At 55.6% G+C, this 136477-nt stretch overlaps 1 protein-coding gene and 1 long non-coding RNA gene across 6 annotated transcripts; one reads left to right on the top strand and one right to left on the bottom strand.

Moving 5' to 3' along the window:
* Positions 1–82142: 82142 nt before the first annotated feature.
* On the bottom strand, positions 82143–134840 carry RBM19 (RNA binding motif protein 19). Of its 4 annotated transcripts, XM_069030972.1 has the most exons (26): positions 134809–134826; positions 133806–133883; positions 132188–132370; positions 131616–131747; positions 131370–131408; positions 130672–130876; positions 129455–129711; positions 128919–128987; positions 128581–128659; positions 127813–127884; positions 127049–127249; positions 126337–126467; positions 125859–125980; positions 125034–125130; positions 124491–124601; positions 123822–124022; positions 123309–123426; positions 122946–123088; positions 121927–121987; positions 120464–120543; positions 120004–120059; positions 118598–118714; positions 100126–100231; positions 94719–94839; positions 89841–89954; positions 82143–82948 (listed from the first exon to the last, which is right to left on the bottom strand). In XM_069030972.1, exons 2-25 carry the CDS (start codon positions 133830–133832, stop codon positions 89863–89865), a joined length of 2820 nt encoding a protein of 939 aa, XP_068887073.1. In that variant the 5' UTR covers positions 133833–133883; positions 134809–134826; the 3' UTR covers positions 82143–82948; positions 89841–89862. The 4 variants fall into 4 exon arrangements, with proteins under 4 accessions (XP_068887073.1, XP_068887074.1, XP_068887072.1 ...); XM_069030973.1 differs by lacking the exons at positions 133806–133883; positions 134809–134826 and adding an exon at positions 133026–133126 and having other exon boundaries at positions 132188–132420; XM_069030971.1 differs by lacking the exons at positions 133806–133883; positions 134809–134826 and adding an exon at positions 133026–133132 and having other exon boundaries at positions 82144–82948.
* A 151-nt stretch (positions 134841–134991) lies between these two features.
* LOC138119434 (uncharacterized) lies at positions 134992–136118 on the top strand. 2 transcript variants are annotated; one of them, XR_011155505.1, is made up of 4 exons: positions 134992–135077; positions 135203–135284; positions 135392–135764; positions 136058–136118. It is a non-coding gene; the product is annotated as an uncharacterized lncRNA (long non-coding RNA). The 2 variants fall into 2 exon arrangements; XR_011155506.1 differs by having other exon boundaries at positions 135389–135764.
* The last annotated feature ends 359 nt before the right edge of the window (positions 136119–136477 follow it).

Raw genomic sequence — 136477 nt, 5'->3', positions numbered from 1 at the left:
CGGGGGAGCCGAACCATCCCTCAGCCCCATCTTTTCATACCAGGGGATGAGGTTTTCCTCTCTCTGTGCAGGTCAGAAGAGAGAGCCCTTTCTGGGGTTGTCCTGGGACCAGGAATGGGGTTGAGAGTTCGGCCTAGACCTCTCCAACACCCGTTTCACACCCCTGGTCAGAAGCCGGGACAGAAGCGCCTCATGTTGGGCAGGGATGGGATAATTCCTCCACTGCCTCAGGGAATGGGGAGACTTCACAGGACCTCCCTAACCTCATCAGCTGCCAAATGTGCTGTTGTGCTGGGTGTGCTCGGACTGTCACTGTCACCTGGGCACGGGGCCACACCGCTTCCTCTCTCCTGCATTCCCCTCTCCTCCATCCCCGTTTCCTCCTGCTAACAAGTTCTCACTGGAAATGCACACCTGCCTCTCTTAATCACAAGCAGGACCACGAAAACAGCTCCACCTGCTCTGATGGAGGGGTTATCCCATTGATTCTGGATATCCCGGGCTTCGCAGGATGTCTGGAAGACAGGAGAGAAGATCCAGAAGCAGGGTACTGTGTGGGGCTGTGCAGGGTTTCAAGGCGATCAGAGTTCCTGGGGACTTGGGAAGCTGTTGGTTTCTTTTTTTTTCTTTCTTTTTTTTTTTTTTTTTTTGGTTAATATTTCTGATAGGTTTTAATTTTTTTTTTTTTTTTTTTTTTTTTTAATAGCAAGGGGAAAAAACACAACCGGAGGGGAACATAGGTTTAGCTTTCCCATTGGAAGTAACTCTTCACAAAGGGAGATAGGGGTGGCCAAGGATCAGTCCAGCCTGCGGGAGTCCGAAGGCACGGTCAGCCTTAACCCTTGCAGTGCCTGAGTGGTGACAAAATCCCCCTGTCCCCAGCACCGGGACTAATTGGCCAATTGGAATAATGAGCATTCAAACTGTTGAGGACTTGCTGGGTGGTGTGCTGCTGTCCTGAATTCCTGTAAAGAAATGGGCTCATATCAGCGTGACAAGGGTGTTTGGGCAGGGAATTTAGGCCAGGCTGGTGCTAATTATGAGAGGATGAGGTATCTGTATGTACACATATGAAGATGAAGGTATTCCACACAAGCACACAGCTCTAAACCCTTGCAAACCACCCAGGGCCGGTCTGGGGTGCAAACCTTCCCCTGACACCCCACACCCAGAGCGCTTCTCTCCGCTTGCACACCCACCCACGGTCTGTGGGTGTGGAGGGAGTGGGGCTGGAGGTGGGAGCCCGTTCCTGCTGTGCCCCCACAATCCCGACCCAAGGCAGCAATTGGAGAGGCCATTTTCCCTCTGCAGGGTGTGAACCTGAGCCTGCACTTGGAAGCTGGGGGGGATTAAACCCGGCAGAGGCAGGCTCAGGTCTTTGGCTCGCAAATGCTTTGCACAACTTCTCCCGACTTCAGCAGGAACAGAGCTGGGAGCAGCCCCAGCCCTGGCTGCTCGTTTCTTTGCGTTGGTGCATGAGAGGAGATGAAAAGGGAGAGCAGAAGGCTGCACCTCTGAGCTCCTTGGGCACACCTCATACAGCTCCTCTCTTTGTTTTCCCTCACATCCCCATCCCTAACCCTGTGCAAACCAGGCTTTGGCTGGCTGCAAACCGCAGGCACCAATCCTGTGGTGGGCCTGGTACAATTCCTTTATAAATTTATTTTTTTTCCTCCAGAAACATAAGGGATAAACACAATAATTTCAAAGAAGCGACAGCTTCCTGCTGGAGAAGCCAACAGGGACCTGCGGCGGAGTCCTGGTCCGGTGTGTCAGTGACACTGATTCCATCTGACACCTGGGTGTCTCCAAAGCCATCACATTGTGTGCTGCAAATGTATATTAACATTAGTATGCATTGGCACAATATGGATCCATTATTCCAAACGCTTATGAGAACTAGGTGCTGCATAGGAGCAGCTGCTGCTTTTTAAGCCTCAGAGCATCAATAGATTCATGGATTTTAGGGCCAGAAGGGACCCCAATGAGCGTGGAGTCTGACCTCCCACGGAGTGTGAGCTGGGGGTAATTTCTGCGTCCTGCCCCGCGACGTGTGGGCAGGGGCTGCCAGCTGAGGGGCCACCGTGAGGAGAGGGCTGCTGTGTCCCTCTGTAAATTTGTTCCCTTGTTTTATCACTCTCCTCGTTAATCCTAAAAGGGCAGATTTTAATTTCAAAGCTTGGCTTGTATAGCTTTCCACCTCTTGGATTCCCTCTTCTGTATAAACCCATTTTCCCCCTTTTGTTGAAGTAGCAGCGATGTTGGAGAAAAGGAAAAAAAAAAAATCAATGTCCTGGAATGTCAGCTGGAAAAAGGATTGGTACTTCTTATGGGTGGAAATGGTACCTGGCAAGTGTTCAAATTTTGGGTGATCCCCTGACTGTAAGCACTTCAGCTTTAGTCTTTGTTTAAAAAAAAATAAATCTGCATTTTGCAGAGAAGGGTGATGCCAGAGGACTTTGGGTTTACAGTGCTTCCAGAAAATGAAAGGAAAGAGAGAATGAAAATCCACTAAATCAACGAAATAAAAAGAGCTGAAACTCCTATATTATGGTCACAATTCTTCACATAAACACCTCCTGGGTGACAGCTGAAGATGGGTAATTATCATTCCAGCCACCTCTGATCCCCAAATCCCTGGCAAAACCTCGTTGTTAAGTGAGCCAGGATCAGATGCTGAGCTTGCCTTTCTACAGGGGTTGGTCCCTTTTGTTTCTCCCTCTTCCCCTTGTTTTGGGGACAGCAGTTCTGTCCCCCATTGCCTTCCCATACTGATGCCACCAGATTAGTGGCTTCAAATGGGGTGCCAGCCCCAAAGCACAGCAGCTCCCCAGCCGTTCTGGAAATCACCTGATGTGGGCCTGTGCCCAAATTCATACTCAAATTTTAAAGCAGAAACCAGTTGAAAGTGGACGTTTTCCAGGAACACTGCCCCCTGTTTGCTGCTGAACATGTGGGAGAGGAAGGATTAACTCATGGGTTGAGTTGAAAGGCATTATCCAACAGGAAAATAGGAATAATCTGGAGATCTTCAGTTTGTCCCTCATCAGGTGTGTTGGTGTGATGCTGTGAGCCAAAGCCACCTGAGAGCCGTGGGAGCAGAGGCAACCTCAGCCCTGGGGTATCAGAAATCCAGGGAGGAGAAAGATACAGGGATGCACAACTTCCCTGGGTTGTACAGGGCTGGGGGAGTGCCTCAGGGACTGGGATGGGGAGCTGAGGGGTGGCCTGGTGGCCACGAGCCAAGGGATCTTTCCTGTGCCCTCACTTGGGGTAACTCCCAGTTCCTTCCCCATGCAGGGCTGCTTTAGGATGGAAAGATGTGCTGGTGCATTCCCAGGGGAATGTCTTGCCTGACCTCTGGAGGGTTTTGCTTCCTTTCTGAGGTTATGTGGTGTCTTTGGCAGACATTTCCAAACCAAAGCCCCTTCCGTGCCTTCAGGTGAAGGTGGGAGAAGCAAGATTTGAGACAAACTGTGCTCCTTGCAAGGAGTTATCTCTGGAACTCCTCAGTGCAGGAGCTCAATGGATTGAGAGGGAACGGGGCAAGCTCTTAGGAAAGAAATTCCCGGAGGACGTTAAGAATGCTGGAATGCTGAGCCCACATCTGATTCCCAGGAGCATCCCGAGGAACTGTTATTTCATCTCCTGGGAGCAGCAATCTGAGGGATGTCCTCTCCTCAGGATGTGGCCACTCCTCTGTCCTCGGGAGACAGTTGTTCTCCAGCTCAGAGGCTTCTCCTGATCTGAGAAAGTGAGGAAGGAGCGTGCTCCTGGAAAGGACATCTCCAGCATAACCCCTCCCACCCCACCTGGCAGGAACAGCTTCCTTCTTGGCAGCTAAGCCGAATCCTCATTCGCCTTTTCTCTTCCACTGCTCAGTTCATGTCAGAGCAGACATATCCCTCACCTCTCCGAGGCTCTGGCAATGAGGAGAGGAAATGAGAAAAGATTATTTATTGTAATTTTTTTTCATCCAACGAGACATTTCATGTAGGAAACACTTTCAAAGAAGAGGGATGAATCATGAAACCACAGAAATTAGAGATGGAAAAGACCTTTTAGGTCAGCCAGTCCATTTTCCTGTGAATGTAGAGAAGCTTCTGAGCACAGTTAGAATTTATCAAGGACTTTGTCCAGTCTAAGCCAACTTTATCAAGAAAGCTTCAACTTAAATCCATTCCAAAGAGGCTGCAGCTGGAAGAGGGGTGGTCTTCAGCTGAGTGTCATTTGAATGCTCCTAAACTTTCAAGGGAGGGGTGAAGCTCTGCAGAGCTCTGCTGAGGGGAAGTTGCAGAGCGGAGCGCATGGAGCAGCCGGAAGGTCTCTGGCAGCTCAGCTGGCTGGGAACCAGCCCCCTCCCACCCCACAAAGCTGGGAGGGATTGCATGGGGTGATTCCAGCAGCCTGAGAGTACGGGAGGGGCTGTGGGAGTGTGGCTGCAGGGTGGTGGGCAGAGATATGTTGTGACTACCACGGGTGGAAGCCAAGGGCCCAAGCTGGATGGCCTTGGGGTCACCACGGAGTCACAGGATGGGTCAGGCTGGAAGGGACCACTCTGGGTCATCTGGTCCAAGCTCCCTGCTCCAGCAGGGTCATCCCAGAGCACAGGGCATAGGATTGTGTCCAGACGGGCCTGGAATATCCCCAGTGAGGGAGACTCCACAGCCTCTCTGGGCAACCTGTTCCAGTGCATGGTCACAGGAAAGAAGCTCTTCCACATGTTCAGGTGGCACTTCCTGGGCATCAATCCCTGCCTGTTCCTCTTGTCCTGTTGCTTGGCACTGCCAAGAGGAGCCTGGTCCATGCTCAGAACCTCTCCCTGCAGGTATTTAACTGCTCCGGAGTTTCCCATTGCCTTTTCCGGAGTCGGGGCTCCGCACTCCTCGGGGCTCTGTGCATCAGGCTGGCACAGTCCATGCTATGAATGGCAACGCAGCCATTCCCACCCTGGGCTCTGAATTCAGTATCCCAGGCCACCTTCCGAGCCGCAGAAAACCTCCCTGGATGTCAAACTACAATTAACTAACAACACAGCTGGAATTAAAAGGGAAAAGATCCACTCAGACATTTCATCTCTGAGTGGAGTCACTTCACACACAGCCCGGGGGCTGAGCACTCCCAGCCAGCTCCTCCTGCTGCCAGCCTAGGTGGGAGCGACGGGGGGACATCTGTGCCCCATCCAGTTCCCCCAGGAAACCGCTTCTGTCTTCCCAGGGAAGGAAGAGGTCAACACAGAAGTGGGGAAGGGGAGGTGAACTCATAATGATGTTGATGCTCAAAGGAAGCTCCCCAGCCTGGGATTTGCTGTTGAATACAGACTTTTGGCCATGTGAACTTTCCCTCAGTGACTGCAAATCCTTGTACTTACCATTTTTGGGGGTCGTTCTCAAAAGACATCTTGTCTCTGAGCATGGGATGCAGGCAGAAAGGGCCTTTCTAATTAACCCAGGAGGGAGAGCATCCCTCTTGCCTGCTCTGACCCTGCACCGTTAGGGAAGGAGCAGGATTGCCAGCGCTCCCCTAGAAATGGTACCTTAATCTGCCTCCCCAAAATCCCCGACCCCTGATCCGCACAGAGACAACCATTTTAAAGAGACAGTGTCACGATGTGCCACCTCCTTCTCATAAGTGGTCACCTGCCAGCTTCGACTGAAGGCGTAATTACCATCCTCGAGGCCTGATCCATCTTATTCCCCTTGAAGTCGATGAGGAAACCTCCCCGACTCTGCTGGAAGCGGTATTAAGATTCCTTCCCCCCCCCACCTCCTTTCCCAGGATTTATCTCCTTGTGAGGCTGGAGGATCTCCCCAGCACTGAGGCTGGAGTGGCCGGGGATGGAAGGGTCTGCAGGAAGGCAGTGCCTCCGGGAGGGAGTGGGTGAGAGGGGGAGAGAAAGAAGAGCAAACACAGGTCCATTAATCCGCAGTTAGTCTGCCTTTTTTGTTAGGAAGATGAACTTGATGAGTTAATTAAGCCACAGCCTGTAAAACCAGTTTATTTGCATAGCAAACTCCTGGGCCAGTGTGCTGTGAGCGGGCATAGACGTGCAGACAATTCCGGGGAAATTACAGCCTCATTAATATGCTAATCTGGTTGCAGGCCTGGAACGAGTTTTGGGTTTGCGGTGCTTTGGGGGGGGGTCGGGGGGGAGGGGTTGCTTAGCAACCCTTTCCTCCAGGTAACCCTTCTCTTCCTTGCCCTTGATATCCCCCAAGGATTGCCAGGGGAGGGGGGCTCGGCGGCCACGCAACAGTGAGCAAAGCGAAAGGCAAACGGGGGGGGGCTGCGGGCCGGGGGGCTCAGGCTGCCCCCGCACAGCATCCCCCACGCACCCCCAAAGGGCGGGGGGCAGCTCCCCCTCCCCGGCTCGGGGTTCGAGGCGCTGGATGCGGATGCGCAGCCGCGGCCGGCGAGCGCGGAGCGCGCAAATGCGAGCGCGCCCGGCGGCGGGCACGGCGGAGGGGTGGGCAGCGCCCGCAGCCCCCCGGCTCCCCCTGCCCTGGCCACCGGGGCTCCCCAGCCGCGCTCTTCCAGGGGCTGCTCCCCGATGAGGGTCCCAGAGAGCCGCAGCGGTGACCCCGCGGCCCCAATACCCTCCCCACTCCCCTCTCCATCCAGCGGGGCTCCTCCGGCCTGCCCTTCCCGTGTCCCCTGCCAGGCCCGCAGCTGCCCTGTCTCCCTGAGTGGCCTCCTCGAGCAGCACCAGCCCGGTGCTCTTTGCCTGTGCCAGTCTCCTGCAGCGCTGGTCGGGATGGGAGAACCGGGAATGTGCGCGGGGATGCAGCACCTGTGCCCCCACCGGCCCCTGCAGCTCCCGCACCGCCCTGTCAGGGGCAGAGCGCGGATTTCATCCCGGCTTTGTCACCGTCAGGACCTTCCTCCTGCCACTCCGCCCCCAGTGACACGGCATGACCCCATCCCAGCACGGGCTGCCACGGGGAGGTTTGTGCCCCGGCTGTCCCAGTGTCCCACAGCGCTCATGTCCACCAGCCAGGCACCACAGAGGAAAGTGGCAGTGGGATTTCTGCTGGAATACCAGGGCTTGCTTGTCAGACATGGCACCTCGGGCATTGTCCTTACTGTGAGGGTCGAGAAGACGAAGCTGTAAGAGCAGATGGAATCTGGGAAAGCCCCACATCCTCCATCCCAAGGGATCACACTCCCGTTCATCCCAGGCCCTTTTCTCCCAGCAAGTGCTCCTACCTGCCAGGGCTCTGTTGATAGATAAGCAATGGGAATTCTCCTGTTCCAGTGTTTGCTCTCCCAGCACAGGGTTCAAACCCTTCCCTGAACTACCAGACCTACCCTTTCTCTGCTGACATGGTCCTTGCTTGGGATTAGAAGATTTTCCTCATCCGTTCTAGGCTGCTTCCCTGGAAGCTCACACGTGGCTCTGGGATGAGCTGGGGCACTCCTGTGGCACCTGACTGGGTGCCAAAGCAGTGTGACTTTCTCCCAAAGCCCTGTTCTCCATGTTTTTGTAATCCAGAGGTGATGGCAGAGCTATGGCAGCTTTTCACCCAGCTGCTCTCCTTAAGGTGTGGTGTGGGTGGAGCCTGACAGACATCAAAGCTGGTACTTTAGACCCAGTGCCTGCCAAGCAAGGCCAGGCCAGGCGCCCCGGGGCTGATGGTGACACCTGGGTCAGGTCCATGCACTGCTCTGCCTTCGGGACGTCCCCTCAGCTGGAGTTCAAAACCCTGGAGGTGCATGCTCAGCTCCCTTGCTCTGCCACCAAGCCTCAGGCCAGGTGAATCCAAACCAGGCTGCAGGAGGAATTAGATGCCTAAACAGCTTTGAGAGCCCTTCGCTGGCCAAATCTGGCTCTTGTTCAATGGGAACAGAGCTTGTGCTGGGATGGGGGAGGTTTTCCTCTCTCCGTGGGTTTGCCCTGTGATGCTTGGAAATGTCCACCTCTACTCATTCCCCACCCCAAACATTTGAAGTGTGAACAAGTGTGCCAGGCAACAAGTTTTAATGTCAAACGCTTCCCCACCAAGAAGCAACCCTGACTTCTCAGGAGGAGGCAAATTCCCTGGCTCGCTGCTGGAGACACATGTGGAAGGGAACTTCTGCCTTCCTACCTGGGGAGTCCCAGTCTCCAGGGTTATCCATCCGTTAACCTTCATGAGCTCAAATATTTATTATTCATATTACCCTGAAATGTGCTAAAAAGATGAAAAAAGGAATTAATGTGCCAGATCTTGCATCCACCTTTTAGCTTATTACAGTGCTAAAGCAGCATTAACATTTACAGTGTGTGAGCTCTGCTTTGCTCGTGCCTGAGGCCAAGGGGTTTAAGCCAGTGCTGAAGTTAATAGCAAGCGCTGGTTAGAAAAAGCCCATTATGTCATAAAGTTGGAATTTTACTTGGGCACTGGCCACTGGCTCTTTCCAATTGGGATGCAGTGCCATCCCCTCTATCCCTTTCTGCTCCGCCGCCTGCTCCCGCTCGCTCTCCCGCTCACAAACAAATACAGACTGGGGAAAATGGTGTTTTTCTTTTCAGTGCTGGTGAGTCAAAGGGCATCGCGTTTGCCAGAAGATTCAGACTCTGGCCAAGGAGCCTCTTGGATTGATGCTGGAGGTGCCATGTGGTCAGAGGCGTTCCTGGGCCTCATTGCCTCTGCTGGGTTCCTTGACATCTCCTCTTTTACAGCTTGAACATATTTATACATCCAACATCCATGTGTTCTGCTGGAGGGTGGCCTTAGGAGCATCTTCTGCCTCCCCTTGGAAAGGATCTGCCTATGAAATTGTGTGAGGAGCAGCTCTGCTTTTTGGATTCTCCTTCAAACCTGACAGTCCCATCATGAGGTGGGGTCTGTTGAGGTGCCTGTTCCGTGGTGGTGGTGGCCACGCCTGTCCCTCCCTGGCAGACACCTCCTCTCCCCTCTCCCCACACCCCCTGTATCCCTGCAGAGCCCTGGGTCTTGTGGGCAGTTCGTGCCCTCCAAGGACAGAGGGTTCCTCGGCCAGTCCTGTGGCTGCCAGGACTCTCCCGGCCCTGCCACCACCAGGAGCTGCTGTGGACAAGGCTTCAATCCAACCAAAAGCTCTCACATTTCTTGGAGAGGTTGGAACGGGGCTTGCTGTGCCCTGGTAATGGGGCATACTCATACTGGACACTGGGGAGAATGCTCCCCGGAGCCAGGAAGAGCCCTTTGCTGAGGTGAATAGGAGCTTGGCACAATTCAGTTTGTCTTTGCTGCACTTGAGGCTCAGCTGATTTTCTTCTGAGCACGGGGTGTGTTAAGGTTTTTGCTATTTTTATAACTCAGGGCTCCTCCTATGTTCCTGTGCACAGGGTAGCTCTTCCAATGATCCATCAGGGAAGAGCTCATATCGAGGAGAGGGCCTCACCCTTCAGGAAATCAATATTCCTTCCAGCTCTCCTTGTCCTTGGTGTGTGCGACCCAGCAGCCACGAGCTGGGGGTACTGAGTGTCCAGCAGGATGAGTGACAAATTCACAGTGTTGTGTGCTGAAGAACTGGTTTTCTGGAGGTTTTGCCATCAGGCTTTTTAGCTGTTTTTTGGACACCAGCAGAGGTGTGGGAAGGCTTGGAGAGCTTGGTGGCTCTGGGAGAGGGACTCGTGCTGGCACATCAGAGCTCACCCTTACCTGAGCACTGCTCCATCTCCACTTAGCCTGGCACTTGCTGTCTTCTGCAGTTCCCCCTCTGGTCAGGATGAGTCCTTTGGAGCATCTCTGGGGCTGATATCCATCAGAAGATCTCTGTGACCACGGGACACCTGAGCCGCATTCCTTAAACCCCCGTGCAAGGGGCCAGCGCTACACTGAGCCCACTCAGCGGGATCCAGGGATTGCACAGAGCCCTGGGATCTGGGGAGCAATGTTCCCTCTGTAAATGAAGATTGTTGGGCTCTTTCCTCTGTCTGTTCTCCAGCAGAGCCACCCAGACTGTCAAAACAGAGCCGAGTCCTACTTGAAATTCAGAGGGCACCATCAGTCCGTGTCATTGGCAGGGAATAAATAAATACCTCTTTGGAGCGCGTCAGGAGTGATGTGTGGCTGGGCTCATTCAAGGTCACATCCGTAAACATGGAATGGAGAGGTAGGGAGCAAATCCAGGCTGCACCCAGTCTCAGCACTCTTTCCTGTCCCCCCTCACTGCAGGGGCACCACCTGGGGGGAGATGGCAGTGCTGGGGCTGTGCTCTGTCCTGGGAGGGGTGGTGGGGCAGGGCTGGGGGTGACTGGGAGGGGTCACCGTGCCTCCGGGCAGGGAGGGTGAGTGTCTGAGGGTGTGGCCTGGTGTGTGACATCTAGCAGGGGAGGTTTTCCATACGAGTGCCTGGTCCTGGTCCAGAGGCTGCCTCAGCACCCTGGCACCTGGTGGATTCCAGTATGGGAATCCACCCATGGTTTATCAGCGTCTGGAACAGAACTTCCCTGGGGAAGGAGCTCTGTTCCTGAGGTAAACCCGTGACAGGTCTGTGGTTGATCCAACCACTTGTCCATATCTGCTTCACCCACTCCAGGCGCTGCGGAGCCCCTTGCTCTGGGCACTGCCCTTGCCTGCTTGGCTGTGAAGTGTTCCTGGGACATGCTTGTCCCCACGCTCCCTCCCAACATCCCATCTGCTTAACCTATGGAAGAAGCAACCAAAGAGGGAGAACCCAACAAAACCCCACCCTTGCTCTGCCAAGAGCCCCTTCCTCCCCTGGCAGGGCTTGGACCCCAAGTCCGAGGCTGCTCAGCTCTGTGTCGGTGGCGCTCCTCACCCTTTGACAAATCCTGGCATTTGCAAAGTTATTATACCTCATTATGAATTGGATTTTAATCTAGTGTAAATAGTCCTACCATTATAGTGTCATAAGAAGCAATTAGCCCCCCTGCCTGCTTCTATGCATGAGGGGAAAGCTTTAATATCATGGAGCTGTGAGGGCTTGATGGGGCTTCAGCCTCCATACACACGTGCAGGCAGAGGCTTTGCTCTCCTGGCACCAGCCTGTCCAGAGTGCGCTGAAGGCGTCCCCTCTGTGTCTTAGGAGGTCTCCAAAGTGACCATCTCCTGAGCTCTGGGGTTGATTTTGGCCTGGGATCTCTGCCTGCCATTGGGTTTGCTCAGCAGCAGGACTGGAAATCATCTTCCAGAGGATGGATGTGGTTCAAGCAGATGATAAATCGTGGTTTCCTCGCCTTGCCCTTAGCCCAGTCACAAAGGGGATTATCCTCCGCAGGGTGAGCGGCGTCTGCAGTCCGGTCCCTGCCTTGCCTCGGGGTGATTATTTCCAGTCTCAGCCAAGCTTTCCTGCGCTGCCTCTTGCAGGAAATTCATTTTGTGGAGCTGGTGCGGTTATAAACCAATCCCACCTTGTCCTGTGTCACCTGCAGCCAGGCCGGGGGAGCTGGTGGCAGCCTGGGCACTCGCACGTCAGGGCTGTCCCCACTGGGTAATGTTGCATGATTAATAACACCCCCAGGTTAATGGGGTTTTAATGTTCCTCCGAGCAGCGGGAGGGGGTGGCATCCTCAGCTCCGAGCAGGGGCTTTGATCTTTGTTTTCGGGGGGGACTGAGGTGTCTTTGTGCTTGCTGCTGGTTGTGTGGCTGTGGATGCTGGGCTGAACAACACAGGCAGTGCTCCAGGTGCTCTGGGGTTGGGAATCCGGGTGTTTGTAGTGTGAGTGTGTGATGGACGTGAGTTAAATGCTGTCCCCGATGATCCTGGGGGGATCCCAGTGCATGGTGGGGGATCGCTCAGAGCGTGGCACAGCAGGAAGATCCATCTTTGCGCCGTTTTATCAAACAGGGGCTCCCTGCACTGTGGGTTTAGCAGAGGAAAGGCTTTAACTCTGCCAAGGATGGGGAAGGACCCAGTTTGTGCATGAAGGGAAATCAGGGCTGGGCAAAGGCGCCTGCGGCGCATCCCTCCCTGCCCCTGGGGCCTGGTCACAGGCAGTGCTCTAGTCCTGAACAGTTCTGCTGGAACTCGCTCTCAGGGGATGGGTACAGAAAATACCCCCCCAGCCCTCCCCATCCTTTCTTTGTCACATGAAAGAAAAGCTGGCTGCCTGTTAATTACATGAACCTTCTCATGGGCAATTGAGCTGGCCCTGTGTGTGTGTATTCATGCTGCCTGCGAGTTCTTGTCTGATTCATGCTCACAGGTGACTGAAAGGAAGCCAAATTTCACAACAAAGCAGGGCCCTGCTGGCTGTGTCCAGCTGCATCCAGGCCCTGTCCACACAGAAAGGCAGTGGCTCTTTCTCCCAGGGCAGGGGCAGTGGCCACCTCCACCCCAAACTCACTTTTTGAGTCCTGTGATGCCTCATCCCCATGGCCAAGATGTTACAGAGCCCCAAGGTGCGGGCATCCCTCTGCCTGTGGCTTCCTCTCCCTGAAATTCCCAGGGAAGTCCTTCAGCCTGAGTCTGGTCCTTCCCTGGGGAGGACGTGGCCCCTTCCCCTTGCTGGAGCCTGGTGCTTTCAGGAGGGTCTGGGATAAAATGCCAAGGGGTACCTGGCGTGGGGATCCTGCTGCTGCTCCCCGTGTCCTGGATCTCCCAGCGGGGCCCAGTGACCCTGCTGGCTGGGGACAGTCCTCTGGTGGCACTGCCAGCCCTGGCACTCGGGTGCCCACCGCTGTCTGTCCTGTGTGCACAGAGGAGCTGCTGGAAGCCCAGGGAGGAGCTGCTTCCTGGCTCTGCATCTCTGCATCTGCATCTTGAGATGCTCCTCAAGGACCCTTTCCTCCTACTGGAATTTGCTGAGAATGTTGGCCAGCAGGGCTCCCAAAGCCTCTCTGCACACCTCCACAGGGCATAGATGAGAGCTCGGGACATCTCTGTGTCTCTCCTGGCACAATTTTGGCCCGTTCCAGCCAGTACCTTCCCAGCCAGTCCCTGGGAACAGATGAGGGTTGTCCCAGGACACAGGAGGGGATGTGCCACAGCCTCCCACGGCTCTGCAGCTCGTCTCCTTCCTGCCAGCTTGACTCCAGCCTCTCCAGCAGCGAGTTTCCAGGCCTTCATTTCCAGCTCTCATTGCTATTCATCGGTGCATCTGAATATTTTAATCCTTGGGGAGGGGGGACTGGAGAGCAGCATCCTCCCCCTGCTCTCCCAGACACCTTCCCTGGCTTATCTGCTGAAACCAGGGCCAAGCTGTCCCTGGCCTCAGTGGGTGAGACAAATCGTGGAAGGAGCTTAAAGCAAGACCAGCATCTCCCACCTTGTGCTTGGAGGGGGCTGGGGAAGGAGAGGAGGGAGGGGACGAGGGAAGCAGCTTGTAATTACAGAGTAAGAGGCAGCGATAAAATGATAATGGAAGAGTTCTGACCCGGCTGAGCCAGTTCTGCAAAGCTGTGAAATAAATTTAGCAAAGAGTGAGGGCACGGGGGGTTCCCAGGCTGGGTTACAGCTGAAATGCTGGTTTCACAAACAAGACGTAAATTGGATTGCAAACATCTAATTAACCTCTTTGCTTATTTTTTTTTGGTGGGAGAGGCGACAGATTCCAGCTAAAGCTGATACCGTTGCTTGATATCCCTTTGCAGGGGAGAATCTGGAGGAAAGGAGAGGCAAATGATGTGGTGGTTTCACCTGCTGGCTCTCTCCTCGCTGTCCAGGCGCCAGGGAGAGGAGAATTCCGAGCTCTCCTGACCCCTCTGCCTTGCTGTAGCAGCTGTGTGTGCTGTTTGTGATAACCTCATCTTGGAAGGAGAAGGTGCTGGTGGAGCTTCTCCCCATGTTTCTTTGTTCTTCATCTCACCTGGAGCTCCCTGCTTCCCGGGGGACAGGAGTGGGGATCTCCCACGGCCTGAGCTGGCTCCCCTTGGCTGCTGCTTTGCCCTGTGCCAGAGCTGCTGACTCTTTTGGACTTGACCCAACCTCTCTGGAGAGCAGAGTAAGAGCTGGAAAACAACCCTCTCCTCCCTTCCCTGGGCTCCAAGGGTTGCTGTTTATTTTTCTGGAGGGCAACCATTCCATGTGGATTTCGGGAGCTGCGGAGCTCCCTCCCCAGCCCCTTGCCGCCTCCTGCCTCCCCCTCACCCCAACCTCTTCTCTTTTTCACCCCATCTTCCCCCAGGGGCATCCAGCCAGTGAAAATGGTCCCTTGGCAGCAATGATGAAGATGGATGTCTGATTGATTCTCTCTCCTCTGTGCAGCCCCCTCTCCGGCCCCCCCTTTTCCCTCTCCCCCCCCCCCCCCCCATGCCCTTCTGGCAGAAAATTAAAAGGCTATTTGTTAAAGGGCGAAAGCCCTCAGGTGCAGCCCCCGGCTGGACAATTTGTCTCCATGAAAAGGATGCTATTATGAGAGCGGCTGGATCCAGGAGGAGGGGGAGAATTTGCCAGGAAGAGAAGGGAGAGGTGGGGAGGGGGAAGGAGGCATCTCCCGGGGACAATGAGGTTGGGCTGGGGGGGACGGGAGATTGTCGGGGCTTGCCGGCTGGGCTGCCGTTCAACGGGGAGCGTGGAGGGGCGGGAGAGCCATGTGCTGGAGGGAGGGAAGCCAATCCTCTTGTTCTGGGGCTGCCGCAGAGCAGAAGTGCCGACCTGCCAAATCCTCTGCGCCAGGCCCCCGCTTCAAAGGGAACAGACGCTCGGGCCGGCCCGGCGCCCCATGGAGTGCTGGGACCCCGGCCCCCCGCCCGTCCTCCCCCTGCTGCTGCCTCATGGCCCTGCTTGCTGCTGGCCCCGGGGCTGGCTGTCCTCTCCTCTGCTCCCGGGAGGAGGAAAAGGAGGAAATAATGCACTGATGTGCCTCTTGTCTGCTGAATCCATCAGTCAAGTGTCTGCCGAATCCATCAGTCAAGTGTCCGCCTGCACCTCAGCCCGCGGTGCCCTGCCCTGGTCCATCCATCCCTCCCTCCATCCCTGTGTGTATCCTGCCATTCCATCCTTCCCTTCATCTTCTCTCCGTCACCCAACACCCGGTTTCCCACACGCTGTTTGTCTCTTTGATTTTAGGGTTTGATACGAACGCCTGGCTGTGTGGTCCCTGAGGCTCTGCAGCACCAGCCTGCAGGAAGGTCCCCGTGGGAGCTGAGAGAGCCTCCAGCTCTTTCCCTCTGAAACACTGCAAAAACTCTTCCAAAAAAGTTGCTGTTGTGAGGAAATGACTGCAGGAGTGAGAGCCCCTTCTCCAGGTTTGAATTGGGCAGTCTGAACATCACTGAGCTCCCCTGGGAGAGACCAGGGCAGGGCTGCCACCTCTGCTTCCCTTGGAGCTGCTAACAGCCTGGTGAGGTGGGAATGGGCCTGGGAATAGGGTTCTGTGGAAGCTGGGGAGTCCTTGGCTGTGCTCTGTGCCCAGCAGGATCCATCCACCACGAGGACGAGGCTGGATGCATACGCTTTGTGCCCGTGTAGGTTCTGCCCTTGGCTCCTCTGTTTTGCTGCCCCAAAAATGAGGGAAGCAAGTGATCCCTTCATCCGGGAGCAAGCAGGAAACCACCCACAGATGGCAGGAAACAGCCTGGTCTGGGGTAAAAGCAGCTCTGCTGGAGCAGTTTTCCATGGGGGATTGCTGCTTTCCAGCCTCTGGGAAGGGGATGTGGCAGCTGGGGAGGTGCTGTCCCTCAGCATGGTGCGAGGCTGCTCTGGAAAGCAGCAGCAGGGCTGAGGTTTGGCCTCACTGCACTGGAGGGAAAGGAAGAATCTGGGGAGGGCTGGGAGAAAGCATCTCTGCAGGGACTCTTCCTGAAGGCCCATCCATGGGACAGGAGCCTCTGGCCATGGACAGGCAGGACAGAGCTCTGAGTGTCTGGGGGATGCTCTGGGGGTGTCACCATCTCCTTGCAGCTCGCTGAGGGCTTCCTCCACTTCCATCTCATTGGCAAGAGGCTCAAACAGGAGCGCAAACAGCTGCTAATAATGGCTGGATCCAGCAGTTCCCCAGGGCAGGATTGCCTGGGGGTATTTTGCCCAACATCTTCTAGAAATTCAATAAAAGAGACAGGCTGTGAGTACTGAAAGAGCACGTGCTCTGTCCTTCAGCAGGGCTGAGTTTTCCTTCTCTCTTCCCCACCAGCCCGGACCAGATGCATTCCTGGGGCGTGGAATGGGGAGGATGAGTGCTTGTTGGGTTAGGGTTAGGTTAGGCTTGTTGGAGTGTCCGTGTCCTGCTTGGGTGTCCCACCCACTCAGTGGGGCAGGAGTCCCCTGGCCCTGTGTTGGTGAGGCAGGATTACGCTGAGTGGTGGCTCACTCCCAGACCTGCCTGAGCCAGAGGTGCAGCCAGGGCACAGAAAGCAGCTCTGAATTTCATGATTCCCTTCTGGCCCTGACTTAAAACCCCCATTTAAAAAAGAAAAGATAGAATTTTGCTTCTAAATTTTAACTCTGGACAAATTCAAAATCCCCAGTTCTTCACAGGGGAAAGGATTTTTACCTTCAGGCACGGACTGGAGCTACCTTGGCCACAACCATGAAAACCAGGGATTGCTCTGCTTTCCCTGGAGTGTTTTATTTTGGTTTTGCCTTCAAAGCCTGTTGCCGCCATGCACAATCCTTGATATATGTTCTAAACCCAGCTAAAATAGGTTCCAGTGTAAGATTTAACGATTCAGCATTTCTCTTGCCACTGATTTACTGACTGATGCTCAACTTTTCTTTTTTTTTTTATCAGTCAAAGAGCTGCTTGGCCATCAAGAGCTGCAGGCAGCTGCAAAGGGAATTAAATAATAATATCTTTGGGAGGTAAAAATGCCTGGATCGAGTGGAGCAGCACCACCATCCAGACAGCCAAGGAAAAGTCAGATAGGAGCTCAAATGGGAAGGAGACACCTCCACGAACTTCTGTTGCCTCATGACACAGACACAGACTCAACCCAGACACATGCCAAGGTAGTTTGAAAATTTATTTTATATGAACCAAATAATCTCTAATGATTTGATCTGGGGAGACAAAGTGATGCTTTGGCTCTGCATGAGGTTTGTGTGAGGGGTAACCAAACCCCGCCATGGCCCCCAAGCCCCCCAGCAGCAGTGACCCAAGTAGGGAAAAGCCTCCAGATCATTTTCCTGAGCCCTCTCCCTGCCCTGGGTGCTCCCCACCAGCTTTCCCAGCTGGGGCTGTGGGACACCCCCACATTTTGTCCCCAGGCCCACCCAGGGGCAGTTCCCAGCACAAGTGGCCTGGCAGAGCTGGGTCCTTGGCACCCTACACACCCTTGGGTGGGATGGGGGGCACAGCCGTGCACCCAAAGTCCCACCAACACCAGCACCTGTTTTGCTTTCCCATCTACCTCCAGTCTTTTCCCCCTAAACTCCAGCAGATTTTCCCAGGACATGAAAGCTGGACTTCTAATCCTGTGCCAAACCCACACCACACTATTCAGTTAGGCCAAAAGTCAAAAACCAGCCACCTCTCTGAGCCCAGATGCAAATGTTTTTCCCCTCAAGCTCACGATGCTGAAGTAGTCTCAGAAATAGCTGATCTTCATCCCTTCTTCTCACCACAAACCCTCTAACCTTGCTGGGCTCTGGGTTTCCTCTCCTGTGTCATTCCTGGCAGCATTGTCCCCTCATCCCTGCTGCCCTGGATCTGAAGAGAGATGCTTGCATCACATTTCTGCTGAAGAAAAGAGTGGGGGATTTGGGCACACTGGAATTGAGAGGGACCTGGGGGCGTCTCAGGGGCAAGGACCTGCTCCACATCTGCAGGGAAAATCCCTGCCTGTGGGTGATAGGACTGCTGGAGGTCAGCTGCAAGGAGGGAAGAGTGGTTTGTATCAGGAGGAAATGGCAGGGGAAGTGTGGCTTTGCCAGCCACAGGGAGACGGATGTGGGGGAGACGCACTGCCCTGGGGGTAGAGGAGGTTCTGCAGGCAGGGTTGGGGCTGTCTGAGAGCACACCAGGGGGTGAAATGATGGCTGGGTGGGTGCTGCTGCTGCGTCCCAGGATCCTGGGGCACCTGGCATGGTTGCTCAGGGTCTCCTCTTTGAGCTGGCCCAGGGCAGTGCTGTCTGAATGAGCCTGGGGGCCAAAAACAGTTGGGAAAGAGGAGGGAAGAAAAGGTGGGGGAAAAAAGGTTGGCCAGGATCCAAAGGCAAAACCTCTCTGGAGACAGCGCGGAGCTGCTCTGTGGTGCTGTCTGGGAACCACGCAGAACGTGAAGCGGAAACCAATGAGCCACAGCGAGCACGCGGGACACGAGGCCTAATTGAGGGACAAAAACAGGAGCAGATGGGCAACCCTGCCCACCAGCCCTTTCCAGGGGTCTAATTTGCCACGGAAGTGGGAGAACGGCCATCCCTGAACCACTGAGCGCTGCTGATGTGCGTGGGGGTGGCCTTGTCCTGGTATGTTCCTGGAGAGACTCCGGGGTGTCCGTGTGAAGGGAGCTGGCAGCATCCCACATCCACTGCCCCCTCCAAAAACAGCCTGGTCAGGGTGGGCTGCTCAAGGCCTTTATCCTCAGGGCCAAGTTCAGCGGCTCCGTGCCGGGGCATTGCAAGGCCTCAGCAAGTTCCACAGCTCCTGGAGTGAGATTTGTGCTGTGCCGACACAAAACAAATGGGTATTTCCTCTGACATTTTTGCCAAAAACACAAGAGTTGGGAGAGTTGTTTAAACAACTCTGTCCTGCTTTGCAGTCAGAGACCCTCTGTATGGTATTCTGAGAGCCTCTGAATTGTTTCAGGACAAGTGTCAGCAGGTAAACCCCAGTCCCATGCCAAGGACCACTCCTAGCCCCTCTTCGGGGATGCTGGAAGTCTCTGCGTGGTGGTTTTGCTTTGACCCCTGAAAGGTGCTGCGAGCCAACCTACCAAGGAACCCTTGTGTCTGCCCATCTCAGCCTTCACCCTCGGGGGAAAGCAGGGAATTCCCTCTGGAATGCTTGTGGAGGTTGGGACCAAGGGATGCTCACTGGAAGCCAGCACCGACCCCTTCCTCCCTCCCACCGCGGCCTGGGGAAGCTTAATGAGTTAATGCTGATTAAGTGCTTTCAGATAATCAGATAAAGGTGTCATAAAAGTGCTTTACAGTGATGATGATGTGTTTTATGGTGAGGAGAAACTGATGATCCCAAATAAAAATCCAAATTAAATCGGGGGGGAAGTACAAAGGTGTCTCCAGATCTGGGGTGAACTTCACATTAAGGGCAAAAAAAGCATTCAAGCATTTGCCAAGTTCCCATCTCTCCTCAAACCGTGCCTCATTCTGACCTCCCCCCTCCTCTCCAGGAGCCTTTCTGCTCGAGACCAAGATTAATTACCTCCCTCACAGCCCTTTGGGCTTCCCCCATCTGATAAGGTGTGAATAAGGCTGACAGGACCTGCTAAGGGTCTCGCAGCTTTCTCAGCTCTGTGTCCTGCCTCGAGCACCGGCGGCACGTCCCGGGGTGGCTGCATCCCTGCTGACACCCGGCCTCAGTTAATTCCTGCCTTGTCCTCAACTTTCGGTACCCACGGAATGGGAAATGTAGGGATGGTGCTTCTGCCTGCTCTCCATGCTGGGGTAAGAGAGAAAACAGCCCCAAAGCCTGAATCTGCTCGTGCCAACCGTGCCAGCTCTGGAGCGGGACCCTAAATAAAGCAGGGAACAGCATTTCCCTCACTCTGAGAGCTGCCTTTGTCCAGGCTGTCAGGGACCCCAGAGTTGAGGGACACATGTTAAGATCTGCAGCAATTAAAAGGGGCTCCAGCCTTAATGTGCTCAGCTGAAAGCCCAGGTCCCCAGGTTGTGCACGGGAAATTGGCTGCTAATTTAGCGGCTGCTGCCAACTGGCCGCATCTGTCCAGCCTTGGATGCCTGTTCCTTCCTTGCTCTTTTCCAAGCGCTTCTCCTGGCAGGATTACAGCCCAGAGAGGAGGCAGAGCCGTCTCAGACAACCTGCTCGCTGCACACACCGGTTTGGGTTTGTGGGCACAGCCGGGCAGTGCCCCCCACCCAGGGCTGTCACCCCTGTACCTCTCCCTGAGCTTCCTTGGAAGCAACAGGACCTGGCACAACAAATTCCCAGATCCTGGCTCAACTTGGGTGGTTTACTGGGGAAAAAAAAATTCATTTCCTCCCCCTCCCCCCAATACATTTTTTTTTTCTTCTTTCATTTGAGTTGACTGAAATGACTGGTTAAAAATAAAGCAGCTCATACTATTTTTAATGCGTTTTTACTCTTTTATCAAAGGAAAATGAAAGATCTGAATTTGTTTCACTTCAGCTGAGAATATCAAGTTGAAATGATCCAACTTCTCCAGTGTGGTATCTCTGCTAAAAACACATTTATTTAGGCAAGCAGCTTTGCCAAATTTGACAGGAATCTGTGGCTTTGAGCTGAATTTCCCAGTCATCCTGAGACAGCAGCTTGAAGAACAGTGAATTTGTCTGACAATATTTCCCAGGCTGGAGTCCACTGGATCTTCAGCCCAAAGGATGTGACAGTACACCAGAGGAATTAACTTTCATCCTGTAAATGCAGAGCCACAGACTTAAACTAAAGGAGAAGCTGAAGGTTTTGGTCAGGTTTGCCTTGGGGAAGTTGAAGGCAGGTGACCCCCAGAGATCCATGCCAAGCTCACCTCCCTGTATTCCTTAATGGATGATGGATGATCATTTCCCCATTGGATGACTCCCCATCCGTGGCCTCCACAAGCCCACAGTGATCCTCTCTGGCAGTCCAGCAGCTCCAGGATCCAGCACAGTTGCTCCAACCAGGGAGCCTGGCAGCTCTGGCAGGGCTGTTAAACTGCCCTGAGGCACCTCAGCTCTGTGGAGGTGACAGAGAGGAACCTCAGGGGGGATGCAGAGGTTGGAAGAGCTCTCCACCACTGTCAGCTCTGGGTTTTGACCGGTGCTTGCAAAGCTCTGCTGTGTTACGGATTTGGGGTCCTGGTGCTTGCAGAGCCCCGTCAGAGCTCCAGCGCTCCCTCAGGGCTATCAGTGCAGGAGGAGGAGGTTTGGGATGACTCTTGGCTGCTTTGCTGGCAGAAGTGAGGGACTCAGCACAGCGACGATGCTCTAAAACACCACTGAGGTGCTCCAGGTGCCGGCGGGAGCACGGACCAAACACAGGGGACTGCTTTCCTCCTCGAGGGAACACACCATGCCTTTCAAACCTCCTTGACCCCTTGGCAGAGGAGGTCAGTCCCTCATCTGCGGCACTCAGGACGAGCACCCAGTGACGGCTCCCCATGCATCACCCCAGCGGTCACGCCGGAGCTCGCGTGTCACTTCCATCCGTCTTTGTCCCAGTGCTCCCTGTCACCGGCAGCGCCGCGAGAGAGCGGGGGGAGAAGGGGAGGCTGAGCAAGACAGAGCCAGGGAGAAGCAGGCGGAGAAAGAGAGACTGGGAGGCACAGAGAGTGAGGGAGGCACAGCCATCCATGTTTTGTTTAGTGAGGGTCGCTTCTTCTTCTGCTGGAAATTCCCACCAGCCGTGCCCCGAGGGCAGCTGCTGGCTGGGGAGGGATGGAGGTATCCATCCTTCATCCTTGCGGGGCAGCAAGCAGGCAGAGAACCTTGGGAACGTCTTTTGAGATCACTCCAAACACCTTCAAGCTCAGGACTCCTTTGACTTGAAGGCAGAGGAGGCGATGGCCCCTGAGGAGTGCAGCCCCCAAACCCCGGCTCTGCTGTGTCAGGAGCTGTGGCACAGAGCAGGAACCCAACCCGGCACCTCCTTGTGCTGCTCGGCGACCTCTGGAAGTGCTGGAGGCCCGGCTGGACGGGGCCCTGAGCCACCTGATCTCGTGAGTGGCATCCCTGCCCGTGTCAGGGGGCTTGGAAGGCGATGGACTTTGGGGACAGGTGGGATGGGAGGACGCGGGGCTGAGCCGTGAATTCTGTCTCCCTCAGACAGATGCGCAACAGACAAGCTCCCTCCGGGCCAGCTTTGGTGTTCTCCACGGGAACTTGGCCGTGCTGCTGCCGGAGCGGCGCTGCCTTTGTGCCGTGCCGAGCACAGCCCCGCGTTTCATCTCCCGCCCGCCTCCGCGGGCCGGGGCAGCTCCTCGGGGTCATGTTTGTTATGTTTCCAGGAAGCCCCTCCAGAAAAACATCCTCGAAACACAGAGGTTTCCCTTCTGCCGGCATACAAATGAACCCCAAACAGAGCCCACTTCAAAGCGGCCAGCTAATGAGCCGCTCTCTCCCCCGCCCCGCCCTGGTTTCAGGAGGGCCCTAACGATGCTGCGGGATTACAAAGGCGTTTGGAGACTGTTCAGCGGGAAAAAATAGAGGGAGAGGGGGCAGGGAGCAGCGGGAAGCAGCACGGACATGCCAGCACAGGCGGCTGTGGGATGGTCCCCAGCACCCCGCGGTCCCGGTCCCCACGCCGGGAATGGGGCACGGGGGGCAGAGCACGGAAAGGGGCGGAGGGTGCCCGTCAGTGCCACCTCACAGCGGATCCCAGCTCTCTGCACAGGGATCGTGGCAGGGCAGCGTGCAGGGGAAATTCCAGAGGGTGCCGTGATGGTTTTGATTTTCCCCAAGGACAAGGGTGGGTGATGGGGGCAGGGAAGGGGATGAGGTGGAGGAAGCACTGCTTGGACCGTCCCTTCGCATTGCAGCGGGACTTTATTCCACTGAGCCGGTCTTTCCAACTCTCCTTGGAGCTGCTGGTGCTGGCTGTGCTGGTCCCCCGTCCCTCCCAGTTCAATCCCAAACCCCATCGAGTCCCTGGGGTTTGGCCGTGCTGGGACTCGGGGTGGCTGCAGCTCCCTCTCTGCCCTTGGGGTGGGCACTCGGGGGGTTTGGGGAGCTCAGCCCCCGCGAGCTGGGGCTGCAAACGCTGCCCCGAATTCCCAGCACGGAGCATCCAGCAGAAGTCAGTACCAGGCGTGGGATCAGCGAAGGAAAAACGAGAACTGTGGTGGCCGTCGGCTGCGAAGCCCAAATGAGGAGCTGAGCTGGGGGACCAGGCTTGCAGGTTTTTTTTCTCCCAAAGTATTCTGAGGTGGAAACAGAAATCTTCTTTTGCTTTGTTCAGAAGTTTTTCTTCTGTTTTTAACTAGTGAAAAGTAGCATTTTTCTGATTATTGCTTACCAAAAAAAAAAAAAAAAAGAGGATGTTTTCACACTTCAATTTTATCCACAATTGTATTTTTCTCTGGCTGAGGAAGCATTTTCCACTACAGAAATGTAAAACAAAACTAAAAATAAAGCTTCCTGCTCGTGAGCTGTAAATATTCACCGTGCTCTGCAGTTCCGTGTGTCAGGTGGAAGATTTTCCCATCTGGCAGCAGCAAGAACATTTTGCTCAGGATCATGCTCCTGTGTACACCCAGGATTGCTGCCACCATCGGACAAGGGGTTTTGGTTCCTCTCTTCACCTCTTCATCTCTTCATCTCTTCATTCCTCCACCCAGGTCAGGTCATTTTTCAGGGGAACATCATCTCCCTGGTGCAGAGCTGAGCCGTCAGTTTAGGGCTGTCCTACCCTTACCAACACTCATTATTCAGAGCCAAAAAAATGATATTTATGATAACCTTAAAGGTTTCACACCCTCCAGACTGGGCCTTCTTAGATACTTCCACTAGAGAGAATTTAATAAATAATTTTGCGTCAAGAGCACCAGAGGTTTCTCTGGACCTTCTTTCCAAGAGTCTCGCATGCCAAGGAGATTCCTCTCAACACAACCTGATGGCGCTGGGAGCTTCACCTGCAAACTTCCAGTAGATCTCAACATTCCTTTCCACTCTTCACCTGGAGGATGCTCCAAACCCCAGGACCTTGATCTGCCGTCCGTCAGGGCATCACTCTCAGGCAGGCCCAGAACCTTTGGGCGAATCTGGGTCGAGCACGGAGGAGGAAACTCCTTCCTCTGTGCCACCAGCATCCCGCATCTCCCCAGTACAAATAACCAATCTGCAATCCCAACATATTCCCTCCCCCGAGGGCCGGAGTGGTGATGGATACACCCAGCCAGGCCATTGTTCCCCTGCTGGATAATAACAAATCTTCGACCTCTGGCCGCCGTTAATGCCTCTGCTGACGCTCGGCTGTGCTGAGGCGGGCTGGGCGCGCCGCGGTGATGGGGACAGCCCCTGCGGGCAGGGGACAGCGAACGGGAGCCATCAGAGCCTCAGTGAAGTTGTCAATAGCACTGATCAGCTCCGGCATTGATTTCCAGCCCCCCCCTGCCCAGCGCTGCTCGCTCCCGTCGGTACTTTCCTCTCTTGATCGGGGAATAAGCAAACAGCAGCAGCCGGTCCCGTGTGCCCGGAGGTGCCTGGGATTCTGCTGCCTGCTGGCTCGGGGATTGCTGCGGCTCGCAGCTCCGGCGCCAGCCAGATCCCGGCCAAAACCTACGGACCATGTCCGAGAGCTGAGCATTGTCCAGCCCCACACCGCGCATCTCCCCTGGGCAGGCACCAGGATGTGAGGAGGGGTCCTGGAACGGGCTGGAGAAAGACTTTCCTCCTTCCTCTGGCTGCTGTACCCAGGCCTCAGCCTCCACTCCCTGGGACGGGGCTCAGCTCGGAGCAGAGCCCTGGAGCCAGCTGGGTGGCCTGGTAGCCGCTGTTTGCAGCAGGTCTCAAAAAATGCAGAGCCGGGACTAGAGGCCAGCCCGTGTCTCCTGCCACACCCATCCATGGGGGCACCGCGGCACGAACCGGGGGCCACCCGAGCCATCCCCCCTCCTCGTGGCAGCTCCCCCCTCGACGGCGCCGGCTCCAGGATGGATATTCAGGAGCTACGATGAGGAACAAACAAACACCCAGACCCCCCTGCCGGTCCCCACTGCCACCGGAGGAACAAAACCCTGCAGCGAAGGGCCCTCGAGTGAGTAATCTCTCCTTCAGATGTGTCCCAGCATCCCTCGCCGCGCGCGCAGCCACCACTTGAATTAGCACCAAAGGCTTATGGGAGCCAGAGTCATTAATCTAGGTGACAAACAGGACTCTGAAGGAATATTTGCACCCCGAAATTGAAAAGATTAGGCCATATTTGTCAAGGATTGGTAGGCTTTATCGCCTCCAGAGCAGATGCTGTTAAATATTCATGAGCTGCATAAGTGGGAGAAGACCTCGCTAGGCCTGATGACTTTCAGAGAGAGAGAGGAGGGAAGGGGGGGACGAGGGCGGGGGGGACACGGTGGCATCGCCACGCAGGTGAGGAAGGGGGACACGGGGCTGCTCGGCAGAGCAGGGACATCGCTGGCACCCGGGGCAAGGTGGTTGGGGTGGATGAGGAGTTATGGGATGATCCCTCTGGACACAGGGCAACTCATCCACCTCCGCATTCCTGGCCCCTGCACGGAACCTCTCCTGCCCTGCAACGGGGACAGGAGCCGGGCAGGTGCATTAAAGGCAGCTGGAAGCTGGGAGGGGGCCACTATTCTCACCTGCAGCCAGCCTGGAGGTGGATCACAAAGTGTCCCCCGAGGGACTGAGGTATGGAGTCAGCTGGGCTTGAGACTCCAGGACTTGTGGGCCACCAGGCTGGGACACTGGATGTCCCCACATGGGTCCCCCAAGATAGAAACAGGCTGTGAGATGGAGGTGGGGAGGTGTGCAGAGGGTCAAGGGGAAGGATTCAACAGCAGGGGGAAGATGGAGAGGTGGGGAGAGGAGCTGGATGGGGAAAGGGGTGGAAAAATGGGGAGGAAGGAGAGGAAAGTGTGCTGGGGAAGGGAAATGTGCAAAAAAAATATGATGATGATGATGACGATGATGATGAAGAGAGGATGGAGGGATGGTCAGAACAAGAAAAGAATAAAGGAAGAGGAGCAAAGATAGCAGTACACAACAAAAAGAAGTAGAAAAATGGTGCACAGACACTGTTCTCTCCTTCACCTCCTACTCCCTATCTCTCCTCAAGTTTTAAAACAACCTTTCTGAGAGCTGGGGGTGCCCACTGCAGGTCCCAGACTGGCCACCTCACCTGGGGACAGAGACTGGAGTGGGCAGGTGTCCCCCTGGGCCGCCCTCGGCTGCAGAGCAGGTCACAGCTTTCCACGGCACAGCCCCGAGCTCCATCTCAGTGCTGGGATCAAACCCTCCCACGCCAGCTGGAGTTTTCCAAACTGCAACAGAACCTCCTGGGAAAAATGTGGAGTTTCAGGCTTTCCTGCAGAGCCTGGAGTCACAGGAGGTGCCGTCTGGGTCTTTCCCCCTGGCATTTGGCAAGGAGGCACCAGGAGCACCCAAACCACACCGGAGGGCTGGGATCTGAGGTCTCCCTGTCCTCCCCAAGTTTCTCCCTGTATCTTTCCCACACACATGGTTGGGTGAGATCCAGTTTGAACCAAAACCTCCAAATCTCCCCAAAACACGGAGAATTTCGGCGAACCCAAAAGCTTGGTTGGCAGCCAGCTGTTTCCCCTCATGTCACTCAACTGATAAAGTGAAAAGTCGGGGCTGGCATTAGGAAAAGCAGCGACTAAGCTGCAAAACCAGCAGAAAATGGCTCCATTGCCAGGCTGGTGGGGGGAGACAGACGCTTAATTTAGTGCAGTCCAGGGACTTCTTTTGTAATGTTAGTGGAAAATCCTGATTCATCAAAACCCCGGTTCTCAGAGAGAACAGGTCGGTCCCACCAACGCCTTTGCTCAATTTAGAGAAAACCCAAACCAATAATGGTGATTCAGAAATTTTGTACCTGACCTCTTCCCAAAGGGAAAATTGTTTGCCGGCGGGTGACCATGGATTTAAATTGTTTGCTGCTCAAGAGGTGATGGGTGAGCACGGAGTGGGCACACCTGAACCCCCCTGCACACAGGTGCTGGGCACAGCATCGCTCCCAGGATGCTGAGAACAGGCAGAGGGAGAGAAAATGAGAGCGTTTGAAGCTGCTGGATAATCCACTCCCCCAAATCTTCGTTTCCATCTCAACCTTCAAGAGATCTTCGTGCAGTCCTGGCTTCAATCTGTGCGCAGGATCTCCTCCTCCCGCTCTTCCCCGCGCTCCCCAGGCCCCCGGCAGCCCTCGCACAATTTAATGTCTTACAGCTCTGTCCCTATTTGACAAACAGGTGATTTTGCTAATGAGGAATAAATGAGATTCACAGGATGAGAGAAAGGGAACAGCAGCTGTCGTGAGTGCAGGATGTGCCGGCTTTATTAAAATAATATATGGCCACATGCTTGGTATTAGGGCTCGCAGTTTGAGAACTCCCATCTCATCCCTCCTGGCTCCCCCTCCCCTCGGCTCCCCACTCCTGCCTCTCCCTCCTCAGCCCCTGCCCTGGAACATTTTCCAATTGGAGAATTACTGGCTGGAGAGCCCAGGCTGGCCCAGTCCATGCATGGGGAGATGCAGTGGGAAATAGAGCCTGGCTGTGCAGGGAAGAGAGAGGGAGGGGAAGGGGAAACACAAGGGAAGGGCAGGGGAAGGGGGAAATGGAAGGGAAGGGGAAAAGAGAAGGGGAAAATGGGGAAAGGGAAGGGGAAAGTGGAACAGGAGAAAAGGGAGGAAGGCAAGGAGAAAAGGGGAGAAGGGAAAAGGAGAAAAGGGCAAAATTGAAAGTAAGGGGAAAAGGGGAAAATGGAAGGGAAAGGAAGGAAAAGGGGGAACAAAGAGGAAAAAGGGGGGAGGAAAGGGGGAAAAAGGTAGAAAAGAAGGGGGAAAAAGAGAGATGGCACCAAAGGGGCATTGAAGGTATTGCCCAGTTCCAGACATTCTTCCCAGAAGCTGTTCCCTGTCCTCATTCCTATGGAAGCACAGACCCTGGCCAGCTTTCAGGGGCTCAGGCAGATGTGCAGCCCTTTGCCTGCTTGCTCAGGTGCCATCCTGCTCCAGGGACAGGCAGGGAGCGGGCAGAGACTGGGCAGGGGCCGGGCGGGACTGGCAGAGGCAGGGCACAGGCAGGGCACAGGCAGGCAGCCCCGGCCCCGGGTAAACAAGTGCTCAGTGAATAATGCGCTCGGTGAGTGACAGAGGAATTGCCGTTTAACAATTTGCTGGGCAAATATTATTTGACCATTTCTAGAGCTGCTCGAGGAGTACAAATATGACCTCCCTCTGCTTTGGGAATAATTCATTGGGCAAAAGCAGGCTGCAACTCATCCGATAAATTATTGAGAAGGGATAATGCAGCCCCATTCAGGGGTGGCACAGCAGCCACCAAAGCCCTCCTGCCACCGAGGCACAGGTCCTTTGGTCCTTGCTATCCTGCTGTCCCAAGGACAGGGGCTCCAGGAGGGTCTGGTGGGACGCTGGTGCACTGCTGATTGCTGTGAGGGGAGCTGGGCCCCATCTCTCCGGGACCGCTAATCCCATGTCCCCGCATCTCTGGAGGATTAAGCTCCCATATGAATGCTGCTGGGACCCCAGGGAATGAGAGGAAGCAGCTCAGATTCTGCATGGAGGGTCGCAGGGGTGGAGGAGGGGACGGGCTGGAGCAGGGGAGTGGGAAGGAGCCCCCCTGCCCAGCTCAGGTTTGGGAACAAAAAGCCGGAGTTCCATGAGGAGCATCCCCTGCTGAGGCCCCGCGGCTGGAGCTGCCGCCTCTATTGAGGCGGCTCTGGCATGCATGGCTCCAGGTGTTCCACCCAAATCCTCTCCCCTGCATCCCTGCATCCTCCCCGGGGCAGCTGGAGCTCAGGGAGGCGCGGGGTGGAGGGGCCAGGGAGGGGAACCGCCGGCTGCGAGCAGCGCTGGGGGCTGAAGCCGCTGAGAAAAAGCTTTTGGTCGCTCCGTGCCTCAGTTTCCCCAGGGGTTTCCCAGGGCAAAGCTACTCCTCGTTAACTGCTCTGTGCATCTCAGCTGCTGGGAATGGGAAAGCATTCAGTGATCCAGAAAAAAGAATTTTTACTGTTCTATGGAGATCTTGAAGTCAAAGTTTTCAGCTGCGGTGAAATCAATTAATTGAGGGAAATAGAACAAAAATTTTAAGAGGAAATTTAAAACTAACTTTAAAAAAGAATATTTTAGAAACCAGAAAACTCAGGTGGCTCAAAGCTTGAACTCTTGGAAGTGAAATAAAAAGCGAGCCTGGCTTTCAATCAGCAGCACCAGAGGGGTCACCCCACCTCTCCCTGTGGCTCCACACAGACACCTCTCCACTCCTTCTCCATTCCCCTGAGCGATTAAACCCACTATTATCTTATTTATTTTGGCTTCCCTCCTTGCCAGTCCCCCTGCTGTAAATTAAATGATTGCCGAGTTAGATTAGCAGAAAGCATATGTGGAAATTACCTTTTAATTTCTTAATTACATTGCACTCACCTGCAGCTCAACCTGCCAGGGTAAGGAAAGTGTGAAGTTAATTTCCATTGATATATTATCTGCGTTTTTATAAATTAGGATCCCATTAAAGAGGAAGCGTATCAAGAATTCATTGTTCCTAATCAGTCCGTGGGACATGGATGGGATCTTCTTTCAGCCTCCAGGGGATCTCTTACAGAACCAGGGCTGGCTACGGGTCTGTGGGAATTGATGCCTGAACCTGGGCTGCTCCAAGAGGATCTGCTGGGACATAAGGAAATAACATTCACCATGAGAATAAACGAGCAGTGAAATAGGGGCCAGAGGAAATTGTGGGATCCCCCTCCTTGGACGTTCAAGACAAATGCCTGAAAAACGTGCTCTGAATCCAGTGTTGGGCTTGCTTTGGACAAAGAGTAGGATTGCAGACCTCCTGAAGCCCCATCGCACCTGGAACTACCTGCATCCGGTGTCCTCTCTGTGCCGCAAGGGGCTGGAATTGTGCTCTGCCCAGCGTTTCCAACACGGTCCCCGATTTCTGCTTTAAACCCTGCCAGCCACACCCAGAAATCGTCAGGAGGTGGCACGGTTCAGTTGCAAACCCAATAAATTCGCCTCAGGTGGAAAATGTTCGGTGAAATTCCAAGCTAAGACAGAAGATGCCTGATTTTTCCTCCCTGCACGGTGCCTTCCCTCACTTGACCACGCTGCATTCATTTAAAACTCCTCACTCCCCACCCAGAGGTCACATCACCGATTAATCACGCTGAAGAGCCCCTCAATTATCTGAAACCACGATTACCCCAACCCATTCCACGTCCCCCATGACATTTGGATAACTGAGGTTGTTCTGTATTATTATTATTTTTCAATTGTGGTAATTATTGTACATTAAACCATTAGCATTCATTACTCCTACAGTGTGTAATTAGAACAATGGTGGATGGATTGCTACCGACTCTAATGAAGTTTTTATAATTGTAATTTATGGTCGTCAAATTACCTTTCTTAAAAATGAAGGCTAATATTAGCCTCTTAAGTTATGGGGAGGGGGTGGTAATTACTGCTAATTGATGCTTCTTGTTTGCTCTCCACACAGAGCAACGCCGATCCCATCCTGGAGCAGGGAAAACTGGGAGGGGATCCTACGGATTTCTGTCACTGTCTGAAGGGCAGGGGGGGTGACAAGGGGATGGACCAGGCTCTGCTCGGTGCTGCAGAAACTGAAACCCAGCAGGTTCCACCTGAACATGGGGGAGAATTCCCTCACGGGTTGTCCAGAGAGGTTTGTGGAGTCTCCTCCTCCGAGGTACCCAGAAGCTGTCTGGACACAACCCCAAGTGAGGTGCTCAGGGAATGAGAGGGTGGTTCGGTGACCTCCAGCGGTCCCTCCCAGCCCCAGCCACTGATCTGGTGATTTGGGGATCCCTCCAGTCTCCACCTAGACCAGGATGGAGAAACATCCTCGGACAGCAGCGTTCACTGGGCCCATGCCATGACACCGTGACGGGGTGGAGGAATGGCAGAACCATGGAATATCCTGAGTGGGAAGGGCCCCACAGGGATCATCGATCCAACTCCCGGCCCTGCCCAGACACCCCAACAACCCCACCCTGGGCATCCCTGGCAGCGCTGGCCAAACGCTCCTGGAGCTCTGGCAGCCTCGGGGCTGTGCCCATTCCCTGGGGAGCCTGGGCAGTGCCCAGCACCCTCTGGGGGAAGAACCTTTCCCTGCTCTCCAGCCTGAGCCTGCCCTGGCCCAGCTCCAGCCATTCCCTGGGTGCTGTCCCTGGGCACCAGAGCAGAGATCGGAGCTGCCCCTCCACTGCCCCTCCTGAGGAAGCCGCAGCCCCCGACGAGTCTCTCCTTGGTCTCCCCCAGGCAGAACAATCCAGAGGACCTCAGCTGCTCTTTGTGTGGAGGAAACGCCGCGGGACGCGTGCTGGGAATGTGCTGGGAATGCTGCTGGCTCGGTGTGGAGCAGGAGGAGCAGCATCCCTGGTGGGCAGCCCGGGGGTCAGTGGGCAGGGATGGGGCAGAGAGAGGGAGAGGGCAGGGAACGGGCAGAGGGAGGACAGGGAGAGGGCAGGGAACGGACAGAGGGAGGACAGGGAGAGGGCAGGGACGGGCAGAGGGAGGACAGGGAGAGGGCAGGGACGGGCAGAGGGAGGATCGGGAGAGGGCAGGGACGGGCAGAGGGAGGATGGGGAGAGGGCAGGGACGGGCAGAGGGAGGATGGGGAGAGGGCAGGGACGGGCAGAGGGAGGATGGGTAGAGGGCAAGGACGGGCAGAGGGAGGATCGGGAGAGGGCAGGGAACGGGCAGAGGGAGGATCGGGAGAGGGCAGGGACGGGCAGAGGGAGGATCGGGAGAGGGCAGGGAACGGGCAGAGGGAGGATCGGGAGAGGGCAGGGACGGGCAGAGGGAGGATCGGGAGAGGGCAGGGACGGGCAGAGGGAGGACGGGGAGAGGGCAAGGACGGGCAGAGGGAGGATCGGGAGAGGGCAGGGACGAGCCCCGCCGCTGGCCATGGTGCTGACCGGCCCCTCCGCGCCCCGAGAGCCCGCGGGGAGGGTTGGGCATCCTCCCCCCGACAGCTGAACCTGGCAGGAGGGGAGGGGCTCCGTCCTGCCCTGTACTGATTATTTTTTGTTGTGGTTATGAGTTCAAAATAAGCCGCGCCTCGGCGTCCCAGCGGGGGGCCGGGTTTTGCTTTAATTGCCTCTGTTTGAATCAATTTAGGCTCAATTATGCTCCTCCTTAGGTGTAATTGAGATGTTGGTGCCTATCTCTCGGAGGTGGAGGCGATCATCCGCCGAAGCGCTGCGGGACAGAGAGGCAGAGCAGCGGCTTGATCACCTTCCTGATGGCCTGTCCTGGGTGAGCTCGGGAGGAGGAGTCCCGCGATCCACTCCGCTCCTGCAGGCGCCCAGGGAGCAGCGAGGCCCCTAAGCAGGTTAGGAAGCTCCAGGCACTACCTGGATTACAAAGCTCGTCATGGAGGTGTGCCAGGCCCTGGAGAGGACAAACAAGAGGAGCCCTCGCCACCAGAAGGCTCCAAACTTTAAGCTCCACACTGCAAACATTATCAGGAGCTGGTGTTCTTGGACAAGGTTTCCTACACGGGTGGGACAGGCAATTATGCCAAATCTCCAAGCTGGAATATCCATCTCCCATCAGGTTGTCCTCAAGTTGTAGGTCCAGGTCTTCTGCTTGGCCACAAACCGAAAATTTAGTGCTAATACACGAGGAAGAGGTGAATTTTCACTGTTTTAGCAACAGTTTTAAGATTTTTTTTTCTTAGAACTAACAAGAGAAGAAAAAAAGTGAATCGAGTTTGGGTTTTTTGGGGTGATGGTGGTGGTATTGGGTTGGCCTGCTGGGTTTTTTGTCTGCAAGAGGACAATTCGCTGTCATTTTCCTGCATTGCTGGGATCTAAGGTAAGGCTCATCAGAAAGCAAAAGGCTGACTCTGAGACCTCTGCCTCATTCTTTGTCACAATTAGACAACTGGTCAGCAGAGGGATTTGTCAGAGGTTTAAAAAAAGAGAAGAAAGCATTTCTCCACTTTTGACTGACCTTCAGGAGGTTCATGTTTTTGCCCTCAAATGTGGCACAAACCCAGCACTTACATCTTGGTCTTTTAGTAATGCACTGGCTGTTCCTCATCCCCAATCCCCACAAAAATGGAAAAATATGGAGTGGAGGAGCATTGCTGAGAAGTGTCACTGGTGAGTAGTGGTTCTTTTGTAAAGGATGGTTGTGGCTTTTCGAACAACCCTATTTTCCACTTAAAAAAAAAAAAAAAGGAAAAATATTCTATAGAAGTTTTAAACCCAAGGATTTTGTTTGCAGGTCTCAGCAGGTAGTTCTTGGCTGTGAAGCACCACAAGTGCCTTCCTCATCCAGAGAAGAGTGCTGGTGATGGGAGGCTGGGCTGGCCTTTCCCTCCTTCCTCCCACAGGGATTGTTCTCCCATCATCCAGTTCCCAGGAACGTGAAGAAGCAGCGAGGATTGATGAACGTTCCGTGAGCAGCAGCGCTGAGGAGAGGCCAAACACTCTGGTGTACTTAGGCTGTGGCCCTAAGGACCACTTGGACCACCCAGCTCCACGGGATGGTCCTGGCCCTACCTGGGGGTTCCACCAAGGCACCCCCAGCCAGCTCCTGCAATGCCTTTGTAGCCTCGTGCTGCTGCTGCCTCTGCCTTCCGTGGGCCGCCAGCAACTGGGGCAGCCTGGGCCAGGTCTGCACTGGGCCCGGAGTTCATGGAATCATGGAATGGTTTGGCTTGGAAGTGTCCTCTGAAGGCCACCTAGACCAGCCCTCAGGTTGCTGAGAGCCCCATCTAACGTGACCGTGAGTGTTTCTGGGGATGGAGCATCCACAACCAGTCCAGAGCTTCATCACCCTCAGCAGGAAGCAGCTCTTCCTTCTATCTCTCCTGAATCTCCCCTCTTTTAGGTTAAAACCACGACTCCTTGTCCTGTTGCTGTAGGCCCTGACAAGAAGTTTGCTCCAGCTCTCTTGGAGCCCCCTGAGGCACCAGAAGGGCTCTGAGGTCTCCTTCTCCAGGCTGAACAACCCCAGTTCTTGCAGAATTTTCCATGGGAGGGTTGCTCCAGCCTTCGGAGCACGTTTGTGGCCGCTCCAACAGGTCCCTGCCTGATTCCTTAGGGAGCCCGGCGATCCCGATTCACACCCGCCACGTGCTGGATCCTTCTCTTCCAGCCCAAGGCTGCAATAAGCGGGGCTGGCAGCGCACGGAGCACCCAGCGCAGGGCCCGCAGCGCCCTCCCCGCCCCGCACAGAGGCTGCGGCTGCTGCTGCTGCCTTTGAGCCGCTGGCAGGGCCTGGGCGCAGCCCTGATTAGATCGCTGTCACCAGGGAACAGGAAGGTTAATTGCCATTCTCTTTGTGTGCCGCTCGGAGAGGAGACCAATTTCAGCTCAGTAGCAACAAAGTGTTGCCTGCTTGCTTTGGAGGGGGGCAGGGGGAGAGCAAAGAAAGTGGAGGGCAGGGAGGGAGGGGAAGGAGGGAGGGAGAGGGGGGTGTTGGACAAGCGGGCGGGATTGTGCGTGGACTTTGAGCATAGCTGTGTCTTGTCTGGTCTAGCAAAAGAGAAGTGCTTAACAAGTATTAAGAGACGCAAATAATTCTCCTTTTCTCCTCTCGCCCATTCTTTTCTCTCTTTCTCTTTGCTTGTAAATCCTGCTTATCGCATCTGAATAGCAGAATGGTTTCACACCGGACCTTTAATCTGGCCCAGAGCAGCCCCCAGAGGGGCAAAGTGGCTGAGGATTACCTTTTATTTTATTTGATTTTTTTTTTTTTTTAGCTTTCTTCCACTCCTCCCCTCCCTTGTGGTGGTGTGGGGTTTTTTTTCTTCTTTCCTCTTGCTCTGCATTTGTTCTTGGAAGGAGTGAGGAGCAAAGGCTTAAGGGGGGGAAGGGGAAAAAAGAAGTGTGTAGGGGGTGTTACAAACTTAAGGGGATCTGGATCTATTCAGAGCGACTTGTCCATAGCCTTGCTGCTTTTGTTCGCCTGCCATTCTTTAGCTGATTTCTTCACTCTGGTAAAAGCGCTTTAATTCCCTTGTAGATACCGAGAATCCCTCCTTCTCCTGCTCTCCCCTCCTTCTCCTCCTGCAGCCCTGTGCACCCTCTTTCACTTTCTCAGACTCTTTATCCAGTGTCCTCCTAACCACCAACAAAGCCCAGAAACCATCAGGTTTCTTTTCAGGAGGATGAAAGAGGGAGAAGGAGCAGGAGGAGGGAGAGGAGATGGGGAGCCGTGTGTGTGTGTGCACACACGTGCATCTGCACACACCTGAGCCACCCTGGCAGGCTTTGGGGGCTCTCCCTGACTTTTTTTGGTGTGGTTTTTGATCCCAGGAGGCTGTTCAGCTCCAGATGTAGGGCATATGGCAAAGCCCTTCAGGAGGAGAGGGCTGAGAAGCCAGCCAGCCTTGCAGGATGCAGACGGAGCTCCCACCCAAGGGCTCTCCAGGGGCTGCTGGAGCTGGGAAGTGTCCCCAGGATACAAGGACGGGCTGGAGACTCCACCACAGCCCTGGGGTGGGCGTACCTGCACAGCTACAAAGGCCAGCAGAGCAGAAGCCCCTCCAGCCACTGGACACTGAGGAAGAGCTTGGACTTCTCCCCCATTTAGCCAGGAGAGATTTGCCTGCAGGGGAACATCTCTGAGCACCGGGCTGTGAACCACCCTCTGCAAAGCTCAGTGGAGGTGCTGCCAGCTCGGGGGTGGGAATACCTGCCCAGGCTCAGTGTCACCAACTCTCTGGGGTCAGAACCCCTCATCTGCCTGTGATTCAGTCCCAGAAGCTCAGGCAGCTCTTCAACTTCATGGCTGGAAACAAGAACAGCAAACAGATCGGATCTGCTGGCGTTCACCTTTTCACCCCATAGGGGTTTATCCACGGGAAGCCTTCGGTGTGATCTCCAAGATCTCACAACTCACTGAGGGCACTGGTTATCAGCCTTCTATAGCTGATAAGAGAAGTGGCCATGCTGAGCTCTCTGCAGAAGGAGCAGTCCCCCATCCTGGCACACGGCTCTGCGCAGGGACTGTGCATGGTCCAGACCCAGCTGGCTCTCCTGGAGACAGAAGGCCTGGAAAAGGGGCAGGGATTGACACACCCAGCAGTGGGGGTGAGTTCCTTCACTGGTTTCCAGGCACAGTGGAACGTACAACCCGTTCCCAGCTGGTTTCTCTCTGAGCTGTACTTGAGGCTGATGAAAACCAATGCTCTAAACTGGCACTAGGTCTGCAAACAGCCAGGCAGCAACAAAAACGTTTGGACCAAACCTGGTGTCTGTGGAGCAATTCTCTGAGCTGCGATGTCCCTGCTCACCTTCCAGCCACTGCTCGCTGCTTCCAGCTCTGCCTGGGAAGCTGGGACCGATGGAGGCACCAGGAAAGCCTGGAGAAGGCACAGGGAGAGGAAGAAGAGCAGACTGACAAGGCCAGGCTGGATGGGGCTCTGAGCTGCCGGCTTCAGTGGGAGGTGTCCCTGTCCATGGTAGGAGTTTGGAACTGGATGAGCTTTAAGATCCATTCCAACCCAACCCATTCCATGACTCCATGATTTGGTGACCTGTAAAGGTCTTAGACAGGCCACCAAAACACGTCCCTGCTCTGCCCTGGTCCAGGGGTCATTGCTTCAGTACAGAAGGGGAGATGTGCCTTTGTGCCCAGCTGTGCACCACAGCTGATGGAGCACAGGGAGATATTTCCCAGTGCTGGTTCTGCAGCAGGAGATGATCATTCCCTCTTCTTCTCCTGTCCCACCTTTTGACCTTGGAGTAAATCAGAGCCTTGGGCTTGCCTGTAACGCTGAATCCATTGCACTGAACCAAAGCCATCCTCACAGGGAGGAGCAGATCCTGGGGCTGTTTGAGCGCTCACCACCACCACCACCACAGTGTTTCGAGGTGAACAGACCATGCTCAGACTCTCTGTGAGCTAAAGCACACCAGTGCCTGCTGCCACAGCCCAGCTGAACAGCTCAGCCTGGAGACACGGCTCCAACATTGAATGGAGTCAGGGTTTTAGCTAATTAGCCCCAGCCAACTAATAAACACAGTGAGAGACACAGTGACTTGTGTAGAGAGACCTGGAGTGGTCACCATGGTCTGTGAGGCTGGGATCCTGCAAACAGCGATGTCACCCACACAGGACACCAGAGGTACCTGCAGGACACGAGCTCCACGTGCTCCTCTCACCACGGGCTGCGTGGCAGTCCCTGAGCTCCATCTGCAAGCCAAGCCCTGTGCACCGAAAGGCCAAAACCCTCACATGTGTTTCACTGCAAGAAAAGAACAGGGGACAAGGCCAGGCACCTAAATTAGAACATCTCATGGCAGGGGTCATGTCTTTGTTGAGCTGATACCTGATGGGGAGGGAATGGGGATGCCAAGATGAGCCCTGTCAGGGCCCCGAGAGCACTGCCTGCCCTTCCTTGCCCTAACCAGCCTCAGTGGGGTCACCCACCTGTGCCCATGGCCCAGGAGCTCCACTTAAGGGTGGCCCTGTGCGTTCTTTCCCCCCTGGATGGTGTTGTAGGTCTGCCTATGTCTGGTTCTTCCTCCCGGATGGACCTTGGACCTACTGTAAGCACCTTTCCCTCCACCCCTGGGTAGAGCCTGGGTCTGGTTCTTGCCCTGGTTGTGCCTGGGACTGTTGTAGGATGGTGCTCTGAGCTACCCTCTGCCTGGGGATCAGAAGGTCCCTGCTGCCTCTTCCCCTGCCCCGAGCAGTGGTGACACACAGAGAAGGTTCCTTCTCCCTGCTCGGCCAGGGCGTGGTGGCTGCTGGTGGTGCTGCCCGGGGCAGGCAGAGCACTGCTGGGTGTTTTTGTGAGGGAGCTCAGGTGCACTGTCCAAGTCTTCCAGGATGGTTTGGTGTGCCTGGGCACGTGTTCCTTTGCAGAGCAAATCATGGGATCAGGACCTGCTTTCACAAGAGGGTTTGTTCCCACGTTGGCCTGGATTAACTCCCCCCTTCCCCTCTGAGCAGGAGGGAACGGGAGAAGCTGAGGCATTTCCTGCAATGACTAATTAGATCCAGCTCCTGACAGCAACGTGCACCAGAGAAAAGCAAGGCATTAGCCAGGACAAGGTAATGAGACTCTTCCCCTCCCCAGCAATTTCTCCCACTAATCCCAGACAAAGCTCCCAATGCCGGACCGAGCTGCCGGGCGGTGTAAACCAGCGCTGCTTCACTTCTGCAGAGCTTTGTCACCACCAATAATCTACACCTCGAGAAAGCCTCACTTCGTGTATTTTCATTTCTAATCCCCCTCCTCTGGGGTGCCGCGGGAAGTGCCAGGGCACAGCTTTCCCTCAGAGGCACGTTAAAGCTGCCACCACCATCACCACGAAGGGCAGTGCCACTGCTGCCAGAGGCAGGCACAAAGGGTGTTCCTGCTTTTCCAGATGGCTGGATTTCTCCTGTATCCACGGTGGTGGCATTGGATTAAGCCTCAGGCCGAGCACATGAGCAGTTTAATAATGAATGATTCGCACATTGCCAGCCAGGAGTAATTCAGCAGCAGCGTGTGGAGCACAGCTGCTGTCCAAGCACCTGGCCTTCAAAGGGTGAATGAACATTAAGATTGTTCCATAAAAGCCGGTCCAGCAGTTGCTGGTGGGGGGGAAGTTTTATGAATGGAGGTGGCAACCTGGCCCCAGCATTTTTGCAGGAGCTGGAAGTTGATTTGTGCCATGTGTTTGTTGGCCAAAGGCTGGAGCAGGCCAGAGCCTGGTGGAGGAATGTGGGAGGAGGTTTAGGAACACCCAGGAGTGGAGGGATGTGGGACATCAACAGGTATCTGGGAGGAATTTCAGGATGGGCAGGCAGTTTTTCAGCTGGAATTTCCAGAGCTGTGTCTGGGCTTGTGTAGGAGTCAGAAAGCAATGGACAGCATAGGTCCTGTCTTGTCTCCTCTTCCTTGAGGAAAACCCGTCAGATGTCCCAGGCAGCAGGACGTGTGTCTGGCAGGGATGTGCTGAGGGTCACTCTGGAGCTCCCCGTGCTGCTGCTCAAACCACCAGGTGTAGGCTGAGCCCTGTGATGCCCAGACAGGGATGGGTGAAGATCACACTCAGTGTTCAGGCACTCCAGACCAGATGAAATTATGAACATCTCAAGAGAAAGCGTTTTTGGCAGTTCCCTATGAGTTGAATGCTGACCAACCCCTGGCCACGAGGTAAAATTCACCTCTCTGGTGCCTTCACCTCTTCCTCCAGATTCTTCTTCTGCAGCTCCACCCTCAGCTGCCAGTCCCAGTGACAGAGAGATGACATTTCTAATCTTTACCTGGACATGGGCCCAGCACAACAGGGGACCTGGTGCTTCAGCTTGGCACAGCTGCTTCCAGCCAAGGAACAAGGGCTGCCTATTCCCACAGCAGCTCCAGAACAGGCCCAGTTACTTCTTGCAGATCAATGGAACTGCAGCTGGGAGAGGGATTTGAGATCAGCATCAGAACCCAAAGAGCCAATGGAGGCCAAAAACCCCATCCAATCTTGACTGTCAAGAAGCAATTCTGCTCTGCAGCAGCTGAGCCCTGAGTCTTCAGCAGCACCAGCTTCACCCAAGTCCCTGTGGTGTGGCTGGCGTCCTGCAGTGCCCTCAGGGTCCCCATCCAGAGCACAACCCTCGTTTGAGGTGGAAAATGCAGCCCAAAGGAGTCATGCTGAACATGAGTGTGTTTAATAATTTATTTAGAACAGAAAATTCCAGCCACAAGCCACCACTCTCCTTTTGGCTGCTCTGGTGCAGGTGCCTCGGTGGAAGAAAATGCTTCTCCCCTGGGGATTTCCCCCCTCCTCCTCTTGGAAGGCATCCTCCAGCCTCTCTGGAGCACAAGCTGGGGAAGGCATCCAGAGGAGCAGGGGAGGGAGAGGAGGAGCTGGAGATGTTTGCTAGCAAATAAAGGACTGTGTGCTTAAACACTCCTGCTCTGCCTGTCCCTCCCCGGCAGCGTTTGCTCAGCAAACAGAGCTAATTCACCAGCTTCCCAGCATTTGATTCAGTCTGCAAAAGCAAACCTCGCCTCCCACGTCCCCAAAGGCCTCCTCTCCCCCCTGCTTCACCCCTAGACGTGCAGCTCAGCACCAGCCCTCTGCTCTTCCCCACATCCCCTGTTCTCCCCTTCCACCCCCCAAAATCTGCGAGCTGTGTGAGATGAGGCTGAGGCGCACACGGTGGGCAGATGATGGGGAAGTCTCCCCTGCAGCCAAGCTCTCCTCTGCTGCCAGTCCTCAGAAACATGGGAAAACACAAGCCTGGACAGTGTTTTCCTGGAATGCCACCCATGCCCTGGCAACAGGCTCCAGGCAGCTGGTAAGGGGTGAGCACAGCCCTGAGTCTGGGTGGGTTTTGCCCGGGTCATGAGCCAGGTTATGTGGGGCTGGAGGAGGGAGAGCTGGTGTGGGACAGAGGCAGGGAGGGCTCTTTTTCCCTTTGGAGAAAGGCAAGAGGTTTTGCAGAGGAGTGGGTGGAATTTTGACTCTGATTGGGCTCAGAACCCTGTTTTTTATTTGGATGGCTCTTTGTAACCAGTGGCCCTTTTAAGGACACAACCCTGAGCCTTTGGCTGCAGCAGTGGGAAAAGGTTTTCATACTTGACTGGAAGGTGCCCAGTAAAAGAGTGGCTGTTTGGAGTTACCAAACTGCCAGACAGAGGAAAACAACCCAAAATCCCCACATTCATCCTGACATTGTTTTATACAGAAGAGTCCCCAGTAACTCTGTGGAGGCTCCACAGGGTGTAACAGTTATGGCAACGACGAGGTCAATATATTTAACACTCAGATACCAAAATGCTTCAGCAACTCCAAAATGTAGAGTTTGAGTCAGTGTAACACCCTTTTCTTGCTGGGGTGGTGGTGAGGCTATTCTGCTGAAATCAGAGAGGCTTTAATGTTGGGAAAGCTCTCTAAGACCACCAAGTCCGGCCATTAAACCAGCTGGTCGTTAATTGCTGTTTGTGGCTTGGCCAGGAGCTTGGAGACTGTTTCACCAGTGGTGAGGTGTCAGGGCTGCCTGGCTCCAGCCGTGCTTGGACAGGGACGTGAAGGACCACGATGGTCCAGGTGCTGTGTTCTCCCTGTGTTTCTCCTGATCACAGTGCTGTAAACGTGCACAGACCTTTCCCTTCTCCTGCTCAGCCTCGGGTCTCAGTTAGCCCAGGGAGGCACCAACCAGAGCCAGCACCGAACCTGGTTTGGGTTTGCTTTGCAATGTGGTGGTGGTCGTAGCTGTTTAGAGAGCAGCAGTTCCTTTGTCCCGGCCGGACCTCATGCCCTGGGCCCCCAGGTGTCTGTCACCCACTCTTGAGGCACTGGCACATGGCTGCTAAAGGCCACAGCAGTCCCTGCTGCGCTGCTGGAAAAGGAGATGGCTTTGGGAAAGCAACGGGAAGCATGGGAAGCATCCCCGTGTCACTGAAACCAGCCCCGGAGCCCAGGCGGTGACATATGCTCCCTTCTCGCCTCCCCTGCCGCCCGCCTTTCATCGCAGGTCCTCGCAGGAGGCCCATTAAACACTTAGCTGACCTTGGACCTCTGCCCGCGACAGCTGCCCGGGAGCAGCGGCAGGAGCGCGTTCGCACCGCGCCGGGGCTGTCAGCGCTGATTTACCGGAGCGGGGCCGGCAGCGCCCGGCCGGGAGCGAGCGAGGGACAGCGGGGTGGCACCGATGGGGACAGCGGGGTGGCACCGAGGGAGGGACAGCGGGGTGGCACCGAGAGAGGGACAGCGGGGTGGCACCGAGGGAGGGACACCGGGGTGGCACCGATGGGGACAGCGGGGTGGCACCGAGAGAGGGACAGCGGGGTGGCACCGATGGGGACAGCGGGGTGGCACCGAGGGAGGGACAGTGGGGTGGCACCGAGCGAGGGACAGCGGGGTGGCACCGATGGGGACAGCAGGGTGGCACCGAGGGAGGGACAGCGGGGTGGCACCGAGAGAGGGACAGCGGGGTGGCACTGAGCGAGGGACAGCGGGGTGGCACTGAAGGGAGGGACACCGGGGTGGCACCGAAGGGGGGACAGCGGGGTGGCACCGAGGGAGGGAGGCACAGCCGCGGAGGGCACAGTGGTGATGCCACAGGGCAGCTCCCGGCTGCTCTGCCTCTCTGCTGGCTCCTAATGCCCCTCCGGGTTCAACCCCGGGGCTTCATTTTCCAGCTGACTGCCCTCGGTTCTGACAGGAGAGAGAGGGGAGATGCGGATTGAAACCGGCCACAGCCCCTGGCACTGTGGCTGAAGGAGGGAGAACGACTGCGCCGCGCTGGTTTTCACTCTCCTCACGCTGTCCTGGTGGGAGCAACCCTTCCACGGAGGCACTTGTGGTGAAGGGGTGGCATGGCCCTGCTGCGGGGTTTTGGGTGAGGTTTTGGGTTTGGTTTCCCATCAGGAATCAGCGGTGCCCCTCACACCATCCCATCCATGCTGCTGCCCAGGACAACATCCTTTGAGTGCAGTGTTAAGCCCTTGCCTTGTTTTAGTTTTTGATTTTACACCCCAAATCTGAACCACCACCCCACTGTGTCCTGCTAGGCCTCTCAGATGTCCCGGCCTTCACTCTAAAAACCCCCAAATTTTCCATGACAATTTATGAAAGATCTTCCATGCTCTTGGCAGAGCCTCATCATCCCCTCCCAGGCATGTCTGGGGTCCTCACCACTGCTGGACCAGAATACCCCAGAGCAGGTCCTGTGCCCAGGCTACCCCCGGCATTTCTCTGGGCTGTCCTGGGATGTTATTTTTAATTTTGGTTTTTAGAGTGAAATGCTGATGTTTAATCTATTCCTTGGGAGGAGAAACAACCAAGAGCTGCCTCTGCCAGACTTTGCAGGCAGCTGGAAGAGAAGAAATGTGAAAAGGATGGGAGTGGGAAGTCCTGCACCACCAGCAGAACTAAGCCCTGACAAGCTGCAGAGCTGCATCCCCGTTCCCCCCCAGCTGTATATGGGGACAGCCTCAGGAAAACAGGGTATTAAAACACTTTCAGCTGCACCACCCTATTCGCTGCACCCCCAGAGTCAGACAGAGGAGTTCTGCCCTCACCACCTGTGCTGCTCTCAGGTCATTTTGGGTCATAATTAGGTTTTTCTGGGAGCCTGGTGGTGTACAGCAAGCTTCCAAAAGGAGACTGCCACTCTGTGTCCCAGGGGAAATTAGTATGTGGGAAAGGATGGAAAATGTGAATCTCTTTGCCAGGTGCAGGCTGGCTGCTCAGGGAACCTCTTGAAGAGATGGGAATGTTTGCCCTACAGACAGGCTGCAGGCACCTGCTAAATGAGAGCAACCTCCCTCCAGTGAACAGATTTTCCTGTAGCGAGGAGCAAACTCTCCTTGGAAGCTCTGGTACCCCTTGCAAGGGGCTCTCACCCTCTTTCCTGAGCTCAGCACATAGAAATACCCCAGGGAGATTTTTAGGATGAGGGAGAAATCCCCAAGACTCCTATTTCTGCCACCCACCCATCAGAGCTCCCCTGGTGCCTGGGGGCTGGCAATGGGCTGGGGGAGGGTGTGTTCGCAGCTGTGCGGCTGCACTGGGATTGCTCTGCACCCGGAGATGTCTCTGCAGCCAGATGAGAGCCGAGCTGTGATTTTCCAGCAGTATCCTTTGATTTGGAGCGCGGCTCGGAGCAGAGCCCGGCAGTTCAAAGGCGTCTGGGCTGCAGCAGGCAGCTGGCACCACTCCTGCTCTATCTCTGCTGGACACAGCACAACTTGGGGACGTGGAGCTGAGGATCTAAAACCCGGCGTGCCTTTGAAAAATCTTCACTCAGAAACTTTGCTTGACACAGTGAGGAACAAAAAAGACTGGGAGCTGTGCAGGGGCATGGAAAGAGCAAGATATGAAGGAGAAGTGCTGCTCCTGATGTGCCACTGCTATTTTGGTGCCTTGACTCTGAAATAAACGCCCCAACAGGTGCTGGGCTGAGGCCTCCTGGCTGATTCCTCTGCTCGGCCATGGAAACCACATCCCCATTTGCTTGGCTTGGAAAGGAAACCCTCTTGGAGGCTTTGGGGATTTTTCTTCATTCCCACTGACCAGGTTCTTGTGGGGAGCTCTTCAGAGCGGGACATGGGAGGTGCTGGGTGAGGGGGGACAGCCAGATGTGCCCTGGTGTGGGACACCTGCTGTGACTTTACCACCGTCATTGCAGGGATCATGAGGTTGGGGAATGGTTTGGGCTGGAAGGGACCTTAAAGCTCATCCCATTCCACCCCTCCTGCCATGGGCAGGGACGTCTCCCACTGGATTAGGTTGTTCAGAGCCCCATTCGATGGCCTTGGGTGGAGCACTCTGATGTTGTCTAGAGCCTGGCCATGTCCTGGGGGAGGCAGGGAGAAGGTGGAGGCCGTGTGTGAGCAAAGGAAACCTGGGCTGCTGCTGTGGCAGCACTGCGGGAGCAGCCTGGAGCAGGCTGGGGTGACCTTTCCCCACTGTCTCCCACACGTGGGTGCTGGACATGTCCTGTGCTGGTCCCCTCCTCGGCCGGGAGAGGCCAGGAGAAGTGTCCTGGCCCTGCTGTGACTCCGAAGCACGCTGCCCTGCAGGAGGAGCCCTCCTTTATCCCCCCTTCTGCATTATTATTTCCCCCCCCCTTTAAATTCATCTCCCTCCGCCAGCCGGGGCTGTCCCTGCTGGAAAATTACTCTGACAAAAGCTCCCTCAGCAGTAATTACCTAAATGGGGGGAAGGGAGGGGAGATCCATTTAGAATCCACTTCATTGCGGGATTAGCTAATTAATTAACGGTTTCACTGACAACTCGAAGGGGAAGAGTGTGTTAAATAGGAAGGCTCTGGAGCTTGATTTATGTGATCTGACACCCACGGCCTCTCCGCCAAGTTGCCATCCTGCCTTCCCCCGGCCTCGGGGTCCCGTCCGCCGCCTCTCCCGGGATGCCGCGGGGATGGAGCCCGCCCGGGGCTGCCAGAAGGCGGGGACACGTGTGGGACACAATGCGGAGGTGGAGGGGAGCACGGGGTTATTGGCTGGCAGATGAAGCCGGGCTTGGAGGGGGCTGTGGCCGCCGAGCTGGCAGGGACACCCATCTGCCCGTCTCTGGCACAAAGAGCCAGGAGGAGGAGAGGAGGAGGATGGTCCTGACCTGTGCTCCCTCCCCCCGGTCCCACCTGCTGTCGCTGGGAGAAGGAGGTTGGGGAAAGTTGGATCTGAGTCTCGTCCTCTTGTCACCCTCCAGCCCCGAACTCTGCCTGTGGTGACTGCAGCGGGTCCGTGCGTGGGGGGTGTTTGGGGGTGGGATGAGGAGCAGGATATGTGTCCCCTGACCAGGAATGAAGCTGCTGAGAGGCCCAGTGGCCCCAGCAGCAGATGAGTCCTCTCCTCTGCCCCAGGATCCCTGGACAGGATCCCCGAGGATCCCTGGACAGCCCTGGGCATGTTTGTCACCCCCACAGAGCCTCCCTCCCTGCCCATCACCACACTGATATGGTGCCTACAGAGCTGGAAGGATGTTTGGAAGTGTCCTGGCTACTGAATCTGCCCCTCACAGAGCTGCCACCAGCACTGACTCCAACCCAGCCTCCCTTTGGGGACTGATCCTCACCAACCAGTGGCTGGGGAAGATCCCAAACAGCACCAGGGATGGGGCTGGCCAGGGTGGCTGTGCAGAGGAGATGACCAGCACGGTCCTGTCCACACCTGGCCATGCCCAGCCAAAGGGGAAGGAGCCTGAGGGACGCAGCAGAGAGCTGGCAGTGTTGCCCAGCCCAGGGTACCCCCTGGCATGGCTGGGATGAGTTTGTTGGGTCTCAGATGGCTGCACTGAGCAGGAGTGAGCTCCCAGCAGCAGAGGATGGTGACTCCAACTCCCCTCTCCAGCACCCCTTGCTTTGCCTGTGCTCTGCCCACCTTCCCCCCTGTTCTTTTGGGGGGTGGGGGGTGGTTCTTGGAGCAGATTGGGGTTCAGGGATTGCTCTGCCCACCACCCAAGTTCCCCTCCTGCTGCCAGGTGACTGTCACCCACACTGGCATCTCAAGGGACAGCCAGCTGTGGATTTGGATGGGAAAGAATAAAACTCAAGAGTTTCCAGCTGGATTTGTTAATTTGAGGCAAAGGTTAAAACGTGTATTGAAAAAACCCATGCTTTTCCTGGTTAATTTGCATTTGTTTGTTTGTTTGCATTCTGCAAGGGCTGTAATTCCCTTTGGAGGGAACAAAACTGCCAAGTTTCACACCTTCTCTGGAGGTGAAAATTTCTCACGTTGGTAGCAAACCCAGGGATTGGTTTGGGCAGAGATAGGAGGGGGAGAGCAGTGGGGCTGGGTTTCCTTCCACTTTCATCTGCTTCTGCAAGGATGAAGGGGAATTATTGATTATCAGTTGCTCGGGAGCTGCAAAAATAGAGGGGGACAGAGGGATGCAGCAGGGGACAAGGCTGGACATCCAGAGCGATGGCCATGGGATGGGCCTGGAGAGCTGGGCTCATCCCAGCCTCTCTGCCCTGCTCCTGCCAGCTCCCATCCCAACCCCTGCTGCTTCCCCAAACCTCTCCCTGCTGACTTCGAGTGTTGTCTCAGCCACTTGAGCGCCGGGGGCAGGGAGCGGGTTAAATCCAAATAAACGCTGAACGCCAAATAAATAAATAAATAAATAAAGGAATGAAGGCAGTGGTGGGGTGGGGTACAGCCGTGTCTGGCAGGGCTGCACCCCCCGGGCCCCCCCGGGAGCACTTGGATTGCTTTTTTTGATGGCTTCTAAATAGAGGCGCCCGATCGCATCTGGGAGGAAAATGAAACAGATTTCATTTTTCACACGCGGCACAATGGCCGCGCTGACAAAAGAGGAAGGCAGCCCATTGTCCTGCTCTGCATCTTCACATCCTACCTCTGTCCCCCGAATTAACCCCTTTCACCTCCGCCTTTGTGGCGACACCACTCCGGAGCTGCCGAACAAAGGCGGCAGAAAGGCCCCGCCGTGTCCGGGGGGTGGGCGCCGGGGAGGGGGGACGTGTCGGTGTCCCTCGTGTGGGTGTCCCTCAGCTCCCCGGGGCTGGCCCTGTCCCTTTCCCATCAGGACCTCCTCCATCAGGTCCTACCTGCTTCCCTGGCTGTGAGGGGTGAGGAGGGGGAGCTTTGTGCCCTCACAGCTCCTCTTCCTCTGGGAATTGGATCAGACTGAGGGAGAAGCTTCACCCAGGGAGTGTCTCCACCCAAGGAGCTCTGGATGCTTCATGAGCCATAGGGGATGAGCACCTGGCTCCCTGCAAGAATCCCTCTGCTCCCGAGGGCTGAGACCTGCTGGACCAAAACGCAGAGCTGTGGTGACCCCATTAACCCCATCCTTCTTTTGCACATTAAGGGTATTTTTTTGTTTATTCCATAGCTTTTTATTCCCAGCCAGGTTTGGCTTATCATGCTCAGATCCCAGCAGTGCAAAGCCACAAAGCTAAGGGGGGAAAAAACCAAAGTGGTTTTGGGCAAAGCTCTGAGGGCTTTGGGGGTTGCTTGTGTTGGTTTTGGTGTGAGCCTTGTGCCTTCAAGGGCAGGGCGGGACGGGCACAGCCAGGCCCCAGCATGCGGCTGCAGCGCGGCTCGGACAGCAGAGGTTTAATTCCGTGGGGAAGCGGTTTCGGAGATTGCAGCATTCCTTGGGGCTGGGGAAATCTCAGGATTTCTCTCCCCAGCCTGCTGGTTTATCTCCTCGGGGTCTCGTTGCCGTATTTTGTTTCCCCAGATCATTTTGGCTCCCGTCTATCTGACAAGCCCTTCTGCTCCGCGATGACACCGCTGCGATGACGCCTGTGATAATTCCCTCCGTCCCTGCAATCAATGCCCTCTCCTGCCTTCAGCTGCAGCGGGATTTTTAGATGAAAAAAACCCATAAAAATCACACCCAGAGGTTTGTTCTTCTCTTTCTGAGCTCGGTCTTTGCAACAGCTGCTCCTGCAGGGGTCCCACATCTGTCTGCTGCCTCCATGGGCTTCCCGCTGGGATGTCCCCTTAGATCTGGCTAGGACAGGGGGGAAGGATCAGGCCAGGCTGATATTTCTGGGGGTGACTTTGCTGGCAGCAGGATTTCCCCTCCCCACCCAGAAGGTCACAGCGGAGAGGACAAGGAGCTGGCCTGCCCTGTCTCTGGTGGCACCCGTGGCTGTGCCATCCCTCTCCCTGTGTGCAGCTGCCTCGTGCAGCTCCCAGCTGCAGCATCCCTTTAAATAGCGAGGGACTGCACTCCCAGCCGGGGCCTGCAGAAGGTTAGATAAGAGAACACAAACCACAATGCTTGCCCTTTTTTTTTTTCCTTTTTTTTTTTCCCCTTTTTTTTTTTATCTTTCCTTTTTTATTATCTTCTTATGGCTTTCGAATTATCTTCACAGACACTACATGAATTTAGTCAGGGCAGGTAAGGTCACTGGCAGACACAGTTGCTCATATTTATGTATATTCACCAGGCAAAGGAGATAAATGGGAAAACAGGCGCAGAGGGGGCCGAGGAGGGAGGGAGGTTGTGGGGGAGGATGGGATGCAGCAGCCCCAGGGTGGGATGAGGAGGGGCAGGGTGTGGGCACAGGCACCAGGCCATCCCCACGGTGGGGCTGAGCAGGACGTGTGACAGAGGGGACAGCAGCCAGGGGGAGGAAGAACAGCACCTGGGCAATGGCGAGGCCCAGCAGGGAAGGGAGGGCAGAGTTTCCTGCAAGCTTCCAGGGAAATCACCCTGGAAAATGATGGGGTTTGGGTAAAGGCCTTTCCTCTGCACATTTGTGACCTTAGCAGCCAAGCAATGTCATGGGTGGGCTTAAAAAGCAGGTCTCAGCTAGGTCAGGCTTTGGTAGCTCACTGAAGACACCAAAATGTGGGGTGAGATGATCCTCACTCCTGATCCTTGGCACAGAGGGCAGTGCCATGCTGGGTGCTGTGACCAGGCTCTGTTCTGACCATTCCAGGCCAGAGGAGGCCATGGAGAGATGGGGTGACCACACCATGGAGAGATGGGGTGACCACACCATGGAGAGATGGGGGTCATCACACTGTGGAGAAGAGATGACCACCCCATGATGAGGTGTAGGACACAGGGATGGTACACGAGGGGTGGTTGCAGCCTGGGGAGTGACTGGGATGGAGGGAGCACAAAGCAGCTGGGAGCTCTTTCCTCCTGAAATGTGCTTGGCATTTCCCAGGGACACTGGGCAGGCTGGGGAGAGTGGAGAGGGGCAGGCTTGGAGGTGACAGAGCCCTCCAGTAAGTGTCCCCTTCCTTGGGAGGCCCCATCACAGCTGAGCATGCAGGAGAGCAAACACCTCCAGCCCAAGGAGGCAGGAGGGACCTCGCACACATGGGCAGGGTGGCAGGTGGCCTCTGTAGTGCTGCTGAGGTGGCCAAAACACCAACCCGAGCTCAAAGTGATCCAGTTCTCACTCAGCTTCTGCTCCCCAGCACCTTTTCAGGAGAGGAAAAGCAGAGTGAGAGACCCAAAGGGCTGCTGAGATCAGGCTCAGCTTGGCTGGTCCTTGCCCATGCCAGGTGGCACCTCCCCTTTGCATCACGAGCCCTGGGGTCACCAGCCCTGGGGTCCATGAACATCCCTGAACATCGTCTGGCTCCTGCAGGAAAATCTTTCCAGGCTGTGACCCTACAAAGTGGGCAGCTGTCACTGAAATTCACTGAAATCCACTGAAATTCACTGAAATTCAGCAATAAAGGGGATTTTACAAACGTCTCTTTCCCCGGGATAGACCTGGACAGGAGGGGACGGGGGTCTTTCCATTGTCTAGGGCAGGGACAGGGGACAGGGCTGGGCATCAAACTGTTAATGGCAGGAGCATTCCTGGGAAGCTGGGGACCCACACGAGCGGTGTGTGATGCTGTTCCAAGGAAAATATATAATGCACCTAAAGAAATTGTACAGAAATTGCAAACAAAGCATGCACAGGAGGATATAAAATACCGAGCACAAGGGCACCCACCGATTATAACTTGATTTAAAACCACTTAATTCACTAAATAATAAATGCAGATTTACCCGGGGTGTCAGGACTAAGAGCATGCCTAACAATGCGTTTATTTAATAACTGTTTGCTCTCAATGTCAGGGCACTGTGTCTAGAAAATACAGGCAGCAACCAAAGGCTGCGGTTTTTATTCTCTTTCCCAAGGCCTAATATATCTATGGGAAAAAAAAAAAAAGATCAAGAAAGAGAAGTCAGAAATTGTAATGATCCATCTGAGATGAAACCTGGTGATGACCCAGGGATGGCGAAACCCCCGCGGGAAGTGGGAAGCAGAACAAATCCTCCAGGGGTGGGAATTCTCTGCTGGTGACTGAGGGTGCAGAGGGTTTAAGCAGAGCCTTCCCAAGGGAACATCACCCGAGGGAAACGGTCACAGAAATGGTTCCTCATTTCCCCGACGGAAGGGGATTTGTGGCCGGGGTTCAGGTGTGGATATTCCCAGGAAAGCCGAAGGAGTTTGGAAGCGCAGCTGGTGGCTTGAGCTGCTGTAGGGATGGTGGGAAGTTAAAGGAGCACTGGCTTGGGCTGGCTCATCCCCACGGTGTTTCAAGGAGTCATTTTCAGTGATCTGGGACACCACAGACTTCCACTGGCTCTGCCCTGGCAAGATCTGAACTGTCCCCCCAGGATTTGGGGGAAACAGGAGAGCTGGGAGCTGGTGCTGACCCAGCAGAGCATTTCACCAGCACAGCCAGCCCAAAGGAAGGTCTCAGGGTCTTTGGGGGTTCAGCTCCCCCTGGGAAATCCCCAGGCCGCCAGTGACATCCTGGGCTCTGGATTTTGAGCCATTAAACACAGGCTTTTCAGCTCAGTGTGATGAGATGCTGAGCCCAGCTCCTTGGAAATGCCTGGACAGGATTCCAACACCTGTGGTTTAGCCTGCAGAAAATAATTAAAGGCTGAGGGACCTTGCACAGGAAGAACCTGTCCTCCATGAAGCTGCTGAGAGGGGTTTGCTGGCAATTCACCCCACCAGCTCTCAGTAAGTCCAAGTGAAGGACCCACCACCGTCAGAGAAGCTCATTTGAGCCACTCTTCGCTCAGAACTGAGCCAAAATGTTCAGCTCTGCTCCTGGCTCCACACGGGGATGTGCTCAGGAAAGGGGTGAATTCCCCCCCAATCCATCTCCTGGCCTCTCCCCCCTTGCCTTCTGCTCCTTGCCCAGCCCTGCCCAGCACGTGGTGGGAAATTCAGGATCATTGCTTTCTACACCCTCCTTTTGCAGTCTTTACAAATAAAACAGCCATAAATTATGTATAAAACCACTGCTGGTCACCACAGTGAACAGGGGCTGCTCCTTGCCCGGGCCTGCCTGCTCCGGGTCCATCCTCTCTGAGCCTCCCACTGGGAGATTTTTAACCTTTCCCCGAGTACCCCGAGCAGTTCCTGAGCGAGGCGATGCTGCCGGGAGCGCCAGACTTTGCCAAAAGTGACGTGAGCGGGCGGTGGTGCCCAGCAGGACCGGAGTCAGAGGTGACCCTGCCGGGCTCCTCCGAGGGCGGCTCCGTTCTGAGGGCAGGAGGAGGTCTGTGGACGAATTTCCCTGAAGCCTTGGAAAAATCAAAGGTCCTTCACCCCATGAGATATCCCACGTGCTGCTGCAAGGCCTTTCTTTGGGAGAAGGGGCACACGGCAAAGCTCCGTTCCCGCTGCACCTTTCCCGGAGCCTGGTGTTGACAGCAAACCTCGGGGCTGGGTGTGGCTCTGCCAAGGCTGGAGCAAGGCACAGGTCCCTCGGGGAGCAGAGGGACCTTTTGGGACGTTTTGGTGGGTGACCCCTGGCTCTGCTCCTCGCAGGATGGGATAAGGAGAGGTGATTTGCTTTTCGGCGGCTCAAACCGGGGAGAGTGAAGCTCCAAAATCAGATCTCCTCCTGCCCACGTGTGGATTTCTTTTCCCTTCCCACCCGCCCCCTGCTCCCACTGGAGATGTTCACACCATTCCCAGCGTTCCCAAGCACCGCAGATCCAGCCCAGGGGCACGGAGGGGCTGTCGCGTCCCCCTCCGGTGTCCCCTCCGGGGTGTCCACCCCCCTCCTCTAAGGAGAGCATCCCTGCCCTCCGAGGGCAGCCCCGGCCCTCTCCGCACGCAGCGGCGGGGTCTGGGGAGGGGACAGACGAACCCGTGTTTCTCTCTGCTCCTTCCCGGAGTCTCCCATCCCTGCAAAGCCCAGTTACCTCCCCCAAATCCTGCGCCTGCCGCACAAAGAGCCCCCAGCCCCTTCCAGCTCGGTGCCCAACCCACGGCGGAGGTCTCTGCTGGGCTCCTCTCCCTCGCCCCCCCCCGCCTCCCCCCCCCACTGTCTCCCAGCCTTATCTTCTGTTGTCTTCTCGTGGAAGAAGAGATAAAAGTAATTCTTATGGATGCTTCTCCAGCGGAGGCTCGCCTCCTTCCCCCCTGCCTCCCCCAGCATCTCCCTGCTCCGTCCAGATAAAGGGTGAGGACCAAGCACATGTCATTTTCTTTGTGCAAAATCAATATTCAGCAAAGTTTATCTGTCCGACATAGCAGGAAGCGCTAATTTCATCCACGTCAATTACTTTGATGAACGCTTATACTGTTCAGGGTGCGAGAACAAGATAAAAGAATTACTGAAATAAAAAGCATACACGGCAAACGCCCCCCGCCCCCACCCCCCTCCCCTCCCCTGCTCTCCCCCACCCCAAATCGCCCCTCCCGGGGTCATGTGGTGCAGAGCGGGGCTGGGGGCGGCTCTGAAGCCGAGGAATGAGGGGCTGGGATGCTTACGGAGGTGCCCAGGCAGAGGGAGCTGCTGCATCTACAGGAACAAGCCAGATTTGGGTGAAAAACCCGTGGTTTGGGGTGGATGAGGAGCGGGAGCCCCCCAGCTCTGGTGTCACTCAGTGTTTGTGTTTGTATGTGTTTTTTTTAGGATGTGCTGAGAGGAGATCTGGGCAGGTCCGAGGTTCTCTGGCTGCTTTCTGCTGGCGATGGTCTCACAAATGGATGCAGGGAAGGATGGATGCCCAAATTCAGGCTCTGGGGTCCGCCTGGACAGGGTGAAAGCTTACCCAGGACAAAACCTGGCAGTGATGCTGCAGCACATGAGAAATGACCCTGGGGGAAGCAGAGGAGCCCCTTCCACATGAAGCCAGAGGCTCCTCCAGGAGCTGCCTCAGTCCCTGCCGGGAAATGGGGCGTGACAATTTTATGGCAGTGCTACCACAGACCTGAATAAGCAGATCTCGGGGCCCAAGTCTTTAATTAACCAGCCAGCCTTGATTTTTGCAGCAGGGCTGGGTGCACACCCACGGTGTCACGGTGTGGCCCAGACCTCGGGGACATCAGCCCTCCCCCTCCTCTGCACAACCTGCCTGCTCCTGCCTGCAGGTGCCGGCCTGGCCCTGCCACTCGTGTCCCCAAAATCAGGGTGGCAGGAGTGGTTGAGCCCTGGTACCCCCAGGCTCAGAGCTCAGCCCTTAGAGGAGGAGGTGGTGCATTTTTCTTAATTTCTAGAAACTCATCCTATTAATTCTGGGTTTCGTTGGACCCCCGCCACAAATCCCCTTCTCCCTCCATCGCAGGCTCAGTGGGAACCGCTCCTGCCATGTCCATGGGCTCAGGAACGTGTACAAACAGCTTTTATCCAACATCTCTGACGCTGCCTGTCCCAGGTCATTTGTCAGCCTGGTGCTCCCCTCGCAGCCCCGGGGGTGTGGGGGCGTGGAGTGGCACCAGCTCCCCGCCGAGGGAGGGGATTTTCCATGAGGAGGCCTCAGGTCACAAAAGCTGCCACAGCCCTGGGTAAAGTCTCATGCTCAGCCAGATTTTGTCCCCTTTTCTTCTGGGGAAAGGAAGAAAGGAGCAGCCCACCCCAGGTGGGCAGATCTCACCCCACTGGACAATCCTAAAGCAGACAGAATTCAGGATGGGGGGGGGATTCTGCTCCAAAACCGCCCTTCTCTGCTGCAAAGCCTTGCTGTGTTATCACCTGAGGCATGAAGCGATCCCAGAAAATCCCAAATGCCTGGGGCAGGATGGGGTTGTTGTCAGGCTGGACACAGCTCCCTGTGTGCTGCAAGGGGTTGGGGATGGGGTCCAGGTGAAGCCCAGGACGAGGCTGGGGGCCCGCAGGGGTGCAGGACCATGCCCGGCTGCCAGAGCCCCGCTCCCGAGGGAGGTGGCCCTGGCTGGGGAAGCGCTGCTGGCCAGCCCCTGCAGCCAGGTGACCCCTCAGGCGCCTTGCAAGCGGCGCAGGAAAATGTGGCTTAAGCAAAAAGCGCTGCCCGCACATGTGCAGGGGGCTGGGAACGTGCACTGGAGCGATTTCCACAGCTCAGCTCGGCAGCGGGAATTTGTTAAGTCACGGCAATTTGCCAGCGCGGGGTGGTGTGATCGAGAGGCTGTCCCCATTTCCAGCCAGCTCGGTGTCCCTGCCATCGTGCCAAGGCTCCCCGAGCGTGGCGCTGGCACCTGCGGCGGCAGGACCGCGCCCTCGCCCGTGCCACGGCGGGTTTCGAGCCCAGCTCGGGCTCAGGGACACCGGTCCCTGTTCCTGTTTGAGGAGCACAGGTACCCCACAGTGGCCGTGGTGCCCCCACTCGCAGCTGCCCACCTCGAGGAGGTGTCCCTGTGCTGGGGCGGGTGGAGGGAGCCCCCGGATGAGGGGTTTGGGGCGCAATCCGAGCTGGTGGCACCTCCGGAGCAGCGGGGCAGTCCCTGGGCTGGCAGGGCACGGGGAAGCCGTGGCTCACCCGGCTGGCGGCGGACACCCCTCTGCTGGGGGGACACTGGGGGTGCCTCTCTGCCCACCGGCTACAGGGGGAGCCAAGACATCGGGCAATGCCGGGATGCGCATTTTTATCCATGCAGGAAGGTGGGAAAAGCTCAGGCTGAGGTCGTGCTCCCACCGGGACCTGCTGGCGGGTGTGGGGACAGCGGGGGCAGAGCTGCCGAAGCCGCAGGGTTTGTTTGGCGTGACGCTGGAAGTGCAGCATCCCGGTGCCCTGGGGAACGGCTCGGGCGTGGCAGAGCTCTCCCTGCTGCTGGAATAGGTCCCCCAGCCAGGGGCTCACCTCTCGTGCCCACCTTTCACCCCGGCGTCCCGCAGGGAGGACTTCCCCACCACAGCAGGATGGCCCCATCCCTGACCCTGCGGCGTGGGGGATTCAGGACTGTTGGTGCCACTGAGGGTCCCAGTGTCACCCGTGGGGTGGGCAAAGGAAATAAAAAACCACCGCACAGATAATAAATACACAGAGGCCAGGCAGGACCCTGATCGCCCATCCCCTGCACCCCCTCCTACTCCTCGAGCCCGATCCAGCAGCTCTTCCTGATGTCAGTGGTGTGTTCCTGCAGGTCTGTGCAACAAAAAGAGACCCAAAAGAGAAGAACGGAACTGAAACCAAGCCACACGAATGGCAAAACCCGTAAACGGCCACAATACCGCCGGATATGTCCTCTCCAACAGCAAACCGGGGCAAACACACAAACCACAGCCTTAAAAACTGCCCAGCCAAGGCTGATTTCATTTCGGATATAATCTCAAATAATTTATTTATTTTCTCATTGGGGTTTTTCTGTCTTTGTTAAATGAGTTGTTAACAGCACTTCAAGGGTTTTACAAGTGACAAATAAAAAAGTCTCTCTAATTAGCAAGACTTTGTTTAGGGAGAATAATCCTTCTTTGTTATTATTTGGAACGAACAGGCGTGGGTGGGTGGGATGTGTGCGAGAGGGAGAGACCGGCTGAATTATGCAACCAAATATTCCAGAGGGGATGTCAGGACACGAGGCTCGGATTTCAGTGTGTGCATGGTCCGCCTTAGCTTTAAGTGGGGCTCTCCGGGCGCCGGGAACTGGCGCTGCTGTGTCCCCAAAAAGTCTTCGTCACCCCAGCGTGGCAGTGCCGGCTCGGGATGAAGCCCGGCTGAGGACGGAGGGAGCTTTGGGGCAGGATACATCCCCAGCTCCGAGCTGCCCCATCCCCCCGGCCCCCGCTCCCTCCCTGTTCCCTCCTGGAGAACACAAAGCTGAGACTTGGATTATCTTCATTTCCATATGGAGAGCGATGTAAGCCCGTTCAATGCATGGCCGGGCATTTTGTTCACAACTTTGCAGCAAGCGGGAGCAGAACCCGCTGGGGAAATCACCGATTCAGCTCCTCTCACCTTGTGCGCACACGCTCGGAGCAGCAGCGCTCGGGATCAAGCTGCCTCCCCGGGCTGCCTCCGAACACCCTGGTGCTTTTTGGGGTCCAACTCCACCCTGAGGAAGCCACCTGGGCCCCGGTGGGGGACAGATACCAGCGCTCTGCGGCGAGGAGTGGCAGCGCTGCCGCCGAATCCTGGGATTCTGGTGCCCTCTGTGCCCCTCGGCTGCATCCCAGCCCGGGGTAGATCCGGCCCCCCCTCTCCATGGCCTGGCAGCCCTGAGATGCTCCGTGCCCGTCCCCAGCGGTGTTCCCTGCCGTGTCCCTGCCGTGTCCCCGCTCCTCCTGACCTGCAGCCCCCTCTGCCGTTCGCCGCTCCCGCCTGGCCCCGGCGCAACTCGCAGGATGCATCCCGCAGGGAGCGCCTGAGTTCTGCCGGGTGCCGTGTCCTCTCTGTCCTCTCTGTGTCCCTCCAGCCCTGCCGTGTCCCCTCTGTCCTCTCTGTGTCCCTCCAGCCCTGCCGTGTCGCCTCCTTCCCGTGCCGCGCAGCCCCAGCGCTCCCTCCCTGCGGGCAGAGTCCCTCTCACGGGGCTGGTGTTGGCACTGAACTGCTCCTTTCATGGGCCCTCGGGGTGAGAGAGGGAACTGAAACCCCAATCTTCAAAGAATTCAGCCCCAAATGTTGCTTCCTTCTCCTCCTTGCCCTCCTTGGGAGCTCAGGCAGCAGGGAGCAGTTGGGGTGCTGGGCAGCCCCTGCCTGGCTGGGGGGGGGGCTGGGGGCACTGATGGGGCTCCTGTCCCCCATTTCCACATCAGAGCCCTGCCGGGCTCGGGACATTCTCCCATGGAGCCCTCGGCACGGCTGCGAGGGCGGGGGTTCAGCCGCTGGGCACAGCAGCACTTCCAGGTGCTGCTGGATGAGGATTCTTGACATTTCTCTGCCACAACACTTTGTATGGGGCACTGAGGCCTCATTCCCAGCGGTGGGATAATTGTGTGTGCTCCAGGGGCAGCTGGAGACCCCCCAAGCCGTGCTGGGCAGCACCCCCAGGCACGCTCTGATTCCCCCTTGGCACCCCTCCCCTCCCTGGATGGGCAGTTGCTGTCCCAGACCCCACACATCACCCCAAAAGAGCACTTCCAGGGGGATTGCTGAGCGCTGGGAGGGGTGAAGCTGCGGGGGCATCACCTCTTCTTTCTCCACTGGCCAAGGAGCTGATGGGCTCAAAGGCCGGGGAAGAAGCTGGGAAAGTGTGGGGTGACACTACACTGACCACCGAAGCCCAGCCCAGCTCGGTAGCCTGGGCCCCCCAAAAGCCGGGCCCCCCAGCAGCCTGGGCTGGCTCCCACCCAGCGCAGCTGCCTTTGCGGGCAGAAAAGAGCCCCTGGCACGGACAGAGGCCGGCGCATCCCCCGGGGCCGGGGCAGGGAGCGCTGGGAGCGCGGCCCGGGCTGCTCCCGCCTGTCCCGCAGCATCCAAAGCCCTCCCGGGCTCTGCCTCCTGCCCCCTTTACTCTGCGTTCTTCTGGCGTTATTTTCCTTCCACTTTTTCCTTTTTCCCCGTTCTCTTCCTCCACCCTTTTCAAATCTTCTTTTTTTTCTCCTTCCCCCCGTTCCTTTCCTTCTTTTTCCTTCCTTTCCTCTTTTTAAATCCTTTTTTTCTTCTTCTATTTTCCTCTTTTTCTTCTTCTTCTTTTTACTTTCCTCTTTCTTCCTTTGCCCCCTGCTTCTTTTCCCTTCACTTTCCACTGTCTTCTGTCCTTAGTTTTCATTTTTTCCCTTCTTTTTCCCTCCTTTTGTTTTCTTCTTTCTTCCTTTTACTTGGATCTCCTTCTTTTCCTTATTTTTTTTTTCCTTCTTCCCCCACCCCATTTTTCTTTTGGTCTTCTTGAGCTTTTTTTTTTTTTTTTCCCCTTTTCTGTTTTCCCCCCTTTCTTTTTCCTTCTTTGGTTTTCTTCTTTCTTCCTTCTTCTTTTTCTTCTTCTTTCCTTCTCCCTCCCCTTTCTTTTGATCTTCTTGTTATTTCTTCTTTTTTTCCCCCTTTCTGTTCCCCTTTCTGTTTCCCTTTCTTTTGCTTTCTTCTTTCTTCTTTTTCATCTTCTTTTCTTCTCCATTCCCCTTTTTTTTGGTCGTCTTGTTCTTTCTTCCTTCCCTCTCCCTTCTATTCTTTCACTCCTTCTTTCGCTTTCTTATTTATTCCTTTTTCCTTCTTCTTTTTCCTCTTCTTTCGTTCCCCCTTCCCTCTCATTTTCTTTTGGTCTTCTTGTTCTTTCTTCTTTTTTTCCCTGCTTCTTTTTCTTATTATTTTTTCCTTTATTTTCTTCTTCTTCTTCTTCTTCTTCTTCTTCTTCTTCTTCTTCTTCTTCTTCTTCTTCTTCTTCTTCTTCTTCTTCTTCTTCTTCTTCTTCTTCTTCTTCTTCTTCCTCCTTCTCCTTCTCCTTCTCCTTCTCCTTCTCCTTCTCCTTCTCCTTCTCCTTCTCCTTCTCCTTCTCCTTCTCCTTCTCCTTCTTTCTCCTTCTCCTTCTCCTTCTCCTTCTCCTTCTCCTTCTCCTTCTCCTTCTCCTTCTCCTTCTCCTTCTCCTTCTCCTTCTCCTTCTCCTTCTCCTTTTTCTCCTCCTCCCCCTTCTATTCTTCCCTCCTCCACCTCCTAATTTTTGTTCTCCCACTCCCAGCCCTTTCCCCGTTCCCCGGCGCTCTGGCTGGGTGTCGGGGCGGCACGGGTGACAGGACACGGTGACAGATCTGCCTCGGCCACCCCTCACAAAGGCTCTCAGACAGTCTATTAGTCAGCGATTGTCTGGCCGGCAGCGCGGCCCGGCCGTGCGCCGCCGCTGATAATGGCCCAGAACAAAGATGGCAGCTGCTCTGGAGAGGGACAGATCTGTGGCAAATCGAGATAAAATAGAGAGGAAGGAGAAAGGAGCGTCAAGGAAAAAAAAGAAAAACGTATCAAAAAGGGGAAAGGAGGGACGAGGGGAGAGCGGCGGGGGGAGGAGGCTGCGTGCGGAGCTGTCGGGCGGCCCGAGCAGCGCTGCGCTCCCGGCTGGGGCGGCCACGGGGAGGAGGGAAGGAAAACACCGCGGGAGGAATGGAAAGGCCTGGTGAGCATGGAAAAAAAAATGATTTCCAGGCTCTTTGAGTCAGAAGCGCGGATGAGCCCAGGCGCGGAGGCTGTCGGGGGCTGCGACGGATCTCTGCCCGTATCTCCCCCAGGAATGGGGCGATGCCCGCGCTGCCAGGGGCTGCTGGGGGCACAGCTCCGCTTCCCAGTGTCCGTGTCCCAGCTCCAGGAGCACTGGGACCCTCTTGAGGAGAGCTGGGGCGTCGCCATCCCGTCAGTCCTTCCCTGTCCCGGGCTGATCCCGAGCGTGGGCAGCAGGAGAGGGGGAGTTCTGCCCCTGTGCTGAGGTGAGACCCCACCTGCAGAGCTGCCCCAGCCCTGGGCTCCAGTATCAGAAGGACCTGGAGCTGCTGGACAGAGTCCAGAGGAGGCCACGGAGCTGCTCCCAGGGCTGGAGCCCCTCTGCTCTGGAGCCAGCCTGGGAGAGCTGGGGGTGCTCACCTGGAGAGGAGAAGGCTCCAGGGAGAGCTCCGAGCCCCTTCCAGTGCCCAAAGGGGCTCCAGCAGAGCTGGAGAGGGACTGGGGACAAGGGCTGGAGGGACAGGACACAGGGAATGGCTTCCCACTGCCAGAGGGCAGGGATGGATGGGATATTGGGAAGGAATTGTTCCCTGTGAGGGTGGGCAGGCCCTGGCACAGGGTGCCCAGAGCAGCTGTGGCTGCCCCTGGATCCCTGGCAGTGCCCAAGGCCAGGCTGGATCACTCCAGTCCTTGCTCCTCCTCTCAAATTTTGCCCATGGATGTGGGACTAAAGGAAATGCAGCCAGGGGAGGTGATGGACAGGCTCTTGAGGCTGGCCTGGCCCTGACTGGTGACCGACCCCAGTGGCCACAGTCACCCCCACGATGCTCCTTATCATTCTGAGCAAAGGGAGGGATCAAAATCAATTAAAAAAAAAAAAAGAAATGAAAAGGTGGATGTTATAATTAAAAGCTGATTTTTCATTGAAGCTGGACTTTTTAATTTAAATGAATTACATTTGCCTTAAAAACTTAATCGAATTAAAATTTAAGTTAACATTATGGTAAACCTATGTTAAAGCCTGGAGTTACTGTAATCTATTCACACTGAAATTAAATATATATGTACAATTTGATATCCATATATAAAAAGATAGCTGTACATATTTGCTGCTGAAATTTTTAGGTAAGTTAAATTACTGAACCATCCAAAAAGTTGTCTGCTAAGTACCTAAACCCCAAATTACCAGAGTGCTCCTTGCTAATAACATCCAGTGTGTAAAATAATTCTTATTTTATTTCAATTTCCTCAGTGGCTGCTTATTTTTCCAAGCTGGGAAGGGAATTGGAAGGCTGAAGGCAGGAAAATGTGGTTTTGTCTTTCCACCCGTGCAGGATAAAGCTGAGTGAGGAGAGGTTTGCTGAGAGGTTTGGGTGCCTTGCCACAGACAACATTCCCAGTCTTCCAAGAATTTATCCTCTTTAATGTGTAGGAAATGTGAGATCTTTTATTCTTATCTGTTCAGCTTGTATAAAGAAATGTAAAGTCCCTTCCAGTGGCCGGGTTTGGGGAGGAAGCTCCTGGACACTCCGACCACCTGGCGTGGAGTGGGGTGGCCAGAGCTGTGGCAGTGCCAGGGTGTGCATGGACAGGTGACCACGTTAACTCCTCCCAGTGCCAATGGATGCTGAATTCCCCATCCTCGTGGCTCTCCCGGCATCCCAGCCTGGTGAGAAGCCCTTCCCTGTGCCTCAAACACCGTCCCTGGAGCATCCCAAAGTGCGGTGTTGGCGGGAGCGCGGTCGGAGCTGGAGGGAACAGCCAGGTCTCTGCTGCTGGGGATGCGGCTCCGGGCACGGACCAGGCCACGTGCAAATCCCTGGATCCTCTCCATGTCCCTGGCATCGCTCTGGCCCATCTCCCTCCCTCCCAGCCGCTCCTGCTTTGTCCCAGGAGCGTCCCCCAGGGCCCGGCTCGGGGTTAGTTCAAGTCTAGCCTATTTAGATAACCTTCTGGTGGGTCTATAGAGAGCCCAGTATCCCTGCTGGAGGATCTCACTACAAATGAGCCAATCCTCCTAATCTCCTTATCGTTGTAGGCCTCAGCCTCCGGGCCTGGTTATCTACGTGGATGAAAGAAAAGGGACACTGCACAGCACCTATCCCGGCAGAGACCCCTCCCCTTTAATCCTGCCAGGGTTGTTTCTCCCTTTATCCCCCTCTCGCAAATCCCCAGCGAGAAGCCCCCGGCCCCCCCGGCTCCCCTCCCTTCACGCCTGAGCAGGGAGGCAGAAAGGCCGGGAAGGGCTGAGCAGGGATGCTCTTATCGCCAGCACCTGGAGCGGGGAGCGGGGCTGGGGGCGCAAATCCCCCCGGCCCCGGCCGGCAGGGAGGCTTAGAGGGGCGGGGGCTGCTCCGTGCCCCTCCGGAGCTCCCTGCCTGATAAGTACCTTAATCATTCAGGGCCAGGAGTCCCCCGGGGCGCGGGCTAAGCCCTGCGCATTCCTGCCGCACACAATTAGGGCTCTTTCCCCCTCCCTCTGCACATTTTTCCCTCCTTTCATTCCTGCCCTCCACCCTTTCACCTTTGCGGCAGCCCCTTCTTCCCTGCTTGGTCCTCACTCCATCCCCGTTTCTTCCCAAGTCCTCTTGTCCCCCTCTCAAATTTCCCTCTTTATCCAGTTCTTGGTCCCCCTCTGGCCTTTTCCCTCTCCTTCCCCCATCCCGTTTTCACCCCTACCCTCTTCACATCCTTCCTTCCTCCAGCCCCTGCTCCCCTTTCCCCCTTTTCCCTGTTTGCTCTTTGTCAGCCTGTTCTCCATCCCTCAGCCTGCCTCTAATTTCTGATTAATATGTTCTTAGCCAAGGAAAAGGGAGAGCGAGAGAGAGAAAGGGAGCGGGAGAGAAAAGAAGGAATCTTCTAAATAAATCATTTAGTCATGTGAGGAGCTAATCTCCAAGTGACGGCCTGTGTTTATCTAGTTTTTAGCAGTGCATGTTAAATAGTGATATGGGACTAATTTTTTTTTCCGCTGGAGCTGCTGTGAAGGGATTTTTAACTTCATTTCCCAGAAAGAAAAATGGTGAAAGCAGAGATAAGGCCCCTGAGCAGCTCTTCCCCTGAACCAGCAGCCAGTGCAATTAAACAGGACGCCACTGAAAGGGCAGCCGAGCCCACGCTGCCAATTACTGATGCCTTCCCCCATGCCAGGCTCTGGCGTGCTGGGATCAGCATCCTTGGCACACCCTGGACCACTCCACGCTGCCCTGGCATCCCCCTTGTGCCCTCTGCCACCTGCGTGGCCTTGGACTTGGCGCTTGGCACAAGGCTCTGCTCTCCCGGGGCTCTGCAGGACACACGGAAATCGCTGCTGAGCCTTGGGGCGGATTGGGGCTGGGTTAGAGACAAGTTGGGTAAAGGAAACCTCTGGTCTTGCAACAAGGTGGGCAAATATTGCCACTGGAAAGCGTCCAAACCCCAAGCATTTGCATTTTTCTGGGGATTAATAATTGTTTTCCACTCTGCGCTGGACCCCTGGACAAAGCTGGCCTGAATTTTGAGCTCTTTTGGGACCCTCCCCCTCAAGAGATGAGCAGACACAGTATTTTTTTAATCTATGTATTATTCCCTGACTATTTTTTCCCCCTTTTCTCATTCCTGTCCCCCTTTCCCTCCTGGCTGGCTGAACAATCTCACCTTCCCAGGCTCACAAAACCCTGCTGTGATCCCTTACAAGCCCCTCATCCTCTGGCTCATTTTCCAGAGAGGCAAAATGGTTCCCTTTTGGTTCCATCTCCCTCTTTGCAGCAGCTGCTCCCTGGTCCCAGCCTGGTGCTTCACAGCCCCTTCCCATTTTCCTGCCTCCTTCTGAGTGGAAAAAGTCACGGAATCCCAGAATCGTGGAATGATTTGCATTGGAAGGGACCTTAAAGGGACCTGATTTGCATTGGAAGGGACCATCTTGTTCCACCCCATGGAACAAGGACACCTTCCACTATCCCAGGTTGCTCCAAGCCCTGTCCTTGAACACTTCCAGGGATGGGACACCTCCAACTCTTGGGTGACAATTTCTGTCTCTGGTAGATAAGGAAGGGAGACGGCAGTGAGACCCCAGGGCAGAGGGTGGGGGGATGGAGGGGAGGACAAACAGTGGGGAAAGGAAGGTGGAATCCATCCCCACATCAGCTTCTTCTAGAAGACATGACCTGCTCCCAGCAGCTTCTCCAGACATTCCCAGATGCTCCCTGGGCAATTGGAGGAAAATATTGAAATATATATAATTATTTTTAACTCTCCAGGCAGCTCACATGATAAGGGGCTTTCCCCTGGAGCCCAGAGAAGCCCCCTGGGAGCCACCCAGCCCTTGTCCCTGGCTGCCTTTGCAGCCTCCTGGGGTGGGTGGATAATGAGTGGGCAGGAGAGGCAGCTAATTCCCGATGAGAGCTTGTGGGGGGAGCACGCCAGCGATTGCAATTAAGCCCTGAGCATTAAAGCCCTGGTAATAAGGGGCTGGGCTGAGGGGAGGCAGAGCAGTAATTTAAATGATGGCCAGCTCAAATATGGAACGTCTGAATGCTCTCTCCGAGAGATTTATATGAGCACGGGCCTACCTCGCTCATTTATTTCGTTAACGAGCTCCTCGTTGGTGTCTCTGCCTGTGGGAGATGGGTGGAAAGAGGGATGTGGGATCCGTGGTGGGATCGTCCCTGTGTGTGCATCCTGCTGAGCCCTGGAAGCTCGGTGTGCCCCACCGAGGCTTGGGCAGTGCTTCCCATCCTCGAACTTGAGGATGCTGAGGAATTTCCCCCATCCTCTGCAGCTCCTTGGTGCAACCAGAGCCCAAATCTGTGAGGTGATGGAGGGTTTGGGGCTGGGGGCATCCAGGGGCACTGCGGGGGTGTGGGCAACTCCTCTTTGGTGTGGCGTCACCCTGACTGTGGCCAACAGCTTCCCATCCTGGGGGGATCCATGGGGAGAAAGCTGGATTGGCGCAGGAAGCAGGAAAATGGAAAAGGTTTGTGATGCACCAGGGTAAGGGTGGGAGTGGGACCACTTGCTGGAAGGAAGGACCAAACCAAAGACCTCTGGAAAATGAGCCAGAGGATGAGGAGGTTGCAAGTGATCACAGCGAGATCTGTTCAGTGGGATAAAGCAACGAGGAAAGCTGAAATTCTTTGGGAGTGCAAATCCTCCTCATCCCCCCGTGGCAGGGATGGAAAGCTAAAGGGAAGCATGGACCCCCCAAACACTGGAATGGGAATATTTTGCACAGAAAAAAAAGGGCCAGTGCCCAACCCCTCCCTGGCCTCAGTGGCTCAGCCACCCCTGGGGACACGGCAGCCTGGGGACCCCTCCCATGCCACCCCCTGGCACCTCCCGGCTGCTCCCCCTCCGGAGCGTCCCTCGGGCGGGTGGCTGGGAACAGCTGTCGGAGAGCTGAGATCTAATGGCTGCCTGGAGAGCAGTTAGTGGATAATTAATATTTGCAGCACAGAGCTGTGATTGCTCTACATCTTCCTGCTGACAGCAGTGTGGGGAGGGAGCCTGCTCTGGCCGGGCTGGGAGGGATCCCAAGTGCAGGGCCTGGAGCCCTGGAAGCAAGCAGGGAGCTCGACCAGTCCCTTCACCCAAAATACTTGGAGGTCCTCGTCTGAGCGTGGGAGATGGAGCATAAAAAACCCCTGGATGCAGCAAAAGGGCATCACAACGTGGCTGTGGAGCCAGTGGGGCTCCACCCCTGGATCCAGTGGCAGTACCAAGGACAACCTGCCCTGGAAAATGCCCTCGGGGACATTTGGGGGTGTGCAAATGCTCCCACCCTTCACTCTTTTCATTTGTTTGTCTTTGCAGAGAAAGTCCAAGTAGAAAAGTGTCTCTGAGCTCCCTTGGAAAAAACCAGCTCTGCTCCCTGCCCTGGGGATAGGCAGGATGGGGCTGCTCGGTGTGCCCCAAACCCTTGGGATGGGCAGGAGGAACACCCAGCCCTGCCTGGCACAGGGAAGGACAGTGGGAGACGCAGGACAACAAAATCAGAAGCGAGGAGAGAGGGGGGACAAGTGCTGCGCCAGGGGGATGAGCAGACCGGGCACGAGGCCACCCAGAAGAGGCTCCGAAACTCCAGGGGACATTTGGGAAGGCAAAACCCGAATGCTTGGCCCCGGGACAGGCCCAGCCAGGCTTTGACCTTGGGCTGAGCTCCCGGCTGAGCCTGGAGCGCTCCCGCCTGCCAGCCCTGGCAAATCCCTCCTGGGCTGCGAGGAAAAGGGAGGCTCCAGCCAAGGCACAGCTCCGGGCATCCCCATCCCGGTCAGCTCCTGAGGGAGCCGCATCCTGAGCACAGAGCCCTCCCAGCTGGGAAAACAAAGGAAGCGAGGCAAAGGCAGAAAGAAAAGGCTCCGTGCAGCAGGCAGGGACTCAGTTATCCTTCTTTATTAGCGTTGTTTCCCGAGGTTTTTTTTTGGCGAGGAGCAAATCCAGCGGTCCCTGGCTGCGAGCGGGTTTGCTGCAGCTCGTGGCACGCAGTTAATTCCCTGAACTGTTTAATTGAACAGCTCCGAGCGTGCAGACAGAACACCGGCACTTGGCTCTTCCGAGAGCGGCCTCGGGACCCAGCCAAAAAAAGGGAAAACGCAAACACCGTGCTTGGGAGAGGCTCAGATCCCGCTCAGTTCCTGCTCCCTCTGCCGGCAGCAGCTCCTGGGGCTGTGGAACACACGGAGCGTGGCGAAGTAAGACGTAGATGGACCGCACAGAGAAGGATCCCACTGCCCTCGGAGGGTGTTTGGTGAGGAGCATCCCCCTCAGCCGGGCCTTTCCCTGGCTGCTTTGAGGGGCTGGGAGGGTAAACGCAGCTGGTGCTCCAGCCCCAACCCTATCCTTATCTCCATCCCCATCCCCAACTCCATCCCTGTCCCCATCTCCATCTTCATCTCCATCCCATCCCATCCCCTTCCCCATCCCCATCCCCATCCCCATCCCCATCCCCATCCCCATCCCCATCCCCATCCCCATCCCCATCCCCATCCCCATCCCCATCCCCATCCCCATCCCCATCCCCATCCCCATCCCATCCCCATCCCCATCCCATCCCCAACTCCATCCCCATCCCATCCCCATCCCCATCCCCATCCCCATCCCCATCCCCATCCCCATCCCCATCCCCATCCCCATCCCATCCCCCTTCCACGAGGATTTCGGGGTTGTGTCTCTTTGGCAGAGCACCAGGAGCTGCATCAGGCTCCACCACCTGGGAAGATGCAGGAGGCCGTGGGAACCCTTTCCAAACCCAGTTCCAGCCCTGGGAAAGGGGAAAGGGGGAGAAAGCCCTCGCTCTGGGGTGAGGGTAGCACCGTGTGACCCTACAGATGTGTTGCCCATCAGGATGCAGCTCAACAATGTGATCCTTCAGGATAATGTGATCCTTCAGGCCAACATCCAACGCAGCCTTGACCCCAAACCCCTCGGCAGCCTTTCCTCTGGGGGCAGGATGGGAGCAGGGGGTGCCCCCACACCCAGGCCCCCCTCCCTGTGCCGTGCCCCAGCCGGACCAGTGGAAAAGGAGACCGCTTGTGCCGCGGCTGCCCGGATTAACCAATCCTATAAATAGTGGGGCGGCCGCGGTGGCACCACCCCAGCCCCGCGCCTGCCAGGGGCCGCCTCGGCTCCCTCTTGATCCGCCCGCCTCCGGTATTATCCCTCCAATTTCTGCCGCAAAGCCCGGAGTGCCTGGGCTGGCGCACGCGGGAGTTCACACCTAGAGAACAGAGCCTTATCTCGGCGCCGTGTGCAGGACAAGGCTGTTTTACTCCTCCCTCCATAACCCTCTTAGACTTAATCCCGTCTTTAATGCCGCTTGGAAGGGGGCTTTGAGCGGCTGTGCAGCCTAACTGGCTCTGACCTCTCCGGCTGCTCTCTCATGCCCATTTGGAGAACTCCGACTTTCAAAGCGATAACAGCAGCCCGGTAAATCCTCGCTGGGGAGCTAAAGCGATTGTCACACTTAGGGGAAGTTTACTCGCCAAGCAAACTTGGAGCAGCTTCCCGGCCCCGGTGGAGCGGTGTGGGGGGTGCCCGAGGGGCGGGGTGAGGGTGGAGGCACCCAGTGGGTTTTGGTGATGACGGTCCCCGTTTTAGTTTTGTCGGTGTGGATTTGGGATGAAGCGCTTGAGGGAGGATTTCTGGTGGCTTTCATCCACCTGGGAAGCAGGATGGGGGCTCCCAGCTCTCCGAACGCACCCGTGATGCTCTTCCCTCATGGATTCCCCCAAAATAATGCAGCTGTGGGCTCTAAGACACCTTGCTGTTGTCCATCCCACAAATCACACCCCGTTTTCCACTATTCCCATCCACCCCACAGCGCAGGAGCCACCGTCCCGACGCTCATCCTGGAATAAAGGCCCTCCCCGTGCAGCCCCGTGAGGTCCCCGGCAGCGCTGGGAATCGACACCTTTTTGTTCCGCTTTAAATTAATCAAACCCAGAGTCCCTATATTAATACTGTGGTGGGAATTAAAATCATGCAACGCATTAAAGATGTAATTTAAAATTAATAACTCATAATTATTTATCATGGCGTATCAGCTGGGCTATGAATTTTCTCTTCTCACCCGGCATTCATTTCCTTCCCTTCCCTCCTTCCTGTGCCTCTAATAGCTGCCGGACCATTATGGATATCTGCGAGGGGTTTTTGGGGAGATGCTGAACTTAAGATGTAACATTCCCAAATTTTTATTTTTCTTCCCCCCTCCCTGGTATTCCTTTGGGTTGGTGGGAGAAGCTTCTCTGTGGTGAGGAGGAGGAGGATGCTGAGCCTGGGGGTGCTGCCTCCTAAATTGGGGTCCGGCTTTTGCCGTGTGCTGATGACTTTGACTGAGCCAGCTGTGCTTGGCCATGCAAAGCCCAGGAAAGGCCTTGGAATGGTGAGGAATTTCCATCTCCACCCTGCTTTGGACCACCAGGGGCTTCCTGTGGCCCTTCCCCACCGCTTGTCCAAGGGGGAATTACAGATGAAGAGCAAGATGGGTCCATCCCTCTGGCCATCCTTCACCCTGCTCCTGTTCCCCCAGCAGCCAGAAGGGACAACTCAGCCATTTTCTAGGGAAAACGTGGAAAAAGCAGCGGTGAAATCAAGGTGGGAGGAAGAGAGCGAAGCCCAGCATCCCTGCAGGTCCTGCACTTCCCTGCCTCCCTCAGCGAGCTGTGCCTGAATCAAATCCCAAGCAGCGCCTGGTGGAAGCTCACAGGAGGGGAAAAAAAGAGGCAGGAGCGGCTCTGTCTCTTTAAAAATAAATAAATAGATAAAGACTAAAAAAAATGCAATAAGTATATGCAAATGTGTTGAGCCGAACATCGCTGTCTGTGAAACAGATGAGGGAGAAAGTGCTTGAAGCTAGAGAGGAATGAGGCAGCCAGCGCTGACCTCGGGGTTAATAATTTTTACTTCTCCATCTCATTCCGTCCATAAAAAAAAATACGAGGGGGGAAGGAGGGAGGGAGGGAGGAGGCGGCGCGGGAGGGAGGGGAGGGCTGGGAGCCGGATGCTGAGGGGAGCCAGCGGCACCCGGAGCTCGTCCCGCCCCGTGGGAGCCGCGGGGGCCGCGGGAGAGGGGCTGGGGCCGTGCGGGGCTGAGGGAGGCGTGTGCAGCTCCTCACAAGGCACAGAAAGCATCGCAGATGCAGGCTGCAGCTCTCCTCCGGCGAGGATGGGAACGGAACAGCGCAGTGAACACCCCAAACCTGGTGACTTTCCAAAGCCCTGATGGGGCAGCTCCTGTGAGGGCGCTGGCGGCTGGTGGGTGATGATGGAGGGAAAACGCTGCTGCTTCACTCAACACGGCGCTTCTACAGGCTGGCAAAACCTCTGCTTTCCCTCAGATCCCTGATCCTTGATGGAAAACCCACCCAGTGCCAAAATTCCAGCAGCAGCAGCGGCAGCATCCTGCATCCCATAGCGCTGCTGGACTCCCCTGTGCTGCACCCAAGGGTGGCTTCAAAAATGGGTGCACCAAAGAGGATAAAACTTGGATGGTTTTACGTGTAAATATTTCTTACCCCTCCGGTGCTCCATCAGACAGTTTGGCTGTTCTCCAAATGAAGCCCTAAATTGTTCTGGGATGCTGGAAAGATGCAGCCACAGCCCAGTGCCTGGGGCGGTGTCCCCACTCTGCTGACCCGCAGCTGACCCAGAGTATTGACCAGAGCAGCATTCCTGGTTCCTTTGCAAACCACGCTGGGTTTTGGCTACAAGAATCCCCAAATCCCTCCCTGGGTGTGGGAGCTCCTCAGGTGTGTCCAGTGATTCCCACATCCCCAGGTGTTTGGAAGCACACACTCGTTTTTCCTGCTTTTCCCCTCTTAACATAGGACCCTCTTCCTCAAACACTGAATAAAGGAAGAGTCCCTTCATACCCCAAATAACCCCAAACCATCCCGTGCTGCAGCAGGAGATGGGGGACCCAGCACTGGAGCAAATCCTGCTGTGCTGCGCCCACAGCCCTTCAAACACGGGGCAGATCCTGTGGGAAGGCTGAGCCCCACAGGGCTGTGGTGTGCCCAGGGTCTCACTGGCTTTTTTGGGTCCTCCCAAACCCCAGCCCTTCTCCTCTGCAGTGTTCTCCACACTCCGTGTCCCCACTATTCCTGCTGGGATGAGATAACGGGAGCAAGGGGATCAACACCGCCAGTGCCCGGGGCATCCATCACCCTCCTCACCCCTGGGGGAGCTGGTGCTCCCTGGGGGAGGATTGCAGGGAAGAACCCCAGCTCTGCTCAGCCCTGGGCAAGCCCCAGGAGCTGCCTTTTCCCAAGGCAGGATCTCAGTGGAAGGACGGAGCCCGGCCCCTCCTGAGCTGGGCAGTTGGCATGGCCGAAATCAGCAGCAGGGCCGGAGCCTTGGCAGGAGAGCTGCAGTTCGGCTCTCACTCGGCTGCCCCAGCTCTGCAGCCGCCTCCCCGCGTGGTCACCCTCAGATCTCCTCGCCCGCCTGCTGAGGGCAGCGCCCTCGCTCCACCCGGCAGCCTGTGCAAGCCTGCATCCCTGCCTGCATCCTTCCATCCCTCCCTGCATCCCTCCCTGCATCCCTCCCTGCATCCCTCCCTTCATCCTTCCATCCCTGCCTGCATCCCTCCCTGCATCCTTCCATCCCTCCCTGCATCCCTCCCTGCGTCCTTCCATCCCTCCCTGCATCCCTCCCTGCATCCCTCCCTGCATCCTTCCATCCCTCCCTGCATCCCTCCCTGCATCCTTCCATCCCTCCCTGCATCCCTCCCTGCATCCTTCCATCCCTCCCTGCATCCTTCCATCCCTCCCTGCATCCCTCCCTGCGTCCTTCCATCCCTCCCTGCATCCCTCCCTGCATCCCTCCCTGCATCCTTCCATCCCTCCCTGCATCCCTCCCTGCATCCTTCCATCCCTCCCTGCATCCTTCCATCCCTCCCTCCCTGCATCCTTCCATCCCTCCCTCCCTGCCTCCCCCCCTGCATCCCTGCCTGCATCCCTGCCTGAATTCCTGCCTGCATCCTTCCCCCCATTCCTCCTTGTGCAAGCCTGCTTCCCACCTCGCATCCCTCCCTGTATCCTTCCTCATACAAGCCTGCATCCCACCCTGAATCCTTTTTGCAAGCCTGGTTCCAACCCTGCATCCTTCCCTGCTTCCCTCCTCGCATCCCTCCCTGCCTCCCTTCCTGCCTCTGACCCCACATCCCTCTCCAAGCAAGCCTGAGCATCCCCTCCTGAGGAACCAACCCCCTTCTCCCGCCGTTTTGCGTCCTCCCAAAGCTCCCCCTGAGCCAGCCCAGCACCCCCAGAGCACACCCCCGGCCCGGCCCGTCCCGTTGTGCCGAGCCCGTGACCCCGTGGCCGTCACCGCGGCGTCGCTGCCGGGGCCACGCCGGGGAAGCGCCTCCTCCCCCCCACGCTCGGGCGCTAAATGGAAGCGGCAGATCGATCCCGAGTGTGCCAAACTGACACGGAGCCTCATTAGGGGTTAGTTTTCATCCTCCTGCTCCCTGGCAGCCTTCACATTATCCCATAAAATTTATTTACTATTTCATGAATACATAAGCAGCAGGCAAACGCCGGCTTTTTATATATTTACACTGTATATATTTCACGGGAGAGTTATGTGTGTCTCTGAGGCAGAGTGGAGGGAGCGAGAGGGGAGCAGGAGCAGAAGGAGAAAGCAGCTGTGAGGGAAGAAGCAGGAAAGCAAAGCCGTGGGGGAGGATGGGGATGGAGCACGCCCAGCCAGGGCGGGAGAGGCGGCCCGAGGCAGGAGCAGCTCGGAGCAGCCCGAGCTGCAGCCCAGGCCACAGCTGGGAGCCCCAGGGGCTGGGGATGGATGGGGGCTGGGGATGGATGAGGAGCTGGGGTGCAGGGTCTGGGTTGGGGGACTTGGGAACCATGCACTGAGGTTGCTGGGGAACCTCCCCCTGGCACCATCCAAAATCCCCCAAATCCCATTTATCCCAGCAGCAGAGGGGGACTTCCCCTTGTCCCTGCTGTGCAGCATCACCCCACAGCGATTCCCAAACCAGCCCCGAGGTCACGGTGAGGAGCTTCTGCCTGGCTGCGATCACAGGGAAGGCCAGCAGCTGCCACCTTGGGCATGATCCCCCAACCCCTGGCAGCCCTGGCCGGAGGGGCTGCAGTCTCCTCCAGCAGCGACTCCCACCTGTCCCTAAACACACTCAGGAATCGCTTAATTCTGAGGGTATTAAAGCCCTGTAGCTGTGGAGTCACCCGTGGTTTGCCTGGGGACAGTGGGGAGAAGGAAGGAGCAGCAGAAAGGGGACTCCGTTCACGCAGCTCTGGCCTGGCAGTGTTACCTACTCCCTTCAAACCCAGCAGAGCTGCTTCCATTAACCCCATAAATTACAAGGGGCTTGTTTGCGATCTCGTTTGTTCTCCCCTCGTTCAGCCTGGCTTGAGGAGGAAGATCCCTCACCCTCCTCACATGGTTTGGGATGTTGCAGTTGCTGGTTGCCAGCACCAGAGAAAAATAGTTCAGAGAGGGGAAACCAACGTTTCTTGGGGTCTGGAGTTGGTCTGGGCTTCTGAGCAATAAACTTGGAGGCGCTGAGCTGCATTAATCACTAAGGCAGCTGGAATATGTGGATTTATATGGTGCAGGGAAGGCTCAGGGTCACAGCAGCGTGTGTCAGCACCCATCACACTGCAGGGGTGGCTTCAGGCTGAACCCCCATCCTGTGTCCCTGGAAACGCCCCCCCGCCCAGCCAGGAGCTGCTTTCCATGGCCACTCAGTGCTCCCAGAAGCAGAATGCCACCCTGGTTCCCATCACTCACAAGAGCACAGCTCCATCCCAGCAGGACTTAGAGGAAAACACCAGGAGCACCAAGCGATAGGTGGGATCCACATGAGCCCCTTCCCTCCGGCTCAGATTCTGGTTTGATTCCCTGTTCTGCACGAGGACTCCTCTCCCTGCAGGAATGGTGGGTGCCTGGCCCAGCACTGCTCCTGCAGCTCCGTTCGGTGAAGGCATCCGAGGATCTGCTCCCTCCAGGCACCAGCCTGCATCCCAAAAGCACAGGAGCACCACGTTTTAAGACCTCTGCGTTTCCAGACCCCTCAGCATTGCGGGAGTTTGGCTGACATTTGGTCAGAAGGGGACAGAGGGAAAGGGACAGGCCCCATCCCTTGGGAATGCAGCCAGAGAAGAGCAAAAATCCCCATTTCCAGAGCGGATGCAAGGGGGAAGAAAAAAAAGAGAAACCCATCGTGCTAGTGTTCATTTTAACTGTTCAGCCACTTGTAGCCTGATGCCATCAGAGGAAATGAGGAGGTAAGAGGCACTCGAATGGTGCGTGCGAGAGGAGATGGGAACAGAGACAAAACAAGAGCTGGGAGACAGAAGGAAACACTGCGGCTTCCAAGGGAATCGAGGAGCCGGAGCAAAGCTGCCTTCCCGAGCTCCCACTTCCCAGGGCTCCACAAAGTTGTCAGCAAGCCCTGGAAAACTCCCTTTAAAAGGCTGCGTGGCCCGCCCTGTGCCATGGCGATTGTGACACCCTGGTCCCCGTGTGGCTGCTGCGGGCCGAATCCTGCCGCTTCTCCCCGCTTCCATAGCATCCCTGAGCTGCCGGTGCTCGCTGCCAGCGCTGTGCCCGGCCGGTGATGGACGAGGGGAGCTGACACAGCCGCCACCGTCCCCGCGAACGCCGCTCGAAACCTCCTGGAGCGCGGCCATTCGTACCCCGTGATGGATGCGGCGATCAAGGGGAGCGGCCGCGGCTCCTGCCACCCCCTCCGTGCGCCGGGAGTGGGTGTAAATTTGGCAGAACAGCTTCACTAAGCTCTGGTTGTTTATTATCCGGGGCTCGCTGGCGCTGCTGCATCCCCAGCTCGGCCCCGCGCACGGGGAAAAGCGGGTGGGGGATGCTCAGGGACATTCCTCACCTGGAGGAGGGCTGGGAAGCACGGCCCGGCAGCAGAGCGTGGCTATCCAAGCACTCCTTGCCTCCTACGGGGTTCTTTGGAGGTCTCCTGTCACCCTGAGCAGACAGAACCGCCCTCCGTGCCACCCTTCCAGGTCCCCATCCCCTCTGGCACAGAGGCAGCAGGGGCAGAGATTCTCTGCAGGATTCGGGGCTTGGTGCCGCTGCCAGCGGCGGGGCCTCACCCCCCCACCCCAAACCACCCCAAATCCCCCTCCTCGCGCGCACAGCTGCCTCGGCAGCACCTGGCACGGATCCATGCCCCGATTTCCCTCGGAGAAGTGAAGGGATTTCTGCTCTCGAGCTGCGACACAATCGCACAAACGGGTTTGCTTTGCCAGACACCAACTTTGTTCTCGCTTCCCACCGCGCATCACCTTCCCCCAGCCCGCCGCATGCCCGCGTCGATCACCAGGACACCAGGATCGGGTGTGCGGCTCTTCCAGCACCACCCAGCCCGAACCTGGGCTCCCTGCCTGAATATTCATGAGCCGAAGGGCTGGAGCAAAAGGCACGCACAGCTGGGCAGCAAACAGGGCTGGGACGGGGAGATGGTCCAGGAAGAAAGGGGAAAACAGGAGGAATTGCAGCGCCGAGGGGGCAGAGGGTGGGTGAACCGAGAGGCACCGAGTGGCCGGGGCTGCTGCTGGCGAGGGGTGGCGGAGGAGGCCCGGCCCCGTCTGCGCCCCGTGTCCCGCTGTCCCTCGTCCCGGTGTCCCGCTGTCCCTCGTCCCGCTGTCCCTCGTCCCGGTGTCCCGCTGTCCCTCGTCCTGCTGTCTCTCATCCCGGTGTCCCGCTGTCCCTCGTCCCGCTGTCCCTCGTCCCGGCGCTCCCTGGCAGGGACGTGCTCCTGCCAGGCTGCAGAGCTATCGGTGCCATTTGCCTCTGCCCCAGAGGCGCTTTGGTGATGGAAGATGCCTGCGTTAGCACAAGGGGAAGCAGCAAATGTCTAGCGAGAAAGAAAATATTTAAAAATAAAAAAGAAATCAGGCGAGTTCAGGAGGTGGATTCTGCAGCGGCTGGGGTGTGGGGAGGGTTAAGCACAGGTTTGCTTTGGGAAATGGGCACCTGGAAGCGAGACACCGGGAGCAGAAGGGCTTCAGTCAGGGAGAGGAGCTGCTCCCCTTGGTGCCGGAGTGTCCCTGGTGTCTGTCACCGCCTCCCTCACTCCTGCCACCAGCCAGAGCCGCGGCTGTGAGGAGCCACACAAAGGGGGAAGAGGGCTCTCCCTCCTCGGGAGATGTCACAGGCCACGAGGAGCTCACAGCCTTTAGCGCCTCAGGGATGGTGCAGACACAGAGCTGCTGCCAGTCACTGGCCCCAGCAGCAGCCCCTGGCTCCCTGCTTTGCTCAAAGCCTTCCCAGAAGCAGAGCTGGGCCCTCTCATCTCTGCCAGGGAGGCTGGCAGATTGGGGGCTCAGAAATCATGGAATGGTTTGGGTTGGAAGGGACCCTAAAGCTCATCCCATTCCACCTGTCCCAGGCTGCTCCAAGCCCCAATGTCCAGCCTGGCCTTGGGCACTGCCAGGGATCCAGGGGCAGCCACAGCTGCTCTGGGCACCCTGTGCCAGGGCCTGCCCACCCTCCCAGGGAACAATTCCTTCCCAAGATCCCATCCAGCCCTGCCCTCTGGCAGTGTGGGGCCATTCCCCCATGTCCTTTATCAGCAGTTCCTCTCCCGTTTTCTCCAGTGAAAACCAGGGAACAGCACCATCCCTCAGCCACCCGTGACCCTTCCCAAAGATCAGCTTTTCCTAAGGCCACCACACCCAGCAGCTCCCCTTTCCATTGCCAGGAGGTTTGTGATAAAAACAAAGGCACTGACCTTCCCAGCTCCCTGCACAGGTATTTTCCCAGTGGGAAAATCCTCTCCACACCCAGCCAGGTGCTGCAGGCCTCAGCTGAGGTGCAAACACAGCTTTTCCCCCCTCTTTAAGGCAGGGAAAAGGGAGAAGCTGGTGCCAGGGAGGTGGCAAGGGCAGCCTTTCCCACAGAAGGATGCTCCAGTCCTGGGTGGGTATTTCAAACATCAACCTGAAAAGCTGAAAGGAAATAAAGAGATGCTCCCAGGAGTGCCGGAGTGGCTGCTGTGACACTCCTGCTGGAACATTAATATTTGCCAAAAATAATTTGTCTTTAATCAGACACAGCCATATATTGAGTTTTATGTCCGTTCTGGATCACTCTTTATTACCTTGGGCCGCTTCAGCTCTTTGATGCTCTGCCAGGGATCAGCATCCAGGAGGACGCAGGAGCTGGGGCAGGCGGCACCCAGGGAGCGTCCCCAGGGCCGCTCTGTGCAGGGCGAGCCCCAAAGCAAAGCGCTGCTGGAGAACAACAACAACCACAACAAAGAGCGGTTCTGCCTTTCTGTGGAGCGGCTCAGAGCTGGGGCTGGCTCAGGTGGAGGCCGCAGTTAATTCACAGCTGATCTGGAGCAAACCCCGTCAGTTTTTCCTCCTGACCCCACCCACGAGTGGCGCGTTCTGTCCATGCAGCGCTGCAGGACACCTTCCCAGGCGATGACAAGCCCGTTCCTGCCATGGGTTTGCACTTCCAGCTCGTGCCAATTAACGAGGTGTCACTGACAGCAGCCCGGGCCGGCCCCGCACGGCCCCTCCTGCCCACACCTCACCCGCCTGCGAGGCTCAGCCAGCCCCTCTCCCCAAATGGGGGTGCCCAAATCTCAAAGGATGGGCTGGAGGAGGAAAATCCAGCCCCAAACCCCAAGTTCCAACCCTCTGGCTCCGCTGCCCGGGTTCCTGCCAGGGGAGAGGCTCCAAAGCTGAGCACAGCACCTTTAATTCAAATGCTGCTCCAGCACAGTGAGGAGCAGCCCTGCTCTGCCCTGGAAGCTGGCGGGACCTCGCCCACGGAGTCTCCTGCTTCAAACCCATTTCCAGAGGCAGAGCTGTGAAAGGAGGGCTCCAGCTGAGCGGGTTCCTGTGGTCCTGCCTGACCCCCCTGCAGCCCTGAGCTGGGCTGGCTCTGCAGCCACACACGAGCACAGGAGCAGCGATTTTGGGCTGGCAGAGCCCCCAGCCTGCTGGGGTGCTCCGGGGAGCAGCCCCAACCCGGGTGAGAGCCGAGCTGCTCCCTGAAGGAAAACCTTCCCACCACCCCAAATGTAACATCTGTCAATAAACTGACAGACACAGCCCAGCGCAGCGCCCCAGAGCTGCCTGGAGACACCACAGGTGATTTTACAATCATGGAGATACCCAGCAAAACCACCCAGAGGTGGCCAGGAGCCTCTTCCAGCCCCCAAGCCCAGCCCTGTGCCTCCCTCACCCAAAAACATGTGCACACCCAGAACCTGCATCACTCAAGGCTTCCCCTCCCGCCCAGCTCATCCTCCAGACACGCAGAGAGTCCATCTGAGCTGAAAGACCACCAGAAGTGGGGAATTCTACAGCAGAGCTCAGAGCTTGCAAGACAGGGCCAGGCTGGAGGGGCTTGGAGCACCCTGCTCTGGTGGAAGGTGTCCCACCATGGGGGCTGGAATGGGATGAGCTCCAAGGTCCCTCCCAACCCAAACCTTTCAGGCTCCCCTTGGTTGAATTGTTCCCCCAGCCCCACAGCTGAATGTACAGGGTGGTCACAGGCACAAAACAAAACTCAGAATATTCATGGCCAAGGCTCCCGCCCAGAGCAGTCGGGAGAGGTTTGTTGAATACATTCAGATAATTAATACATACAAGAACATTGCAATTCCCCTCCTTGCTGGTCCACAAACAGAAAGGAGCTAAATTCATTAGATTAATATTTGTTGAGACTTATTAGTTTAGCTCTAATTTCATGATCAGATGGCATTTCCAGGGAGTTGAAAAGCAAGCTCTAAAGATTCAAGGGATCTAAACCATGGCATTAAAGAGCAAGGAATTTTGGTATTTTCCAGGAAAAGAGCCCGTGCCCAGTTGCTGGTTTGCTTCTAACACCGTTCTCCCTGCAGCTGGGCAATCTGGCACTTCTGCTCCTCACTCAGTCTCAGCCCGGGGCTCAGGCTTGGTGCTATGACAGCAAACAAACAGCTTCTCCAGCTGCCCAGCCTCCCCAGAACGGGGTGGCCTCCTGGCCCTGGTGGTTGCCACCACCCATGAGACCTCAGAAGAGGGTCCAGATGCCTTAAAGTCATTGTCTACCTGAACGGGGCAATGACAGCCGGGCTGACTGGGGTGGTGTCCCCACCAGCACCAGAGTGACCCCAACCCCTTTGTGCTGCAGCCACGCAGAGACCTTGCCCCGAGATGAGGCTGCCCTGCATCCCATTACCTGGAGCCCTCACCCCACAAACCCAGCAGCTGTGGTTTGGGCCTGACAGGAACATAAACCACGGTTGCCGACCCTGGCTCTGGCTGCGCCGCTCCATGCGTGAAGTCCTGCGAGCCCCCAGAGCCAGGGGGATGTATTTCATCCCAAAGAAAGCTTTGTACAGCACAAAAGGGCTTCACTGTGTGCACCAGGGAGCTGGAAGGAGCAAGGAGTGCTCAGGTTGTCCAGCAAAATTCCTGCCCGCAAGCAGCTCTGGATGCCGGAGAATTTCCCGGGCCGTGGTCTGGAGGTGGTGGGGAAAAGCTGGACACGTTCCGGAGGCAGGCTGGGGAAGGGCACTCCCCTTGGAGGTGACCCCGCGCTTCATTCCCTGCTCCTGAAGGAAACTTTCAGGGAGGCAGAGCTGGCGCTGAGGCGCTGTTATCTCCATCGGAGCACTGGAAAGGCCGAGGCTCTCGGCTGGCGGAAGCCACGGCAGAGCTTTGGTGGCTTTGCCCCGGCTGGGGAGACCCCAAAGCTCAGGGGACACTGCCGAGGTGCCAGGTCCAGGTGCCAGGTCTACTGCCGGGGCTCAGAGGCACCGTCCTCCTCCCGTGCCGTGTTTGCTGCGGCCGGGAGCTCCCCCTCGTCCCGGCCGGAGGGGTCAGCGCCGGCCGGGGCAGATCCGTGCCGGGGTGACCCCTCGGGCCGGTCCCCGCGCTGGCAGCTGCCGGGTGGGTGACCCCCGCGGGTCCCCGCGCTGACAAAAGGCCTATCTTCTCTCCGCCTAAATGATTTAAATTCTAATCAAACATCATTTATAGCACATCTCGGAGCCGTCTCCCGGGAGCTGGTCCCACGTGAGCCGTTGCCAGGGCAACCGGGGGGTCTCATTTCAGAAATGTCAGATTGCATTATTGTCTTCACACTTCTCTGATAACCCGGTGTCTCTCCCTCTCCTGCCACCACCCCCCTCCCCGCCAGCCCCCCGCCCTGCCCCGAGGAAATCACCGGCTCCGTTTCATTCCCTGCCCTGCCAGCACCACCCTCCCAGCGCGGCGTCCCCGCGGGCTCTGCTGCCGGCTCCCTGCTTGTCTGCGATGGGAGGGAAAAGCAGCGCTGGGTTTGTGTTGACCATGCTGGGATGTGGAGCTGCACGGGGCTCCTTGCTGGCTCCCAAAAAATTAAGGACGGAAGGGGTGGACAGAGCTCAGAGCAAGATTTTGGTCTGTCCAGGTGAGCTCCGCTCCCCTGCAGCCGTCACCGGGCATCTCCCGGCTCATCCAGAGCAGGATCCAGCCCTGAGGGGATGCTGCAGCTCCTCCTGCCACGGCAGGGTGAGCACCAGGGCCCAGCCAGGTGAGGGCTGGTCCCATGGGCACCTGCTGGAGCACGGCTGCTCCTCTGGTCCTTGGTTTTCCCTTCCCCCCTTCCAGGGGAAGCTGTCCCTGTCCAGGGCAGGGGGGGTGGAATCACCTGGTCTTTAGGGTCCCTTCCAACTCAAACACAAACTCCAGCTTCTCCTCATTCCCACATCTTCTGGAGCCAGAGCTGAGCTGCTCTGGCCCCCTCCACGACTCCAAGGATCCCCCCAGAGGTCCTCCTTTCCAGGTCCCAAAGGCCAGCCTGGAGCAGTGACACCACTGCTGAACCTTCAGTGAGGTCCTGCACTGCCCTGAGATGTCCAACCCAGCAGAGCCAGGGCTGGCACAGCTGCTGGGAATGACATCCCGGGGGAAACCAGCCCTGGCAAAGCTGTGGCCAGGAACCTGTGATGGTCCTGTGACCCCAGGGACAAACTGAGGTGTTTTTATGATTTTTCTGCCACAGCTTAGGGGAGCTGGGTGCTTAAACTGGGCCTGGTGTTGTGTTTCAGGCTGTTCTCTCCAGGAGCTGTCCCTGCTCGTCTCCCACACCATCCCCACAGCCCCAGTCCTGCTATTTTTAATGCTGTGTCCTGCTGGAGGGTGACAGAGCAGTGGTGGTGGCATCCCCACGGTCCCCAGGCACCGTCACGAGCCCACATGTGCTGTCCCACGTCCCTCCATCGCTCCCTCCATCCATCTGCCTGATCAACCCCTGATGAACCTCCCAACTCTGTCTCTTCCCAAAGAATAAACCAGCCCTGGCCCAGGCGGTTAATATTTAACTGAATAAGGGCCATAAATATGGAAAATGGGACTTTTAATTAAATAAGCAGCTTTTAAAAGGGCCCTTGGGCCGAAGAGGCTTTTGTTTAAATATGATTGATTTGACACGTCCTTTCCCTCCTGCTTTCTCCCACTCACTCCCTCTCCTGCTCGGTGCAGGGATGGGAGGGAGGCTGCAGCATGGTCCTGCTGCAGGACCCTCCTCCTGCCTGCTCCCAGCCAGGCTGCAGCCCCCAAAAACCTGCCCACAGCCTCGGGCACACAGCCCCGGGAGGGTGGGAGCACTGGGATGGGCACCAAGCATGACCAGCTCACTCCAACTCATCTGATTGTGAGCTCTAACTGGGAGCAGAAGGTTTTCCCTGGCTGCTGAGCCACCCTGGGCCACCCCAGCTGCTGAACCCAGGGATACTGGTGATACCTTGCACTCCCCGGGGCAGGATGTGGCCCCCATCACACAACTCTGTGCTTTCCCCATGGTGGGTCCCTTACAGAGGTGATGGAAGGGAAACTGAGGCAGGGAGCAGGGAAAAACTGAGGGGAAGGGACTTCTCCCAGTGCTTTGGGGCTGGATTCAGCCCCCCTCCAAAATCTCCTCACGCACACATGGAGTAAAACCAGGTCTTAATAACTCTGCTGTTCCCTGACATTTGGGCATTGCCTGCTGGACTAATTCCTCCTTCCTAACCCAGGCACGAGGGGAGCAGGGGGTTCATGGAGTGCCAGGGGCTCTGGCATGTTTCCAGACCTGGTGAAACCCCGGGGAGGTGTTGGGGTGCAGGCGGCCCTGCCCAGAGCAGCCCTGTCACCCCTGAGCAGGCTGAGCGATGGTGGTGGCCCCTGCGGCTCCCCTGGCTGCTGGGAGCATCGTCCGGCCTGGCTCTGTGAGAAACAGGAGTGGGGTGAAGTCATGGCAGGCTGAGGGTCAGGAATCACCAGGAAAAGATGGGAAAAGGACCACGGGATGGACCAGAGCTGCAGGGGAGGATGCAGTGCCCATCCCTGGCTCCAGTGGGGCCAGAGAAGCTGGGAGAGGGCACAAAGGATGTCCCCAGAACGGAATGGCCTCGGGCTGAGGGACCAGGAGAAGAGGCAGCCCAGCGAGGGTCGCTCTCAGCTGGTTCCTCCTGAGCGTTTTCCCCCCGTTTGCCCCCACGCATGGCCCAGGCCCTGGGCTGCCTTCCCTCTGCGCTGCCCTGGCAGGTGTCAGCTGAGAACTCAGTTAATTACCTCCACAAACAACTCGGGGCAAGCAAAGCACTCCCTGGGCCCAGACCTGTTGCTTCGATGGGATTTCACGAGTGAAGATGTGAAAATGGGGGAAAAAAGAGGAAAGCACTAATTTGGAAAAGAGCAGCTAAGGGTTCACATCACTGTGGGCATCCTTGGGTGTGAAAATGCCCAGCACGAGGTGCCCAGAGCCAGACTGTGCTGCTGAGGGACCTCGTCCCACGGAAATGTCACTGAAACCCCCTCAGGCTGGGTGGGTCCAGTGCTTGAGCTTCTCCCTGGGGCTGAGCACCCTCCGAGGTGACACAGCTCAGGGATGTGTCCAAGTCTGCTCGTGCTGGGGTCCCCAGAGGTCTCTGGGACCAGTGTCCAGCAGCGGTGGCACAGGGAGAGCTGCTGGCACTGCTGGACACTTGCAGGCACCCTGGAGTGACTCCAGCTCCTAATCCTTCAAACCCCTCACTAAACTTCTTCTATTTCCCCTTTAAAGCACCCAAGCACTGCCTGGATGAGTTGGTGACAAGCTGCCCCCTCCCAAGGCTCCTCTCCTCCCAACCCCCTCTGATACCCCCGGTTTTGGGTGCCCATTCCCAGGCACTGCAGGGGCCTCATTTTTCTCCCTCTGAAATCTGGGCACGTCTCAGCCCTGGTGTGCGGCTTTTGAGCAGCGAAACACCCACGAATCCTGGTGTTCCCTTCGTCCTTGGTGCTTAAACCTTTTCCCAGCCCTTCCCTCTGGGTGCCAGGGACATTTTTGGGAAGGGAAGCTTGGGAGATGGAGCCTGGGGACAACCCTGGGCAGGGGTTTCTCAGCTCTGCTCATCTCCTGCTGGAGCCCCCTGAGGGTTTTAAGACAGTTTGAAAAGCAAATCCTAAACCTATCCCAGCTTGCATCCAGCTGGAGATGGCAGAAATCCACAGCCCACAGGCTGGGAAGGGGTGTCCTGGACGTCCCTGAGCTGCTGAGTCCCTCACACGGGCTGTGCCTCCCTGCCCGGCCCTCAGCAGCTCGAGGGCATCACTCTGAGCCCCGCTGACCTCGAAGGTGCTGATGCCGAGGGCTCCCAAAATCTCCCACCCCAAACCCCGAGCCAGCCCGGTTGAAGTGCTCAACCCTGATGGAATCAGGGGCACTTTCATGGATTCAGGCTCAAATTAACCTCGGTGAGAAACCAGCGTGGCCAGAGGCAGCGTGCAGGGGGTCTGATGCCACCAGCACGGGGCTGCTCGGGGGGCTCGAGGCGAAAGGCAGAGCTCCTCCTGGCAGTGCTGAGATATTTATTTAGTTCTTTTTAAAGAAAAAAGCAAAAGGGGGAGAAGGGGGTAAAAAAAGGCCCCGTGTTTGCAGCCAACACGTGTAATCTGTTGCAGCCCTTGTCAGACAAAACAGTTTTGCCGTAAGACAGCGATTCCCAGAGGGGAAAGGGGCGAAGTGAAAATACTTTATCAGCTGCCTACATATGTAAAGCAGTACCCTGGTTGAAAAGCAAAGCCTCTTTCCCTTTGAAAGCTGGGAAGGGAGAGACGGGAGGCGACTGCCTGGGAGCGGGGACAGAAGTGACACAGGCACAAAGCCCAGCACAGCAAACCCCAGGCCTCCCTCCTAAAATGCTCTTATCTCCCTATCGGCCCCAAAAACTACCTGGCTGTGGAGAAGGAACAAAGCCAAACAAAGCCCAGACGTGGCTCGGTTTGGCAAACTTAAAATAGGGTTTTTAATGTACAGAATGTGGTTTTTAATGTACAGAAGTGATTTAATTCAGACGTTAAGAGTGGGTTCTGTCGGAGTCCCCGGGTCAGCAGAGAAGTGTCCATTGCACCAGGCTCCTCTTCCCCCAGGTTGGGCTGAGATGAAGGCAACCACATCCCTGCCTGGATTTAAGAAGTGATGCCCAGGAGCTGCCAGCAGAAAAGAGTTTCCTTCCTCTCTGAATTTAAAGCCTGTTTCAAAGGCTGGGAATTCCGGGACCTGGACACACGGCATAAATCAGCCCTTGGGCTCACAGGACGAGTGGACTCTGCTGGCAACAAGTGGGCTGGCTCCTCATGGAGGCTTCTCCTGCTCCATCCATCAGCCAGAGACCTGAGAAGATGGGGAAAAAACAAAATTAATTCCATGTAGCTACTCCCTCAGCAAGGCAGCGAGGGGTCACGAGCTGGGCTGGGGGGACACCGACCTGGAGGGAGATGCCCAGGGGGGCTGAGATCCATGGATACGGATGCACAGAGGCAGGAGGGAGGTAAGAAATGGGATGGGGGAGGAAGAGGAGCAAAGAAAGGAGGGAAGGAGGAGAAGGGCGGGCGGGGGGAGAGGGAAGGAGCCCGCGCGTGCCCATCTGGGCGATGCATCACATTGAAATTGTCCCGCATTAAAAATTCACCAGCCAGTGAATTTTCAAGGGATTTGTAGTAATTAGATGACAAAATGCTGGCAAATCTCAGGCTTGCCAAAGATGTTACTCAGGGGTCAAAGACTCGACACTTTTGGCTGGGTAATTTGTAAGTGTCAATCACACTCAGCCATCAGAGGGAAACGGGAGATCCAGCGGCTGCATCCTAACGAAGTCCAAGGCTCTGCCTGCTGTGCCCCCTCCCGCCGCCCCCGGGCCTGCAGACCCCCAGCTGACACCGCACTGGGGCGATTTGGTTCCTCATTTTTTAACTTAAAATCAGAAACTTCAAGGTCTGGTTTTTCAGCAGGGATCCCTGGCGGGAGGAGCTCCCGCTCTGCGCTGCAGTGCCTGGGGTGATGAGCTGCCCTGTTCATCCTGCTGGGGGCAGAACGGGCTGCGACCCCCGGGTGATGCCTCTGCAGCCCTGCACCGGTTCTGCCACGGGGCTGGGATTGCTCCTGGGACAGCCCAGGATGGGACACTCCACCCTCCTGCTTCCTGGGGCTGACACACTGGGCTGAGCTCGGCTGAAAATGGAATTAAAGCAGCTCCTGCCCATAATCTGCCCGTTCCTGCCTCCCCAGTGGGTGTCACGGAGACCTTGGAGCCACCAGAGCCACCCCATGGGTTGTCTCTGCCTGTGCTGGCACTGTTGAAAAGCCCAGGTTACTTTAGATCCAGCAGGACACTCCCAGCCCTGTGCTGAACCCCAGCTCACCCCACACCCACCCAGAGCGTGGGGGAGAAATTAAAAGGTTTTTTATGTCATCAGTTTAAAACCAGACCTCAATACACAAAAATTAATGCTTTGCCCAAAACACCAGGAGAGATCCCTGCCCCAGCCAGGTGTGAAGGCTCCAGTGTGGGCTCAGCCTTGCTGAAGCTGAGGTTAAGCCCAGGCTTTGCTGCCAGGTTTTGTGGGCAGAGGATGGCTCTGAGGGGATGGCTGCCTACCCAAGATCTCTCCTTGGAGTGATTTTTGCTTTTTGTGGTCTGGTTTCTAAGCTGATGAAGTAGAAAAGCTCTGGACTTCTCAGGGGGAAGGCTGCCAACAGGGGCTACAAATCTCCAAAAAGATTTGGGGTCACCACATGTGTGAGAGGCAGGAGCCTGCTTTTCTCTCCACCTCTCATGCCTTATAAAGCTGTCCTGGTTACCCCTGCTGAATCCCAGCTCGTTTTGGGCTGTGGGGGATGATTTAAGCTGTGGGGAAGGCACGAGGAGGTGCCACCCATCAACTCTGAGGTGCTGAGGAATCGAACAGCACCCATCACACCCCAAGGGAAAGCACTGCCCATCCCAAAGCCTCTTCCCACCTAAAGAAGCCAAGTCATGGGGAAAAGGAAGCTGAAGGAGGTTTGTTGGCCCCATCCCTCCCAGGGTGCTGGGAGCATCCTTAATCCAGTGGTGTGGGGATGGGAGAGATGGGGAAAGGGTGGGAGAGGGCAGGAGGGGAATCGCCTTTGGACAGAGCTGCTGTGGTTTGGTTGACTCCAGAGTCATTCCTTGCTGCAGGACTGGGAGAGCTGGAAAGGGAGCCCAGCAGCAGCGTGGGGCTCCCCAGCTGCCCCATAGAGGGGAGCTGAGGGGACCAGGAATGTGGCTGGAGGCCCCTCCTCAATTTCAAAAGTCATTTAGCAGCTGTGAACACCTTGCAGGGGCAGCCTTCCTCCAGCTCCCCACCAGCAGCACTTCCAGCTCCTACTCCACGTACTCCAGTAGCCCAGAGCATGGGCTGAGGTCTGCAGAGGGGCTTCTCCATGGTTTTGTCTTCACTTGCTCTAACAGGGCCTTCAGGTGCTGCTGGAGGAGCATTTGCTGGGAAGCAGCAGGGAAGGGCTCTGTCACTGCTCTGTGCTGTGCTGGGCACTTGGCAGCCATTCCCTGCTCACAGGGGTGTCCATGGGATGTTTCCTCCCCGTCAGATAAAGCCCCCCAGCCCCACCCCACTGCACCTGAACACAGCTCCCACCACAGCCCTGCTCGCTCCTGCAGGAGAAAATTAACCAGAAAACGCCAAATTTTAGTGAATGTGAAGAAAACCTTTCCCCCCAGATCACCTCTCCTGACACACACCAGAGCCCCCATCACCCTCCCAGCAGCTCTGCTAAACCCCGAGCTGGGGATGATGTCACACGTGGGGACACGGCGACACTGGCTCTGTACCCCCTGGCCCACCACGCTCCTGGGGCTGGAACAGAGAGACAAACCTAATTACATGGCACTAATTGTGGCCTGTGGAACACAAGGACCGTGCTCCTGCAGGTCCCAGGGGAGGTGAGGCACTCCCTTCTCCAGGGTCCTTCCCATCTCCCTGCTCCTGTGCTGGCATCACTTCCCGTTGTCACCGGTTCAGGCGACACCGCGCACGCCCCCTCAGCCAACGCCTGCTCCTGCTCTCTCTGCCTCCCTTCCCAGCTCCAGTTTGGGGTGAAAGCCTCCCTTATTAGCCAGTCTGGATCCCTATTTACTGTGAGTTACTGAGCCTGATTATTATTCATGGCTGGCAAAGGCTGAGCTCTCAAGCCCGGCCATGCAAAGATTTCTCTTCCTCTCCAATGCATGTATTTAGGGAAAACAGGAAGCAGAGTGCCTCAGCCAGGGAAGCTGCACGCTGCCTCCTCCTTCTCCTGCTCTATTTCCTGCTGAGGAAGGTGATGGTGGCTGCTGGAATGTGGTGGTGGACGCTGGAATGTGGTGCCAAACACTGGTGGAGCTGTGAGCCAGGGTAAAGTCCAGATGTGTTGGAAAATTGGTCTCTTCCAACTCAGCTTCTTCTGGGATTCTGTGATTAAGGAGAAGCTCCCCCAATCTCCAGCCAGCATCCAAGCCAACTCTCTCAATTTGCATTTGCAAATTCTTCCTGAAGTCCAACTTGGACCTCCCTCTGGAGATTCCAGGGCCCCTGGAGTGAGCAGCAGGCAGGACACAGGGGATGTGAGACCTTCCTGCAGCCCCGGCAAAGGGTGTGTGAGTCGCATTCACGATGCTTGCTTGGCCCCTGGGAGGAAGCCCAGGCAAGGTGGGACTAAAGGGATGAGAAGAGCTGGAATTCATGAGCTGTAGGCAGGGGCAGTGCAGTGGTGATGAAAAGAAACCACCAAGAGCTCAGAGATGCTGCCTGCCCATCCCTGCCAGCTCTCCTGCCTCCTCCCCTGGGATAGGGAGGAAAACACAGACTGGTCAGGAGTTTTCCAAAGGGAACGAGTCACTTTGGGCACTCACAGGGCACCGTGGCACAGCAGAGGGGCTGGCAGTGCCCAGCAAACCCAGGATCCCATGAGATCCTCCGTGCCCTGCCTTGCTTTGCCGGCCGTCCCTGTAAGGAGATAAAAGCCCACACAGGCCTCTGGCAACAGGCAGCAGTGAGGGAGAGCTGCTTCTACATTAAAACCCCTTAACCCTCCCATTCAGTGAAAAAGCTGCATTTGAATAATATCCTAATCCAATTGCAGAGCTGGCCCTGGGGAGGTGGATCTGGAGGGTGCCTGGGGAGCAGCTGCAGCCGCTGCAGCTCCGGCTCTCGTCCAGCTCGCCGGGGTCTCACCCTGGATGGAGCTGTCACAGCCTGACAGAAACCCAGGGACAGAGTGCTTCAGCCTGGGCTCTGCAGGCCCCACAGGGACCCTGTGCCGCACCCCAGCAGGCAGAACTGAGTGTAAAGCACTGCTTTCAGCTCTCTGGTGGGGAGAGCAGGAGCTGAGCACAGCCCAGACACCCCAGAGCCCAGCTGGGCTGGCTGAACCCCAGCTCCTGTCTGCAGGGCCAGGGCTGATGAGTGACTCAGGCTTGGAGCTGCTCATCCTCTCTGCCACCAGCACAGCCTGGGGACAGCCAGACTCCCACCCCAAAAGGGACACCCAGATGGGCATCACCCCCTCCCTGTGCCCAGCTCTGCCCAGGGCAGCTGAGGGGTGACAGGCACACCCGGTGACACCGACCCTGGGGTGTCAAGAGCCAGAAAAGGAGGGGGACAGGGCTGCAGCTGATCCCAGTCCAGTTACAACAATCAGTGTGCAATCATCAGGTATGGACAAAACCTTCCTGAGTAACAGAAAAGAAACTCTTCCCCCTCCCAAACCAAACAAGAGCATTGCAGCAGCACTGCCAAGGTTAAGGACCAGAGGGAGGCTGTTCCCAGCTTTACGTGGACAGGTAAGAGAGTTTGTGTTATTTTATCATTAGGATTGTTTCAGATCGGGGGGAAAAACCCCAGGCAGTGGGGAGTGCTGAGTTTCTGCAGAGCTACTGAAGGGATTGTTTTAATTCAGGGTAATTAGCAGGTGTGTGCTCGTTCTCAGAGAATTGCTGCTGTAATTTTAGGGGTGCAACGTGTGGGATTCTCAATATGTAACCAAGAAAGGGGGCAGGAATTAACTCCAACTGTTCTCCAGAGCTGGGATCAGCACTTACATAATTAATGTCCAGGCACACATGTATCTGTACACACATACACAGCCCCCCCCGCTCACATCAAACAGATTTCCTTGATACCAAATTGCCTGAAAAATTAACCAATGTCAAACTGCTCCACAAGATAAGTATCATTAAGGGAAAAAGAAAATCTTCATTATGTTTGAAGGTACAGGGGAAAAAAAAAACCCTCATGAATGTTTTCCAGCCTGTTCCCAGCCTGGGAAATAACATGTTTTAAAACATATCAAAGGGTTAAATTAATTTTCATTAAAATTTAAATTTGAGAAGGCTCCCTCTCTTCTTTCCTCCCTCCTCCCCCTTTGAACGTTTGACTGGCAACCATTTCATATTTCAATCTCGGCAGAACAAATTGAATTAGATGTTGAAACCAAACTCTGCTCTGTTCTCTAAAGCCTACATGCTCTGCTTGTGCTAATCCTTTTCGTCGCCGCTGCAGACCTCAGAGACACTCAGCAAGAAACCTGCCCTGCCACAAAAGACAATGAAGGGAAAGAGGGGAAAAAAAAAAAAAAAAACAGGATAAAAAAAACCCCACAGGAAAATCCAAGCCCAACCTGCAGCACTGCAGAGCTTTGCTGAAACCATGAGCTGGGTGATGCTGGAGGGGACCCTGCCCAGCTGCTCTGTCCCCTGTGCTGGGCCTGGGCTGGTCCTCCAGAGCCAGGGTGGTAAAACATCCCTGCTAAATCAGACTTTATCTCAGCCAAGGCTGAAGTTCCCCCTGCAGTGACCCCCAGGTGCTGAGCTGTGCCAGTGCTGGGGCAGGTGGGGAATGCCACTCACCAATGCCAAGCAAGAAAAGGGGGATGGAGCTCGTCACCACTTCAGGTGACACTGCCACCCCCTCTGGCAGCGCTGCTTCCACACCCACACCCGTGCCTCTGTCCCCACCTGCTGCAGGGCTGCTCTGCTCCACAGGACGAGGGTTTTACACCACAGCCCTGAGACATCCCAAATGGGTATCCCTGAATTCTGCTCTGTCCCCCGAGCCAGCCCTGCCAGGTCCTGGCAGGAGTGGCTGGTGTTGGGTCTGGGAAGCCTCTCCGTGGCAGCAGCAGGGCTCTGGAGCTGCAGCACAGTTTGGGGCAGCAGCAAGGGGTGTCACAGCTCAGGTCCCCCAGCAGGAGCTCAGCCTGCCCGTGGGACTGCACCCAGGGCTGTGCAGCCTCAGGCCCAGCAGTGCTGAGCCCTGTTTTGGGGATGGACACGTCTGTGAGCACAGGGCTGGGCTCTGAGCAGCGCCGTGGGTCCTGTCCCTCCTCGGGCTGGAGAACGGGCTCACAGCACACACATCTGGGGGCATCAGAGCTGCTCCAAAGGGACAGATGTGATCCCAAAGCCCTGGCACTGCATGGAGCAGGCAGGGATGGATCAATGCAGCTCAGATGCTGTGGCTGGTGAACAGGATTCCTATCAGACATCCAGGCTTTCCACCATGGCCACAAACACACACAAGGGACACCACGAGCCCATCTCACCCCTCTTGAACCCACACAGGGTGAGCTCGGGGCTCTCAAAGAGATGTGAGGGGCTGCAGGGCTGCAGGGTTTGACCTCAGGGAGACATTTCATCCTGGCTCCCTCCTGCTGTCCCATATTTTCCAGCCTTGAGATGCCACTCCAAGGCACACCAAGGAGAAGCGATGCCAGCCAGGCCTCACAGACCTTGGGGTGAGGTGCCTTTGGAGGGAGAGAAGCCATGGAGGTTTTGGTGCTGGCAGGGAAAAGGCCTTTGCCAAACTGTCCGTGACATGGTGGCAGCTGCAGGGTGGTGTCCAAACGGGCACTTTGATTTTTTGGCAGCCCAGCTGTTGTCCCCCAGCCACAGGGAGGGACAGTTCACACCCTGACAGCGATTCCCCCGTGGGGATGCCAACAGCCAAGGGAGCTCACAGAGCACACCCAGGGCAGGCCCCCACCTCAGCACGGGGCCCAAACCGAGCCCAGATCCGGGCTGGAACCACTGGGACCACAGCCATGAGCCTGTGGGGTGATGGAAGAGAGGCAAAGGGTGGGATCCCTTCCTGGAGGCTGCTGAGCCTTTGGAATTGCACCTTCTCCTGCCTCTGGCGCTACTGACCCTGCAGCAAGCCAGGGCATTGTGACCCTTAAGGCCAGCTGTGCCCAGCCCGGCCCCACTACCCACCTCACCAGACCCCAGGCAGCTGTTAGATGTCCTCATCTTTGTTATCTTCCTCCTCTTCCAGGTGCTCCATGATTTCATTCAAAACCTCCGATCGTTTCTTCTTCTTCGGGGAGTCTGTCCAGGCCCGGGTGGGGGCGAAGGGGGGAAGAAGAAAAGCAAAAATCACAACCTGGACCCACACACAAGTGCCTGGGAGGGGCTGAGGGGGCTGGAGGCAGCAGGACACCCTTCCAGGTGAAGGCATCATCTACTCCTCCTCCCCAGGCAGGTCCTGGCAGGAGCTGGGATTCCAACACCTCCCACCCGTGCTTCAGTTTGGGAGCAAACAGCACCCAAACAGTGCTGGTGATGCCAGCCCTTCCTGTCGACCCCAATTCGCTGTGGAATTCACAAGTTCGCTGTGGAAAAGTGGCTGCAGGACTAACCAGGGGTTCATTCAGGCTCTTGGCAGGACACAGCCCCACCAAGATCCGCACTGAGACCATCCCATTGCAGCAGCCCAGCCCTCATCCCTCACGCTGGGCGGTGATGTCCCTGCTTTGGTCCTCGTGCCCCACACCACAGCACCACACACCTCATGCCCTGTGACTCCCGTGGGACACAGCACCGTGCACACACCCTTCCCAATGGATGCAGGACAGGGGGGAACCCTGCCAGCACCTGACGGAGCGTCCTGACCCAGCACCGAGGTGACAAAGCCATTTGGTCCCTGCTCTGAGGCTGGCACCCTCCTTTACGCTGGGCAGGCAGTGCCCTCCCGGCAGAGCCGTGGCACAGCCCCCTCTCCCCCCCGGCTCCCCAGCAGCACATGGAGAACAGCTGTTTAAATCCTGCTTTCAGACATCAAAAGCCTCGCCGGGTTTCTCAAACAAACAAACGTACCATAGGACTAAAGAAAAGGTGTAAAATAAATAAATGGAACAAGCTGTGCATTTTCTTTTAGTATTACAGCTGCTGCGGGAGATAAACAACAAGTAAATGTCACAAAACATCAATACAGAAGAAATTAACCTGACAAAAGCTCATATCCCCCCCCTCCGCCTCCCCCCAACTCCCAACAATTTTGCATTTCTGGAGTTCCCATCTAATGATTTTATTTTTCAATTAATTCCTTGACAGCGAGCCAGAACCTGCCTCCCTTCTCCCTGGGGGCTGTGGGGATGGGCAGCGGGATGAGGGTGCTGAAGGACCCGCTGCCCTCCCAGCACCCACCCCACTGAGCTCAGGGGAGCTCAGGGGGACGCAAGGTGCCACCCCAAGACCCTGCAGCAGCTCTTCCCAGTTCGGTCACACAAAGGCACAAGGGATAACCCACCCTGGAGGAAGGTGCCAGCTCAGCAGTTCTCCCTCTCCTTTACTCTGTTCCCAGCTCCTGCTTTGGAATGGCATCAAACACGGTCTGATCTCCCGAATCCACTGTAGGAGCTGTGTCCTGCACCTGGCACCCCTTCCCAACCAGACCCTGGATGCCCCGCACGGAGATCCCGCAACGATGAGGCTGCACAGCCGAGGAAGAGCTGGATATGGGATGCTGTGCACAGGGAGCATCCCTCAGCAGAGCGGGACCTGCCGTGGCATGGGCAGGGGGCTGGCAGGGAAAATCCCCCCCTGCACCCCCAGATTCACCAGCTCGGCCACGGGGGGCACCAGGAGCATCCCACTCTTGCCTGACAAGGGGAAAATAAAAACCCAGGAGGGCGGGGAAGCGAATTGGGAATTGGTTCGACTTCCGTTCTGCTGCTCCAAGCTGGTTAAGGTTTGCCCGCTAACGATCCCATTTGCTTCCTTTAAACAATGGGCAAAGCCGGCGGGGGTGGGCCGGGAGGGGGATTACCACGGGATTAGAACGTGGCAGGGTTGCGGATGCCACGCTAATCCTGCAGGGTTTTACTCTCCGGCTCCGGCATGTGTTTGCATTAGTTACAGATGCTCTCGGAAAAAAAAAAAATATTAAAAAAAAAAAAAGGAAAGGAGAAAGGAGAAAAAAGGGAGCCCAGGGGCTGGGAGGTGAGGGAGAAGGAAAGCGGGGGGTCTGCGGCCAAAAGCAGGAGCGATGTGACAAAGGTGATGGCAGCAGGGAAGACTTTCCCACCCCGCCAGGAGGACCAGCACCGTGCCTCCCCTGGCAAACCCTGCTGCCAGCAGCAACTGCAAATAACCGGGGAGGAGCCACAGCGGGGCTCGGCCGCCTCACCGCCACCCACAGCCCCTCACGACTGAACCCCCTCCTCACACACCTCCCTCCCTATAACCCCCCCGCAAGCCGCTCCTCGCCCTCCCGGCGTGGCGAAATTCCCCATCTGTCAATTTAATTCTTTGATCGATGGCGAGGAGCAGGACGAGCGGCCCGGCACAGCTGGCTGCCCACGTTAGCCCCGGCAGGGCGCACGAACACGAGTCGATGGCAATTTAGAGCGATTGGGAGCCAGCGCCGGCCCCGCACGGCCCCGGCCCCCGGAGGCAGCGCAGCGCGCAGGGCGGGGCGAGTGCTCGCCCAGCCGCCCCCAGCTCGCCGCTCCTCCAGCCACCCGGGCAGGAACGGGGCTGCGGCTGCTCCAGGCCTTCGGGGAGCCGCGGTTCCGTGCTTTGGGGATGCGGGAGAAGCGCAGGGGCGAGCCTGGAGCGCTCCTCCTGCACAGGGCACAGATGCACGGCTGCCCCCGCCCCAGGGCTGGCAAATGCAGCTGCAGGGCAGCGGCGTGCCTTGGTCACAGAGCCAGAACAGCCACCCTGCCGCTTTCAATGGCATCAGCGACCCTTGTTTTCCAAAGGGAGGATCCCCTGCCCGAGCCGGGGCCAAGATGCTGCTGCTGGCAGGGTTTGTCACCTGTCCCTGCCCTGCTGCGGCATTCGCCACAACGCTGCTCCAGCTTAGGGGCTGCTCTAGAGGATCCAGCTACAACTGCGGCCAACCTTCCCCTGGCTTCTCTTTCTCATTTTAAGAGTCACTAAATTTATCCTGAGCAGCATCAAAGCCTCCCCTGTCCCTGTCCCAGCTCTCGGGCTCTGCAGCCACCTTGCAGCAGTGGGTTCCCCAAATGAAAAGTGGGGTGCAAACAAAACTCAAGGTGGTTTTTTTTCTCTCATGTAAGACCCTCCTGCCCCAGGATGAAGAGCAGATACTCTCAGAAATGAGCAAAAAGCCTTAAACCTTGCCCAGACTGTGCTGGGAGCCGGCACAGAGTGCAGGGCCAAGGTCCCAGGCCTCAGGGCTGGGCTGTGGCTTCACTCCTGACAGAACTACTGAACCCACCCGTGGCAGTCAGTGACCACTCCTGGGCTCCTTGCTTCCCCCTGGAACATTACAAAGCCTCAGAACAAGCCATAAAGAACGACCTGAAAACTACACAAAATGGGAAGGAAGCCTATTCCATTTTATTGCATCTATTAGACCTATTGAAAAGATGGCTCAGAAGTGGCTTGATTGCCATGACAAACGCCTGCATGGAGAAAAGATTTGGGAGAGCAGACCTCTCCTTCATAAATAACAGCGGAGACCTGGAACTGGGAGCCCAATCTCTCTAAATGGCCTCTGGAAATAAGGTGCATAATTGTAGCAGAGAGCAGTCAGTGGTAGGACACATCTGTCACAGCCCAGGTCGGGACTTGGAAATACAGTGACAAAGATGATGGGGCTGACACTGGGGCTGGGGACACCACAGACCTCGGTCTTGATTGTTTCCTGAGCCTTGAAGACCCCAAATTATCTTTTCTTTCCCATTCCCAGCTTGGTCCCCAGAGGGGCCTGGCCACTGGGGCCTGCAAAGCTGTGGGAAGACCCTCACAGTTCACCTGCCCTGTGCTGGGAGAGGAGAACTCATGGGACAGCCACAAACAGCACGGGGCTGTCTGAGCTGCTCCTGTGCCTTGTGGGGAGAGGAGGAGAGTGGGGAAATGGGTATCAGTAAGAAAAAGCCTGGTTTCTGGTCTGTGTCACCAGTGAGAAGAGATGCGTGGTCCCAGCCTGGCTGTTGGGTGCTGTGTGTGCTCTGCGTCCTCTCCATCCCTGCTCCGTGTGGGAAAACCGGCCTCCAGCTATGCCAGGGAGGAAAGCCGAAGGAGCATCCCCCTTCCAGGGGGCTGAAGGCAGAGTGCTGGCAGCCTTTTTTCCCCCCTCTCTATCACTATCACCCTCTGCACACCCACAGAAGGGACAGGGGGCAGCTCCCTCCTCACCTGGCAGCCACGTTCCTGTGAGCAAGCACGACGTGTCCCCGCTGCAGTGCTGGGTTCTGGGTGGGCACATCCCCCCTCAGCCCTGCCAGCACCCAACTGCAGCTTCCCCCGCCTGCAACAACCGGCCCCGTGCTATTTCAGGAGCAGGTGGATCACTGGATCAGTCAGGATCACTGAACAACCGGGATGTGCGGCTCCTGCCAAAGCCCCGGGCCACGGGCACGTGCTGATGGAGAGGATGCAGGAGGAAGAGCATTGATCTCCAGCTTAGCCCTGCAGCCCAGGGGAGCCCTTCCTACATAAATATTTGCCAAGCAATGCATTTGTGCCTGTCGATGGCTGTCGATAGGAGCCTGCAGTGCTGTCATCTGCGGAGCTGTCACTCCCAGCAGCCTGAGCCAAGCAGCCCCTTCTGCATCCCAACCCATCGCCACACGATTTGTCCTTCTGAACCCGTGTGCTGCCTGCACAGAGCCTGGCCCCAGCTCGGGAGCACGCAGGGGAGGGAGCCAAGGCGCTGTGGCTGGCAGGTGGCACACGCAGAGTTAACAGCTCCCAGGCAGAGCTGTCAGACAAAGCCCTGGCCTGGCTGCCTCCTGCCTCCCCCTCGCATCCTCAGGCTCCAGCATCTACCTGCCAGCCTGCAGCGCGTGCCAGGCGGGGCAGTGCCAGGCGGGGCAGTGCCAGGGCAGCAGGAGTTACCGTGGAAGTGCTCGGCGGTTCTGCGGCGCAGGGCCTCCAGCGTCTCCTCCGTGTCTGCCCACTCCAGCACCAGCCTGCGGCCGTACAGGTGAGTGCTGTGGCACAGGGCGTTGAAGGCTTTCTGCAGAATCAAAACAAGAAAAAAAATATTAAAGGAGAAAATAAGAACAGGCTCATGGGAGGAAAGGCAAAATTGTCCCTCCCTCTGCCCTGGAGCGGAAAGGCCACCAGAGAACATCCTGCTCTGAGTGCTCTGCTCTGATGGGGCAGGATCCATCTCCATCAGAGGCTTTGACTCGGTCATTTATCTTCTCTGTGCTTGCAGCAGAGCAAATTCCCATCACCCTTCCTGCAGGCTGCTGCTCATGGGGGAGCGGGCTGGAATCAGCACCCTAAGCTGGGAATGCTGCAGCCTCTGGAGCCTTGGAGCAGCACTGGGTGGGTCAACAGCAAACCACGACCCTCATGGGCAACCTCACAACCCTCTAGCACCCTGCTCTGCTGGAACACAGGAAAGCACAGCTCAGGTGTGAGAGAAGCTCCTTTCTGCTCTGGAAGCAAGTTGGAAAACTGCCTTCCTCCTGCCAACTGTTTGGTGACTTGGCCATGGTGGCAGCAAATGTGGCAGAGCAGAAGCCAACCCAGAAGTCCTCTGCTCTTTGTGCCTGTGGTGGTTTGCTGTGATGCAGAAATCCAGGTTTCCTCGTGTCAGATCCTGTTTGATAACACCCATACAGCTGTAATCTCTGTGTGATGTTGACTACAAACGTGCCAGCCAGCCCAGAGCTCAGGTGGCTTTTTCTGTCTGCAGGCAACCAGCAGGGACATCCAGAAAACAGTGGCTCAGTCCAGACAAGCTTGATTTTGCCTTTGTTTCCCACAGGATTTCAAGGAAATTCAGGACTGAGCAGGATTGGGCCCACGGTGCAAATACACAAACACGCTGGCCAAAGATTTTTATCCCCAGGGGCCCACAAAGTGCTCCACAGGAAAGGCTGGGCACAGGCAGAGAGAAATGCCCAAAATGCTCTTTTAAGAACCCCAGCTAAGCCTCTGGGCAGAGGGACTTGTCCTGCTTTGCTGCCCGCAGCTGCTCCTCAGGACGCTCCTGGAACTGCTGGGCTCCAGCACATAAAAACACATAAAAACCCCTCATTTCAGTAACCAGCACCCAGCAACCTGAGTGTTCCTCTCCTCCCAAAGTCCTGTCACTCACAGAACCCTCATGTGCTATAAAACAGACGAGGAGCACCAGCTTCTCCTGCTCCATGGCCTGGGTGGAATTCCCACTATGCCACCACCCCCAGCTCCTGGGGTGATCCCAGCAGGGCAGAGTGCCCCCTTTTCCAGGGCACATTCCTCCTGGAAGGGCTGCAAGCTACAGCTGATTTTATTTGCTGCTGCTGCTGCTGTGTTTTCAAGGCCTATCTCCCAATTAGCAGAGCAATGTGTTGGCTTAAACAAACACCCTGGGGGAGGGAGTTGTAAGGGCTGTTTGCATTGGCACCAGGAGCCTTTTGCAAAGCCTGGCACACAACCCACAGCTCTAAACACTGCATTTCCTTTGTTAATTCCTAGTTCTGAATTTCTCCTTCCCACAGCAGCAGGAAGAGGAAGGTTGGGTGACAGCACACAGCCCATCCGCGCTCCACAGGTCACGGAGGAGGGCAGACCACGATGAGCGTGGCACTTGGTGGGCTCTGCTCCTCTGAGCCACTTCTCTGCCACCACCACCTCCTCATGGGATTGCCACCCTCTGGTTTTGCTGGCAGCCCTGAAGGAGCAACAGGGAAGGCAGATGCTGCCATCAAGTTGTGTTGTGTGCAAGTAACCTGCTGGGTGAGGCACATCTGCCACCAGCTTGGTGACATTGGCCCTTCCTGGCCAAACACATCCCCAAAAGGAGCTGGTTTGCACCCAGGATGAAGGAGAGCTCCAGCCTGGATTGGGATCTCTGCTCCCTGTCTTCCAGCTGGGAATGCAGAAGAGAAGCTGCACACTTCAGGTGACAATCACAAGGATGTCACTTCTTTGGAAACGAGCTAAAAGACAAAACATAGCTCTTCACTGCTCTGAGAGGAATTAAGACTTTTTCGGGGGAAAAAAAAAGACTATGATGATGTCAGTGATGATTTAAAAGACCAAGGGATGAAGGGGAGAAATGCCCTCCCCATACATCCACACTGCTGGAAATCTTCCAGGGAGAGGAAGAAATCTGCCACTGCTGCTATTGCAAATGAAAAGACAGGTATGGAAAAAATATTTTCATTAGGTGACAAGTACGGAATGAGGAGAAGCAGGCTGGCTTTCACAGAAAGCAGGAGCTATTTTTGGGGTGCAGCTCCTCTACCTGAGCATCTGCCTTCCCAGGACGCCTCTTTGGAGGAACAAAGGGGCTGGAGGTTTGTGGAATTGTATCCAAATGAGGGATAAAGGGAGGTCTGGTGTCTGCCCATCCAAGGAAGAGACTCCCCACAGAAGACCTCCAATTGCCAGGGCTTCACATCCTCCAACACCTTTAAGGGGCCACAAAAAGCTCCTTCTTAAATGCCCAAACCCGATTCTGATGAAACGGCTGCATTTGGTAACCCAGCCTCTGCCAGGCCACACCGAAGCCTGAAGATCCCTGGCAAATCTTCTCCCGGGCCTTATTTGCTTTCCAGATGCTTCAGGGGTTGCATGAAAAGCCTGTGGACTTCTCCTCCTGGAGAATAGGATGTGAGCATGCTTAAAGATGCCATTTCTGGGCATTTTTTGCGAAGTTTGGTTCAAGCTGAATGTTATGGCTCAGCGTGGTGGGAAAAAGCGGGGAGAGGAAAGGGAGAGGCTGGAACAGCAGCTTAAAAGCATCTGTGGGATTCAGAAAGGGAATTTCCAAGTGAAGAGGTGGCTGATAAACCCCCATGAAGGCCAGGCTGCTGGGATGAGGCAGCCAGAGCTCTGGGGCAGAGCCTGCTGAGCCGGGAAGGCCGGGAGCGGCGTCTGTCAGCCCCGGGTGTGACAGCTCCAGCCCCGGCCGCTGCGCTCATCTGAGGACAGCGCTGCTCTGCCTCCAGATTCCCCCTTGCCCTATTAAATACTCACGCCAAAGAGCCTCCAGGCTGGAATCATTAGAGGGACAAAGGGTCAACAACATTAGGAGATTGATAAATATCCCTCCCTCGCAAGAGCCAGTCCCAGCTGAGGATGCTCTCCGCGATGCCAGCTGCACGCAAGGATTTTTCCTTCTGTGTGTGTGCATTTTGAAAGCGTTGGCTGCCTCTCCCAAATGGGCAATTTCTATTTGGAGACCAGATGTATTTTTATATCAACAGGGGAGAAAAGTGGGAGCTCAGCTTCCAGTTAATAGTTCAAAAATAAAAACAATTCTGCACAGGGAACGTCAGGAGATGGTGAGCGCTTCCTTGGCTGGAGTTAATTTGCTTTTGCCAGTGGGTCTGAGTTCCAGGGGCGGCTGAGAAGATCAAACCAAGCCTGATGGGGCAGATCTGCAGGCACAGCCTCGGGGAGATGGGAGGGGGAGCCCCCCATCTCTGTGCTGGCTGTGGAAAATCTCCATGTGCGCTCCCACAGCAGCCATGGTTGTTCAGAGAAAAAGACAAACAGGGGAGGTCACAGGCTTTAAATGCCCAACAAAGCCAGCCTAACTATTCTATTACAAACCCATCATGTTTTATAAGATGCTTATAAGCAATTTCCAGATTACCACTCTGAGCAAAAGCGTCACTGCCAGTCAGAGCTATTCAGCTCAGAGGTCTCCAGGCCCACTCCCCTCCTCTCTCATTTCACTCAGCAATAAACTCTAAGCCAATTATGAGCGTGTTTACAATATTCAGGATCCTATTCATCAATACACCGTGCATCCTTTTCCAGACGGCCAATGGAGTGTACTTGATGTGCCACTTGTGAGACAATTAAATCCCTCAAAGAGACGAGGGTGGAAAAAAAAGATGAAGAAGGAAGAAGAGCTGCTTTGCTGGGAAAGAAGAAAACCCCGCTGAGAGCTCTTCCACAGGGCAGCTCTCTCCCTGCACGCTCCCCTCCGTGAGCTTGGGGAGCGGTGCCCTGATCCAGAGCCCTGTCTGGCTCTCTCCCCTCACCAGAGATGGGCTCCTGTCACTGAGATTCCCATTTGTCCAGTGCAGCTGCAATCAGTCCCTGAGGGATGGAAAGGGACGGGAGGCAAACACTGAGCCTGTACCTGTTTCCCCCAGAAAGCAGCAGAAAAGTGGGTGCTGCCTCACAGCCCCCACAGCCAGGTCCCTCTGTGCACCTTTCCATCAAAAGCCTCAAGTCTCCCTGAGAAAAGATTAATTCAAACCCCAGGAACAAAGCTTGAACGACCGTGGAGTGAAGCAGAGGTGAAAGCAAAGCTGCTTTGAGCAGAGCCACGGGCACAGCTCGAGGTACAGGGAGAGGAACCAGGCTCCTGGGGGGATCCCTGCACCCCCAGCTGACCCCCAGGGGGAGGAGGGAAGCTGAGCACAGGGAAGTTTGAATTAGGATCAATACAGGACTAACAAAGAAACTCCATGTACTGTGTTATACAGGAGGTCAGGCTGGAAGGGATGATCTAATAGTCCCTTGTGATCCTGGATCAATGAATGCTGTCTAAAAACATAAACATAGGCTCTGGCTGGCTCCCCCTCCTCTCTTCATCTGTGCTCACAGCCTTGAAAATCTGGAGTTTGGGGGGGGTCACGTGGTACCTTTCCTTCAGCAGTAACATCGTGGGTGTTGTGCTTACAACCACTCCCTTCCAGACCCTGCACAGCTCACCAGGAACCAGCAGCAGGATGGAATGCACCCTGCTCCAGAACCTCTGGCAAAGGGTAAGAGCAGGATACTGTCAGGCTGCAATCCCCTTGCTTCTGCTAAAAGCATGGAACTTAAATATACAGGAAAGCTTCCAAAAATAAATGAACTGGGCCAAGTCATAACTACTGCTCCTCTGGTACAGTCACTGGGAAAGCACCAGGGCAGCCCCTGCTCCCAGGGCGCTCTCGAACCACACAGAACTGGTGAACACGAGCCTTGCCCAGGTTACAAACTAGGAAACAGCCACCATACCCAAAACTGCCCTGATGTCAAGGTGGTGGTGGAGGTGGGACATGCACAGAGGTTTCCTGGTGTGTTAATGTTGGGTTAAAACCATCCTGTCTCACCTTGCTGCTGACAAACCTGAAAAAGAAGCTCCTGTCCTTCTGTATTACAAGAAATTTGAGTTATTTTACCAGTTGCACCAAAATTATCCCCATTATGGCTTGGGTTGTGGGTTTTGTTGCTGCCCACACAGCCTGAGTGCAGCTTTCCTGGGGAACAGCACCAGCCTGTCCCAAATCGGGGGGGACAGAGCCCCCTTCCCCCCCGGCTGGGGCAGTGCCAGCAGGGCAGCAGCACAGCTCACCTTGGCATCCTGCTTGGTGACGAAATCCACGAAGCCAAAGCCCCGGTGGGATCCCGTTCCTGCCATTTTCTTGGGCAGCCGGACGGTCTTGAGCTCTCCAAAGGTGCTGTGAATCCAAGGAAAAGCAGAGACAGCGTGAGGTGAAGGGAAGAACCAGCCCTTTCCCACAAACCTCGGCAGTGCCCGCTGCAGACCCACACTGAGTGGGTCTCTCCCAGCAGGGGAATCTTGCTCCAGGTGTCCTGCAGCCACTCTGCCTCCCTGCAAGCCCCATTTCCCAAGCAAATACCACCAGCTAAAACCTCAGCTTGGATTTCAAGGATCGCTCTGGATATAAACCTTAACAAGACAAAAACCTTCTTCAGTGTAACTGCTTTGCTTCTCCTGCCCTCAGGAGATCCAGCCAGAATGCCAGGCCCTGCTCAGGGCAGGCAAAGAGCATCTCCAGGTTACCAGGGCCGCTCCAAATCCCACCCAAACAGATTTATTTGCACCTTTAAAGAGGGGCTGGAGTGCACAGGATACAGGCAGGACACAGAGCGTGGCCCCACAGGGAATTGCTGTTTCAAGAATAGCTCCTCCATCCCCAGAGGTGTCACCCCTCCCCTCCAGGGATCCTGGGCATTTTTTATGACTGGATTTCCTCGCTCTAACCCTCCAGCCTGTCCCCTCCTGCAGCCTCTGGGCTGGAATAAACTGGTTTTATTTAAGCTTTCTGGATGCACAAAGGAAAACAGGAGAATGCAGCAGACTACAACAAACTCCATATCCAACAGCATTTCAGGCAAGTTTTGGAGTTTTCAGTGGAATGGGGAGGTAAGGGGGTTCCTGTCCCAGAGAAGGAACTTGTGGCTGGAGCACCAAAGCACACAGCCATCCCACTTTGCCCAAAAAGCCTCGAAGCAGACCCAAAGGCAGCATGTGGCAGCCACCCCTCTCCAGTGCCATCCCCTGGAGGAATTCCAGGACAAAGCCGACGCTTCCCCTGCTGCCGAGCTCCCGCTTCCCCTTCTCCTCCCCTCCCCTCCCACCCATTTATCTAACACATATGCACAAACTGCAGGCAATAAATATTTAACGTGGCCCAGGTCTGAAGAGATGTGTTATTTTATTTGAAAATCTCCACACAGGCGTGCATACACAAAAGGAGCCTGGGATACGGCGGTGCCAAAGAGCACCCGGGAATAAACACAGTAAAGGCCATAAACGCTCTCGTGAAATGATATAAGCTAAATCCTGGGAGTTAACCTGCTGCACTGGCAGCATGACCAGGCATTCATCCACCCAATTTCCTTAGGCAACGTGGTGTGTAAATGCACCATTATGAAGCTTCGAAATGAATCCGCACGTCTCGCGCTCGGTGCTTTCCCTCCCGCTCTCCCTCCTGCCCCCTCCGAGCTGGAGCTCCGCAAACAAACAAACAAACGCGAGCGCAGGAGAGGGAGCAGCCTCAGCTGGGGGCAACGCTCACAGCCAGGAGCAGCAGGAGCACCCTGTGGCTTCCAGAGGTCCTCCTGCAAGGGTGGGGGTGACAGGGACTGCCAAGGTCCCTGGAGCATCTCAAAGGCCGCAGTCGGGTGAAGGGAGAGGCAGCGAGAGCTCCCCAGCCATGGAGGTGCCCACCTAGCCAGGAAAAATAGGAGGCAGGAGCCATGGGCATGCTCCAGTATCTTTACCTCTCTCTCTCTCCATGAAAAATATCCAGGGCATTGCCTGGGGCAGCAGAGTACCTGCTGAAGGAACAGGAACAGAGCATTTGCTCCAGGGGAGGGCTCAGACAGCGCTCAGTCCATGCACTGGAACACCAACGTGGCCTTTGGACACCAAGAGCCAGCACACAGGATGGGCCAAGAGATGCCCACAGGAGCAGGATGGCTCTGGATCCAGGGTGCCAGGGAAGCTGTGCTGACCCACAGCGGCCACGACAGAGCTGGGAGAAAGTGGCTCTTCCTTCCTCCCCAGCCACCCACACTGGGAGAGGTGTGGAGGCAGTGGAGACCTGATCCAGATCCAGAGCAGAACTGGCCACCAGCTTTTCCTGGGCAGTGGGAGCCAGCAGGGGCTTCCAGAGGGATGGATCCAGGGGTGAGAGGACAGGGCTGACCCCGGTGGGGCCGCGCAGTGGAGCAGAGTCCCCCCCACTGCGGCGCTAATTAGAAACCACAACACAGCAATTACCAGCCCAGGAGCTGCGAATGAAGCGCAGAGCTCCGGCCTTTAATGTTCTCCTCTCCGGTGCCAGGCACAGACTCACACCTCTCTTTTCCAATTATTGCTTCTGGAGCTGGGGGGAGAGAGGGGCAGAGGCAGAAGGAAACCCAATTACCCCCCGCCGTGCCAGGCTCCCGTGCCCAGGGAAGCCAGAGGGAAGCCAGGTGCTGACGCGCTCGCTCCCACTCCAGCTGCACCCAGGCTCCAGCAGGGCCATCCATGGGTTGGGCAAAGGCACGGGAGCGGGGATGGGAGGAGGAAAAGGAGGGAGCACCTCACCCCAGTGACACTGGAGGAGAGTAACAAGGGAGGGGAGAAAGCAGCTTTTCCGTAAGATCCCACTGAGCTGTCCGAAATGGGCTCCCAAGGCTGGCAAGGCTCTGGAGGCGGGGGGAGCACAGCAAGTCATGGCTGGTGTTGCTGCCAGCTCCTTCCCCTTCCAGCACAGATGGAGAGAAAAAACCCACAGGCGCCCCAGGGTGGGGGTTCCCCTGGGTGCTGGTGCCTCTCTCCTCTCAAACTGGGCACAGATCAGAGACCCTGCTGCCAGCACGGAGCACGGCACCAGGCCAGGTTCACAGGGACGTTTCCTGCATCAGTGAGGGTGTAACCAGAGTGGCTTCTGGATTTACACTCACCCACCCATCCACGCCTTCTCCAAGTGCTCCTGAGCCCCTGCACCGGGCCTGAGGGACCTGGTGGCTGTGGGAGCAAAGCCCTTTCAATCTCGAGACACTGACTTGTTTGCAGTCAGCCTGGCTTAACTTTGCACAAGACTTAACCTCAGTCCCTGTGAGCCCACCAGGTCCCCGTGCCCAGCCTGGGGCTGGATTTCTGGCAGGACAGCCCCGCAGCTCCTGATGGCACCACACCAGGATGGGATTTCACCGGTAATGAACGTGGCCAAGGTGTGCAGCAGTCCCAAATCTCTTGTGAAACCCCCCTGCCCATACAGCTACTCACAATGAATACAGGAAGGTTTGGGGGGGCCAAAAGCAAAGAATTTTGCTACAGAGGCAGCAGGACTGCAGAGCCCCTGGTGACCTGCCACGCACACGGCTGCTCCAGCCCCTCCCGGCTTCCTGCCCATAGATCCATGAAAAATGGTGTCCAACAGCTATTCTCTGAAATGCCAAGAGGAATCAGGACCAGGAGGGTAGGGCAGAGGTGTGGGTGGGTGTGGAGGACGTGGCTGTGCCCGGGCTCCCCTGGCCCTGCCTGCCTGGCAGATCTGTCCTCATGCCTCGCTCTCCCAGGCCTGGCACGGCTTCCTGCTGCTGGCTGGGAGGGATGACAGCCTCGACAAACACTGCAACTCCTCTTTCCTAAACGAGAACCTTTGTTTTGTGCCCATCCAGATTTGCTGGGAAACCAGAAAAAGCCTGTGCTGGCCCTGGCTGAGCCACAATGCACAGGGCTGCAGAACAGACAGTCACAAGCTGACACGTCACCCATTCCAAGCTCGGCAGGAACACAGGGTGCATCCCAGAGGTGCCAAAGGGACATCCCCTCCCTCCCACCACGAGAGGAGCAGCATTTCTCCATGGCATTGCTGGCTATCAGCTGCTCTCCTGCTGCTTTGGCAGCTCTTCCAGCTGCCATCCTGCTCCCCTGGCTGAACACAGGGAGGAGAAGGAGATTTCTGCTCCTCACTGCAAGCTGGCTGCAGGTCAGAGGAACATCACTCCTTGGGCTTGTAATGACATCCTTCTGGCATGGGCCAGCTGGGAGGCAAGTCCTTTGCCTGCTAATTATAGGCTAGGATATTGCTATTAAACAGCACATTCCAGCTCAGGGACAACACACAGCTCATGTGGCTTTGCCTGCTCACCAGAAGGTGCCTGCACAGCCACTGGACACAGGAACATGGGGATACAGGTGGGCTCCAGAAAACCTCTTCCCTCCCCTTCCTTCTTCCCTGGTGTCCAGAAAACCCCACAGCCTCAGGCAGCCCTGATGGCCACTCGTTCACGGGACAGGTACCTCTGGATCAGGGCAAACGTGGAATCAGAGTGGTTTGGTTGGAAGAAACCTTAAAGCCCATCCAGTTCCTCCTCCTGCCACAGCTTCCACTGTCCCAGGCTGCTCCAAGCCCCATCCAGCCTGGCCTTGGACACTGCCAGGGATGCAGGGGCAGCGACAGCTGCTCTGGGCACCCTGTGCCAGGGCCTGCCCACCCTCCCAGGGAACAGTTTCTTCCAAAGAATTTCTTCCTAGTAAACATCTCTCCAGTTGGGAAGTGTTCCCTCCATTTCAACGCCTTCCTCGTCCCAAAGAGCAGCATTTAAACTGCCAGATCCTCGGGACAGGCCCTGTCCATCCCTGACGGATATTTTCAAGCCCCAAACACACAGATGTGTTCATCACTGATCTTGGTGCACCCCAAGCCCTGAGATGATCAAGGACTCTTGGGCTGCCAAGTTCTGAGGGGGAAAGCACAACTGACACCATGAATGTGGCCACTGCCAAAACCACAGAACATCTTGGAAAACAGCCACAAAAATCACCCTCAGTGTTCTGCAGATGTGCACAGAGAGCCCACTGCACAGAGCTGTCCTCAATCCCCCTCTCTGGCTTATATTCCTTCAAGAAAAACTAAACAGCAAAACCATGTTGAAAAACTGACGATGAAAACCTTTACCAAGGCTGCCAACCTTCTCCTGGGTTGCCATGTACTGCCACCACCTCCTCCTCCTCTCCTCGCCGCCTTCCCATCCCGAGCCCTGCCCCAATCCCCCCTCGTGGCTGCGGGCAGCCCCAGGCCGGAGCTCAGGCGGCTGAGCCGGCAGCGTGCCCGCTCATCCCAAACGGCTCCGGGCAGGGATGGCGAGCCCAAAAGAGACACAAGTCCTGCCCTGCCCTCCCTGCACAGCCTCAGCCCCGGGAGCAGGCTGCAGCCACATGGAATTCACTCAGTCCCTTTGCAGTGCTCCTCTTCATTTTATTCTTTGTCCCCCCTCGCCCCCAAACAGGACCTTCCCTGTCCCCAAAAACGATGGCCCTGCCCATCTCTGCCTCTGCACCCATTCGCTGATGATAAGGGGGAGGGAAAAAAATACAATGATGGTCCTTTTTTTCCTTTCTTCCTCCTTGAGGAAGGCAGAACCCTGGCAAATGGTTTTGCCCCTGGGCTGAGCCATGGCCAGTTCCACCCCCTGCATGAGGGAGTTAATGGAATACGCAGCAGAAGGGCCCTCCCGCCTCCCGCTCCAGGACTTCAGCTGACTCCAGGACGGCTAATCCCATTACAAGAAAATAACGTGGATAATTCAAGCTAATGAAATCGTTACAAGAATGTGGACAGCCAGGGGTGGACATTCAGAGCCAATTTAACACTCCTTGGTGTTGTTATCCCCAGCACAGGAAATATCTGAAAGGAGGAGGGGAAAGGAAAGGAGGGAGGAAAAAAGCCTTCCTCTCTCTTGTTAGCTTAAATCCTGTTAGAGAGTTCAGGAACTAATCTGGCACCCATCTCCCCTATTACCCATTATCATCATCATCATCAATAATGTCTCCTTCACCTCTGCAAATCAGCAAATGAAGACACAGAAGGACCAGGTGGGAGGGAAATCTCTGGATTCTGGAGCCAAGCCAAACTGCGGCTCCCTCCAGCTCTGGTGGAGCCAGGGCTGCAGGGATTTGGCAGCAGAGCAGGGGTCCCAGTGTCCCCCCAGCCCAGGGCTGAAGTGACAGCAGGAAGCAGGTCCCTGGTGCAAAGCTGATCCCTCATTCTCTGTCCTGCTGGATGATCACAGCACGTGTGACATCCGTGTGACGAGCCAGCGGGACACGGGACAGCCACGGCTGCGCTGCCTTTACTCCACAGAGCCACAGCTTCTCCAGCTTCCTCTCCTCTTTGCCCAGGAGCAGCCTCTTTGTCTGGAGGCCCCTTGATCTGCTGCTGCAGCACAACTGGGTTTTGCTTTATGTGATTCCTCTTTTTCCGTGCCAGCCTTGTGCTGCCGCCTGCTCCAAGCCACAGCTCCCTGCTCAAGCCCAGCTTTCTGGGGAAGACCTGTCCTTATTGCTGCCAGAGCCTCCTGGGGCAGGTCCAAAGCCAGGCTCCCTGGAATAACAGTGCTGCAAATGGAGGAAGCCCATGAGATCCACCAGGGAACAGTCCCAGGAAGCTGGGCCACCTTTTGGACTGCCCTCGCTCCCTCAGTGCCTGGGGAAATCTCCAAGTTCAGCTCCTCCCGGATTTATCAAGTTTTGGCACGGATCTTCAAAGATTACTTAGACACCCAACACCACAACTACTGCACATGCCAGGGACTGTGTGGACATGGATGTGCTTCTCCCAAGGAGCTGGGAATTTACCCACGAATCCCATTTTTAGTGGACAGAGGCAGCAGGATCAGGAACACAACAGCTTTGGCCCCACAGAAGGAGGCAGCCTGGAGATCTTCCCTCTCCTCAAGGTGCTGGAGCAGGAGGCAGCGGCTGCTTCCCGTGGCTTAACTGGCTTGTTTAAAAACACAGCAAAACATTTTATCCCTCCTCGATTTATTTTCCTTAACAGTTGCTTATGAGGGACCTTATCAAAAGCGTTCTGAAATTCCAAGTAAATTAGTCATTAGGCAGGTTTTCAGAACAGTAATTAGGCCACTCCATGCCCCTGATGTATTATTTACCTGAGAAGATCTACATAATTAGGGCTCTTCTTTATAACTGGTATTACACACACTAAATTCTCCTCCAGTCTATCGTGTAATTACGCAATTAGGCCTCACGCTAAACAGAAACCAATCCTGAAAACCAAGCAGAAAGAAGAAAAAAACCCAACCCCACAACAGTAATTATTATTTTTTAAAATCCTCCATCAGCAGCACAGCAGCAAGTCTTAAATTTTAATATCCCTCCACTTAAGTCATTCCTAACCAGGTGCTGCAGCCAGGTTTGGTTTCTTAATTTTGCCGTGTTTAATCCACCATCGGCAGAGAATGATTTAAAGGCTGGTGGGAAAAGGGGCCTTTCCCTTCCCTGGATTTGCTGCGCTGGCAGGAGCAGCATCGTGCCCCTGCAGCCTCTCCCTCTGCAGCTCCTCAGCCCCCTGCTCCTCCCAGCCCACGAGGATTTTCCCTGGCTCCTGGGGCAGCCAGGTACCGCTGCTGTGGTGTGACTGTCACAGCCATTCCGCCCTCCAGAGCCAGCGACCACGCTGGAATTTTAGAATTTTAGCGTGGAAGAAAGGAATGAGAGCCCTGCAGCAGGAGAAGGGATGTGCAGAGCCCCACCCAGCAGCCTCACACGCCTTTAGGATGCAGGGATGGACACGGTCAGCTCCAGATTCGTTCCCATTTTTCTCCTGGTCCCACTGCAAAGTGAGATCCCGGGATGGCCCTTCCCACCCGTGCCTGCCCCTGCTCTGTTTCCTGCTCCTTGCTGATGGAAGAGCCTGCACCACTTGGGTGGGAAGTATTTTTTAATCCACTTCTTGCCATAAACCTGTTTTAGAGTCAGTGCCACAAAGGAAAAGCACCCAGGCCTCACTGACACCTCCTGGAGAGGACACCTGCCTATTATCCACATTTATTGCCATGCTTTAAAGACAACGATGGTTCAGTTTGCTTAAAGCAGGGACAGGCTTCCTCCTGAAATCTTACCCCTCAGGGTTCACAATTTCCAGTTCCCAAGGCACAGGGGAAGGTGCAGAGCTGGCACAGGGAACACCACAAGCTTTAGGAAGCCCCAGGTTTAAGCAGTGCTGCTGAACTTGAACACTGACATGAGCTCGGGAGTTCAAAGCCACCCCAAAAGAGTTTGAGCTGGTGGCTCAGAGGATTTAAAGATAACTGGTGGATGTGTGATGGAAGATGTCATCCCAAACCAGGATGGAGGTGGAAAACCCACTTTAATATTATTCAGGTCTTGTTGCTACTTCTCTCAGGCCACCTTACAGAGCTCTGAGCTGGTTCTGGTCATAGCAAGGCTCTCGTCCCCTGTGCTGTCATGGGCCAGCCCTTCCTGGGCTCTGCCACTCTCAAATTCCCTATCCAACACCTTCCTTCTTAATCCTACTGTAATTACTATATATATTATAATTAATACTATATATATTATATATATAGTATATATATAGATTTTTTTTTTTTCTGGGGGAGACAAAAGGCACCCAAGTCTGGTGGAGAAAGGAGCAGCTCTATCAGGACATCTTCCCCCACACCACCTCCCTGCACCACACCAGGAGCAAAGCACGCTCCCCTGGCAGCTGTCCCTGAGGTGCACAAAGGCATAAACCCTACATCCCAACCCTCCTGAAACCTCAGTCCTCACACAGCCTTCAACAAGAGCCCCCCCAAAGCCCTTCTCAGAGCTTGCACTCCTAAGCCACAATTCTCCCAGCACGCAGCACCTTGTGGGACCACGGCTTAGGAGCCACCAAGTCACTGCCCTGACCACCAGAGGGTCAGGATTTCAAAGGAACCTGCAGCTCCAACAGTGCTCAGATTTGGGGATTTATCTCTCCTGGGCTCTTTTGAAAATCCTGATCAGAGCGCAGCTCTGGTCCAAAAAAATAAGTTATGCTAAAAATAGCGCTCGCAGGAGGGTCTGGTGCAAATCTCTGCTGCTGGAGGGTTCTCGTGAGCCAGCTCCTCTCAAAGACAAGAGGAAATCTGTACAACTGGCAAAGCAGGAAACACAGAAGGAACCCAAAGGTGTAGCCAGAGCATCCTCTGGAGAAGGCAGCCTTGCTGTTAAGATACCAGCTGCATCAACAACCCCAAAAATATAAAAGTAAATCTCATATTCAACTGTAGAACCTCCTGCACTGAGCTGGAGAATAAATATAGAAGCAAAGAGGTATTTATAGGCACACAGCTATTTTAACACAGCTCTGCATTAAAGAGAATCCTTATTTAAGTCTTGCCCCTGCAAAGCTGCAGGATGACTTAGAAAAATAACCTGATTAATTATTTCCATCAGGAGAACAGAGAAACACGGAGGGAAGATCAAGTGCACACGAGGAGTGCAGTGGGAACGTGGGAGCTGCTGTGGTGACTCAAACACAACGAGGGTGCTGAGCTCTCCTGGGCCCAGGCTTGTCCCCGAGAGCCCAGGCTGGCCACATGCACCATCTGCCGGGGGGCAGAACAGGGCAAAGCACTACAAGCAGGCACAGAACAGCTCCTTGGTGAGGCAGGCTGGCAGCCACCACGCTCCAGAGCCAGCAGAACATCCCATTTCCTCCTGCTGCTGGAGAAGCCCTGTGAGCAGAGGTGTATTTCCACTGCTACCAGTCCAATTTGCCCATCCTGTCCCCAAAACTGGGGGTGTGGCTGTCACCCAAGCAACCACAGTGGCTCTCTTCCTGCTCCCTTTGGTCACCCCTGCCCTGACCACAGCAGCTGCTAGAGCTCAGAGGCAGCTGGGATTTGTCTTCACAGGTCACCTGGAAAAGTCCCAGAAGACAGCAGGACAGGGAGTGAGCGATTGGTGCCAGCACCATCTGAGCCACCATGGGATTCAGTGATGATGTTCCCAGTCCATTTCAAGGAAAGCTCATTGCTCTGCACCCACTCAGAAAGTGCTGGATGAAGAGGACAGAGATTTCACAGGATCACTGAATGGTTTGGGTTGGAAGAGACCTCTGGGAATCACCTTGTCCCCTGCCAAGAGCTCCAAGAAGTGTGGCCATGATGAGAGAAGAGAGGAAGGGATCATCCTGCCTTTACAACCCACAGAACAATGCAAGCACACACCTGGAAAGAAGGTGGGACGAGCTCTAGGGGCAAGAATAATAAAACTGGCAGGGGACAGAGCAGAACGGCTGCCACGGCGAGCGAGCTCCAGCCAGGACGGGCTCAGGAACGCTGAGCTCCTGGGGGAGCTGTCAGAGTCCCAGCTGAGGGCAGGAAGGCCCTGCAGAGGCGACAGCTCTGGCAGATGCAGCGAGCAAGCAGCAGAAAAGGGGGAGAAACCAGGCAGGAGGCAAAGGCAGCTCGGGGTCTGTGCGGGCAGAGCCGGGCTGTGCTTGCTGCTGTTTAAAAACAGAGGCAAGCGGTCAAAAAGCAACTTTTAAGCTGAGCACAGGTAGGGTAGGGCAGGGCAGGCTGGCAGCTCCCCTCCCTCCCTGCTGCAGCAGACCCAATTTCATGGGGTTTTTGCCCAAGCAGCGGGGTGGAAAATGATCACTGGCGCTCCACAGCTCCCCCCGCAAGGTGAGCGGCCCCAGCCCCACCTGGGTGGGTACCTGGGTGAGGAAAGAGGCCACCAGTGAGCTTCCCTGAGGGCAACTGTGGAGGGGATGAGGGGCACCCACGCTCCCCCCAGCCCCGTCACCCTCCCGGCTGCTGACGGGAGAGACGGCGCAGTCCTGCGTGACAGCGTGAAATTAATATGATTTTGGGGGAAGTTGGCAGTGAGTAATGAGCAGCTGAAACACCTCGTCCCCACCCCCTCACCCCCCCCCCCCGAGACTCTTTTAACCCTTCAGCTACTGGAATGGGATCAAAGAGTGGGGAGAGCAAGAGCTGGGTTAAAGTGAAGCAGAGAGGGGCCACGGAGCCCACCTGGAACTGGATTTACAGGTGAATTTTGGCACAGATCAATGGTGCTGCTTGTGAGCAGGCCCAGCCTGCTGAGATGCAGAGACTGGCCTTCCTGGGCTTGGAAAAGTCAACATTGCTCCTTTTCCAGATGAGGTTTCATAAAGAGGATGCCAAAAAAAGAGAAAAAGATGAGGGGTGAAGAGGGCCCAGACCTGTCCAAACACCCCTGGGCAAGTCCCAGAGATCACTGTGAGGGCACAGTCTGGTGTGCACAGACCACTGATGGGCAGCAGGACAAGAAGTGGCTTTCCCAGCTTCCCTGGTGTCTCATAAATGGGAATGTGGGCAGAAAAAACATCCCATCTTCACAGGCAGCTGATGATGGATGCCCGGTAAGGGTCAGTCCCACAACAGCCCCTTCCTGAGAGGACAACGCTCCTCCTGTCCTTAATTGCAGCAAATTTAAGATCTCCTGTCCTCTGCCAGATGCCTGGAAGTGCTCAGGACACTGCTGGGGGAGGAGAGAAGAGAGGTGAGAAGACAGATGGTCATCCTGCTGTGCCTTCCCTCGATTTCTTCAGGAAGAACAAGGTGCAGACAGAAATGCTGCTGGCACAGTTCAAAGGCCTGGGGCACAGGGACTGCCTCAGGGGAGGCGAGGGACTGGGATGGAAGGGCCTTAATTGCAATCACATCCCAAGGCTGAGAATCCACTGGATTGGGAGAGGGAGAAAGGCTGCAGCAGGCTCGAGGTTAAAAAAATAATGATGCAAACAGAGATGCAAATAAAGGACACGATGTCAGCGTGAGGAGAAAGCTGTGATTCATTAGAGGCTTGTTCAGGACCTTCTCGTGAAGTGAGACTGGAAAATACCCACACAAGTGAAAGACAGGGGGGTGGAGGGATCAACAGCACCGTGAAGGAGCAGGAGCTAAGAAATCCAACAGACAGAGGAATTTTAAGAGCAAGGAGATAATCATCCTGACTGTGCCTTGATGAAAGGCTGAGACACAAGCTCAGAAGTTAGTCCAGCATAATTTCAACATTCCAGATTCTGCAATGCCCCAGCTGCCAGCCCCCAAAGGGCCAAATTCTGGGAATGAACAAGAACTGGCTACAATATAAGGCAAGAAAATAGCATATTTTTCCTTTCTTACGCACCTCCTGTTCTTAATTCAGACAAAAAGCGACCTTATAACACTAAGAACCCTGAGTGGGATATTTCCAGGAGACAGCACAGGCAGGCTTTGGCTTTGCTCCCTATGGAGAAGCAGCTGCCCACAGATGACATTTTTTTGCACTGAAAAAATGGCAAAAACCCCAAAGCAGAAGCCCAGAGTGGCATTTGAACATGACATTCCAAAAGCAGCCCCATCCCCACCTCACTCCACCTCCCTGAGCCCCTCCACGCTGCTGAGCAGCAGAATTTGTGTGGAAAACTAATTAAAGTTCCCTTGGGAAGCTCAGCTGGGTACCCTGGAGAGAGGTGCTGTGGCAGGAGAAGGGAGGAAGCAGCCCAGACATTCCCTTCATCTGCACAGGACAAGCCCAGGCTTTGGGAGGGCAGAAAAGGGACCTGGAGCTGTGGAGTACACAGAGAGCAGAAAAGGGGAAAGAAATAAATACAAAAATAAGGGATGTAATGAATATTCAAACCTGGGAAAGGGATGTGCTGAAAAAAAAAAAATCTTCCTTCTGCTCTTGGGAAGAGCCACCTTTTAAAGCAACCTTGCTGAGATAACAGAGTTAAACATTTCCTTATCTGTGTTAAACACCTTTATGATTCAAACTGCAAACCAGCACTGAACACCCCTCTCCCTCCCTCTCCCCCAGCCCGTGGCTCGCTTTGGAGAGCGGCCAAATTAAAGTGGCCACTTCCATTTCTGGGCTCTGAGCATGAACCCGATTCTGCCACGTTTGGGTTTCCAGTACGCAAGGAGAAGGCTTGAAAAGGGGGAAAAAAAGAAAAAACCCAGATCAATTGATGCTGTTTGAGACAGTAAGAGAAATAAAGCAGCCCAGCAGATCCCTGTATGCCCACCTGGAGCTCATGAGGCTGGTGCCCATTCCTGCAAGCTGCTTCCCAAGGAGCTCCCATGCCCTGTGTTCTCCTGTGCAGCATCCCCTGGCACTGCAGCTCGGGCATGGAAACGCACCAGGACTGGGAAAGGGCTGCAAGGATGCACCTGGGATCAGCTGGGCAGGAGATCCAGGGCACAGTCCAAAGGTGTGGGAGAGCAGAGGGCACGGGGTGGCTCAGGGGGGCACCCTGTGCCAGGGCCTGCCCATCCTCCCAGGGAACAATTCCTTCCCAATATCCCATCCATCCCTGCCCTCTGGCAGTGGGAAGCCATTCCCTGTGTCCTGTCACTCCAGGTCTTGTCCCCAGTCCCTCTCCAGCTCTCCTGGAGCCCCTTTAGGCCCTGCAAGGGGCCTCCAGCCCTTCCATCAACTTTGTGGCTTCCTCTGGACTTGCTGCAGCAGCTCCACCTCTGCCTCGTGCTCCCCTTGCAAACCAAAGACACCCTAAAAGCCCCAGTGGGGCCAAGCTCTTCAGCCTGGACAGAGGGAGCCTGTTTTCCAAAAAGGAAACTAAACACATCCAAAAGATGCTGTTTTGGCAAGAACCTTCAAAGAACGTGGGTGGACAGGGCCCCACAGCCAGGGGGTGGCAGGGACAGAGGCACCCCAGGGTGCCTCAATCCAGAGGAAGAGCCTGGGGAGGGCTTTGGAGAGCTCATGGACACACTTATTTCCTGGAGATGATGATTTTGTAATCCCACTCACCACAAACCCAACTCAGAGGCATCCTTACAGCTGGCATTGCACATCTGAGCACGGAACCACGCTCTGGCTCCTGCTGCCTGTGCTGTTTGTGACACCCTGGTCACAAACACCTGGCTTGGGTGCCTCCAAGCAAGGGACACATTCCACAGTCTTCAGGAGAAGCCAGGAAGGTGGGATCCAAGCCCTGGTGGCCGGGTGCAGGGTGCCCAGCTGCTTCCCCAGGGGCTTTCTGCTCCTCCAAGACTCATTTTTGGGCCCTGGGACAGCAGAGGTGTCAGCACTGCAGAGGAGCTCAGTGATCCCCTGCTGCACCTGGTCCTTCTGCTGCTCCACCACAGCAGCAGCTCTGTCCTGGCTCGGTTGGCTCCTCCTGGCTTCTCCCACACGGCACCCAGCACCTGCAGCCCCTGTCCCACCCCCAGCAGCCCCTCACACCTCAGGGAGGTGCTCACTGTGACCTTTGCCACCATCCCCAAGCCCTTGGGCTGTCTGACTGCAGGGGGACGGCGCGGAAACCAAATTCAAGCAGCAGCAATCAATTTTGAGCAATTTCTAGCACAACATCCAAGGCTTTAGAAGTGGAACCCAGCAACCCTGACAGCACTGGGACGTTCTGTTTGCATGGAATGCTCTAATTAACTCTGCCCAGCACTCACTTAACAAACTCACGTTTCCCCTCGATTTTTTTTCCTTCTGTGTCTTTCACCAGCACAGATTTTCCACATCTTCAACAGGGGAAGGAGAAATTGTCTCCAGTCATGTAGACTCCATTACTGGGAGAAAGGTGTGAACAGCAAGCACGTCTGGCAGACGGATTCATTATCCCACCGTGTCCTTTATAATGGGAAATGAAAAGCCCATTCTGGTAACTACACTTTATTATAATAGGTCAGGAGAAGTGAAAGGCATCATCTTATAAAATTAACTTCATAAAGACTGCTTCAAAAAAAAAAAAAAATCTCTGCCAGTTTATCCACTGCATCTCCCTGCAGAGATTTTTTTTGTCTCCCAGAAGGGGCTGACTCCCAAGTCTTGTCCCACTTCACTTTTCCCCTCCAGCCGAGGGAACGGCTCTTTTTCCTCCTAATCACGCCCAGGTGCTTGCTTTGCCAGGTGCAGTAACTGCCACGTCTTTGTCAAGGCAGAGAAAACAGTCAGCAAAGGAGTTAAAACTAGAAGAGAGCCACCCCCAAAGGCATCTGCAGAAGCAGAGTTACATTCCCTGTAGCAAAGTCATACATAAGCTGTTCTCTGCTCTGCAATACCTTCAGCTGCTTCCTTAGTCAAACTAAAGCCCAGGCTCCCAGCTGACGATAACTTTGGGATCCAAGAGCTTTGTGCAGCCTGTCTGACTGCAGCTCCTGCAGGCAGAGGCAGGGGACAGCCAGAGGGACGATGCAACACCTCCCACAGCCAGCACTGGCACCTGACTGCCCCTGCCCAGCTGGCAGGGGAGGGCTGAACTAACAACTGCTGCAAATTCCAGAGAAACCAAAGGGAAACCCAAAGTGGTAAGTTCCCAGATATATTCTGCAAAGAAGGGAAGAAACAACTTCACCCCCCGGACACACAACTCCAACAACTGCATCCTGTACCCTGCCAAGCTCTGAGCACACCCTGGGCTGTGCCTGTCCCTCAGCTTGCCTTGGATTGGGCAGGAATCTTTTAAGAAGTGCTTCTCTAAGCTTTATCATTCCCCTTTTGAGGCAAATGAAACACACAGCTCCTCAAAACATTATAAAGCACCTGCAAAACAGCCTGATCCTCAATATTCACGGAGTTGGTGCACACAGCTGAGGAGGATGGAAGGGGAGGCTCTGAAACAAAGAGTTAATTGGTACTGCCAATGAAGGCTGCGTGGATCTCATGTGATAGATTCTTAAAGGAGCCCAATTTTCAGAAATTGCCAGGCTCCAATCTGTGAAAGTGTGGCCTTTCACAGATCTCCAATTCAGCTTGCCAGGTCTAGAGTTCCTTTTGAAAAAAAGAAAAAAGTCTTGCCATAAAAGCCCCACAATTTGGGAGCAAAAATTAGCAGCCTTCATGGGATAGCAATCCCTTTGTCTCTCCTCCCCTGACTGTGGCTCTTTGGGAAGAACTGAGCACCATTTACCTTTTGTTATTCTTCCAGGTAGTAAAGAGAAGAGTAGAATCTAATCAAGAACAAAAATGGGTGAAAAAAACACACCCACAAAAGCTAAATCTTCACACCTCGCCCAAAGGCGGCCCCTATAATGGAACAGCATTTCTCCCTCCGAAGAAGATAACACCTATCTCAAAAGAAAAAGATAAATAAATCCCTCGAGGGTGCAAGAGAGGCCAGAACCTCCAGGAGAACGTGGCAGGACACGCTCTGAACCGGTGTCACACCCAGCAAAGCCACTGGGGTGGGACGTGGGCAGCACCTGAGGCTTGTGGAGCTCTGCTGCAACAGGATTACTGTGCAGGCAGAGGAGCTGCTGAGCAGAGCACCCCTGACTCCCCTCAAACACCATAATTAAGCACCAGCACCTTTCTCCAAGCCAAGAAACAGAATTTGGTGTCCCCAGATTCCAAAATTAAGAAGTTCCTCCAGGCTGTAGGAACACAGGCAATGGTGCAAGGCAAGGCTGAGCATTTCAGCGATGGATCCAAGAAAGCAATATCCAAAAGTGTAAAATCAGCCAGGCCAGGGATTCCCTGAACTGCCAGAGCTGAGCAGCCTGAAAAAATCCACTATTCAGAACACCCAGCTCCTTGTTTTGCTGTTCCAGTGTCACCACCTTCTGCGGGGCCATCTGAGAGGGGGACAGAGCTCCTTGGCAAAGCTCAAAACACAGAAAGATTTGTTTGGGGGAAAAACCAAATATATATATACACATATAAAGTGTAATAGGTATTTTTGGAAATGATAGTGGCATAATCTGTGTATTTTTCTGGGTAATACATACATAGAGACTGTGTGGATATATACAGTGTGTGTATGCATAGTATAAATATACACATATATATAAATTAATACTTATTTGCTTTAAAATTAATACTTATTTACTTTAATATTTATTTTTCTCCTGCTGCAAGGTGGAAGGTGGCTCTGGAGCAGGTGAAACAATAGGGAAGATGCTCATCCTGTAAAACCTGGGCCCTGGGGCTGTTGCCCTGTGTGGTGATGCCTGGCTGAGTGGCCTGGCTGTCCCCAGGCTGGCTGTCCCTTGCTGTCCCCAGGCTGGCTGTCCTGGGCAGGCTAAGAGTGCCCCCTGCAGCCCTGCCAGCCCTTCCACTGCCAAAGGATTGTTGGCCATCCCCAAGAAATCCCCAACAAAAGACAAACTAAGACAGGTTCCTAAACGCAGAGAGAGCCTGAAGCCGCGGAGCAGAGGCAGCTGATTTACAGGCACACACAAAGCAGTGCAGGAGGGTGAAGTGTGAGGCAGGGCTCTGTTGTGCCTGGTTCTGGCTGCTCCAGAGCAACGCAGGGATGGCAGGAGTGAAAGGAACATGCCCCCCCATACTGCTGGCTTTTGTTTTGAGGATAAACCCCCGATTTCTGCACATCCCAGGTGAAGGAAAGGGATACTCCGAGAGCGCTGTGACCAGCTGGAAGCTGCACACTCCCTGCAGTATCAATCAGATGTTCCTCTGCCCCTCCTCTCCACAGCTCTGAGGTGCCAGACAAGACAGGAGGGAAAAACCCACACCAAAAACCCCCCACAGTCTCTGTGCTTGTGATGTACAAAACCTCCCAGCGCCTTGAACTTCACCTTAGGCCCAGCTTTGCTGGCTTGAGCTTTACGAGGGTCACGTCTGCAGTTCAGAGTTAAATCAGTTCACTTTTAAATCAGCACAGCCCCACATGCTAAGGAAAGTCAGCGTGGGGCCTGGAAGCCCAGGGGTTCTGCCTGAATCCCTCAGGGCAGAACTGAACCAAAAGCATCCAAGCTGCACAGCACAAGAAAAACCTTTTGCTCTTCCAGAGGCATTTTTTTGTTGTGACCATCACCACACCCCTGCCCGAGAGCCACGGCGTGGTTTGCCCTGAGTGAAATCCCCAGAATTCGGCCCAAATGAGCATTGTAACAGAGAGATTCCCTCACACCCTGCAAGGGATCAGCTGCCAACCACACAGGAACCACATCTCTACACGAACAAAGGAGGCAGAACTCCATGAAACCAGAAAACACAAACAAATCACTGCCAGGGGTTTTTTACTGCATGGTCTGGGCAGGTTTCAAAGGGTTAAGCAACACCTCAAGTTTCCCCTTTGGAAAGAAATGCCCCAGCTGGGACAAAAGCACCCAGCTTGTGCCAGGACAGGCCCACAGAGGCCACACCCAACGCAGCACCCAGTGGCTGGCAGCTGGAAAAATCCCTCCTGCAAGCCAAGAGCAGAGCAGGGAGCACGGCCTGGGACAGCGAGCAAACCCTCCTTGTCCTGGGAGCAGCAAAGATGGTGCTCCTTTCACAAAGTTCCACTCATTTTTCAGGATACAACAAAATCCCAGCACAAAAGGCTGAGGACACGCAGAGGTGATCCCAAAATCCCTGCCCAATGCTCAGCACTACCCCCCTCAAGTGTTTCTTGTCAGAGAGGGCACTCCAGGCACCAAAACTCCACGTCCTGACAGGTATGGGGTAACATCCCACTGAATGTGTGAGGCACAAGTAATGGAACATCCACAGAGGGGAAAGCAAAGTGGAAATGCTCCCTCTGGACTGCAGAGCACCAGGAATGCTGCTGCACACCTTCCAGGAGGCGGGAGGGAAGAACATCCAAGGCTAAATCATTTACTCTACAGGGATGTCCAAGCTGTACTGATGGGCCAGAATTTCCATACTGGTGTAACTTCCCAAGCCATTTGTCCCCCACACTCAGTAAAATCCTTGTTTTCTTCCACAAGGACAAAAAACCTCACAATATTTACAACCTGAGAAAGGCCCCGCATGAAAATCACACCAGCTCCACCCCAGGGCAAGCCACAGACCCACCAAAGCTCTTTCCTACCTGAAGAGTTCCCGGATTTCCCTGACAGTGGCCTGGAAGGGGATGTTCCGGACCAGGATCTTGGAAGTTTTCTGCTTCCTAGCAGTCTGTTTCCTCCGGGCTGGTTTCACAGCAGGCCTGGAAGCCAACAGGAAGGGCAGGTAAAGACCACAGAGCAGCAGAATCCCTTTGAACTGTGGCTCCCTCAGGACTTGGATAAATGAGGCACCAGCTCACATTGGCATCCTTGGTTGTGACAGTGGAAATGCCACACAGGCCACCAAAAGGACCAAATTCCAGTGATTCAAATCCTACATCTGAAAATGAAATAGTGACTCTTGCTCCAACGGAGCTCCTGCTCTCACATTTGCCACTAACTCATGTTTTGTTGCCCTTTAATCGTCAGGAGAATGCACTAATGAATATATTTTTATATATATTAGCTTAATGTAAGCTAACTTTGATTCTTTTTCTTCCTGGCTTATAAAACATCAAATGATATTTTGTAATGAAGTATTAATTTTTTTTTTTTACCTCTGGAGTTGTATTGCATTTGGACAAGGTCAGAATTTACCTAACACAAAAGACATCAGCTTATTCCATAAAGCAGAGCACTTCCCATTGTGGGCTGGATACCTGCTGAAGGGATTTTCCAAATCAAACTGGATAAAAACGGTTTAGGAAAGAATTGAAATACAAAGTGCAGACACGGGGAGCTGTCAGACTGCTCGTGGGCCCCAGGAACCAGGTTTTCAAACAAATTTTGACATTTAACAGATATCACCTCCAGCAGGGTTTCCAAAGTGTCTAAAGGACAGTGTTCAGGTGCCAACATTCAAATATCTGGATTAATTTGCAACTCTGCAGTTAGGATATTCTGTGCTGAGTAAGAACTAGGAAGCAATCCCTAAAAACCAAGGCTAATCCCAAGTACATTCACCCACAAGTAACCATCTCCTCTGTGCCTGATTGCCCAGGCAAAAGGAGCTAAATCCAAACTTTATCAAGCAAGAAACTGTTTTTGTTTGGATTTGATCAGAATATTATTCTTAAGCTCCTGTTCTCTCAGATGAACAGGTAAAAACTTCGCTACCCAGAGAAAATTTGTCTCCAAGAACTTTTCAAAGCCCCTGGAACTGGCAGTGCTGCCTGAACTGCCACCAAAGCAGAGGCTTTTTCCTTGAGCAGGGAAGAAACTCTGCCTGTTTCTAACTTTGGGCTCAGTTTTGGGGCCCTGCTCCAGGCTCATTCCTCGTTTCTCTTCTCCTTTCAAGCACAGCTGAGTAAAGCACAGCCAAGGCTGATGTGCTCAACAGCTGGAGCACTGCTGGGCACATTCCTCGGGGTGCAGATGTAGGAGAAGAAGGGAAGAAGCCCCCAAGGGTTACTGCAGCTGAAGTGTTGCAGAGGTGGGAGGGGAGCCTCACCTGACAGCTCTCTCTGAGAGCTTCACCTCCAGCTTGTGGCCATCCACAGTGCAGCCCTGGGAGTCCAAACAAAGGAAGAGGAAAAGAGACATAATTAACAGAAATAAACATACAGAAGAATTAGAAGTCAAAGCAGCACTAAATAAACATTAATCAGTAATTGTTCTGTGAGGGGGGATCCAGGTCTCTGCCCCCTGCAAGGGGCACCTGGTGGGAAACCTCATTAAAACCCAACCCTTGTACATCTCCTGGGATTTCCACATTGGCTCAGCACTAGGAAACACCTCTCCATGGTCTTGTCCATTTACAAACCCTCTTCCCTCATAAACCTGGCCCATTTTAGAGGCTTCTGCACCTGCCCAGTGCAGCTCACAGCACTGACACCCTCAGCTACACCCCCACCTGCCAGGTTCATCCAAGCCTCTGGACAGAATTCCGGGCTGGCGAGGCTGGTGCTCACCTGGAGCCGGCGCAGGGCTTTCTGGGCACTCTCTGGCTTCTTGTACTCCACAAAGCCAAAGCCCATGGACAGCAAGGTGCCTGTCAGAAGAGAAAGCAGTTGAGAAAGCAGTGACGACGTAAGATAGAAAAACAAACCAGGAGCAAGCACTGATTGCCAAACCTGGGGGGACAAAAGCTGAATATCCCATAGAAAGGGCCGGCCTGGCCACGGCTGGACTTGGATGCTCCTCAGGAGCACCCCTGGCTGAGTTTTTTGAGCAAGGCACTGCTCTGGACCAGCCAGTTTTGGTGCTGATAAGGTAACAGATGCTGCACACAAAACTGATTTTTTGCTTTGCATCATCTCAGTGCCACTTCCTTAAAGAAAACACCGAGTCCTGCAAAGCAGCTGCTGGGCACAGACAGGGGAAGTGATCCCACTGTGGGGACAAACCTCCCACGAGGTGCAGTGGGCTGCTGCCACTTCCACAGCCAGGGAGAGACATCCCCCTTCCTCTCCCTGCTCAGCAAAGGTCTGCAGCACCTGCGGTCACACCACAGCCCTGAGGAACACACTGACTGACACAGGATTAACAGTGAGGGGACAAACCAACACCCCATGCTCAGCTTCAGAACCCCAGTGGTGGCAGAGTGTAGAGATGTCCCAGTGCCCACAGGGATCAGGTGGTGTGGGATCAGCCCATGCTCAGTGGTGCTGCCTGGTCAGACCCACCAGCAGAACTGAAGAATTCACGTTATTTCTTTATGTCTCAGTGGATCTGAGGTTTTAAGTGTCCCATGGAAGAGGATGGGGAAAAATCAAATTCAAGGGGAAATGCCACGAAGCTGTGGAGCTCCCAGAGAAGCCACAGCCCCTCCAGCCAGCGCTCACCTGGATCCAGCTCCTCAGGAAGCGAGAGCAGCCAGCACAGCAGGCACAGCCACTCCTCCCTGCAGCCTGGGGGGCTCCGGGCTGGCAGGGAGAAGGCAAACCAAGCCCACTCAGCTCAGCTCTCAGCCAGGCCTCCTCAAGGATCCAGCTGTTCCCAGGATAGTGCAGGGTTTAATCACCGCGGGGCACCGGCTCCCATCAGCCTGCACCCCGCTCTCTGCTGTGATCCTGGAGGAGTCTGGCTTCTCCATCTCACAGCCTGCACCCCGCTCTCTGCTGTGATCCTGGAGGAGTTTGGCTTCTCCATCTCACAGCCTGCACCCCGCTCTCTGCTGTGATCCTGGAGGAGTTTGGCTTCTGCATCTCAAGATCCACATCTCCACAAATCCCACAACTGAGCTTAACCTGGCAGGCCAAACCCCGGGGTAAGATTTGGTTTGCACCCATTTTGACAGGAACACTTCTGGGAGCACTGAGGATTTTGCCAGCAGGAACACAAATGCTCAGCCAGATGAATGCTGAAGCAATGCCACACCTGAGCCCTCAGCAACCAGCCAAGGGAAGGAATTGAACAGCAGGATCTAGAGTACCTGCTTTGTCTTTCTTCTTGGATATTGTGCAGCTCTTCAGGGCTCCCACTTTGGAAAACGTCTGCAAGGAATTTGAACACGTGACTCAGTTCCCTTTGTCACAGGCTTGCAACTCAACTGACAGCGTGGCCCTCTTCCCCCAGCACACACCTGACAGGCAGTGCAGCTGAGCCTTTTCCCATTAAATTATTTCTGTACAAATACACACACAGTTTTAAAGATACCAAGACACACATTCCCAGAAATCCTCCACCATTTCCTAGAACCAGTGCAGAGATCTGAGACAGCTCTGCAGGAACACTCTGGATTACGAGATGCCCTCAGCCAGGGAGAGACCTTGAGGGCGGGCAACTCCTGTAACGTCCCTAGAACACAGCTCTTCCCAAAAGTGGGGGCTAGAGGGGAGCAAACTATTTATTTGACTCCCTTGTAAAGACAGAAAAAGAGGGGACAAGTCCCAGCCCTCCTCTGGACAGCCACTTGTCCACAGCTGAACCAGAGTCTCTACAGAGTCCCACAGGTCCAGGATTCTCGGGCCATGGGATGTGGCATTTTACACAGCTACAAGAAGTGCCAGAGATGGGAAATTCCAGCTGCTTTTCCTTATTTTGGTGTTAACACCCCACCCTGGGGTCTGCCACGCTCCCTCCCAAGTGCTCTGTGAGGTGAAGCAGCACAAGGCAGCTCAATGTCAGCAGGAGCTGAGGTGAGAAGCCCGTTCTGAAACCATTGTTTGTTGATTCCCTGCCTCACACACGGAGCAGCGGCAGAGCTGCAGCAGGGCCTGTCCCAAGGAGGAGCTTTACAGAAAACACGGGAAATCAGGAATGTTGGAAGACTTCTTACTGCCTCCACCTGTCTCTAGGTGGAATTAAACCACACCAAAACAGTTCCAGATGCATTTGTCTTAACTGACACCTGGAGTGAGGCTCCCAGTCCAACCCAGTGCTCTCTCATCTCCCACCAGGTCACACTGGCTGCAGCCAAACTCCTTTAAACGCCATGTCCTTATTGCTCACCTCCTTCAGGGTGTCTTCTGTGGTGGCAAAGTTCAGGTTTTTGATGAACAAGGTACACCCAGGAATATTTTCTTCTTCCTCCTCCTCCTCTTCCTCCTCCTCTTCCCTCGCTGCTGCTTCCTCTGAGTCTTTTACAACTTCACCTGAAACAAGAAGAATAAACCCAACTTTGTAAGATGCAACACAGCCAAACTTTGGGGGAGCTGCCCACTGAAATTTTGGGGGAGCCCATGGGATGGGGAGAAAGGTGGTGTTCTTAGGGAGGGCAGAGCAGTCCTCACAGCAGGAAGTCACCCAGACAAAACATATCCTGGGCCGAGAAACACAGACAGAGACCCCCAGCACATCAGCCAAAGTCCTTACCTGCTCCCAGCCCTGCTCCATCCTCCTCTTCTGCAACCCCGGCTTTGTTTTTCTGAGGGGCTGGGCTGAGGAAAACACCCATGGGAGCCCACTCCAGATACAATGGCACAGAATGGAACTGGGAAGAGAAGACAGGGGAGAAATGAGCAGTGAAGGGCAAGGCCTGGAGGAAAAACTCTGCTCTCAGCACCATTTTCACCTCAGAAATGGGAAACAGCAGTGGAAAAGCTGAGCAACCTTTTCAGCTGCCTAAACTCTGTCACAAAAGGATCCAGCCTCACACAGACCACAGCCTGCCACGGGTCACTGCTGGATGCTGAAGGGGAAAAGAAACCCTCCAGGTGTGTCACAGGCCCCTTCTCCAGCATCCTCTGCAGGCTGAGCCCTGCTCTGCTGCACCAGGAGCTCCCTAAATCCAAAGGGCAGAGGCTGGAGCATCAGTGGCTCTGGGATAACACTTCCCACACTCCCTGTGCCCCTCAGGCTCAGAGCAGCCCTTCTGCAGCTTCCCACCTTGGAGTAGGCCAGCCTGGTGAAGGCTTGCTTGGCCTCTGTTGGCTCCAGGAACTCCACGATGGCCGTGATCCCTCCCTCCGGCAGCAGCACCCGGCCCAGGCCGCCGTGTTTGCCAAAGACCTCCTCCAGCTCCGCGGTGCTCGTGCCGGCCGGGAGGTTCTTCACCAGGATCACCGTCCTGCTCCTCTCTCCAGCAGCCTGACACAGCCAGCAGGGAAAGAAAGGGAATATGGGATGTTAAAGAGCAAACCCAGCAATTTTCTAACAGATTTCAGATCCAACACGCTGTGCTCTCCCCCTCTGTCACCCCTTTCCAGGATCCAAAAGGTCCAACAGCCATTTAGGAAACACTCCCTGTGAGATGCACATCCCAGTTCCACAGATGCTCAGGGATGGAGGTTTCAGCTGCAGACCCACCCTGGTGTGGGCACAGGGCTCCTTCCCTGCCTCCAGCAAGCTGACCAGCACCCTGAAGCCATCATATCATGGATTTCACCCATCCCGAGGGCAACTGCATTTTCAAATGGATACAACAACTCCTAACTCATCAGGGAGGGGTCAATCCTGCAGCATGCTGAGGATTTAATTACCAATTTCCAAGAGAGTTGAGAACACCAAGACTAGAAGAGGCAGATCCCCACTGATGCCTCCAGCAAGGCCTCTCACCTGGCTGAAGGAATCCAGGCTGACTCCATTTTCCACGAGGAAGCGGCGGATTTCCTGGACCAGCTCCGTTTCTCCCAGAGCCACTCTCACTGCCATGCTGTCTTTACTCTCCTGCAGGAAAGAATTCAGTCACCTGCTGCTCCCAGAAGCACATGATGCAAAGGGAACGTGGCAGGCAGCTGGAGGGTAAAATGCTCCAGCTCCTCTGGAGCCGCTGGAAGTTTTGCTGTTGGAATCCAAACGCATCCCAAAGCAAAACAAAGGTTCCAGGAAGGATCTGAGCTTTTGGGTGTAAATTCCCACCAACCTGTAGTTATGTAGGAATGCAAAATTCAGGCACAGGAAAGCAGAGAGGGAAGGAAGGCTGGGGACCAGGGGGTCAATGGGCTCAGACCCCACAGAGGAGCTGCAGCACCACAGCCTGTGCAGTGCTCATGGATGCACCAAAGCTTTTGCTGCACAAGACCAGGAAGGCCCTGGCCACAAAGAAACAGGCAGGGAAGCGATGTCCCACCCCAGCTGGTCCATCAGAACCCAACTCACAGCATCCAGCACTTGGCTTTTGGGAGCGTTGTACTTCTGAGCCATGGCATCAGCCACGGCGCTGGTCCCCACAAACAGCGTGTTCCAGTTGTGGGAGCTGCCAAGAGAAAACACAGCCAGGTCAGTCCTGCAGCCCTTTCTGCTGCTGGGGCCTCTCTAGGCAATGGCCCTGGGAAAAAGCAGCTCTGAGCACCACCATGAGCAGGCAGGGTGAAGAGGGAGGGAAGGAGGGTGGAACATCCTTAGGGAAGGGACAGGGAGATACAACTGGAGAGCAAAGAGAAAGCAGTGCAGGCAGCTGAGGTCTGCTTCCCCAGAGCTGACCAGTCACAGCTCTGCAGCTGCAGTTCAGGTGCTGGCCCAGAGGAACACACCTTTCCAACTGGTCTCCTAAACCCACAAACCCCCTGTGAGCAAGGTTGCACCCCTTTCCCTTCAAGACATAAAGTATCAGATATTCTTTCAGACTGACTTGTCACACAGCAAGAAAAAGCTGCTACAAGGTCTAGAAATACAGGTGGACAAGCAGAGGAGAAAGGCCCAACTGATCTGAAACCATCCCCCTGAAGAATTACAGGATCAGGCTAACTTTTATTAGAGAAGGAACTCCTACACACACAAAGCCATTCCAGCCCTGTTGCTCCCAGTTTCCACTGCTCACTGAACTACTGCAGCTCCTTGGGCAGAGGAGTCAGGGAGGCAAGAGAGGAAGGAAACAGAGCTGCCCAGCAAATGCTTTATCGACTTTGGGAATCTCTGCAGCCCCTGTGAAGACCCCAGATGCATTCCTGCCACGTCCTGCAAATCTGACAGCTTGTGCCCTACCTGGCACTGCTGGCTTTGTCCTTGGCCTCCTTGCGCTTTTTGTAGGAGGAAGAATCTTCTGCATCTCCATCTTCCACTTTTTCCTTTCTGATCGTGGAGGGTAAGAGATGCATCATTCTGCCCTGCAAGACAGGAAGGAGAGATCCAGCAGCTCTGGAATAATGCACAGATGTCCACAAACTAAGCAGAGCGGAGGAAGTTTCCTGGCACCTTTCCTAGTCAGAGAGCCTTGGCCAAAGGAGGGAATTTTCCTTCCCAAAGGAGACACAACTGCAAGGCCAAGTGGCCACACAGTGTGAGACAGACTCAGGGTTTTGGTGTCTGCAGAGCTGTTCCAACCAAGCCACTCTACCCAAGGAACCTGCAGGAGAGCCTGAACCTTTTTAACAAAGCCCAGAAGAGAACTCTCAGCCACACTCCCAGCAAACATCCCCGCCAGCTGCAGTCCAAAGCTCAGGAAAAGCATCAGCTCCTGTACCTGGAACACCTGCCCATCCAGCTCTGCCAGGGCCTTCACAGCATGCTCAGGGATCATGTAGGTGATGAAAGCAAATCCTTTGGGTTTCTTGGTCAGTTTGTCTATAGGGAAGTGGATCTCCGAGAGGGGTCCTGCAGGAGGCAAGGCCTTGGTGGTCACAGATGGCCCTGCCCAGCCCTGAACTGGCACCGCCCAGACAACCAGGGCTGAGGGGAGCCAGGGAGGGCAGAGCAGCTCTGGATGAGTGGTGAGCCACCAGCCTGGGCCAGGAGCTGCAGAGGGACAAGGTGGGCCCAGCACAAGCACCCCAAGTCCAGGTGTGGCAGCTCGTGGGCTCTGACAGGTGACACAAACCAAGCAAGCTCTGAGCGTTTACCTTCAGTCAGGGATAAAGACTCCACAGCCTCACCCTCTCTGCCCCAGGACACCAAGATAACCTTAAATGTGTTTAATTTGGAGGTAGAAGAGGGAAACTTCAAATTTCCACTTGACATTCCAAACCTGGGGTGTATCTCAAGGATTCACCTCTGACCTGCAGGAAGCCTCCTGCCAAGCAGGCTCATGTTACCACACCAGGCAATAAAGATGATGGGAACTGGGCCATGTCCAAGAGATGTGGGACATGGAGTTGTCCATTCCCACCCAGCAGGAAAACCTCAGGACAAAGGAAAGACGTTGCCCTGCAAGTTCCAGTCCCACAGCCAACACTCACCGTACTTTGAAAAGATCTTCTCCAAGTCCTCCTCAGTGCTGGTGAAAGGCAGATTCCTGACAAAGAGTCTCCCTGATTCAGCCAAGTCCTCTTCTTCCTCATCATCCCTCAGCCTCCTTTGCCAGGGCTGGCTACCAGGTGTGGCTGGAACGGTTTCTTTTGGGGCGTTCCTGCACCGGGAAACCTCCACACAGTGCCCACCTGACCCCAAACACACACAGAGGGACGCTGGATGCTGCCCTAGGCCATGGGCAAACAGCATAAAACGTGCAAAGAGCCCAGGTTTAGAGCAGTGACACAATGACAGCCCCACAGGCTCTGAGCAGGACTCAAAAAGAAAGGGGAGGTGGGGGCTGCAGGAGCCAGTCTTCAGACAAGCCAGGGTGCCAACAACAGCCCCCTTTCCTTACAGAGCCCCAGCCTAGTCCAGGCAGCCATCCCCATTCTGCACACAGTACTTGCAAACAGCCACTCCAAGGGTTAGGCCAAGCCCAGGGCTCCAGCACAGCCTCACAGCACTGTCTTTACAAAGCTGGACTCACACAGGACTACTCTGATACCGACGAGGAGCACCCCGAGCACACGGCAGAACATGAGGGCCCCGCAGCACCGCTCCCATCACAGCCCCGGGTTTATCCCACGTGGGCTGAGGCCAGGAACAGCCCTCCCATCTGCCTGGGAAAACTCCCATCACAGGAGCTCCTTGTGCAGGGAGCACTCGAGCAGCTGAGCTCCCGCAGCCAGGAGGAACAAACAGCCCTTACCCAGGAATTCTTTTTTCCGCTTCAAGGCCCTTTGCATTTCTGCTTCACTCTTCAAGTCAACAAAGATGTAACCTTGGAGGAAGGGAAGGTTCAGCTGAGCACCATGTGGGGAACACACACAGCCACTAATTGGGTAATTATGGGTGAATTTGGCTTGCTTGAGTATAGATTCCTATAGATAAAGCATTCAGCTCCCATGAAGAGTTTCAACCCAGCCTGGAAATGGCCATGTCAGACTGGAAGGCTGCCTTTTCAAAGCTTATTCTCTGCACACAAATCTAAAAAGCCTGACTTAGCAGCTGGAGGAGGCTTTCACAGGTGCCTCCCAGAGCAAACAGAAGCTGCATCCGTTGTTGGACTGTTAAAGGGAAAGAGCACAGCAAAGCTGCTGCACACCCAGCCCATCAGGAGACCCAAAGGCTGCCCTGCAGCCCACAAACACAAATCAGCACAGTGCCCTGCTCTGCTGCAGCTATCCCAGAGGAACAGGCTTTTTCCTGGCACGCTTTGGGGTGTATAGAAAAGGTCTGGATGCAGATCAATAAAAAAAGGCTCCTGCTGCTACTCCTAAGGGAGCACAGCCAACATTACTGTGCCCAGGGCATCCTGTGGGCAGCAAGTAGGGCAGGAGAGCTGCAAAGTCACAGAAAGGTCTGGAAGAACCAGGCCATGAGCCAGGGATTTGGAATTGCAGACTAAAAGAGCAGAGGGGTGATCGAGAGGTCCCCTAACTCTCAGATCCAACCCCCCTCCACACACAGCTCTTACCTGAATTCTTCCCCTGGGCCTCTTTCCCCATCCTGATTGCCACTGGCTTCAGAGGGAAGAAGAATTCCCGAATTTTTTGCTGCAGGAAGAATTCGAATTGGTTGGGTAATTTCTCAGATACAGGAAGCAGCAAGTTGCAGACTTTGGTTTTTCTCTATGAAACACCCCGTGCAACAAACAGATCTCTGCACAAGGACAGTCCAAAAGCTCCCCTGACCACCCACACAACCCTCCAAACAGTGAAAGTGAAAAGTTTCTGCAAAAACCTTGCAGAGTTACACTCTGAGACCCCCCCCCCGACCCCGAGCCTCCCTCCCCAGCTGGGAAACCAAACTTGCCTCGGTGATGTTCGATGGAGCCCCACGCAGCTTCACTGTGAACCGAGTGCTGGCTGCCCCTGAGCTGCCCTGAGAGGGGAAAAAAGGCTGAATGAAGGAACAAAAATCACAGCACAACCAGCTGGGCTTGTCCAACAAACAGGAGGCTCAAGAGTGGGAGAGATTATCAAAAACTTTTGGCAACTGTGTGGGGCAGGAGGCGCCTGCTGAAGGTGCAAGGTTCAGCTGGGAGTGTCAAACCCTGGCACCAAAAACTGAGGTCTGGGGGACAGCATTTCCTGCAGACAGGGGAAAAAAGCCTCTGGAAAGGGCACTGGCAGCACTTAGCTGGAAGTGCCCCATCTCTGGGAATTTAGCCAGCCCCGAGGAGATTCAGCAAAATTTTTAAATGGGTCACACCAAGAATGCCAGGAAAGCTGGTACCCAGTGGGCCCTGCAGCCTTCCCAGGCTTCCAGCCCATCCCTGCAGGGGCTGACAGACACCTGCTATCATAAAGCTGCTGCTTTAGGGAGACAGAAGCCTAGTTCAGCTGTACCTCCAGTGTGGATCCTTTTTTCTTCTTCCCCATGGGTGTTTCTTGCTCTGTTTGTTGGGCTTTTGCCTTCCCCCTTTTCTCTGGGTGGGTTTCTTCAATGCCCAAATCCTCCTCGGTCCCACTTTCCTCGTCCTCCTCGCTCTCTGCTTCTTCCTCTGCACTGGATGAGGAGGAAGAATCCTCCACCACTTTAGATTTCAGGTAGTCCATATCTGAGAGCTCTTTGCTGGTAGCTGCCTTCTTCCCTCCTTTCTTTCCTGACAGAGAGGAGAGATCAGAGAAGTTTTTTCACACAGATGCTGCTGCTGCTGCTTTCCCCTCAGGCCAGGAAAAAGCTATAAACTGCCACAATCATGACCATCACCTCGCTCTCCTCTACCTTTTCCACAGGAAGGGCTTGAGAACAGCAGAGCAATTTCATCTCAGCACTTCCAGACTGACAGTCTGGACTTTCAAAGCAATGGCTCATGTTTAAACATGTTAGAAAGGGGTTTGAGGTACTCCAGGACAAAGTGCTTTGTCAAAATTTTAACTAAATACCCCCAGCAGACCTCAGAGAAGGGTTTCAAGTGTTTAGTTTGGACACGATCTCAGCTGCATTTGAGTGACCCAAAGAGATGAGGCCAGCAGGGAAAACACCACTCACTCCACCAGAGCAGCCCAAGGCAATCCCTTGGGCAGGGAGGGAGAAAAGCTCCAGTCCCACAGCCAGCCCTGCTGCAGGGACACTGCTAAAACACACACAGAGCCCGGACTTCTGAGTCCTCAGGATTAACCCTGTGCTCCAGCTCTCCTCACAGGAGCCAAGATCCTGAGCCCTGTCCCTTCCCATCAACCCTGCCAGGCCCAGATTCCAGAAATGTGCACCCAAGGCAGAGCAGACAAGTTCCCAGACACCCATCCACAGCTTCCTAAAGCAACAGAAACCACACCCAGCCCTGGAAAGCCTGGAGGTAAAGTGGCTGCAGGCAGGAAAGCACTTCAGGAAAGCTGCAGATGTTTGTCCTGGTACTCTTCCCCAAGGACACAGGGAAGGCACAAATGCCACCCCCTAATATCAGCCACTGCATTTCCCACACTTCCCCGAATTTGGGGAAACAACCACACCCCCCCAGCAGGCAGAAAGGTGAGGCCCCACCCTCCTGGTGAGGCTGAGCCCAATCCTGGCCCAGTCACCGTGACCAAGACAAGCAGAGGCTGACAGCTCCCTCGGGTACCTTTGATGTCCTCCTCATCTTCAGAGGGCCCATCCCCACCCTCACTCAGCTCCTCAGACTCATCTGAATCGAAGTTGAGGTAATCAGCTGCTGCTGGCTTTCCCTTCTTGGGCTCCTCTGCCAGAGTGTCATTAGCCCACGTGGCCACCTGGGACCGCTTCTGGTGAACCACCAAGAACTCCTGGAAAGTTTTATCTTCTTGCAGCTGTGAAAGACAAAAAGCAGACAAGCTGTGAAGGGAGACTCCCAGTGAGCCTGAAATCCAAGACAACACCTCATTTCCAGCAGGGTAAAACCAAAAATGCCTTAAGGGGAGCTCAGTTTACACTCCCAAGGAGATTAAAGTCTTCTCAAGGGGTCTTGTTCCTACTCTTTTTTTATAATTGGTGTTTAGAAAGTACTTTGAAGAGGAAAATAAAACAATAAAAAGAGAAAAAAGCCCCAGACAAGTCAAATGTGACAGAACTCACATGTGGGCAAGCCCCAGAACTGCAGAAACAGAACTGACCTGGATGCAGTGCGTGGTCACACAGGAAGAGGTGACCATTAAAAAACTGCACCCCCCTCTTGGGGTTGTTAAAATGACTTTTTACAGCAGAACTGGGCTGTCCCAGCCTGAATCCCCAGCATGGGAAGTAGGACAGGAAGGAACTACTCAGCAGCAAGAATGCAGGGACTGCAACCCAACCTCAACTCACCTCCTTTAAGTTACCCACTGGATCCTTCTTCTTTTTCTCCTTGGGGAAAAAAAAAGCCCAGAGAGGTTCATTAGAAGCACAGGCAATGCCAGGTGACCCAAGAGCAGAGATCCTAAGGCACCAAGGAGCAGCACCAGGACTCCAGCACCTGCTGTGCCAGCTGCTCTGTCCCCTTCTCCCCAGCCCAGGCCACCCTTCTCTGTCACAGACACACAGCAGAGCCTCCAGGGCTCAGGCAGGACTCACCTTCTTTGTGCCTGCAGGAGCTTCACTTGCCAAGGGCTTCTCAGGCTGCTTTTCTGAGGCAGGGGCCTTCTGAGAGTGCTTGCTCCAGGCTTTGGGCTTTGTAGGGTCACCAAAAGACTTGCACAGCTCCACCTGGAAGGAATCAGGACTGTAATTAAACACATGGTCACCAGTCGGTGCTGTAACTGTAACTGCTGGGTAACTCCACTCTGTTACAGCCCTGATGGGATGGAGACTGTGCTGGAGCAACTTTTTACACACCTTGGTTTTAAAGGCACAGAGCTGCACATGCAATCACCATGGGAAAGCTCAGAGAGGACACTCACAGAACCCCAGGATGGGCTGGAAGGGGCATTAAAGTCCCACCCCTGCCATGGGCAGGGACACCTCCCACTGTCCCAGGCTGCTCCCAGCCCCAATGTCCAGCCTGGCCTTGGGCACTGCCAGGGATCCAGGGGCAGCCACAGCTGGGCATCCTGTGCCAGGGCCTGCCCACCCTCCCAGGGAACAATTCCTTCCCAATACCCCATTCCTTAAGAATCTCAGGAAGATATTTTCAGAGATCAGCTCACTGTGACTCTGGAAGTGTCTATGAAGCTTTTGTTGAAGTGGTTCAGGGCTGCCTGAGCTTCGTCTTCAGACTTGTAGCCAATGAAGCCGAATTTCCGGAACCTGCCATCCTTGGTGTACTTCAGGCAGCAGTCAGTGAGTGTGCCAAAGGCAGCAAACAGCTTCCTGAAGCGGTCCTGCTTCATCTGGGAGAGGAGAGACAGGAAGTCAGCCCTGGAACTGACACAGAGATGCTCTGTGGACAAGCCCAAACCAAAATATTCTCCCTCAGAGGCTGTAGGAACCACGGTGTGTCACAGCAACAGTGATAAAAATGCCTCCTTCAGCCACCAAACCCCTTGATCTCCCCCCGAACCCACTGCATGGGGGTGGGGAACAGGGCGGGGTCCCGCCGGCACAGCAGCACCGAGAGCACAGCACCCGACCCCGGACAGCGAGCGGGGAACAGCGACCACAGCGAGAGCCGCTGCCCACCCTGAGGGGCTGCCACCTGCCCAGCCCATGCCCCCCGCTGCTTCCTGCACCCCAGGGCACCTTCCTGACTCCTCCAGGAGCTCTCCCACCATCCCCTCCCCGAGGTGTCCCCGTGTTCCCCATCCCAGGGCCACGACTCCTTATCCCCTCCTGGCGCCTTCCCCGGGACATCTCGCTGCTCCCCCTCCAAAACCTCATCCTCCCGCCACTTCAAAGCTTCTCTCCCGGGGGGTCTCCCGCTCTCCCCAGCACGCTCTTCCGTCCCTGCCCTGCATCCCGCTTCCCCCCGCAGCGCCCGTCAGACCCACCCTAGGCCCTGCACGCCCCTGCCCACCGGCCGACCCCGCCACCACGCCGCTGCCTCACCCCGTTGGGGAGATTCTTCACGATAAGCCGCGACATGGCTGCGACGGACACCGCGGAGGGAGCGCTCAGCGCCGCGCACGCCGCACCGCGGGCGCCGCCATCTTTGCTGGGTCACGTGGGCCGTGCGCGCCAGCGCGCATGCGCCGGCGGACCCGGATGTTGGGCCTTAGCAACGGGGCCTGCAGGGGCGGGGGCCGCGGGAGCATCACCGGGACACCGGGGACAGGGAGCGGCGGGGAGGGGAGGTGGGGCAGAACGAGGAGGGGCTGAGCACCCCTGGATTTGCCCGAGAGGCGCAGCTGCAGCTCCCCGGCCCGTCCGCGCTGCTCGGCGGGGCCGCAGGAGGGAGCTCCGCGCCCGCCGCTCCCGGCTCCGGGCGGCCGCGGAGCCAAAGTCCCTCGGGAAATGTCGGGTTTGCGAGGGAGGGATGGCGCAGAGTGGCTCGATGTCACGTCTAAAAGTCACGGAGGAGCGAGGAGGGAAGGGCGACAGAGGGTCTGGCCCAGGGAAACTGTGGATCCCTGGATGTACTCAGGGTGCCAGGCTGGACGGGGCTTGGAGCAACCTGGGACAGTGGAAAGTATCCCTGCCCATGGCAGGGGATGGGAACGGGATCCCTTCAAACCCAGACCATTCTGGGACTCTATGAATAAAAGCAGCTTCCCTCTCAGGCACGGCTACATAACCCCCAGCCAGAAGATGGTGTGTTGTGAGAGCTCCAAAGGATAAAAGAGAGCCAAAGTCACTGAATAAATAAAATCCCTTGGGGCCCTCTCCTACCTGAACATCCACCCACAGCTTCCTCATGAGGGGCAGCTCCGACTCGGCTGTGAGCAGGGACAGGAGCCGAGGGAGCAGCTGGAGCGGTGCCAGGGCAGGGTTAGGTTGGATATCAGGAAAAGGCTCTTCCCCCCCAGAGGGTGGCCAAGATGCTCCATGACCCTTGTGGGTCCCCTCCAGCTCGGGATAGTTGATGCTTCCATGACCCATTGCTGGAGGCTGAGCAGGACTGGGGGGAGCAGAACTGTTGTTCTTCAAGCATCTCCTCCTGCTCACAGCCCCTCAGCCCCGCTCTCACACGAGCCTGAAATCCGACTTCACGCCTTTATTCCCAGAGGAAGATGCTCAGGGCAGCTCTGAGCTTCAGCACAGCCCTCCCTCCTTCTCCCCACGGTTTAGAGTTACCTCAAGGATAACCTGGAGCAATTCCACCCCCTTGCACCATCTCCTGGTGCCCCTTTGGGGCTGGCGCAGCTGGCCGAGCCCTCCCCAAAGGCTGAAAGCAGCAGGGGGACAGGGCAGGAAGCTGTTTGGGGGAGGCAGCCCCAACCCAGCCCCATCACAGTGCCCTGGCAGGACTGGGGTGCAGCCCATGCTCTCCCCCCCGGGGAATGGCAAGGGAAACACATTTTCCAGGGAGAGAGAGCAGAAAACAGCCAGGCTCAGGGCACGGGAAGCAGGAGAGGGTGGGGTGCTCTGGGAATACCCTTAGTGCCCTGCTCAGCTCTCACTAGGGGCTCCCAGGGGAGATGCTCCTGTGTCCCTTCCCCTGCCCTTCCCCGGGGACTCTGTGAGGAGTCACGGCACGGGGACCCGGCTCCCTCCCCCCCTTGCCCTCTGCTCCTGCCTCCTCCTTGGCCGGGCTGTCAGGGCTGTCACTGGGGATGCAGGCTGGTACTGACAGGACCCTCACGCCATCACTAACGCATCCAGACCTTGCCCTTGTCACTCCTGTCCTCTCCAAGACACTTGTCCCCCATCTCCCTCCCCATGTCCCCCTCACCTGCTGCACACAGCAGCACCCAGCCCCTGACTGCTGAGAAAGGGACTGATCCTGCCTGCCTCTGGCCCTGCTGCTCTTTGTAGGGCCTCACCTCCCACCACAGCTGCACCTGGGGCTGCAATCTGCCTCCTCACTGCCTTTTCTGCCATTTGATTTTCCCCAGGTGGGAGCTTGGTCCCCCTGCTCAGGTGCTGCAGGTGTGAGCCCTAAGCATGGCTGGGATCAGAAAGAGCCTTTTCTCCCGGGGGGCTTGGGGGAGCAGAGCTTAGGTGAGACAGGGCCAGGTACCCCACTGACTCTTGATTCCAGTGTCCATGCAGGAACAGGTTTGGCAAAGCCCATGGAGATTTCAGCTCTGCTGAAATTGAAAACAGCTGATTGTATCCCTCCCCAGGTGCAAAGCCTCAGTACAGCAGCACAAGACTTGCACACGCTGACTTCAGATTTGATTTCCTTTGTGGCTTCTGCTCCTCCAGGTAGGTCAAGATTCTAAGTTTACAAACGTGAGACTGGGAGCATCTTTTTCTGGAGAACTGGGGATTTTAGGGGGATGAGAGAGGTAAGAGAGTTGCCCCTTCAGCAGGTGCTGAAGAAGAAAGAAGAAGGAAAGAAGGAAGAAGCGGCTGCAGAGCGTCTCTGCCCCTGGGCATGCGAGGGCAGGGGGCAGATGCAAAGGCTGCCGTGGTGTTTGGAGAGGTGCTTCTCTTGCTCTTTGTCCCCCATGGTGTCCAAAGGGGCACCAGAGGTTCCCCCGACTCGTCCAGGTGCCACGGCTGGCAGGCAGAGCTGTGACGCCGAGGCAGAGCAGCTGCTGTGCTGTGGTGTCCTGCCCCGGCCAGCCCTGGCACTGCCAGCCCTGCCGAGAAGGACGAGCGCAGCCCCGGGGTGCCCTTCATGCCTGTCGGATCGGGAGCGCCTCGGCCACCGCTGGACGCTGCTGGAGGTGAACGGGGAAGGTAAAAGATCCCTCTGAGCCGGGGTCACCTTGGCTGTGACAGGATCCCCCACACCAGGCAGCCTCTCTGGTGCTCACAGGACGCTGCTGAGCAGGTCTGGGGGCTCTGGGGGGATCTGAGTGTACCCACACCTTCCATGGCAGTAAGCACTGCAGGTGCTCAGCTTCCTTGGCACCCTTGAGTCCTTCTCTTTTCTTCCTGATATGGGAAATGAGCAGAATTCAGCCTCGGGGGGTTCCTGCAGAGGGCTGTCACCTGGCTGAGGACCTTCTCCTGACTGAATTAACCCACAGATACCAGCGAGGACAGGGATGAACAGGACCCAGCAACACTCACGGCCTGGTTTTGGTGTGCTGCCCCTGCTGCAGGGGGTAATGTTATTTTAATAACAGCACCATAGAAAATCCTGCCTGAACCTCCTTGGTCCTGCTGCTGGAGACATTAAATTTTGGGAGGGGAGATGGCCAGAGCTCCTTGTGTGAGCAAATTGTCCTGACAGTCCTGAAGGAGGTAAAAGGCTGCTTTTAATGACACAGCTGGTGCTTGGGAAGGCAGCGCCTGGGACACTTGTCCCTACAGTGCTGCACAGCGGCATGGGGCCAAGGGAGGAGGAGGAGGAAGAGAAATTGCCCTTCTGAAGAGCTTCATGCCTGGGACTCTGCCCAGCCTGGCCTGCCAGAGGCTCTGCCAGAGGGGCAGGATGCTGCAAGGAT

Source organism: Aphelocoma coerulescens, chromosome 15 (assembly GCF_041296385.1).
Source record: "Aphelocoma coerulescens isolate FSJ_1873_10779 chromosome 15, UR_Acoe_1.0, whole genome shotgun sequence".
Classification (NCBI taxonomy): domain Eukaryota; kingdom Metazoa; phylum Chordata; class Aves; order Passeriformes; family Corvidae; genus Aphelocoma; species Aphelocoma coerulescens.
This window is presented reverse-complemented; position numbering and strand designations above follow the sequence as displayed.

Bases quoted from the DNA above. Each gene is read 5' to 3' on its own strand.
- RBM19 (XM_069030970.1), bottom strand. From the start codon at position 134,015: ATGGGTCATGGAAGCATCAACTATCCCGAGCTGGAGGGGACCCACAAG. The intron at 124,602-125,033 runs GTGAGTTGGGTT...TCTTTCCTGCAG, and splicing joins AAAGCCAAGTGCTGGATGCT to GAGAGTAAAGACAGCATGGC. The intron at 121,988-122,945 runs GTGAGCAATAAG...AATTCCTTGCAG, and splicing joins CAGAAGACACCCTGAAGGAG to ACGTTTTCCAAAGTGGGAGC.